The 124669-nt window shown below is 40.6% G+C and overlaps 3 protein-coding genes across 7 annotated transcripts in view; 2 read left to right on the top strand and 1 right to left on the bottom strand.

Moving 5' to 3' along the window:
* The first annotated feature begins 48844 nt into the window (after nucleotides 1-48844).
* LOC131230670 (probable protein phosphatase 2C 73) lies at nucleotides 48845-54501 on the top strand. Of its 2 annotated transcripts, XM_058226568.1 has the most exons (7): nucleotides 48845-49056; nucleotides 49510-49554; nucleotides 49703-49980; nucleotides 50932-51240; nucleotides 52600-52717; nucleotides 53287-53510; nucleotides 54004-54501. In XM_058226568.1, exons 2-7 carry the CDS (start codon nucleotides 49515-49517, stop codon nucleotides 54202-54204), a joined length of 1170 nt encoding a protein of 389 aa, XP_058082551.1. In that variant the 5' UTR covers nucleotides 48845-49056; nucleotides 49510-49514; the 3' UTR covers nucleotides 54205-54501. The 2 variants fall into 2 exon arrangements, with proteins under 2 accessions (XP_058082551.1, XP_058082552.1); XM_058226569.1 differs by lacking the exon at nucleotides 49510-49554.
* An 11271-nt stretch (nucleotides 54502-65772) lies between these two features.
* Nucleotides 65773-89096, bottom strand: LOC131231221 (probable ethylene response sensor 1). Of its 3 annotated transcripts, none has more exons than XM_058227340.1 (8): nucleotides 88935-89096; nucleotides 75983-76929; nucleotides 73176-73243; nucleotides 69685-69721; nucleotides 68780-69148; nucleotides 68105-68371; nucleotides 67390-67517; nucleotides 65773-66353 (listed from the first exon to the last, which is right to left on the bottom strand). In XM_058227340.1, the coding sequence occupies exons 2-8, from the start codon at nucleotides 76886-76888 to the stop codon at nucleotides 66119-66121; spliced, it is 2010 nt and encodes a 669-aa protein (XP_058083323.1). In that variant the 5' UTR covers nucleotides 76889-76929; nucleotides 88935-89096; the 3' UTR covers nucleotides 65773-66118. The 3 variants fall into 3 exon arrangements, with proteins under 3 accessions (XP_058083323.1, XP_058083325.1, XP_058083326.1); XM_058227342.1 differs by lacking the exon at nucleotides 88935-89096 and adding an exon at nucleotides 88797-88816; XM_058227343.1 differs by lacking the exons at nucleotides 69685-69721; nucleotides 73176-73243 and having other exon boundaries at nucleotides 88935-89095.
* A 29447-nt stretch (nucleotides 89097-118543) lies between these two features.
* The window catches only part of LOC131231024 (uncharacterized), a 9875-nt gene continuing 3749 nt past the window's right edge, over nucleotides 118544-124669 (top strand). For both annotated transcript variants that reach the window (XR_009164167.1, XM_058227100.1), the window contains exons 1-3: nucleotides 118544-118861; nucleotides 122728-122858; nucleotides 123356-123433. Coding sequence is in view for 1 of the 2 variants with exons in the window: in XM_058227100.1 (XP_058083083.1) it covers nucleotides 118567-118861; nucleotides 122728-122858; nucleotides 123356-123433 (504 nt within the window). In the remaining variant the exon portion in view is untranslated. The remainder of the gene's footprint in view (nucleotides 118862-122727; nucleotides 122859-123355; nucleotides 123434-124669) is intronic.

The following is a 124669-nucleotide window of genomic DNA, read 5'->3' as shown; positions in this document are numbered from 1 at the left end:
GTCAATTCGATGCACTTCACGGTCAATTTACTTCACTTCATGGCCATTTTCATACACTTCGCGATCAATTCACTTCACTTCACCGTCACTTTCATGGTCATTCCCGGCGATTCTGTGTTCATTCACGGTCAATTCGACGCACTTCACGGTCAATTCACTTCACTTCACAACCATTTCCACGCACTTCGCAGTCATTTCACTTCACTTCGCCGTCATTTCCATGCATTCACGGTCATTCCTGGCATTTCCGTGTTGATTCACGGTCAGTTCGACGCACTTCACGGTCAATTCACTTCACTTCACGGCCATTTCCACACCCTTCGCGGTCAATTCACTTCACTTCATGCCCGTTTCCATGCATTTCACGGTCATTCCCGGCAATTCCGTGTTGATTTACGGTCATTTCCATGCATTTCACGGTCAATTCCCTTCACTTCACAGTCATTTCCACGCATTTCACGGTTAATTCGCTTCACTTCATGGTCATTTCCATGCATTTCACGGTCATTCCCGGCGATTCCGTGTTGATTCACGGTCATTTCCACGCATTTCACGGTCAATTCCCTTCACTTCACAGTCATTTCCATGCATTTCACAGTCAATTCGCTTCACTTCACGATCATTTCCATGTATTTCACGGTCATTCCCGGCGATTCCGTGTTGATTCACGGTCATTTCCACGCATTTCACGGTCAATTCCCTTCACTTCCCGGTCATTTCCATGCATTTCACGGTCATTCAAGGCGATTCCGTATTGATTCACTATCATTTCATTGTCCCCCCTTTCAGTTGTGACATAATGCAACTCAGTTTTTCTTGTTCAGATGAGTCACTATGACATTAGTAAACTTGGTAGAATTTCTCACACCATAAAAAGTTGACTTAATTCAATGTTCTGTAGGGTATGTTTGAATGTCCTAATCTTCTCAAGCATGAATGTTTTTCAGCCCAAATTCAATCTGAAAAAATGTTTAAAGGTAGACTTGAAACGATCCGAGGGCCAATTTTGTGCGGAAAAGACAGAGAAGAACTCTGCAACTCCCAAACTCATGGTCAATGCAATGCATTTCATATATCCATACTGTTCATTCATTTGTTTAAATGATTTAAGATCATGTACTCAAAAATGAAGTAGATCCAAAGCTCAATGTGACCCATAATAGAAAACAGTGGATATTGAATGCCTACCATCGATTCAAAGATAAAGGGCCGCCATCATGTTCTGGTGAATGATTCCAAGTGGAGGAGGTGGGCCACCATTTGCCTAGCAAGGATCCCGGTTTACATACAAATGGGGGTGCTGGAGATGTTAATGGACGAGAGAGTGCGACAAGGTGGGCCATCATCTGCAGATCAAAGAACTTAGGTCGCAAGGAGAAACCACAAACCACGAAGAGAAGCGGAATCGGCGGAATTGATTATGAAGTGAAGGGAATTGACCATGAAATGAATAGAATTGACCGTGAAATGCGTGGAAATGACCGTGAATCAATACGGAATCACCTGGAATTACCGTAAAATGCATGGAAATGACGGTGAAGTGAAGCGAATTGACCGTGAAATGCGTGGAAATAACCGTGAAGTGAAGGGAATTGACCGTGAAATGTATGGAAATGACCGTGAATTAACATGAAAAATGATGGAAATAAGAAGCTCAAGTGGGCCACATGATAGAAAACAGTGCAGATTGAATGCCTGCCATAGAAAACAGTCGGGATCGACCGGGTCAAACCCGGTCGACCCCAACTCCCTGTACAGTTACCCGGTCGACCGGGTTAGGACCCGGTCGACCCCACTTATGTGAATTGTAGGGAAATGGGGTCAACCGGGTCAAAACCCGGTCGACTGGGTATATGTACAGCGAGATGGGGTCGACCGGGTATGACCCGGTCGACCTCGACTGTTTTATTTCCACTGGTTTCTATTATGTGGCCCACTTGAGCTTCGGATGTACTTAATTTTTTGGTCTGTGACCGTAAATCATTTAAAGAAATGAATGAACAGCATGGAAATGAGCATGAAGGTCGCGAGAAATTTAGAGGGAGTGATTTGATTTGAGTGTGTTGTATTGGAGGGAATTGACCGTGAAGTGCATCGAAATGACCGTGAAGTGAAGCGAATTGACCTTGAAATGCATGGAAATAGCCGTGAAGTGAAGGGAATTGATCGTGAAGTACATGGAAATGACCGTGAATCTAAACGGAATCGCTGGAAATGATTGTGAAATGCATGGAAATGACCGTGAAGTGAAGAAAAATGACTGTGAAATACATGGAAATGCCCGTGAAGTGAACGGAATTGACCGTGAAGTGCATCGAAATGATCGTGAATCTAAATAGAATCGCTGGAATTGACCGTGAAATGCATAGAAATGACCATGAAGTGAAGCGAAATGACCGTAAAATGCATGAAAATGACCGTGAAGTGAAGGGAATTGACCGTGAAGTGCATCAAAATGATCGTGAATCTAAACGGAATTGCCGGAATTGACCGTGAAATGCATGGAAGTGACTATGAAGTGAAGCGAAATGACCGTGAAATGCGTAGAAATGGTCATGAAGTGAAGGAATTGACCGTGAAGTGCATCGAAATGACCGTGAATCTAAACGAAATCGCTAGAATTGACTGTGAAATGCATGGAAATGATCGTGAAGTGAAGCGAAATGGCCGTGAAATGCATGGAAATGGCCATGAAGTGAAGGGAATTGACCGTGAAATGCATGGAAATGGCCATGAAGTGAAGGGAATTGACCGTGAAATGCATGGAAATGGCCATGAAGTGAAGGGAATTGACCGTGAAATGCATCAAAATGACCGTGAATCTAAACGGAATCGCTGGAATTGATCGTGAAATGCATGGAAATAACCGTGAAGTGAAGCGAAATGACCGTGAAATGCATGGAAATGGCTGTGAAGTGAAGGGAATTGACCGTGAAGTACATCGAAATGACTGTGAATCTAAATGGAATCGCTAGAATTGACCGTGAAATGCATGGAAATGATCGTGAAGTGAAGGGAATTGACCGTGAAGTGCATCGAAATGACCGTGAATCTAAACGAAATTGCCAGAATTGACCGTGAAATGCATAGAAATAATCGTGAAGTGAAGTCAATTGACCGTGAAATGCATGGAAATGACCGTGAAGTGAAGGGAATTGACCGTGAAGTGCATCGAAATGACCGTGAATCTAAACGGAATTGCCGGAATTGACCGTGAAATGCATGGAAATGACTATGAAGTGAAGCGAAATGACCGTGAAATGCATGGAAATGGTCGTGAAGTGAAGGGAATTGACCGTGAAGTGCATCGAAATGACCGTGAATCTAAACGGAATCGCTGGAATTGATCGTGAAATGCATGGAAATGACCGTGAAGTGAAGCGAAATGGCCGTGAAATGCATGGAAATGGCCATGAAGTGAAGGGAATTGACCGTGAAGTGCATCGAAATGACCGTGAATCTAAACGGAATCGCTGGAATTGACCGTGAAATGCATGGAAATAACCGTGAAGTGAAGCGAAATGACCGTGAAATGCATGGAAATGGCCGTGAAGTGAAGGGAATTGACCGTGAAGTGCATTGAAATGACCGTGAATCTAAACGGAATCGCTGGAATTGACTGTGAAATGCATGGAAATGACCGTGAAGCGAAGCGAATTAACCGTGAAATGCATGAAAATGACCGTGAAGTGAAGGGAATTGACCGTGAAGTGCATCGAAATGACCGTGAATCTAAACAGAATTGCCAAAATTGACCGTGAAATGCATGGAAATGATCGTGAAGTGAAGCGAATTGACCATGAAATGCATGGAAATGACCGTGAAGTGAAGGGAATTGACTGTGAAGTACATCGAAATGACTGTAAATCTAAACAGAATTGTCAGAATTGACCGTGAAATGCATGGAAATAATCGTGAAGTGAAGCGAATTGACCGTGAATGCATGAAAATGACCGTGAAGTGCATCGAAATGGATTTTCGACCATCGACCTGGTGGAATCTTGAAAAATAAGTAGGTTGGTTAGCCAAAGTATCGTCTCCTACCCCAAAATCCTATATGGTATGTCAAGTAACTCCTTTTAATTTAAAAGATATGTTTATTAATGAATAAAAAAATAAATAAATAAAAAAGAGAAAAACATTTATTTGCTTATATATGCATATGTATCAGAGAAAAAGGTACGAGAGAAAATATTCTCCTCGTAAAAAAACAAAAAAAAATAATAATAATAATTTACACAGGTGGGACAGCGAGTCGGGGTCGACTGGGGTCAGGCTTTTTTTTTTTTTCCTGCTTAAATCTCCATCGCTTTTTGTGGGCTCCATTATGTTGTATGTGTTATATCCAAACCGTCCATCTACTTGGCAAACTCGTGTTAAGGCTTGAAACGAAAAATAAGACAGGTCTAGCTATCAACTGGACCATGCTGTAAAAGACAGTGGAGGATTGAACGTCTACCAATGAAACCCTTTTAGAGGTCACAGAAGTTTTAGATCAATATGAAATTTGTTTTTCCTCTTCATCCAGGTCTTTGTCACCTTATGAATAGATTGGATGGAAAATATATGTTATGGTGGGCCCTACGAAATTTTTAACAGTGAAAATCAAGTTTCTCACTGCTATTTGTGGTGTGGTCCATTTGATCTTTGGATATGATTCCCTTTTTTCCCATAATGCTCTGAAATGATCTCAAAATATGGATGAACGGTGTGGATATAATAAATACATCAATGTGGGGCCCACGTCGAGGAGCGTCAGCGCTCGTCTTCGCACGCCGGCCAATCGGCTTCAGGAAGGAATGACGGGGGTATTTCGGTCCGTTGAAAAGTCTCCGTACACAGGGGAGTATTCGTGGAAGCTTAAAAAGAAGTGGGCCTCCCATGGCTGGTGGGCCATAAATGGGTCGTACAGTAGGAAATTTCTCTTAATCATATCCCATGGCCAACAGGGACAATCGCTGCCGTGGTTAATAATTATGTTTTTTAAATCCCATTCCACCAAATTCCTCCTAATACCACCGCCCAAACACGCCCTAAACCCCGAAACCTTTTCGAAAGGGCGACAAAAGTTTTCTTGTTCAATGACGTACAGCTCATCCCATCACGGTGGGGCCCACAACGCAAATGGTCCGTATAAGTGAGATCTATATATGAGAGTTGGAATCCTTCTTTCCATGATACACTCGAGTGTACCGTATCTTTCTTCATCTTTTTCTCCACGCGCCATTGACACGTGTCAGAGAGAACATAGTATTGGCCTTTTTGACATTTACACCCACACATTGACTGAGGACTGGTTCTACTTTTGGCAGTACAACAAAGTACAAAATTTTGTACTAAATATATAGCCGAAAGTTTAAAAAGTGAGTGTATCTATCAAAAGAATGGGGGCAAAAGGAGGTTTACCTTATATTAATGCGATGACGTCATAAGCATGGTCGGTTGACGCGTGGACGTCGCTTTCTCATTGGCCGCCCCATCGTGGGATATTGTGATGCTTGCATCGGAAACGGCTTGCTACTCCCCCTGCCACCAGCCAATGGCTGGTGGTCGGTGCTCTGTGGGCCCCGACATGATTTATGTCTTGCATCCATGCCGTCCATCTATTTTTATGGATAATTTTATTGTATGATACAAAAAAAATTAATATAAAAATCTCAAGTGGACCACATTACAGGAAACAGTGTTGAATAAATGTCGATCATTAAAAACTTTTTGAGGGCCATAAAAGTTTTGGATCAAGCTGATCTTTGTTTTTTCCCTTCATCTGAGTATGTATGACCTAATAGACATATTGGATGTCAAATAAACAGTACAGTGGGCCTTATGAGGATTTTAATGGTGGATGTCCAATCACTATTGTTTTCCTATGGTGTGGTCTACCTGAGATTTCCATCCCTCTTATATTTGGCATAAAACCCTAAAATGATCTTTAAAAATGGATGAACGGAATGGATGAAACACATACATCATGGTGGGGCCCACAGACCACCGACCACCGGTCACCGGGCTAGTATCGGGGGAGTAGCCAATCCATCTCCGCTTGCATCCATCATACCACCACCCAAATCATTTTAGCCTTTCGACTTTCCTCTCACGTGGAAGGCTGCATCATTGGTCGGTTGGAATCGATTTTCTGGGTGCGGCCCACCAGTTCTTAACTTAATTCCAGAGGGGCTGTATGGTCCTTGGCCAGAGGACGAGTGGGGTTCGCTCTGAAGTGAATTGGCTGGTGAGTGAGAGCTGGGCACAATCCGACTCGACCCACGGCTCGTTTGGATCCGACTCTCTGAATGGGTGAGTCGGTCCGAACCGAATAGGCTCGGCCCAATCCGAACACAAATCGAGTCAAGTTCAAGTTACCCAGTGACTCAACCGAAACTCGATCCGTCCGACTCAACCTAATCCGAAACCGACTCGACTCGGGTTGTTGGTATGGTGTGTGTGTGTGTATATATATATATATATAACTTAATTCCTAATTTTCTCTATCATACCTGCCGCACGACATGATCCAATGATCCAAAAAACCAATCCATTTCTGTCTGGCACCCATTGGCCATCCATTCCCGTCCAGTAGGTGGCAGCAATGCCAACAACCCTCCTCTCCCTCTCTCTCTCTCTCTCTCCCTCTCTCCCCTATCCGGCAGGCGGCAGCCAGTGGCCATCAGGTGCGGGTTTTTTTTTTTTTTTTTTTTTTTAAAGTTTTCTTTTTAATATTAAGAGGATAAACAACATACAGGAAATGGTGGAGATTGAAGGAAGCGGGCGACCCGATGAATGGCTGGCCATGCAGTCCAATGGCCCGATCCGAATCGATGCCAACTCGATCCGGCTCGGTATTTCTGACTGAGTCGGACTCGGTTCAGATCAGCCCCCGCTCAAACTGAAACTCGGATCGAGTCAGGTATTCTAGACTCGGTACTGACTTAGATTGAGTTCGAGTCAGGCAGTTTTCAAAATCGGATCGAGCCGTGTTGGACCTAACTCGGTCTGACTCAACTCGATGCCCACCTCTGGTGGTGACCCAGCACCATCCGGAAGCGGATTGGCTGGATATATACTAGTGTATTGACATCAACAAGTTCCGTGGATCCCATCACGAGGTATGTGTTATATGCAAACCGTCCATCCATCTGGCAAGCTCGTCTTAAGGCTTTAGCTATAAAAAAAGATAGATCTAAAGATCAATTAGACCACACTGCAAAAAGCATAGCGGGGGATTGAGCTTCTACCATTGAAACCCTTTTGGGGGTTATAGAAGTCTTGGATCAATATGAAATTTCTCTGTCCTCTTCATCCATGTATTTTTGACCTTATTAATAAATTGGACGGAAAATAAACGTTATGATGGACCCTACCAATTTTTTAAAGGTGAAAATCATTATCCTTATTGCTATTTTTGGTGTGGTTCATTTGAACTTTGGATATGATTCATTTTTTGTCTAATTCTCTAAAATGATCTTGAAAAATGGACAAATGGTGCGCATATAATAAATACATCATTGCGCGGGGCTTGTTAAACTTTGATTTCATTTGAACTATTGGTACAACTCGAAGATCGTGGATTATTGGCACTCGTCTTCGCATGACACGTATCTACACCCTCTATAGGGCCCACCTTTACCCGGGCTGCGGTTTGGGTGGATCCTCATATCTACCAAGGTTGGTGGATCCCTAACTATGGGGCCTACCGTAAAGCATGTGCCTCACATCCACACCGTCCATTTATTTTGAAAAGCTCATTTTAGGGCATGATCTAGAAAATGAAGCAGATACAAATCTTAGGTGGACTATACTAATGAACACAGTTGTGATTGACTCCCCACCATTAAATACTTCATGAGGCCATTGGAGTGTCTATTTGTCATCCAACCTGTTGGTAAAGTTACAAAGACCTGGATGAAGAGCCCACACAAATATCAGCTCGATCCAAAACTGTGGCCCGGCCATGAAAAGTTTTAAACAATCGACTACCACTATTTCTTATATTATGGTCCACTTAAATTTGGATATGCTTCATTTTTGGGCCAATTTTCGAAAATGAGATTTGAAAATGAATGGACAGCATGAATACGAGGCAAATACATCACGGTGGGCCATGATCAGGAATCCCACCCACCACCTTCCACAGAAGATGCCCCCGTTTTACCCATGCAATCCATCTGTTCAGCAAGCTCACTTTAAAATAGGTTGGTGGATCCCTAAATTCCTGGATGTGTGTGGATCCCTGACGGGGAGTCCACCTCGGTATACATTTTCTGAAAAATGAAGTAGATTTAAATTTCAAATGGGCCATACCGTAAGAAACAGTGGTATTTGGGTACTAAAAAATTATATATATTTGGTTTAATGATTCTAATGGCCCTAATCAGTTTTCAATGGTGGGTATTCAATAACCACTGTTTCCTGTGGTGTAGCCCACCTAAGATTTGGATCTACTTCATGTCGTGGATCATGCCCTAAATAGAGGCATAAAAATGGATGGGCAGTATGGATGCAAGGCATATATATTAAGATTGACCCTATGTTTCATGATGCACCAACCTTGGTGCTCTTAAATGTTGAACCATATCCAAAGCTCAAGTGGACCACACCACAAGAATAATAGTAATGATGGCATTCACTGTTAAAACCTTATAAGGGCCCACTGTTATGTTTATTTATAATCCAACCATTTATAAGGTCACACAGACATCCCGAAGGCTCTTACCCGGGTGGTAGACTCCCAGGAGTTTCAACACCGGGTCAAGGGTTCGAGTACCCACCTGTGGTGAAATCCCACCGCGTGCATGTGTTGGGGTGTGTGTGTGCGTGTGTTAAAAAAAAAAAAAAAAAAACATCAGGAAGGGAAAATACAAATATCAGATAAAAACTTTTGTAACCCCTGATAATTCAACAGTCGGCATTCAATCCCATTGTTTCATGTGGTGTGGTATACTTGAATTGTACTCCTAAAAGAAGTTCTCAAAATAGACAGAGGACGTAAATAAAACACAAACATCACAGTAGGCCCTGCAGGTCAGATCACCTCCCATGTGTTTTCATTTTCTAGCTTCTACAAGTGGGGCATTGCTTTGGTCGAGTCCGGTGGAAGGGTCCGTGAACTAACCCATTCCATAATGGGTCAGAATCATGGACCCATGCCTCCTCCACTAAAATTTGGGTAGGGAGTAACTAAATATAGCCAAGTTATGTCCACCGTACATAGCATCAATGGCTTGGGATATTTTTTTTTTCCTTGCAATAAGTCTACCCAACATTGATTAAGATAGGGTATGTTGCAGGTTGGCAGGGAATAGCTGAGATTTTACTGGCACATATTCCTTTCACTACTTTTAATGCAAGCGGTCGGCATCTTTGAACCCAGATCTTCTAAACACCTGTTCTACACAGCTCATAGAATAATAATAGAGCCATGTGGTGATGTAGCATATGCACATGTACATTCCTAATATGACCAAAAAAAAACAAAAAAAACAAAAACAAAAACAAAACAAAAACAAAAGCAAAAGCAAAAGTAATCTATTATATTCGGGCCTAGTCCTATGTAAGGCATGAAATCATTAGACTCCACACGTGTATAATTTGAAGAAATTCAATTCGTATAAGCAGAAATTATTGTTTGAAGGATGAATTATAAATCGCTCAAAACTTTTTATCCAATTATTGTTACAAGACCCATGACTTATTTATTGAGAAAATGTATGCTTTTAGTTAAAAAACATAATTAGAGTCCACACGTGTATAATTTGAAGAAATTCAATTCGAATAAGCAGAAATTGTTGTTTGAAGTATGAACTATAAATTGCTCATAACTTTTTATCCAATTATTATTACAAGACCTATGACTTATTTATTGAGAAAACGTATGCTTTTAGTTACAAAAAAATTAAAAATTATTATTTTTAGTAATTCTTAATTTTGTAATATTTTCTATTTTTAGAATTTTATATTTTTATCTTTTAAGAAATTACTTGTAATCATGCTAGACTCGTTTAATAAGGTTTATCCACACTTTTTATTTTTAGTAAATTAGGCTTTGGATTAGTTTTACTATTGTGGGTAACCTCTATTTAAGTTAGAATTTTACTTTGATAATTATGAATTATGATTTTTTTTATTTTTACTAATAGTGTAATTGAAAATTTATACACATTAGACATTATTCGAATGATAAAAGTTTGAGTTTTTTCTTGTGGATTCAAGAAACTCCTTTATAGATTTAAGGTTTTAATCACTTGAGGAAGGCGATGATCTTCTTCTTCACACCTTTCCTTATTTCATGTGGGCTCACCACGTTGTTTGTATAAATCTACTCCATCCATTTAATTGAAAATTTACACACATTAGACATTATTTGAATAATAAAACTTCAATGTTATTTATTAGTGGTGTAATTGAAAATTTGTACACATTAGACATTATTTGAATAATAAAACTTTCAATTTTCTCTCTTTATTCTTGTGGATTCAAAAAACTACCTTGTGATTCAAGATTTTAATCACTCAAGAAAACGGTGATCTTCCTCCTTACACCCTTTCCTAAGTTTTGTGGGCCCACTATATTATTTGCATAAAATCTACTCCATCCATTGGGTGCTTTCCTCAATGCTATGCCTTACAACCAAACTTCACACATCTCCACAGCTAAAATGGGCCACAACACAGAAAACAAGATGGAATTGCAATTTTGTGTGTGGCCACAATGGTTTTTATCTTTCATCAAATCTATTTATTAAGCATGAATTACTAAGATGAAGGGAAGATACAAAGATCAACCTGATAAACAACTTAAGTGGGTCACAAGGCATGATTAATTTATATTGCTCCCATGAATGTGGTTGATCTAGGTTTTATTTATTTATTTATTTTTATTTTTTATTGGGCTGATATTTTGTATGTACAATGGACCTAATCAATGAAGTTAATTCGCATATACTACGTGGCGGCACCACGGATATTAAAGTGTTTCACATGCCATGATAAAACCGGTGTTCCAGACGAAATTCGGGTCCTACGCCTTCCATATCGTCAGAACCCTAATTAATTTAATGGGTTGGTTATGAATCAGTTTGGATTGAATATAAAAATTATAAGTGAGTTTTCACAGAAATAGTGTTCCAATGCAATTATTTATAGAAGCCAAAATATTTATTTGGAGTCTAATTAATTATGGGTTTGGTATTGGCCGTTGGATCTCATATGGAATTCCTACTCTTTAAATTATATTAGATGGTTTTAATCAAATGTTTAGACTTTTCTATATTTATATTAATTAACTACTTTCTTTAATATGAGTTGAGTCAGGTGTAAGCCAGGTCCATTTTAAAATGGCCCACATTAAATTTATATAGAAATTAGGTTGAAGTTGGGTCATGTCATGTTGATTTTGAGAGTTGTCTGTCCTACTCATTTAGTAAGTTGGGTTGAACTTTGAACCAAAGCTACTCTACCAGTATAAACCGTGAATCAGACCTTTTCATTGACACATGGACTGGGAAGATACCAGCTGTTCTAATACACGGTTGGGTCTTTTACGGGCGGTGTCTAAATGAGAATCAATGACATACAGGCTGCCTGCATCACAAGAATAATGTGGTACGATTCGAGCCACTAAAAATTTAGAAAAATATTAACTTTTTAATCCCAAGTGATTTTTAGTGGTTGAAAAGGAATCTTGTGCATGGTGCAGGGAGGCTGTAGGTGTTCAGTTCTCAATTTGAATAGATTGATTTTCAAGAGAGTGCACTCCTCGAATGGATGAGTGGCTATTGGGACGTGGTTTGGCTGGTTTCAAAGTTCTGTGGACCCCACCATGATGTAAGTGTTGTATCCACGCCATCTATTCATTTTGTCAGCTCATTTTAGAACATGACCTAAAAATAAGGTAAATATACAGTTCAACTGGACCACACAATAGGAAGTAGTGAAGATTGAATGCCTACTTCAAAAACTTCTTCGGATCATAGAAGTTCCGCATCAAGCTAAAATTTGTGTTTTCCTTTCATCCAGGATTACATGACTTTGTAAATAGGTTGGATGACAAATAAAAATTGTAGTCTCCGGCGTAAAGTTTTCAAGGAGAAGCTTTCTATTCCCACTATTCCTGTGGTTTGGTTCACTTGAGCTTTAGATCTACTTTATTTTTTAGCTCATGCCCTAAAAAGAGCTGACTCATCCACCATATATATGTTGCAGTTTGACATGAGTTCTCTGTGATCAGTGAGATACGGAACAACCCAAAAACCAAACTGAGGAGATGATCCTAACCATCTGATTTTGCCCCATTGAATTTGGACCACTCAATGATTTATTTCAACTATCCATTTAATAGAATCTAATTGGATGATTAGCATTGGCTGTTCAACGTGATTTCGAGCCATGCTCCATCTAACATGTGCCCCACATTTTGGATGGTCCGGATAGTCGTGCATATATCCCATTTGCAAGGACGATTAATGACAACATCAATTTTGAAATAGTAGTGAACTAACACTACGAGTACGGTGGAAAATGTATAACGAAGAATTCCCTGCACGTTACAGTCGATTATAAGTGGGACCCACAGTTAATAACCTACACTGTTTGTATAATGCAAACCAGAATGAATGGGCCATGCCCCAAAATTATCTGTGCTATAACAATCATAACCTTTCAATTTGTGGCTTGCAAATAAACGGTCAATGAGAGATACGTAACAAAGGTACACTTCCCATTAAAAAATGGCAAGAATGGTGGTTTGGATTTACTTATTTTTCCAACGTAGGAAATTTGGGAAAGTGGCTACCTTGCATAATAATGAGGCTGTGGTCCATCGAATGTCCAATCAGATCCACATATCATAGATGGCATGATTAGTCATATTAAAATAAGCTGTTTGTCTAAGGAATACAGATCCACTGCTTGCCATAGGCACGGAAATCCTGCTTGTTGCAATCTAATTGGACCACATTATCACACGAGTCATTTAATGCAACAGTGCTGACAACATCAGTAATAATGGGAGCTAATCACAATGTAGGAAATCAGAATTTTTCTGCTTATGACAAAAAGAAGATCCGAATTCTTACCAGAGCATTGTAAGGCTTCTTGAAGAAGTCAAGTGATAGCTAAAGGTCTTTGCCGACAGAGAGGTACCAAGCATAAAATGACCTAAAATTCATTGATCTAGATAGGACCTGAAGGTCGAAGAGAGGGTTGGCAACTAGCAGAGTTACAGCTCACCTGCCCGTCGCCCTCAAGCTAAGGGCGATAGTGAGCACACGACGCGGCAAGTGAACGACCCGCAATGAGAAAATAGGCTTAGCCTATTCCACCGAGTGCAGTGAAGGCACATCCCAACTACTCGTGCGCGTGTATACACACATGCATTTATAATATGTGGCCCCACACGCATGCATGCACATATATATAGTACGCATGCTAGGCAGGCCAAAAGAATTTTGATTAGCTGGCATTATGAACACCATGTGAAAAGATGCGGCTAGATCTACTAAGTTTGGAACTTTAAGCTTAACCTACAATGTCATGTGTTGACATAAAAATCTGGTCCACCCTCTTTAGGCCTTTGAGTATCTGCACAGTAAGAAGACAAAGGAGACCCTGGCTAGAGCAGGGGATCCTCCGATGCCAAAGTCAGGCTAGGAAGCTGGGTCTTATCGTATTGAGGGGATTTGGGAGAGAGTTTTTCTGTACCTTTCACTCTTCAAGTGTCTCTCATTTATAGGAGAGAGATGATCCCGCCGTATGGGGATTCTCTCCCTAATTTCTAGGAGATTTGATTTAGCCGTCATCTTCTTACTGATGCTTCTCGATCCCGAGATCCTCGGGATCGAGAATCCTTTCCCGTGATTTTAAGAACGGTATTTAAGCTTACACCGTTTCTTCCTCGCTCAGCTCGGCCTTGACCGACTCAAGTAACAGATGAGTCTCGGCTGGCTGTAAGGATAAAACTTTCTGCCCCTTGTCGGATGGAACATGATCAGCTTATGGCCGGCGTTCTTCCTTAATCCGATACCCGACGCTGTAACCGGCCTCGTATGGGTCGGTTTTATGGTCGGTCAAGTTGCTTTTAACTTAAGGGCCTCAATCGCCCTCTTTAGACATTACTGTCTCGTTAACCAAGCCAACTTTATGTATCTTACTTTGCCTATGGCTCCTGACCCTTAAGGTTTCGGTCAGGATTCGTTTCCCAGGAATCAGAGCTAAGTCTCTCCTTTAGGCTTTGTCTCGTACGTTGCCTCGGACTCTCAGGCGGTGCCGATAGAGTTGGTCCATTCCATAACCGGGTATCCGGACTTGGTGTTTTTTCCCCAACAGTAAGTCCCCTACTCCTTGTGTTAATTAGGTCGACACTAAGGAGTAACGAGTTTTTTGAGTCAGTGTGCCCTGGAGACTGAGGTTATGATGGAGCATTTAATGCTTCATGTGTCGTTCTTAACTGGCGTCGGTTCGGTCCTCGAGGTCGCACGAGCGGACAGCCGTCAGAACGTTTCGTCCGCTTTTGAGAATCGAACGCGTGGCGAGGGCATTACTTGCGTCAATCAGCATGCACCACGTGTCGGGTGGGGGAGTTGAAGCAGGCTTCAATTTGACTCCTCCTTAAATGTCGTTGCCACGTCGCTCGGGTATAAAAGGGGAAAACGGGATTTGTTTCCCATTTTTCGCGCGAGCTTTCCTTTTCCGTTTTCTCTTCTTCCTTTCTCCTCCTCTCAACCTGTCTTCGTGTTTCGCCACTTCCTCTATTATTTTCGCCTTTCTTCTCCTTTTTACTTCCCCAACTATGCATTTTTTACATCTCTGATGAGTTTTCTTTTCCTCCCTTTCCTTTTCGACTCTTTAATGGCAGCGATTCTTTAAGTCCTCGGGAAGGGATTCCGGTGATGAGGACGAAATGAGAGATCTTTGGAATGTCTTGGAATCGCCCCCATTGCTGGCGGAGATGGCGATTAGTGCCAATGACGCTTTCCGGTTCTCTAAAAGAACGTCTGAAACTTCAGTGGAACGTCCTGCTTCGGCGGGTCCTTCCAGCGGAGGGGCGTCTCTGGTGACTACCCCTGAGAGACCTAACCCCCGTTTTCCTGGGGATGACTTAGAAGAAGAGGATGAGGAGTTAGAGGAAGCCACTGACTTGGTTCCCCTAAGAAGGTCGGCCTGGCCGTTGAGTCAGCAGACGAAGAGGGAGATGCTGCCGAGGGAGAAGTTGGAGATGATCAGAAGGATCTAATCCTATTAGTTTTAACTGAGGCGGATTTAGACAGGATCTGAGTCGGGTATCATGTCCCCGACTCAGTTATTATTCGTCTTCTCCTTCCAAGTGAATTGCTTGATCATCCTCCTGCTAGGATGGTCGCAATTTTTCAAGTCGCAATGCAATGTGGCTTACGTCTATCCCTCCAACCCGTTGCTCGAGATTTTGTCCCGACTCCGAATTGCTCCTGGGCTGATAGTGTCGAACGGGTGGAGGAACTTGTTCGGATGTTCAGTATTGTAGGCCGAGACAGAGCAACCCCCACCGACTATGGACGAGTTCCTTTATCTGTACCAAATACGGCCAAACCCTGAACAACCCGGCTGGTACTTCTTGTGCGCTTGGGGGAACAAGGGCGGTCCTTTGATAACCGACCCTCCTACCTCCAACAAACACTGGAGAGCTAGAAGACTGCCGAGCCTGGGCTCTTCGAATCTCATATTCCCCGGGCGTTTTCTGAAGCAGGTGACTCGGCATTTCCTTTCTCCGTATCTTTTTTTTTTGACATTCCTGAGTCTGACTGAACGCGTTTTGCAGATATCCTCAAGAGAAGGCGGAAGCTAGGAGCTAGTACTCTAGCTTGGATCAAGGATCTGAGGGGACTAAGTCCGAAAAATTGGTCTTGGAAGACTCTTCCTTAATCGGAGCGTCTCATTCTCTCGGGCTTAGACTCTGCCATGACAGGTATCTTCGATTTATTCTCACGCGTTTTTCTTGGATTTTATCTAACTCTTTACCTTATCTGATACAGAGATGGCTGAAGCTTGACCCTTTTTTAAACCGGCGTAAAAAATGAAAAATCCTCCGAGATCGGTGCTTCTGTCAGAGCCTCGGCCTTCAAAGAAGGCGAAGACGGCTTCGAAGGCTAAGGAGCTATCCGCCCCAGTCGCCCCTGCTCCGGTCATCCCGACCGTCGTCGTGCTTTCTGACCCCGAAGAGAGGGCGGAAGAGACAGGAGCGGCTCCTGCCGAGTCTCCAGTGGCTTCTGAGCCGGGACCCGCTGCAGAGCGAGTCTCGGAGTTAAGAGAGGAGCAGAGAGGGGAGACTTCAGGAGGGGGGACGACTCAACAGGAGCCTTCGCCTTTCCAACAGGTGGTATCGGGGATGATCCCTTGGGCCATCGCTCACGGGAGTGAGAGAGACTTCGCTAGTCTCTACAACGCCTCTTCGCTGCAAACTCTTGGTCATGCGGCGAAGATACTTCTTGAGGTAACGTCGGTGATCTCTCTCTTTTGTTTGTGATTTCTTCTATTGGTGACTCAGTCTAACCTCACATTTTTCTTGTGCAGTTGGCTCCTTGTTTGGTTAAGGCCTGCTCAGATCTGACTGCCGCTCAAAAGCAGGCAGCTGAGGCGGGAGCAAAAGTCGAGGCTTCCTTGGCTTGGGCAGAAATTCTGTTCTGGCGAGTTAGGACTCGCTTAGAAGGCCACTGCTGACGCCAAAGCCGAGTGCGCTCGCTTGGCTTCGCTACTGACGGAGGCTTAAGAAGAGAGTCGACAAATCCGTCAAGCTCACGCCTCTTGTGCAGATAAGTTGGCTCGGACCAAGGGTGAGGTTGAGGCAGTCATTCAGAATGCCATCGATGAGGCTACAGAGGCCAAGGAGGCCAAGGATTGGGCTGTGTAGGCCTTTCTCGAATCCCAAGAATTTAAGGAGGAGAGGGATCGCTTGTATCAGAGCGGATATATGGCTTGTATCAAGGTGATGAAGGAATCATTTACCGACCTTGATCTCTCGGAATTTGAAGAAGGTGTCGCTAATTCCGTGGAACCGGAGGCTGAGGCCGCTGAACCTATTGATGTTGTGGCTGGTGTCGAGGTCGAGACAGCCCCTGAGGTTGCTGAGGTTGCTCCTAATAGTGGTAGCTGAGTCTGAACCACTTTTTTTGGTACTATCATCAGCTCCATTTTTGGCACTCATACCAGCTCTCCAAACAGACCGAGCTCCAAAGCGGGCTTGAAAGTATCCACGGCCAAGGAAGATGTTTGCATCTTACGGCCGACCTTTCCTTTTGATTTAAGCCTTTTACTTTATCAATGTAATGCCACAACAAGATGTAGCTCGATGTAACAAACGCACTGATAAATGAATATACTCGGTTTTCTTTTATTCATCTTGATTCAGTTTACATGCTTATTGGTTTTGAATCTTTCTAAACGCTTCGCTGGGCTAACTTAGGAATAATAGATTTTTAGATGCTCGGCATTCTACGGATGGGGTAGCAACTGTCCAGTTAAGTCTTCCAATCGATACGTTCCTAGTCGGATGGTGCTTGAGATGACATAGGGTCCTTCCCAGTTGGGTCCCAGTGTGCCCGTACCAACTTCCTTTGTGTTGAAGAACGTTTTTCAGAGAACCATGTTCCCGACTCGAAATCGTCTCGGGCATTATAAAACCGAATTACTTTTTGTTGTCAAGCCATAGTTCGTAACCGAGCTCTTTCTCTTTGTTCGTCTACAAGGTCAAGTCCGAGGGCCAAGAGTTCTTCATTATCCTCTTCGTTAAATGAACTGATTCGGGCTGAGGGCAGCCCGATCTCGACCGGGGTAACGGCTTCCGAGCCATAAGCGAGGGAGAAAGGGATTTCTCTTGTAGCGGTTCGAACCGTGGTTCGGTATGCCCACAGTATATTTGAGAGTTCTTCAGCCCACACTCCTTTGGCTTGATCAAGCTTAATTCGGAGATACCGTTTGATGATTTTATTGATCGCCTCAACTTGTCCGTTCATCTGAGGATGGTGGGGTGATGCGTATACATTTCTGATTTTAAAATTATCGCACATTTCACGAAAGCTCTTATTGTCAAACCGATTCCTATTGTCAGTAACAATGGTCCAGGGTATCCCGAAATAATAGACAATGTTCTTCCATACGAAGTCTGTGATCTTCTGCTCAATTATTTTTACCAGTGGCTCAGCCTCGGCCCACTTTGTGAAGTAGTCCATTGCTACGACAGCGAATTTAGTCTGTCCTTTTCCCATGGGTAGTGGCTGATAATATCGATTCCCCATTGTGCGAAGGGCCAAAGACCGGTCATTGGAGTCAGCTCCTCCGAGGGTTACCTTGGAATGGCTATGAACCATTGACATTTGTCGCATCTGTGGACGAGCTTACGAGCGTCGTGTTGGATGGTTGGCCAATAGTACCCCTAACGTAGAACCTTATGCGCAAGTGATCATCTTCCTGAATGGTTTCCACATTTTCCTTCATGTATTTCTCGTAGTACGTAGTCGGCTTCACTGAGGTTTAGGCATCGTAGTAACAGAGCGTAATAACCTTTCTTGTACAACACTCCGTTGAGTATGGTGTAATGAGAAGCTCGGATTTTTAGTCGTCGAGCCTCGGCGTGATCTTTGGGCAACTCTCCATTGTCGAGATATTGGATAATTGGTCGAACCAAGTGGGCTCCGAATCGATTGTATGCATGGTCGAGCTAACTGGTTCACCAATACTCAGTTCGGCGACATACTCGATTGGAATGGACCTAGTTATGTCGTCCTCATCGGCTGAGGCAAGTCTCGCTAACAGATCGACTTTGACGTTTTCTGTCTGAGGGATCCGAGTAACCACACACTGTTGGAATCCATCGATTAACTATTTGGCTTTTTCCACGTATGCTTTCAATTGCTCTTTACGTGTTTGATATACACCAGCGACTTGATTGACGACCAATCGTGAATCGCTGAAAACATTGAGATGCATAACGCCAAAACTGGCCGCGAGTTGGAGGCCGAGCAATAAAGCTTCATATTCTGCTGTGTTGTTCGAGGATTGAAATTCAAGTCTTAAGGCATACTGCATGTAAGTTTGATCAGGAGTTTCTAGCACTACTCCTGCCCCACTTGCCTTAGAGTTGAAAGAGCCATCGACATACAGCTTCCAAGAGACTAGGTCGGGCGATGACTCGAGAGAAGCGGTGGTCAATTCTTCAGTAGGCTCGGTATTCCAAGCCATTGAATCTGCTCCTGGAGTCACTTCAACAATGAAGTCGGCCACGGCTTGCCCCTTAACTGCTACTCTCGGCTTGAATTGGATATCGAATTCGCTGAGTTCAATCGCCCACTTCGTGAGTCGGCTTGAAGCTTCTGGTTTCTGTAAGACCTGACGTAGTGGGAGATCAGTCATGACGATAATTATATAAGCTTGAAAATATGGTCGAAGTCGTCGTGAGGAGACAATCAACACTAGGGCCACTTTCTCCAGTAGTGGGTATCTCTTCTCTGCCGGTAGTAGTGTTTTGCTGACGTAATAAACCGACAGTTATTTCCCTTCGTGCTCCCGTATCAGTGCCGAGCTAACCGCTGCCTCAGACACCGCAAGATACAACAGTAGGGCTTCTCCTGGCTTGAGTTTCGATAAGAGGGGCAGAGACCCGAGGTAAGACTTTAAATGCTGGAACACTGCTTCGCACTCTTCCGTCCAATCCACCGTTTGTCATCCCTTCAATTGTTTGAAAAACGGGAGACATTTATTGGTGACTCGGGAGAGAAAACGGTTGAGTGCTGCTACTCATCCAGTCAATCTTTGTATGTCTTTTATAGTTTTCAGAAACTCCATGTCAAGCAATGCCTTAATTTTCTCCGAATTTACCTCGATTCCTTGCTAACTGACTAGGAATCCGAGAAACTTTTCAGAGCTCATACCAAAGGCACACTTGCTCGGGTTCAACTTCATTTGGAACTTGTGTAAGATCAGGAATATTTCTTCTAGGTCGGCTGCGTGTGCACTTTTGATGAGCATGTCATCAATATACACTTCCAAGGTTCGGCCGATCAACCGAGCAAAGATCTTGTTCACTAATCTTTGATAAGTCGCTCCAGCATTTTTCAAACTAAATGGCACCACTTGGTAATAATAAAGTCCTTTGTCGGTGACAAAGGTGGTCTTAGATTTATCAAACTAATGCATTATAATTTGATTGTACCCTAAATAAGCATCCATAAAACTAAGAAGTTCGTGCCCCGCAGTGCTATCCACTAACTGATTGATCCTCGGAAGAGGAAAACTATTCTTTGGGCAGGCTTTATTTAGGTCGATATAATCAATATAGACACGCCACTTCCCATTAGCTTTTTTCACAAGTACGATGTTGGCTACCCATTTTAGGTAGTATATCTCTTCTATGAATTTGGCCTTAAGGAGCTTGCTAATCTCTTCTTCAATGATTGCGTACCTTTTAGGACCAAGCGGACATCGTTTCTGTCGGATCGGCTGGTTGGTCAGATCGATGTTAAGTCGATGTGTGATAACGGATGGGTCAATTCCTGGCATATCTTCATGGCTCCATGCAAATATGTCGGCGTATCGCCGGAGTAGGGCTATCAGATTGTTTTTCAGTGGTGATCGCAGAGACGAGCCAATTTGTACCGTTTTAGATTTGTCGGTCTCAACTAAAGGTACTGAAATAAGGTCTTCCACCGGTTGCCCTCGCTCGTGAGTTTCGGATCGGGGATCTAGTGACTCGATCATTGATACCTCGGTCGAAACTTTTATGGTTGTTGCGTAGCAGTGTCTTGCGTCTTGCTGATCTCCTTTGACGACTCCCACTCCCGACTCAGTTAGAAATTTCATAGAGAAATGGTATGTAGATACCACGACTTGGAGGAGACTCAGAGAGGGTCGGCCAAGTATCACATTATACACGGATGACTGGTCGACTATCAAAAAGTAGACCATTACTGTCGCCTGATGCGGAGGGTTCCTAGCCGTAAGTGGCAGCAAGATGATACCTTCTGGGAGTATCTGTCTGATTGCTTGCCTCCAAGTGCAGAGGTTCATAAGTAATATCCTGTGAATACAGGGTCAATCCCACAGGGAGATGAATTGCGAGAAGGAAAAAATCAAATGCAAAACAAACTAAGTAATAAAAACTAAACTGATGATTTGATTTTTGGATTTTTGAATGGATGTAATTCAATTGAATAAAAAAAACACCCAAGCTTCAAAGTTCCACACATAGATTAATGTTTCAAAATCATGATGACTTGGATAACACAACTAGGATCTGAGCACTATGGTCAGCCTAATCGGAAAATAAAACACTTTAAATATTTTAATAAATGATATAAAAGATTAGAAAATAATAGATTTGCACCATTGACATATATTCTCAAGCGCTAGTGATTTTAAGTATTCAATATCTATAGGATAATGAATATCAAAGAAATATAACAGGTTGAGAACATCTCCTATCTAGGAAATCTGATTAATCTAGGGTAAGCCTATCCATCAATGTAAATCTCATATGATGGAAACATATGGATCTTACAAGAGGATAAAAACAAAACCTAAATAATAGATAATATGCATACACCATTATTCTCATCATTAAAACAATCAATCATCATAATTTAAAGAAATATTAAACCCATGTGCTTCCCTTCTATCTTGGGCTAGAGGGAACTTAGAAAAACATAATTAAATTGCAGAAATAAAAAGCAACAAGAAAGAAAGAAGAAAAATTGCAAATAAAAAAGATCTAAAAGGAAAGAAACAACTTATAAAGCTTTAATAAAACTAAAAACTCTTTAAAAAAAACCCTAAATATTGCTCTTGAATGCTTCTAATCATGCTTTAGAATGCCCTAGGAGGCCCTATTTATAAGTAGGGAACTCCAAACTTCGTACAAAGTTGAAAACCCTAGAAAACGCCTCAAATATACGTATTTTTCCAAAATAGACTTCTCGCTGCATAGTTCGTTTAAAACAGACTTCCTGCTGCGCAGTTTTCCAAAATAAACTTCACAGCTTCAAAATACACTTTTTTAGGACGATTTCGGGATTCTTCACTTCAAATCTTCGATTCTCTTCATTCCTTGCTTGATTTTCTTGGATCTTTGGCATGTGAATTCTTCAATCTTGATCTCCTACGATCCATCTATTGCCTTGGTGAATTTGAGCATCAAATTCTTACTTTTTAACACCTTTTTCAATCCAAGCTTTTAAATTCACCTTGCAACACATACATGAGTAAAATAGAATATTAAGATGATTTATGTTCATAAAACCAAGATATAAATGGCGAAAATTATGCAATATTTGAGTCTTAACACTGTCCTCCCGAAAATCTGATCAATGAGGTACGCACCGGCCGTAAGGTCGATCGTTCAATACCCATTTTGTCGAATGCCTGAGTGAACAGTACGTCAGCAGATGATCCTGTGTCGACGAGTATGCAGAACACCCTTCGGTTTGCGATGGTTAGAGTGATAACTAATGCGTCATCATGAGGATGATGGATGCCTCGAGCATCTTCATTGGTGAACGAGACGCAATATTTCTCTCTTCTTTTCCTTCGAAGGCCGAGCTATGATCAGGATCTCGAACTCGGGTCGACTGATGCTCCTGGCGTGACTTTTCCGAGCATGATTTGAGTCACCTCCACCGCAAGGACTACCGACAATAGTCCGGATTTCCTTTACTAGGGTTTTTGCGTTCTGGGCAGCCTCACGCAAGTTTCTTGTTTCCTCAGCATCCGCGTATTTATTTGACCGAGTCATGAATTCATCCAAAGTCTCGGGCGGATTCTTGTCCATGGATGCCAGAAACGGCTTATCCCAAACGCCTTGCATGATGGAATTGAGTGTCGTCTCCTCTGAATGTTTTCGAACTTGGAGTGATTCAAAGTTGAAACGTTTGATGTAGTCTTTCAGTAGCTCTCCCTCTTTCTGAACTATGTTGTTCAAATGCATAGGGGGCTTCAACTTCTTCTTCTCGCCAATGAAATTGGTGAGAAAGGCATCGCTGAGTTCCGCAAACGTACTGACAGACTTTGGTTTCAGCTGCTTAAACCAAAGTCGGGCTACGTCGGCTAAGGTGAGGGAGAAAGCCCGACACATCACGGCATCCGAGGCATCATGCAGTTCCATGTACGTTCGGAAGCATTCGATGTGTTCCGTTGGGTCGGTTTTGCCTGTGAAAGGTGTAATCTGCGGGAGGCGAAATCTTTCCGGCAGCCGGGCTTGCATCACTTCATCGACGAATGGGGACGCTTTTGTTTCTATCTTGGTTGAATATGCATCCCGACTATGCTTCATATCCGCCATCTCTTCTAGCACTTCTTTTTTAAAGTCCTGAAGGTCAGCTTTCCAAGGCTCGTTACTTTCTGCCACCCCTTCAACCAGAGGCCGGCCACGCCTCCTCCGATCTATCTCGTGTCGGAGATCAGTGGGAGGTAGCACGACAGTCGCGGAATGAGCGGGCGCTGGCTCGGACGGCCCATGGGGCTGACTCGGCTGTGCCAGTGACCGCGGGGCAGTGGGATGAAGGTCGGCAACTTGTTGCGGAACATTCATCGCCTGTTCTTGTTGAGGCTGCTGAGTCTGTTGACGGTGCATCTGCTCCAACATTTGTTTCATAACGTTTATATCGGCTCTGAGTTCCTAGACCTCCCGATCCAACCATCCATTTCCTCGATTCCGCTGGGTATTCCTAGTTGCGGGTGGCACTGCAGGACGAGCCGTGGAACCTTGTTGATTGTCAGGTTAGGTCTAAGCTCCTTGGGCCCCGTCTGGACCTGACGATCCAGCGTCATTAGCCTCATTTGGTTCGTTAGGACCAGTTTTTCTGGTTCTCACCACTAACCCTCACTTGACACTTCTGGATAGAGCCTGGAACACGACTTTTTGTATCGTATCCCACAGACGGCGCCAAACTGTTGATGCAAAAATTTGGTCCACCCTCTTTAGACATTCGAGTACTTACATAAGAAGAAGACAAAGGAGACCCTGGCTAGAGCAAGGGACCCTCTGATACCAAAGTCAAGATAAGAATCTGGGTCTTATCATATTGAGGGGATTTGGGAGAGAGTTTTTGCGTACCTTTCACCCTTCAAGTGTCTCTCATTTATAGGAGAGGGATGATCCCGCCGTACGGGGATTCTCTCCCTGATTTCTAGGAGATTTGATTTAGCCGTAATCTTCTTACGGATGCTTCCCGATCCCGAGATCCTCGGGATCGAGAATCCTTTCCCGTGATTTTCGGAACGGTATTTAAGCTTACACCGTTTCTTCCTCGCTCGGCTTGGCTTTGACCGACTCAAGTAACAGACGAGTCTCGGCTGGCTGCAAGGATAAAGCTTTCTGCCCCTTGTCAGACGGAACAGGATCGGCTTATGGCCGACGTTCTTCCTTAATCTGATACCCGACACTGTAACCGGCCTCGTATGGGTCGGTTTTATGGTCGGTCAGGTTACTTTTAGCTTCAGGGCCTCAATCGGCCTCTTTAGACATTGTTACCTCGTTAACCGAGCCAACTTTATGTGTCTTACTTTGCCTATGGCTCTTGACCCTTAAGGTCTCGGTCGGCATTCGTTTCCCAGAAATCCGAGCTAAGTCTCTCCTCTAGGCTTTGTCTCATACGTTGCCTCGGACTCTCGGGTGGTGCCGATAGAGTTGGTCCATTCTATAACCGGGGACTTGGTGTTTTTTCCCCAACACTATGCATGGGTTCCACCCTATTGTTTTTAAGACATATCCAGTCCATCTATCAAGTGACTTCTCTCACCTTTTAGAAAATGACAAATAAATGAAAGAAAAAAAAAACACCCTTGTAAAGCTTAAAAGTTTATAAAGTAGAATCATGCCTAAAACCTCTAAAAAGGTTAAGTTCTGGAGTCACATTATTTTGGCTGGTCTATTCATCGTGGTGTGAAGGGCATACGAATGGATGATTATTTCATTTGTAGAAAAGGATGTGAATACAAATTACTCTAGCTACACGTGGTAAATTATCTATACATGTATGGCAGGAAGGCTAGCTATTTGTGGTACATGACATATCTAATTATAGAATATACATCGGGACTCGGACAATTTTGGAGTCTTTTAGGGCTTGTTTGGATACTACCAAATAATTAGCTTTTTTAAATTAAGTAAGTTATTTTTTTAATAAGTTAATTTAGTTATTAAACTTAAGTAAGTTGCTTTTTTTTTAAAAAAAAAAAAGTAGCTTATTTTTATTAGTTTTTTTTAATTATTATTATTGCTTTTCAGCTTTCAAAAGTAATTTATTTTTTTCATTTTAATTGGTGACACAATAACTTCAAAATTATTTAAGAGAATGCTCTGTGGCCATAAACTCTTCTAAGTTTATGAGATTGGAAAATCATCGAAGAATGGTTAGATGACCTAATGGGCTCCACATGATGATAACCCATATCGAAGTGACACCACATGATGAATAATCCACGTCAAAGGTTTGCCCCTAGTGATGAATGCCCCACATCCAAGGCAAACCCCGCATGATGATCAACTCACGTTGAAGGTGGGGCCCACATGATGGGCAACCCAAATCAAAGGTGGGCTTCACATGATGGGCAATTAATAATGGTGGGCCCCACATGATGGATTCTCCACATCAAAGTGGGCCCCATATGATGGACAATCCATATCAAAGGTCGACATAATGGTGAGTAGCCCATATCCAAGGCGGGTTCCGCATGATGGACGGCCAACATCAAAGGTAGGCCCACATGATGGACAATCCATATCAAAGGTTGGCTCCACATGGTGGACAATTAATAATGGTGGGCCCCACATGATGGATGTTCCACATCAAGGTGGGCCCCATATGATGGACAATCCATATCAAAGGTCGACATAATGGTGAGTGACCCATATCTAAGGCAGGTTCCGCATGATGGACGGCCGACATCAAAGGTGAGCCCACATGATGGACAATCCACATCAAGGTTAGCTCCACATTGTGGGCAATTAATAATAGTAGGCCCCAAATGATGGATGCTCCACATCAAGGTGGGCCCCATATGATGGACAATCTATATCAAAGGTCGACATAATGGTGAGTGGCCCACATCCAAGGCGGGTTCCACATGATGGACGGCCGACATCAGAGGTGGGACCACATGATGGACAATTTATATTAAAGGTGGGCTCCATATGATGGGCAATGGATATTGAAGATGGACGTTATATAATAGACAATAACATTGATAGTGAGCGCCACATGATGGATGATTAACATCAAAGATGGCCTCTACCTAATTAACTATACACATTAAAAGTCGACTCCTAAGGATGTATGATGAATGATGAATGGCTTGTAGTCAAGGTAGACCATATATGATGGATTACCCACATCAAAGGTGGGGCTCATATAATAAATGATCTACATCTAAGGTTAGCTTCACATAATTAATGGGCCGTGGATGTGAGGGAACCAAATAAACTTTCGAGATAATTACTTATAAATTGAAAACTAAATATACTTTTTTACTTTTTAGATGATAAGTATCTTATTTACCCAGCATACTCAATTATCGATTAAATAAAAAATCAAGATAAGCTACTTATGTTATAAGTAACTTATATTAAAGTAGCTTAGGATCCAAACACTCCCTTAATGACAAATGTCTCTATACCAACTGCTCCTGTGATGTTGCCTATTTGAATTTTGGACCGGCTTGATACTTTGGACGCCAAGAAGAACCTGAAGGACGGGAATGATGGATGGATTGGATGTCATCCACACATCACCGTCGGCCTATGTCGAGTTGTAAGTAAAGCTTAACCTCCAAAGCTCAGTAGATATGAGCCATGAAAAAAAAAAAAAAAATCATTTGGTATCGTATTGGTGGGTTTAGGTAGATGGGTCTGTTTTTTACTTTTTTGCTGCCAATTTAATCATTACTTCCAACCACCACATAAAGGTGTGGCTATGGATTGAAGTCCTTTTGACCTGCATATTCAATCAGCTCTCAATTCTTACGAGTGGGCCCATGGTATAGTAATCGAGACCGTTGGCATTTTGAGTCTTGATGTGGATGGATGCCCCAAAACTCATCCGTTTGGAAAGATCCTAGCCACCAATCTTGGGCAACTTTTTCTAGTTGTGGACCACTATCCATTTTGAGGACACAAATAGTAAAGGTTGAGATAGGTTAGGATGGACCAGAATCGTCTACAATTCCTGCTTGATGATTTGTGCCAAAAGATCCTCACCACCAATGATGGGCATTTTTTTAGTTGATGTGGACTTCCGATACAAATGGTAAAGGTTAGATAGAAACACCCAGCTGTGTATCCCACCGTGTTGTATATATAAATCCTGACCTTACATCAGATGAGAACCCTAATTTGAGCTGTACCTACAAAAGCTCAACTCTAAAAGGAAACTCAGATGGGCCACACCAATGGCAATAATGTAAAATTGCTCCTAAACCCTCTAAACTTTTGTATTATGGCTCACCTGAGTTTTGGATCAAGCTAATTTTTATATGTTTACTTCATCCCATGAGTTACATATGGTTTAATGGGGGCGTGGCTTTGGTGTACCCATGTATCTACCGAGGTGCATGGGATCTCTGACTGTGGGGCCCACTTTGATGCATGTGGCTTACATCCATGCTGTCCATCTGTACTGAAAACTCATTTTAAGGCATGATCCAAAAAATGAAGCAGATCTAAATCTTATATGGATCATAGTACAAGAAACAGTAGTAAATGACCATTAGAAACTTCTTGTGGGCCACAAAAGTTCCAGGTCAAGATTATATTTGTGTGGTCTCTTCATCCAGGTCTTTATGAACTTATGAACAGGTTGAATGGAAAATAAACATTCCGATGGACCCCATGAAGTTTTTAATAATGAGGATTCCATTACAACTGTTTCCTGCACCATGGTCCACCTGAAATTTGGATCCGCTTCAATTTTATAATGATGCCTTAAAAATGAATTTTAAATATGGATGGATGGTATGGACGTAAAATACATAAATTACGATGGGCCCCACAGTCAACGATCCCACTCACCTCAGTGGATTGGGGATCCACCTCAGCCAAGCCGGATTTAAACGAAAGAAACACACTTGGATGGCCCACACACAATCCTATGGTTGGCATTCCATCCCATTATTTCCTTTGGTCTGACCCACAGTCACGGACCTGCATAGAACCTTGCAGAGGTAATCAATATTTGCATATATAACACGGTGAGCGAGTCAATGTCCAGTGGGACCCACCAGACCATTGGGTTGAACGTGGACCATGTGAACCGAACCCCAGAGTATACTAATCAAAGCCTCAGGGTCAAGGGCCTACAGTTCCTCTTTCAATCAATGACTCGGAGAATTCATATCCTGCCTTTTTCATGTGAAGTCGGTTTCATAGCGATGTTGAAAGTTAGGATTTGACAATCATACCATCAAGCAGGGAAAAGATGGATTTTTCTTTTTCTCTCTTTTCGATGTGCATTCGATATCTCATTGGATTCTTGTGTTTTTCTTCTTTTGGTCTATATGTTCATGGTCAATTGCCCTTTCTTCATGTGTATTTAATGAAGGCCACGTATGCAATTGCATCATACTCAAGGAATGTTATTGCCGCCGATTTTGAGACGCATGCAATTGCATCACATTCAAGGAATGTTATTGGCCCCCGTTTTGTACCGCTGAATGCTGGAACACATTTTAGAAGAATTTGGACCATTTCTGGCCACAAACATGATGTAGTTAATACTACAGAATTAAATGTAATTAGTTGGTACACATCATCGCTGACATCTTTAATGTGGCCAATACTACCACATTAAATGTTATTATTGACGATGTGGCGCAATCACATTATAACATACAGAAAAGTCATGTTAATAGCAAGAGGATTCAGACTCATTTTAAAATAGCGATAGTCTTCTGCATATTGGAGACATTGGTGAATGTAGCCACGCAAGACATTTGAAATTATAATTGACATTTAAGGCTTATTCGTTTTCTGGTTTATGCTATAAATGAATTATAGATGAATAATTATTATTTACTTTTGTAATTTGCTAAAATATGTGAGGCCTATTATGTATGTAATTGATTCACGCTATCTATACATTTTACTTGCAAATATGAAGCTCAAGTGGGCCACACCAGAGGAAACTGGAAGAATTGAATGCCCACCATTGAAAACTCATGGAGAGCCACATATGTTTTGGATCATGTTGATATTTGGGTTTATCTTTCATCCATACGTGTGTGACCTTATGAATAGGTTGGATGATGGGCCCACAAATATAGGCTTTAGCAAGGATTTGTTTGAACGGAACACGTCATTATACCCTTATTTCATGTGGTGTGGTCCAATTGAGCTTGTAATCTACCTTATTTTTTAGGTCATACCTTAAAATAAGATAGTAAAATGGTTGAATGGTGTAGATCAAACACATACATTATAGTGGTATTTGTAAATTTTACATATACTAATTTCCCATCCGATTTCATGCATGCAAGGGTGGTTTTCGGAATAATGAAAAGGAATATTTTTATGGCTTTTAAATGTCATTTGAAAATAATTATTACCCATTTCATATATTTTTTTTACACTACAACGGGGTTTCACCACATGCTAAAACCCATTTACACCTAGTTACCATGTTATTTTAGAAAATAAACAAGGCCTTAGCATATACATACATGTGGGGTTACATGAAAATATGTGGCACATATTTATCACTTCAATATACACAGTAACCAATATAACTAATATTGTATAAATACATAATGCTTGAAGATAAATTATTTTAATTGTAACACATTCACACCTATGACTCATCCCAATTTGCTGCTTGTACAGGAAAAGTAGCTACTTATATATTTTTTATGAAGAAAAAGCTAACCACGTACTCTTATCCAAGTTGCTTTGTACGTTCTAACAATTAAATTTTTGGACAGCCTTATCCTTAGTTTTATAGTAATGGGTGTATTAAATAATGATAATTGATAAACCATATATATTTGTCACTTTAATCAAAAGCAATTAACAGATGTATTATATGCTACTGACGTTCGGTGCACTTCATGTACAGGGAAATGTCTTATCATACACTATTCGGCACCGTCTAATTACTGTCAGATTTCGGTGAGTGGGCCTTATCACTCACTTAATGTGCTCTCTTGCATTGCCTTCATGCCCATGGTTAGACGGTGACTAGACGGTTCTATGTATCATATTCATGTCTGACGTACAAGTTGTAAATGCTAATTAGTTAGAGGTGTGGGGCCATAGTGGTGTATGTACGTGGCATCCAACCCTTCTAACAGGGTCATTCCATAATGAAAATGTAATGCCCTAAAACTCATGCCATCCAACTATCAGGAGGTCTATTATGTGAATTTGGAAGCATGTAGTAATGCTTTATTATCTGTTTTACAGTGTGGCCAAAATAATAATTGGATCAGTATGATTTTTAGAGCATCTCAATTTCAGGGTGGGCCATCCATGTTGAATGGACTAGATGACATACATACTGTAGTTACTGTTCAAGGAGTTGCCAGTAAGACTTTCCCATATTTTTCTAATTATTTGATAGTAAAATTGATACTATGGAAAGAATAATGCTTGATACTCAGGCGGTCTGAAAATTGTGCACGTGTTATGCACGTAGTTTGTTCAGTAACCCCAATACCAGCAGCTGTAGGTGGTACAATGCTGTCCATCTATTTTGCCAATCCATTTTAGGGAATGAATTAATGCAGATTCAAATCTAAGATGAACTTAGAAATGGTGGAGATTAAATGCTTACTTTTGAAAATTCTTCGTTGGCTATGAAAGTTTCAGATGCAGCTGACATTTGTAATTTTTTTCCCCCTTATTTAGGACTTTAGTGACCTTGTCAGTGTTGCAAAAAATTGATTTTAATAAAAATATTTTAATAATAAAATATAATATAATATAAAAAAGTTGTTTTAAAAAAACACTTTTCTACGAGTTTTTTGGAATAGTCTCACATGGAAAAGAGAAGAGAAAAACCTGTGATTTATATGAAGGAAGTGGAGTATTATAATATTTACTTACCTAGTCCGTGGACTATGAACCTTGCGTGTTCCAGTACGCACTGGAACACCCGCGTGCGCGCTCGGGCTCGGTCTCGGTCTCGGGCTCGGGCTCGGGCTCGGTGCGAGGGCGTGGGCATGTGAGGCAGTGTGGCTGTAGAGGCGCTAGTGGTGCACTTCGCACATCCGCATCGTGTCGCAGAGGGTCGCTCCTTCGCGACCTTGAGCGAACCGGAGCGAGACGTGTGCGAGTCGCGGTGCGACTAAGTGGCTATGGCGGGTAGCTGGTTAGTAGAGAGACTAAAGGACTGAGAGAGAAATCTCTCAGTATAAATAGAGGGACTGAAAAGAGCTGTTGCAGCAAAAACTGTAACAGCTGAGCCATTAGTGCAGGGTCCAGCTGTAACTGCTGCATGGCTAGCCCAACAGCTAGAAAACGGCTAGCTGTTGTCTCACAACAGTCAGCATGCAGCAGCTTGATGGTCCATGCACAATAGTCAAAAAACGGCCATAAAACGGCTAGTTTTCCAACAGCTAGAAATGACTTAATGGAATTTAAGTCTCTGGACCATAACCCCCTAGCCATCCTAGCCTATAAAAGGAGCACCTGGATGGGTTTCCAATCCATCTCAACTCACTCCAGCAAACCCATACGAACTGCGACAGCCAGCCCCTCTCCACTCAAATATTCTAGTGTTTTCCAACAACATAGCAAGGCTTAAACCTTAGCTTGAAGAACAGACCAGCGGTGTGGTCGAGAACGGTTTAACTGAACCAGTAGCTGAAGATTTGAATTGACCAGTGCAGAAGTTTTTTCTCTTCTTTTCTTATTCTTTTGGGATTTTTTCCTTTATATTGTAATACTGCCAGAAAGTGTGTAATTGAGTTCCATTTGGTGGGCCTTCGTGTTTATTGAACGCAGACCCACACCAGGCTCGTCGTATCCTAGAAGCTATTTGCCTGTAACCTACCAGCATACTCAATTCACTTGAGTAGGGGCAAATAACGCTTTAAGAACAGCGTTTCAGACGTGCTTCAGCATGTCCTGATTTCTAATTATTTTGCACTTTTCGGTTTCCATATTATACAGAAATACATTAATCTGTATAAGTTCCAACAATCTTAAAGCGTTAGTTTACTGATGGAAGCCGACAGTGTTTCATCCATCAAGTTGATGAATCAGGACTTGATACGTCTTGATCGGTTCGATGGAACTAATTTTACAAGATGGCAAGACAAGCTGAAATTTCTCCTGACAGCGCTAAAGATCTATTACATATTAGATCCAAATTTACAAGCACTACCTAAAGCATCTGACAACGACACACCTGAACAAGTAGCTGCCCGCATCAAAAGAGCCGAAGACGAACTCTTGTGTCGAGGACATATTCTGAACGCTCTCTCCGACCGCCTATACGATTTGTACCAACAGACGTCATCAGCAAAGGAGATCTGGGCCGCTTTGGAATTCAAATACAAGGCTGAAGAAGAAGGCACCAACAAGTTTCTCATCGCCAGGTATTTTGACTTAAGCATGGTAGATAATAAACCGCTGCTGCCCCAAATCCAAGAATTGCAGCTAATAGTAAACAAAATCAAAGCGATAAAAATCGATCTTCCTGAATCATTCTAAGTCGGGGCTATAATCGCAAAATTGCCACCGATGTGGAAAGACTATAGAAAGAAGTTGCTGCATAAAACCGAGGACTACACATTGGAACAAATCCAGAAACACCTCAGGATTGAGGAAGAATCCCGTAACCGCGATAGAAAAAATGATAACGGGAATACCTCGTCCAAGGTACATGCTGTAGAAAACACTAATAACAAACATCTCGAGAAGACGATTCCCTGAAAACTAATAAAGGGAAATTCAAGAAGAACACCCAGAAGAAGAACGGAACGTTCTTCAAGGGCCCATGCCATGTCTGTGGAAAAACCGGACACTATGCTCGAGTATGCCGCTATCGCAAATCCAAAAAAGAGGCAAGTGCAGTAGAAGAAGGCGATATTGTGGCTATGATCACTGAGGTGAATACCATCCAAGGCAAAGTTCCAGGTTGGTGGTATGATACTGCCGCTACTGTACATGTGTGCTACGACAAATCAGCCTTCAAAACCTATGAGGAATTGACCGATGGTCAAGAAGTTCAAATGGGTAATGAAGTCCAATCGAAGGTCGTCGGCAAAGGAACTGTCGAATTGATATTCACCTCTGGAAAGAAAGTGATTCTAACTAATGTACTGCATGTCCTAGACATGAGGCGAAACTTAGTTTCTGGGGATCTTCTGGGAAAACCAGGCATACGGGTAGTGTATGAGTCAGGTAAACTGATTCTGTCCAAAAATGAAAATTTAGTCGGAAAGGGATATGCTTGTAAAGGAATGGTTAAGTTTTCTCTGAATGAAAGTAGCACTTCTGCGTATATGGTTGAATCCGCTGGACTGTGGCATGATAGACTAGTCCATATAGGGTATAGTACGTTGAAGTTCATGGCTAAGAATGGTTTAATCTCATACACAGATAATGAAACCGAAAAATGTGAAGTATGCATAAGATCCAAAATGACAAAGAAACATTTTCCAAGTGTTGAAAAATCGTCTCTAATATTGGATCTTGTGCACAGTGACATCTGTGAGTTAAACGACATTCTTATTCGTGGAGGTAAATGGTACTTCATAACCTTTATAGATGATTGCTCTAGGTATGTGTATGTGTACCTATTAAAAAGTAAAGATGAAGCATTAAGCATGTTTAAAATATATAAAGCAGAAGTGGAGAATCAACTGAATAAGAAAATAAAAATTCTCCGTAGCGATAGAGGAAGAGAATACTTCTCCAATGAATTCGATAACTTCTGTGAAGAACATGGACTGATACATCAATGTACAGCGCCATATACACCTCAACAAAACGGAATAACTGAAAGAAAGAATAGAACATTAGTAGAAATGGTCAACTCAATGCTGATAAGAGCAAAGTTGTCACTAAGTCTATGGGGAGAGGCACTGCTTGCAGCATGCAATATAATAAACAGAATTCCGTCTAAAAACTATAAAATATCTCCATATGAAACATGGAGAGGTAGAAAACCTAACCTAGGATATCTAAAAGTGTGGGGGTGTCTTGCATATTGCAGAACCCCTGATCCAAAAAGAACTAAGTTAGGACCAAGAGCTATTAAGTGCGCCTTCGTAGGGTATGCACAAAATAGTAAAGCTTATAGACTTCTAGACATAGAGTCTAATACAATAATAGAATCAAGAGATTTTGAGTTCTTTGAGAACTCACTATCCTTGGAGTCAAAAGATAATGAAATCCAAACTCCTAATAGAGAACCATATAGCACAGCTCCACAGATAGTGGAAGCTCCTATTGAGCCTCGTAGGAGTCAAAGAACAAGAATAGAGAAGAGTCTTGGAGATGACTATATAGACTCACAACGTGTCATTTTCCATCTTGTAGAAGGAGATAGAGAAAATGTTATAAGAAAAATACCTAGAGTAATGACTATAGAAGATGATCCTAAAACATATAAAGAGGTCATATCCTCTAGAGACTCAGCTTTCTAAAAAGAAGCTATAAATGATGAAATAGAATCCATACTATCAAATCAAACATGGGAACTAGTTAACTTACCTCCAGGTTCTAGACTCATAGGTTGTAAATGGGTACTTAGAAAGAAATATCACACAGATGGAACTATCCAAACCTTTAAAGCTCGACTAGTAGCTAAGGGTTTTAGACAAAAAGAAGGGATAGATTACTTTGACACCTACTCTCCTGTAGCTAGGATAACATCCATTAGGATATTATTTGCGCTAGCTTCAATACATCATCTTCACATCCACCAAATGGATGTAAAGACTGCATTCCTATATGGTGACCTCAATGAGGAGGTATACATGGAACAACCTGAAGGATTCGTTCTACCAGAAAATGAAAATAAAGTATGTAAATTAGTCAAATCATTGTATGGATTAAAACAAGCACCAAAACAGTGGCATGAGAAGTTTGATTCCAAAATACTTTCTCATGGTTTCATGCATAATGTAGCTGACAAATGCATATATTCTAAAGTAGATGGTGGTTACATCGTTATTATTTGTCTGTATGTTGATGACATGTTAATAATAAGTAATAAAATGGAAGGTGTAACTGAAATAAAAAGATTTCTATCTTCCGTATTTAAAATGAAGGATCTTGGACAAGTTGATACCATTCTTGGTATCAAAGTTAAAAAACATTGTGGGGGTTATGCTTTGTGTCAATCTCATTATATTGAGAAGATACTAAACAAGTTTAACCATCTAAATATAAAAGAAGCAAAGACCCCATTTGATCCAAGTATCAAGCTAAAAGAAAATACTGGAAGAATAGTTGCACAATTAGAATATGCGAGTGCTATAGGGAGTCTTATGTATGCTATGCAATGCACTAGACCTGATATCGCATATGCTGTGAGTAAACTTAGTAGGTTTACTAGTAACCCCAGTACTGAACACTGGAATGCAATAAGTAGAGTCCTTGGTTACTTAAAAGCAACCAAAGACTTAGGACTATTCTATTCAGAGTTTCCTGCCGTATTGGAAGGATATACCGATGCGAGCTGGATATCAAGTGCAGGGGACAACAAGTCTACTACAGGGTGGGTATTCATCCTAGGAGGTGCAGCTGTATCTTGGGGATCCAAGAAACAGGCTTGCATAACGTAGTCGACTATGGAGTCTGAATTTATAGCCCTAACTGCAACAGGCAAAGAGGCTGAGTGCTAAGGGATCTTCTATTAAAAATTTCTTTCTGTGTAAAGCCTATATTGACTGTGTCACTACATTGTGATAGTGAAGCCACATTAGTTAGAGCCTATAGTGGGACTTATAATGGTAAGTCTAGACATATTAGTCTTCGACATGATTATGTCAGATAATTGATTCGAGATGAAATCATTGTTATTTCTTATGTGAAATCAAGCAATAACCTGGCAGATCCTTTCACTAAACCTCTACCGAGAGAGGTAGTAAAGGCTACATCTAGAGGGATGGGGTTGAAACTCTTCAACCAAAGTTCCACCAGTGATGGTAACCCAACCTAAAGTCAGAAAATCTCTGATTTTAAGTTTAATGGGTAAGAACAAGTCACTGATATGTGGAAGATTTTTCAACACTAAAATTATAAAACCTCATCCATAATAGATAAGTGCTGAGCGTTACGATAGAGGGTTGAGTCTTAGAACTCTTAATGAAATCCAGTCTATAAGGACAAGTATCTTATAGTAACGGAGATACTGGAAGGATTTCACCTATATGAATGTAGAAATGGTGCCGTCTCTCATGAGAGTTAGAAGTTTTTCTCTCGGGATCGTTCATGAATTAGGATAAGCACATGGCCATTAATTGTGCTAAGCAAGATTGTGGGAACTCTAACAAACACATAACAAATATGTGTGTAGTATTTTCAATTCTGTTATCTAGGAATAACTGGTTCAAAGCTACGGCTACCAGTCATTTTGACAGAGTTTTGAAATACTTACACTAAGGAAAGATTAAAATCGAAAGATATCTTTCTTTATGCATATAAGCAAATTATTCTGGCAGTATTGTTTAACCGAGAAAATATTTTAATAAAAAAATCAAGTGGGGGATTGTTGCAAAAAATTGATTTTAATAAAAAAATATAATATAATATAAAAAAGTTGTTTTGAAAAAATACTTTTCTACGGGTTTTTTGGAATAGTCCCACATGGAAAAGAGAAGAGAAAAACCTGCGGTTTATATGAAGGAAGTGGAGTATTATAATATTTACTTACCTAGTCCGTGGACTATGAACCTTGCGTGTTCCAGTGCGTAGCACTGGAACACCTGCACGAGCGCTCGCGCTTGGGCTCGGGCTCGGGCACGGGCTCAGTCTCGGACTCGGACTCAGTCTCGGTCTCGGGCTCGGTGCGAGGGCGTGGGCATGTAAGGTAGTGTGGCTGTAGAGGCGCTAGTGGTGCACTTCGCACGTCCGCATCGTGTCGCAGGGGGTCGCTCCTTCGGGACCTTGAGCAAACCGGAGCGAGACGTGTGCGAGTCGCGGTGCGACTAAGTGGCTATGGCGGGTGGCTGGTTAGTAGAGAGACTAAAGGACTGAGAGGAAAATCTCTCAGTATAAATAGAGGGACTGAAAAGAGCTGTTGCAGCAAAAACTGTAACAGCTGAGCCATTAGTGTAGGGTCCAGTTATAACTGCTGCATGGCTAGCCCAACAGCTAGAAAACGGCTAGCTGTTGTCTCACAACAGTCAGCATGCAACAGCTTGATGGTCCATGTACAACAGTCAAAAAACGGCCATAAAACGGCTAGTTTTCCAACAGCTAGAAATGGCTTAATGGAATTTAAGTCTTTGGACCATAACCCCCTAGCCATCCTAGCCTATGAAAGGAGCACCTGGATGGGTTTCCAATCCATCTCAACTCACTCCAGCAAACCCATACGAACTGAGACAGCCAGCCCCTCTCCACTCAAATATTCTAGTATTTTCTAGCAACATAGCAAGGCTTAAACCTTAGCTTGAAGAACAGACCAGCGGTGTGGTCTAGAACGGTTCAACTGAACCAGTAGCTGAAGATTTGAATTGACCAGTGCAGAAGTTTTTTCTCTTCTTTTCTTATTCTTTTGGGATTTTTTTCTTTATATTGTAATACTGCCAGAAAGTGTGTAATTGAGTTCCATTTGGTGGGCCTTCGTGTTTGCTGAACGCAGACCCACACCAGGCTCGTCGTATCCTAGAAGCTATTTGCCTGTAACCTACCAGCATACTCAATTCACTTGAGTAGGGGCAAATAATGCTTTAAGGACAGCGTTTCAGACGTGCTTCAGCCTGTCCTGATTTCTAATTATTTTGCACTTTTCGGTTTCCATATTATACAGAAATACATTAATCTGTATAAGTTCCAACAGTCAGTAGGTTGATCAATGCCAAATATACATTACCTTTGGTCTTTTTGGATTTTTAACTGTGGACATTCAAATTGACATTTTTCTTGTGGTGCGGTTAAACTTAAGATTTCGATCCACTTAGTTTTTGAATGTGTCCTAAGAGATGCTTAAAATTTGAACAAATGGCACGGATAAAATACATACATCATGGTGTGGAGCCAAAGAGCTTTGACACTAGCTAGCTGGCTGGTGTGGGGTCACTTGCCAAACCAGATTCAATCGACACCAGCTAAACAGCAGAAACTACTGTCCCTGAGTCCCAGTTAAGTGTTGTGCACAAACTCCAATTAAATGGATTAGATTGTAAACACTGTTTTTAGTAAGTCACAGTCAAGGGTGCCGCTTTGGTGGATTTCTGACTATGGGGTCCACTGCATCCAACGAGTACTTTACATCTACACCATATATCCTTTTTAACAACTCATTTTAGGGCATGATCCAAACAATTAAGAAAATCCAACCTAAGTTAATATCCTGCACCTATTCCTATAGTCGCAGCTCCGATCAATGATTGGTGACTGTCAAATCGACTTTTAATCATATCTATCGATTGTCATGTCCGAATGGTGAGACGATCGATGTCTCATGTAAATCATCGTTAAGGATAACTATTTTACAATTTATATTAACTTGTACATCTCTTAGTGGACTCCAAACGCTAGAAATGACCTCTCATAGGGTTATAATACATATTACCTAATCTTTGGAGTCAATTACAACACATCTTGTACTATATAAGCCCAATTTTGGATATCCCCTTTACTCCATATGAATTGCCCTAGCAAGATAAAAAGAGGAAGAAAAAGCGACTGAGAGTAAGAGGGGGAGATTGGTGTCTCATTCACTGAATCCCTTCAACAAAACCGTAGTTGTTACCGAATCCTCCATCGATTGATCGGAGGTAATAATCCCGTCTAACATTTCAATTTCACAACTTAGTGTAGATTTCTAGCTATAAATGATATTTCTTGATCTTAGTTTATGATTTGATGTTTTTCTCCAAAAAAAAAAGACACTAATACTAAGTGCGATTAGATCACGTGAAATCCTACTAAAGTATGGATCATTCCTTATAGGTTTCCCTTTATCAATCCTTGAGGATTTCGGTTAATAAATTTATGATGTAATTAGAATTTCGTATGCTATCATTGCTAGATTTATTTCGTTATTGCAAATTTTGATGTTGCTTACTTTGGTTGCCAACAGACTCAATGAAATGCTTAAATCAATGAAATTCTTTATTTTAGGGCGTGTATATACCATTGATAAGTTGCTTAAATGATCATTTAAATTACTTTAGTTGGTAAGTATTTATAATTGACTTGCCTTGTTATTATATAAATTGTTAAATATTATTTTATGATTAGAATTGTTATGACCACCCTAGGCTTGTTCAATTGATCAGGTTTAAACATAAACGATCTAGAATAGTTGAAACTACGTGTGATACTTGCACCGAATGTTAAATTTTTCTGAGATTTTTTATAATCGATCAGATCAGTCTAATGCTGAGCCGATCATTTTTATGTTTAGTGATTGTATAACATCCAATAGAATCTAGGATACTACTGTTATCATTAATTTAGTGTGTTACAATTCTACAAAGACTCATGAGCTAGGTACGGTGGTATGAAACACCGTATCTGAACTGTCAGCCTATGATGGGGTGACATACCTTCTAAATTAGTAAAATAGTGGGTATTATGTATGTAATGTTGGTAAAACATTGGATGATGAGCTTCCCCGTTGTGACTAATATTGACCACTAATGAAGGCCACTAGCCTATCGTATTGTTGATAGATTTAGGTGATAAGGCTTCGCTACATTTGTGTTGGAGTGACAATCCTTACATTATTTATGATTGTCCTTGGGCGATAAGTCATTACTGTTGTTTGATTGTGTAGGTTGGACCATTGGATGATGAACCCAAAAGTGGATCAAGTGACGCAGGTGAGGAGCCGCTACGACCACAACACGCCTCATGATCCAGTTAGACCATTGATAAAATGGTAATACTCTAACTTCACCAATATATTATTTGTACAGGAACTAATAAACATCTGACTAATCATGCATATCATGGCACATTTGGTAATACTAGCAATGAGCCACGTTACAATAAGATAGGCATTATTGCAAAAGGTGTTGGAGTCACTTTGATAAGAGAGTCTTGACATTAGTGTGAAAAGGCATTAGAGTCGCTTTAATGAGGGAGTATTGGAATTATGTGAAATATGCATCCTCATATCATGCCTTACATGCACTTAAATAATCAAATTAGAAAATTATTGTTTTGTTATGATATTATTACCTGTGCTGAATTGTGTTGATAACATGTGTAACTTAGAAAAATGGTACCATTGCATTAGCTACTCGCTCTTACATGGGACGATGCTTTAAACAATAATCAGACGATCTTTTCAATGAAGGTAACACTGATACCAACACATTAGATGAAACATAGTGGACCTTATTGATGACGCTCCGTACTTCCAGTTGTTGGATGGGCAGGCTTAAGCATAGTGCCTCACTACTTTCTCTTTTGCACTTTTTGAGAATCCGTATATGGGAGTCCACAATCTTAGGGTGGACCCTGTGGTTTGGTCCTATTTAATGTATATTGTGGCTTATGTAGTTCCTATCTAGCGGACACTACTTTCAGAATTGTGCATTTTAATTATTAGTAATATATTTTTTTATTTAACTATATTTTCTCAACTTTTGATGCTACTGATTTAAAGATACTCTGATTATTGATCATGGGTGAATATTAACTGAATTGCGTGGGCACATGAAAACTTGTATACATGTATTTTTTTTACTAGATTCACATTCAAAAACTCATAATTGAAATCTCTATACTCACGTACCAATTTCCAGGATGTAACATGGCCCCACAGTCAGTTAAGCCATTGTCATCTCTGATTAATGGGGTACTGTCTATCCATTTGTTTTTTAAACCATCCAATTAATGTCCACCAATCCAATAATCAAATAAGTCATTTCTTAATTTGGACAGTTAATGTGTCTAACTTGTATGTTTCGGATGCTATTCCAAGGTACTTTCTATGTGCCTGCATATCATCCATCCGGCCATGCTATCAAAATTTTTTTTCCAATCCCAAAGGAAGGTATTATACGATGCCCAGGCTCACAAATTGAAAATTGCCCTCCAGGTTTCATTCTGTACAGGTGGAGCCATCATTCACTGATCCAAACCGTTGATAGTATTACCCTTACATTGAGGAATTGATGGAACAAGATATCTCTGGAAAATCCTGAACCATTCAATTGATAGGCGACAATCAAATAGTTTAGAAAGAAGATACAACGATTGGGAAGCCGATTTGTACTGAGTAAACTCTGTGAGGCCCACCGTGGTTTATGTATTTTATCCACTCCATCCATCCATTTTACCAGATTATTTTAGCACTTGAGCCCAAAAATAAAGCATATCCAAATCTCAAGTGAACCACACCACAAGAAACAGTGTGAATTGAACATTTACTGTTGAAAATTTCTTGGGGACCACAGAAATTTTGTATAAGCTGATATTTGTTTTTCCCTTCTCCCATATAAGTGTGATCTTATGAACAGATTGGATGACAACTAAACATCAATGTGGGCCCTAGACTGGTTTCAACCGTAGAAATCACTATTCATAATGTTTTCTTTGGTGTGGTCCATTTGAGCTTTGGGTATGTTTCAATTTTGGGCTCAACCGTTAAAATGAGCTGAAAAAACCGATGGACGGCGTTCAAGGTGGGCCCAACAGAGTTTACTCAGTATAATGAAGGCCTACTAAACTACCATGTAGGCAATCCGATTTCCAATGGTTGTGGACATAATCTTATAATCTTTTGAATTTTTGGTCTACGGCCAATATAGGATAAGTACAACAATATCAACGGACAGTGGTCCCACTTGTACAAATGAAAGTCACAAAATACCGTATTACCTCAGCCAAATCAGTGTTAAAAATAAAAAAATAAAAATTGACCACTGTAAATGCCAACTTTTACCCGGCATTTTTTAAACATGCTCACAAACTCTACTTTTTTAATGTAAACCATTCTGTACGGACACAACATTTGTAGACGAAAATTTGCTAAGTATCATAGATGGTGAGTGGAAGGGTATTTTTGTCCACAAATAGTGTGTCCTTATAAAATGATTTACCTGAGAAAGTAAAGTTTGGGAGCGCATTGAAAAGACCGTGGGTAAAAGGTGGCATTTACGGTAGTCAGTTTCTCTTTTTAAAAAGAAAAATTTAGCATTATATATGAATCCATATAACCCTTTTTTATTTTTATTTTTGTTGAATGGTATAAATCAAACACATACATTATAGTTGGATTTGTACATTTTACATGTACCGATTTCTAGTTGGATTTCATGCCTGCAAGAGTAGTTTTCCATGAATAATGAAAAGGAATATTTTAATGGCTTTTAAATGTCATTTGAAAATAATTATTACCCATTTCATATTTTTTTTACACTACAATGTGGTTTCACCACATGGTAAAACCTATTTACACTTAATTATCATGTTATTTTAGAAAATAAATATGGCCTTGGCATATACATACGAGTGGAGTTACATGAAAATAAATAACACATATTTATCACTTGAACATACACAGTACCGATATAACTAATGTTGTATAAATGCGTAGTGCTCGAAGATAAATAATTTTAATTGTAACACATTCGCACCCGTGACTCATGCCAATTTCCTGCATGTACAAGAAAAGTAGCTACTTATATATTTTTTATGAAGAAAAAGCTAACCACGTACTCTTATCCAAGTTGCTTTGTACATTCTAGCAATTAAATTTTTGGACAGCCTTATCCTTAGTTTTTATAGAAATGGGTGTGTTAAATAATGATAATTGATAAACCATATGTATTTGTCACTTTAATCAAAAGCAATTAACAGATGCATTATATGCTACTGACTTTCGGTGCACTTCATGCACAGGGAAAAGTCTTATCATACACTATTCGGCACCGTCTAGTTACAGTCAGATTTCGGTGACTGGGCGTTATCACCCGCTTGATGTACTCTCTTGCATTGCCTTCATGCCCATGGTTGGACGGTGACTAGACAGTAACCCCAACACCAGCCAGCTGTAGGTGGTGCAATTATCCGTTTTATACATGTTTTCCATCTATTTTGCTCGTCTTTTTTAAGTAATGAATACGGATTCAAATCTCAGATGAACAGATAAATAGTGAATGAATGCTTACTTTTGAAAAATTTTCAAAGAGAAATTCACCACTGTAAGATTAACCTTCTAACCGGCCTCTTTCCAAAACGCTCTCAAACTTGGAGCTGTTTGATTTTTTGGTGCACCAGTGAATATTAGGTTGGAGCTGTTTGATTTTTTGGTGCACCAGTGAATATTACGTTGGAGCTGTTTGATTTTTTGGTGCATCAGTGAATATTTGGTAAAAGTGTAATAATGCTAAATACTAAGTAAAAGAGTAACAATTATTTCCCCGAGTATTTATAATATATCGAATTTGCCTACTTACTTTTTTGGCACGGAAACTAAAAATATTACAAAACATATATGAGTCCCATTGTGATGCATTTCGCTTAAAAAAATGAGGTATATCCAAAACTCAAGTGGACCACACCATATGAAAAAGGGAATCGAATACTTACTATTAAAACTTTGTGGGACTACTGTTTCTTTTGGTGTGAGCCACTTGAGTGTCATATTTATTTCGTTTTTTATCTCATACTTCAAAATATTGTAGTAAAATAGATGGACTGAACGGATATATCATATAAATTACCATACGATTTAAAAATTAAAATCATTTCTTTTAAATTGGTTTCAATGGCATTAATACTTAACGGAAAATAATTACCTATTTATGTTATATTTACACTACCTTTGAAAAAAACAAACAGGCCTTTACTTTTCCAAAGAAAACCGTTCTGTACGGACACATTATTTGTAGACGAAAATATATTTGTGAATCCAGCGGCTAAGTACCTAACTGTCGCCGTATACTGGAAATGCAAGGGTATTTCCGTCAGCAAATAGTGTGTCCGTAAAAGGTAGCATTTACGGTTTTCAGTTTCTCTTTTTTAAATGCACGGAGAAGTTATTTGATACTGTGTACTTGTGATGGTTCATACCCATTCACACAGAAATTGTACACTCTGCATAAATGTCACTGAAATTGAACCGTCCAAAACGTACAAGATTCTCCCGATAGGTCACGATCTTATAATAAAATTGATCGAATAACCATAATCTCTGACCAATAGATATTTTTCATTGAATGCCGTCCATAGATTATTTAGTCCCAACCTCCATTTTAGGGGGCACCTTTCAGCTAACTGTTAATCCATTGCCTATCTAAAGTGGGGCCCACCATTGATAGTTTGGTTTTATCGCATATTGCCACGTATGCATTTTCTGTTTGCACACGGATGAAATCACATCCCATATTGCCACGTACGCATCTTCTCCTTGCATACGGATGAAATCACATCAAAGCTCTCCTCATGTAATGTAGATGTCGACGGGGAATTTAGTGTGAGTCTGCGACCATTTCTTAAATCGTAGCAACCCCCGCATTGTACACGTGGCACCAATCCAGGCAGTTCAAAATGATGGTTAAATAGCCAGAAACTCACACGAGACTACTCTAACTGTGATTCATCCGGTCCGTCCAAGTTGTATATGTTCAAGTCAATCCAGACCATCCAACTAGAACTTGGACCCCGTTGTTGAGGAGTCTTTCTCAAAAATCATCAATAATGGTCCCTCTGTTTGGACAGTCTAGATTGATGCACCACGTGTACGGACGGTGAGCCACCACCATTAAGAAATGAGAAGAACTTTGACCACGTTGGAGAAAGCGATGATGATGACGATACGCAGGCATTTATAAATTCCTTAGAAATTTCTTACTGGGCCTACAATTAATTTAAATCAAGCCGTCCAAATGACGTATACTTTTTTAGATATATTATGAACCAAAAACTAAGCTTGTATAATTATCTGATTATCAAATTAATGGACATTTATTGGACAGTTAAAATGGAATTTATTCAATGGTCAGATTTCAACAAATGTGGACGGATCAGAGGTTAGGATTTTGCAACCAAATTCCCTGCGCATCAAGCGTCGTATACGCCAGAGTATCAGTCGACTCCGGTTGATATTGATCCGCTTGCGGAGTATGACGACCCATGCACCTGCAAAATCATCCTCAGCTCATAGGAAACGGATTGGCTACTCCCCCTGCCACCAACCAATGGCTGATGGTCGGTGCTCTGTGGTCCCCCACCATGATGTATGTGTTTCGTCCATTCCGTCCATCTATTTTTACAGATCATTTTATGGAATGAGACAGAAAATGAGGTATATAAAAATCTCAATGGACCACATTACAGGAAACAGTTTTGAATGAGCATCAACCATTAAAAACCTTTTGGGGGCCATAAAAGTTTTGGATGAAGCTGATTTTTGTTTTTTCCCTTCATCTGGGCCTGTATGACCTAATCAACAGATTGGATGTCAAATAAACAGTAAAGTGGGCCTCAGGAGGATTTTAATGGTGGATATCCAATCACTATTGTTTTCCTGTGGTGTGGTCCACATGAGATTTATATCCCTCTCGTTCTTTTTCTTAGAGTGCTAAGATGATCTATAAAAATGGATGAACAGAACGGATGAAACACATACCTCTTGGTGGGGCCCACAGAGCACCGACCATCAGCCACTGGGCTGGTGGCAGGGGAAGTAGCCAATCCGTTTCCCAGCCTATACTGTCCATGTCGTGGGTCCCATCTTGGACCAGAAATCAGTTGGCAAAACTCTATTTTAAAACTCCCTATTTTTAAGAAATTCTTTCATAATTGATCGATTATTTTAAATATGGCATATTTTGAAATAAAGAAGAAAAAACCAAAAAATAAAAAACAAAACATAAAAACCTATTTTTAGTGGTTAAACACATTTTTCAATAAAACTCATTATTTGGGAAAAAAAATTAAGTAATTTTAAAAATAAAAATTGGTAGCCACCCATCATTAATAAAATTGAATGGAAGGCCATAAGTTTTTTATAGAGCTAATTGATTCACACATGGATTACTTAAAAAGGAAAGATTAGAAAAGAGACATACGACAACATTATGCTTTTAACATAATTTTACTCGGTCATTTAGAAAGTCAAATTATTATAATTAGATATTTTTATTTTAACTTTTTATGTACATAGGTGTTACGCTGGTAACTCTTTAGTGGGTGTTATACTTACTGCCAGACGAACGTTGATGGTGTGTTGCATATTCATATTATCCATCTATTTATTCAGCTCATTTTAGGTCCTAGTCCAAACACCTTGATCCATAAATCAAGTCAAAGATACCTCGTTTCAACACTGCGTTCTTAGTAACAATCCCTAGTAGGGGTGGTTAACAGTGAAGTGTGAACTGACAGTGGAGTGTACTAACAAGCTAACTGGAAAAAAAAAAAAAAGTCTTAGTTCAAACATTAAGTAAATCTAAATTTCAAGCGGACCACACCATATGAAATAGTGGTGATTGAGGGTCCCATTAAAAACTTTCCAAGGCCTCAGTGAGCAATACTTTAATGTTTATTTGCCATCAAACTCAGTAATAAGTTCAGCCAGACTTTAATGATAAAGGGAAAATGCAAAAATCATCTTTATTCAAAACTTTACGGCCTACAAAAGGCTTTTAAGGTTTAATAATTTATTTGACCATAAATTTGAATCTATTTTAATTTTTGAATAACATCTTAAAATGAGTTGAAAAACAATGAACAACGTACATATATAACATATACATCAAAGTGGGCCCCACACAATGAAAGTAATACCCACTAAAGTGTTACCCTGATAACACCTAATCTACTCCCTAACTATACACATTACCACGTGTGACAGCATCACTGACAGGTGAAATATCCAAGCTACCCATTAGGTGACATTGTCTGTGCAATGGTACTACCTAGAAATTAAGTGGTCCACTCAATTTTCTTTGTTAATAAGCTCTCAGGTAAGAAAGCTTGGACTGATTTTTTGTTTCTTGCTACCTTAAATTTGTTGAGATATTGTGGGCACCTGACTGGTGGCCTAACTTAAATCTTGAAATAAAAAGCCTACATAGTGATAACCTCATGATGGATGAATGGATTGTTTGGATATTGCTCTTGTATGCAAGCTTGCATATGTAGTGATACTTGCATTAGCTGACTTGTGTAGGCATGTGGACTTAGAAAAGCTCTTCCACCGTAAAATGGACGGACAAGAAGATGGAAAGAGGTTCAACAGCTCATCCTCAACAAGAGAGGAAAGATGCTCTGGCAGTGTAATGGTTGATACACAAGCACTTAAAAATTACTTTAAAATTGCACATAGGTTATATAAGTAAAATTAAACTGTTAAAATTATGATACTTTGGCTACATGTATCATGGACCAAAATTAGTCATTTAATCAGTTTATTTTACTTGATATATGCCACATGTCCAATTTCTAAGTGCTTGTGTATCAAGCATAATTCTCAACCTGAGCATTATGTAACTCCTTCATGATGAGAAAATTTTTGTCCATCCTAAATTATTTAGAAGAGAAATGCTCGGTACTGGGGTGATTACTCTTGCCCCAGTTCCCTTATTTATTAAAGGCCCATCAAAGACTCCATTAGTATGTAAGGCTCGTAGTGTCTTTGGCTTACTTTAATTCATCATTATAAGTATTTTCTGCATTGGTAAAGAATATCCATATTAGTTTTAGAGTCATTTAAATATTAAGAATTTGCCTCTTTAGTCATAAATTCTTAGGAGTGGATTAGATGCGCCCTAGCCTCACCCAAAATTTAGTTACCTTATTATGGGGCTCACTTTGATTGATTAAGACATCAAACTTTTCAAAGTTTATCAAAAACGAAAGCACAAATGACCGTCCTACATCACTGGTATATGTATTCTATATTTACATCCTTCGTTTCATATCAATTAAAGGAAGAGAGTTCAAAAATGAATAAAATACCCCAGTGGTGATGGAATGCTCTACCATTAAAAACTTAATAGGATTCAACATTAATAATGTCTATTTGCCATTTAATCTATTAATGATATAACTTAAACTTGAGACAGAGAGGAGAAAAAAAATAAAAAACAAATACTAGCTTGATATAAAACTTTTGTAGCTTATTAATGTCCAATCACCGCTATTTTTAACATATCCGCGCTTATATATTTTTGGCCTCGTACCTTAAAATGATAAGAAAAAATGTACGAAAAATGGGTTACAGAATAGATGCATTAAGGTGGGCCCGCAACAGAGGCTGCACCTAAGCTGCCCTCCAAATTTCAATCTGTATTTGGTTTGATGAGACAGGTAATAGACAATTTAGAAGAGAAATGGGAGCACTATCATGCATGGGATGGCTACGTTTGCCTAACTAATTTGATGTGAGATATTTATATACAAATGATCTTAACCATTTAAATTGATGACCATTGATTGAATGGTTAATATTTATCATATTGGTATGATTCTTGAATGGTATATCAGGAAAAGTTCTTCAGACCTGATGGACGGTCTAGTTCAATAGATTAGACAATCCAAGTTTCCTAAAGCAACTAGGATCTGTATAACTTAGTGTGTTGTGAGAGCACCAGAACATTTCTCTCAATCTTATCGAGTGGGCCAAACTACAGAAGTGTACAATGCATGTGTGCATGCGTATGGATATTCATTTCCGCCAGAGTATCAATGCTCCTCCCCTCAGCGTTTTATTGTCGTATTGTGAAAAGGCCGTACCATCTTGACTGTAAAAGCTTTTGGCAGAGATAAAACGTGCTACGTCTGCCTCTCTTTCTCTCTCATAAAAATGGAGTGGAAGCGATTCCAACCCTTCATTTCTCTCAATCTTGACTCGGGTCGCCGGAATCGGACTGGAATCCCGTCGGAGAAAAACAATATCCGGTGCCGGCGTCAGATTCCGGCCCTGCAAGTCTAGTTCTCCATCAAAATCGCCGGCGAAAACACACGGTAGCTTCATCTCTTTCCTCGTATTTCCCCGTTTTGTCAAGGAATTATGCGATCCTCGACCTGAGGTTTTGCACGTTGTACATGGGTTTTGAGTTTTGGCATGTGGGGCTCATGGTTATGTGATCTGGACCGTTGGTGTGTTACGTTACTCAGTAGATGAATCGTAGCTCAAAATTTTCTGAAAAGGACGATCCTATCCTTTCGATCTTCGGCCCGGAGATGGACGATCGAAAATAGCGGTACAGCAACGGTCTGTATTCAACTAAAAAATTGGTGCTAATACTAGTGGCTTGGATCTTTTCATATGTGGGCCCCACTTTCAGAACTGGATCATATGTTCTCTCTCTCTCTCTCTCTCTCTCTCTCTCTCTGAAGTTGCAACATCTGCTTTTTATCATTTTTTTTATTTTTTAAAATTTGTATTTTATTTCTTTATTTTTGCTTTTTTGCCAATTCTGATGGATGAGAAGAAAAGTGCATCTGATATTGGAATTCCATGTAAGAGTGGAGAAGAAGAATATTCGCGCGTCTTTTTCTTCCATCTGAATCCTTCTTCTTTCAGATAAAAGATTCATACCTTTTCAGTAAAAGAACCACGAATTCGTTCGATTTGAACCAATTTTCGCTACCCATCTTCCGAATTCAGGCCGTTGGATCAAATTGCCATCACATTGGACGGACGGAATGCGGCATTTCTCGTCTTTGTTTGATGGGTTGGCGAGGTCGATTGGAAGAAAGAAGAATTGCGAGGGTCACGATGTTGGTAGGGAGGCGGTGGATGCAATGGTGAAAGAAGCGAAGAAGAATGATTTGATTCTTTGCTCTTCCGGCAGTGTTCATGCCAAAGGATCGAAGAGCTTCGTATCTGGTTTTACACAGAGAGGGAGGAAAGGAGTGAATCAGGATTGCTTCTTTGTTTGGGAGGTAATGGGATGTCTTGTGTTCTCGATTCATTTCATTGCGACTTTAGAGTGTCAGTCATTGGTTTGGATCGAATTTTCAATTTCCAAGAGCTTGCGTGTGTGCGTTTGGGCGCGTGTTTGTGGGGTGGATATATAATTAGGAATTAGATGCTAAGAATAGCTAATTGATTTTATGCAAGGGTTGGATATTTTCACTTGTTTTGTTTTGTTACTATATTTATCGGTATATGGAGTATGAATCTGGTTATTTTTATTTTATTTTTTGATAAAGTTAAATATAGAAAGAATAGGGGGAGTTTCAACTGGCAAGAGCTTTTTCCCCCATTAAATTTGAATCTAGGTTCTATATAGGTGGAAGGAATTCAAATGCCCCAAAAATCTCCAGATTGGAAGATCATAGTCATCTGGTGGACTTCTTTCAATCCAGTCTAGGCCTCTACTATGTTTCAGTTGTTAGCTGCACATTTGCAGGTTACCAACCAATCCGTAAGGATTGTCACATTGGGTGATTTTTGGGTGTGGCCCATCCAGCATTGGAATCATCAGATCAACAGTTTGGATTACCAAATGTCAGGGTATGATGTAGTTCCTTGCCAAGATGTTTTTCTATTGCACAGAAAGCTAGTTAATTCCATGGATTGTTTAAATATTTTAAGTTTTTCAATTGCCTCCTTACTTTCAAAGCTATTTTACACACAGGTTTAAATGTTTAATTTCATGCAGTGTTTAAATTATTTTTAGTTTTTTTCATTATCTCCTTACTTTCAAAGCTATTTTAACTCCACACAGGTTTAAATGTTTTAAGTTTTAGTTTCAGCATGGAGATCTGTATAGGAATAAATTAGAGTGATTTTCAGTTGTTTGATGAGTTCGAGTCAATTTTATAAATTGCTGACAGCTCAATTCTTTTCTATATTTGTTTTTTAAAATGTGGGTTCTATATGGGTTGTAGGAATTCGGATGCCAAGAAGACATGATGTTCTGTGGTGTGTTTGATGGGCATGGCCCTTGGGGACATTATGTAGCAAAAAGGGTCAGAGAATTGCTGCCATCGTCTCTGCTTTGCAATTGGCAGGAGACTCTTGCTATGAGCTCAATTAAATCAGAATTCCTTTTGGAATCTGATAAAATGCTTAATCGATTTGACATTTGGAAGGAATCCTATTTGAGAACTTGTGATGCCGTAGACAAGGAGCTTGAGCAGAATCGTGGGCTGGATAGCTTCTACAGCGGTACCACTGCTTTGACCGTTGTCAAACAGGTAATGAATTGTGCTTTTGTGGGTAATGTAATAAATTGTCCTGGCCAAGCTGTTTATACTTGGAATTTTCATTTGCTATACTTTGTGTAGAGAACGCAGGATTTTATTATTTTTTTTTGTTTTTAAGTGTGGGAAAGGGGGATAATTTTCTACGAAACATTTGATAGTAATGGAATCTAATTGCCTAGTAAACATTGCTTGCCGATAGTTCCGTAGCTAAACCAAGATGTGGGTTTTATAGTAATGCGCCTCTTTCTTGATGACTTACTAAGATCACGAACATTGCTTGCCGAAACTTCTATCGCTAAACTAGAACATCTAAAATTAGAGGAATGATCGCTTGTTTTTGACAGTTAGGGGAATGATCACATGCAGCCCCCGGGATGCTAAGCTTACAATGCTACATCATTTTTCTTGCCAATGTAGCATGTGTAGGACATTTGAACCATGCTAAAGGTTGGCCCCATCATGAGGAAAAAAAACAGGTCAATCCGTTCATTAGGTAGGCTACACCACTGAAATTAATGGAAAGTCAATGGTCTGACCCAATGTATAGCCGTGGCTCACCTGATTAGTCAATTGACCTAACTTTCGCACCAGGTGATCTTCATAATGCTTCCCACCTTTTGCATGGTTCAGATGTCCACACGTGCAATGTTGGTTGGAAAAATTGTTCAGTGTGATAAGCTTAGCTGTTGGAGTATCATTCCTCTTTCAGATAGTGATATAGTTACACTGTAACGCACCAGATAGATGCCCCTACATGGGATTCTTGAAGTATCTCCATTCTCCAAGCAAACTGTTTGATTCCCATCTTTAAAGTATCCAAACTTTAGAAATCCATTCTCCATTCTCCAACATTAGTCCCACTTCAAAAAAGGGGTGGGGACACCTTGTGTCTTCAAAAAAAAAAAAAAAAAAACTTTGGAAATCCAGGCAGGGTACAAAACATTACAGTCACGGCCTATGTCAAGTGTCCAAGCTTTAGAAATCTCTCCTGCTTTATACTCATGATGTAGGCTTTGCTAGCCCATGCGCTTGTGCAATAAAGCTCATGTACACATGCCAGCATGGCAAGATAGGTCCAAGATCCAACACACCCATCAGAATGGCACCACTATATTGATGCCCTAGTACAAGAATCAGGTTGATCCACTTGTCAAGCGGGGCACATGGATGGCGTGTACATGAGCTTTATTGCACACGTCTTAGCAAACCTCCATGATGTATATTGTAATTCTCTGGCCCTTTTATTTGCAATGGAAGTAATTGGTTTTGCTACTTCAGAACTTGTTCCTTTGAGCATATTCAACTTTAATCTGCAATAGCGTGAAGCTTTTCTTGTTGGTGTTTTGCTAGGGTGAACTTATCATCATAGCAAATGTCGGTGATTCTCGTGCTGTGTTGGCAACAACTTCTGAAGGTGGCACCTTGGTTGCGGTTCAGCTTACTATGGATTTTAAACCAAATTTACCTCGTAAGTCCTCTCTCACTCATTTGCATGTCTGTCATAAACTATTACAAAAATTGCCTTATGCACCCCCAATACCCAACTTGGTGTCCATGAATAACGGAAAATATATGAGAGGATCCATCTACCATCGACATTGATTTATTTTGGAAACTAATATTTGCCAACAGATTGGTCACTTTTAAGTTTCATAAACCTTCTCACATATGAGTTTCTACAGGACACGTGGCAGACATCTACAAGGTCCAGACAGCTTGTTGATGGCCCCCATCATGAATTGGCTGTGACAAGAATCAGGCCAATGAGATTATCCTAATTGCTGGGTTCTGCACCCATAGCTCAGCTCAACCAGAGTTGCACCTAGTTTTGTCCCAAAAAAAAAAAATTTACGAGTTTCGCTGAGCTTTTTCGAGTCCAGTTGGGTTTGACCAAGTCATGACCAAATCGAAGTTTTCTCAAGTCTTGGTGAAATCTGGTCTAGTCGAGTCAACTCGGGCAAGTCAAGTTTTTAAACTATTGTTCAAATTCAGGCCTCTTATTATGCATTTTCATGTATCTGTGGCTGCTGATATCAGAGGAGGCAGAGCGTATAACACAATGCAAGGGTCGTGTGTTCTGTTTAGAAGATGAACCAGGCGTGCATAGAGTTTGGTTGCCCGACAGGGAAACACCGGGACTTGCAATGTCAAGAGCCTTTGGAGACTATTGTATCAAAGACTTTGGCCTTATTTCTGTGCCTGAAGTGACGGAGAGGAATATAACGAACAAAGACCAATTTCTTGTGATTGCAACAGATGGGGTATGTACAGTGACTCCTTATGATTAGAAAATGTTTCATTTTTGCTTTCATTTTGATTCCTAGTCTTCAAAAGTGAGTGAAAGCGTAGCACCCAAGCTGCACATAAGGTGGCCCCCACCATAAACATCACCTGGCAAAAAAAATCAGGCAGGTTGGGTCATCCTGTACAAAAGCAAGGATTGTTTTGATCAGACATGGATTCAACGTACATGTATGTGCCCTTTGATGAGTAGAATGGCATTTTCTTGCCAGGTGTGGAGTCCACCTTATTCAGGGGTTTGATGTCTTACATAAATGACATGTCCGGTGAAGTTCAAATCAAAGTGTTCGACTTGAACATCCCTATATGTGTGCATGCGCATCTCATTTTTTTTTTTCTTTTGACATGCGACATTGTTCTGGTTGTTAGTAATGATGAGGGGACTTATCATTTGATGAAAGGTGGTACAGAAATATATTTATTTTTCCCATCTGTTTCCTTCATATTTTTCAGGTATGGGATGTGATTTCAAACCAAGAAGCAGTCCAGATAGTCTCTTCAACTCCAGAAAGAGAAAAATCAGCTAAACGCCTTGTAGAGTGTGCGACCTGTGAATGGAAGCGTAAGAGACCGGGGATAGCGATGGACGACCGTTCAGCCATCTGCCTCTTCTTTAACTCGTCCCCACCCTCTCAAAATGTTGGTCCCTTATAGATGTGGAAACCAAGCATAAGAAAGAGCAGCATGAGCAGGTGGGCCGCACGTCATCTGCTCATAATTTCTTTTTTGATATCTCCGTAAGCAAGTTCATGTGTTTTATCATGTCTTATTAAATCAAGCCTGCTGGAGTTCATCATTTAAGAGTCCGTTCAGAAATTATTGTATTTGCATTTGAGCCAAATGGCCAATGGCCCGAATAACCATTGTGCTTGTTTCTTCAAACATGAACTTTCTTTATTCCACTCAATGCCAAATGGTATACAAGCACTACCAAACAGGCTCAATTTTCAATTTAAAGTGAGCGCTGTTTACACAGGATACAATTATCGTTTACACACTTTCTCAAATGATTAGGTTAAAATTTCATGCTATGATTGGGTTAAAATTCCCAAATATATCTGCTTTGGATAGTTGGTTGGGAAAAATTGGATTCTCACTGTTGAAAACCTGAGAAAGAGAGGCATGAAGCTCGTTTACATCCTGTCTCTGCTGCAGGAAAAGTGAAGAAACGGTCGACTGCTTGTTGGTCCATTGTCCGTTTATCATTCAGATCTGGTCGGATTTCTTCAACAGATTCAATATCACCGGGTGTATCCCGATCTCTTCTTCTGCCATGTTAGCGTCTCGGCGTGGTTACGAACTGGGTAAAGTCAGAACCCGGATTTTGAGAATGGCAATTCTTGCCATATGGTGGTCAGTCTGGGAGCAAAGGAACGACAGATGCTTCAACACAATCAGTCCTCAGTTCAAGCAGTGGGTTCTAGAGCCAAAAAGATGATCATAGAATTGGTGGTTAATGTTATCGCTCTCAAGGAGTATGACCTCTTGTTTCTAGGCTGGTAGGTTTTTTAGTTTTTTCTGCTACCTCAGCAGATCCTCTTTCCTTGTATTAGCTTTTTTTCTTTAATATAATCCCGTTATCTTTGAAAAAAAAATATTCTGTTGGTTGCTTTCTATCCAATGTTTGGCAGCTCTTTCTGAAGCATGGAGAATGTCATTTATTTTCAGAGGTTCATTAGTTAGCTTATAAGCTAAACATGGTGTTTGCTTATTTGAGTAGAAAAGGAGATCCACCTGCAAAAGGCACCTTGAAATCTAACATTTGTATGGCTGTCATGATCATGGATCGAGGACTTGGCTGCTCGGACTGACTTGTGAGTGGCCCAGCTTGTTCGGTCCTGAGTTGATGTAGAGCAGGTTGTGGACAATTTCATGGCGAAGATGGACCAAAGAAGGCCCGATCGGAGGCAGAAGTGATCCGGACCGTCAGAAACTTAAAACAGGCATATCTCGCAAATCGGAATGGGTTATCCAATGTGCCATATATGATTTTGGGTTGGGAGAAGTTACTTTAGTCACCCCCACGCCGAATTTGCGAGATTCCATCATATTGATGGCCAAAATCACATTTTAGGAGTTGTGTCCAACTTGAAAAGTGCTTAGAAAAATTAGGAGAATAACATGGTTGAGCCAAATAGGACACTTACTATTTTTGGCCGAAAAACATGAGATCTAGTATAAATCATGACCGTCTAAAAATAATAAGTTTACTATTTATAGTAAGTCACGATTTATGGGAGCTTTAGTTGTAATTTGATTCCGAAACTTCTTCCAAGGGTTCATATTAACATTTAAGGAGTTGTAAACTTGTTTTTAATCATCAATCAATTTATTAGGAATTTCTATGAAATTATTTTCTAATTTCTTCTTTTCCTGTGGACTTGAGGTATTTCTATGAGGAGTCCAGAGAAGCTCCATGAATTCAGAGTAGTTATCCCCCTAAGGAAGACAGTGCTCGGCCTCATCACATCCATCCCTGCGTCATGAGTCCATCCCTGCATCACGACTCAAAGTCGCAGCTCAGGAAAATGGTCATAGTTTGAATGCTGGTTTGTGTTGCCGAACTGGTCCGAGTCTACTCGGACGAATCACATTAGACTCTGATGAGTCATCAATCCATGATCTTATAATCCCTTTTATTTGATATATTCTTCTTTTAATCTATAAAAAAAAAAAAAAAAAAGAGGGGGAAAGCCCGTTTAGCAACTAATCTATTCAATGATCATTAGATTAAAGAGGTTTGCTAATTTCACATGCATGGCCCACGTGCCAATCTGAAACACCTGTGAAATCCGAGCCTTCCATCTAGTTGGAAACGATGCAGGCCGAGTGACAGTAAAAACAGACATTTTCTGGCAGTTCACTTGTTTTGTAATGCTGTGGCTCATGTGAGGTGTGAAATGTCCTCATTTTTAGGCCAGCAGACATTGTGGCCCACCTGCTTACACACGTGCAAGTGGGCCCACACGCATGTGGAATTAGCAAACCTCTAGGATTAAAGGCCGAGAGAATGACAGTGCTTGACAACTAAAAAGCCTGATAAGCTTGTTTTCTTGTGGTTGTCTGGGTTAAAGACCAAAAGACATACTACAGGTTTTAAAATAGAGGAATATGCGTAATCAGCTTAGGTTGTGGTATCTTCAAGCACCAAACACAAGACAAGACAATGCACGTGCCAACAATGTGACGTGTGTGGGATCCAGGACGTTTGATGAGCAGGCCTCCTTGAGATCCGGCCGTCCAACTCATGAGATGAGTGACATCCATTCTCAATGTAGACCATCTTCTCCATGTGTGGTCCATCTTGATTTCGGGCAATCATAGAAATGTCTGGATCTCTCCCATGATATGCAGTTGGCCCTTCAAGTTAAGGTGTCCATATCAGCTCTCTTCCTTCATTTATGGAAGGGGAAGAAATCCATATTTTAGAGAGGCGAGAACGCTATCTTGGCCGTCCTTTTTTGCTTGATCTAACGATCCCAACGCACTGTGGACTATGGTTTCAAAAGGGGTGGATCCCATTCCATTCTTCTCTGGTAGTCGATTAGGTGGACCGTTTATCTACAATTTTGTTAATCAAGGTTCTCTGTAATTGACCGTCTAGATCTATTGGATCCTCAGTCACTTTCATAATTTAATATAGTTCATCACCTTCAAGGTGGTATTGTATCATTCTTTCACTTTCTAGTGGCATCCTTTTTCGTAGTAAAATACTCAAGCTTCCGAGGAATCCCACGAATAGGGCTTTTGGACATTTGCCTTAACAAAATAATTAAATAATAATAATTAATTATTCTATGTCGCTTTTGTGACGTGGTGACATCGAGACGTATCTTTATCAAATAATTATTTTAATTTAATAGCATAAGCAAGGGCCGTTTTGGACCACCAAATCGAATATTTATGCGGTGAAGCTTCTTTATCTATGATAGCAATCAGTACTATGGTATTAATAATAATGTAATCATATTAAACGACAGCCACAAACTGTCATTTGAAATTTGTGGTGCTGGTTGTTCCAACTTCTTTTTCTTTTTCTTTTTTGTTAGCTTGTTAGTACACCCCCACCGTCAGTTGACACTACACTGTTAGCCACCCCCACTAGGGATCAATACCAAGACCTCAATGTTGAAACGAGGTATCTTTCACTCGGTTGTTTCATCTATCTTCTCCATGTGGTCTTCTTAGGGGACCGGGTTAGTTGGGTTTGGTTAAGGGGTCAACTTAAACCCAATGCAACCTCAAGGGGAGTTACCCCAAGGTTGAACCCAACTAGAGGTGGGCACCGGATGACTTGATCTGGCTAACTCGACTCGTCTGACTCGTTCAGATCCGACTTGACCTGAACCGAATGGGTGAGTCGGTCTGAACCGAGTAGGCTTCATCCAATTCGAACTCAAATTGAGTTGAGTTTGAGTTACTTAGTAACTTGACCTGATCCGAAACCCGACTCTCTAACCCTACCTGCCACACCCTACCCCGACCCAATCCCAAACTCTCTTTCCCTCCCTCATCCTCCTCTTCCAAGCCTGGCAACCACCCAACACCATCACCCTCCTCCTCCTCCTCCTCTCCTCCTCTCCACTCCCTCCCTCCCTCTCTACTTCTCTCATCCTCCTCTTCCAAGCCCGGCAACCACCCACCACCATCACCCTCCTCCTCTCTCTCCTCTCCACTCCCTCCCTCCCTCCCTCCCTCCCTCGTCTCTCAATCCAACTCAGTACCAACTCGACCCAACTCGGTACTTCTGACCAGATCCATCCAGGCCAAACCGAACTCGGATCAAGTCAAGCATGCTAGACTCGGTATCGAGTCGGATCGAGTTCGGGTAAGGCTTATTTCAAAACCGGATCGAGTCAAGTCAGCCCTAACTCAGTCCGACTCGACTCGATGCCCGGCTCTAAACCCAACCCATGGTATTGAACACTCAACCTTAATTGGGGTTGGGGTTAGGGTCGAGTTAGACTAGGTTCGGTCGTGTGTACTGTCGAAGCGTCACCACTATCTTTTAAATGATTGCTAAACTAACTCTGTGGAGCTTGCACTTCCTTATGAGACGTGCTTATGCATGTGCCACATGTTAGTATTTTGAAAATGAATCACCCGCCCAGCGAGTGACTCAGTTCTGGTCGTGATGAGTCACATCAAGTTGGCCAAGTAAGCAAGCGGACTCGATGAGTCTGAACTGAGTCGAGCTCGCCAGTAAGTTTCATGATGACTCAGCTTGAAATCTTGTAGAGTTGAGTAGATCCCATGAAGCCTTGAGTTGAGTAGAACTACTATTCATATCATAAACTCTATTTTTCATGCATGAAGCATGCTATGAAACAGGTTGTGATTTTAACATTAATGCTAGTTATAACTCATATGTATATGTTCATTGGTTTTAGGAATCGAGTAATCCGGATTGACTCATCCAATCTTGAATCGAGTCATGACTCACTCAAATCGGAGTGACTCTGCATGTTAACTGATAGTGGGTCCAACCTCATCCGAGTCAACTCAGACAAGTTGGACAGAGTATAACTGTGAGTCTTAAAACCCTTGATACACAATAAGATATAAAATATAAAGGTGGTTGGGTGAGGGGGTAGCCTGAGGCCTAAACCCAATAGTGGATCGGATCAACCACTCAGGTTCTGATTGAGCCGAACCCAACTTGCATCCCTATGGTGTTGGTGGAAGGTTGGCACGTTTGGCAAGCTGCAGACGTAATAACAACCATGTGGATCACTTCGATTCGGTACCCCCCCCCCAGTAACGAGCTTGGTCGAAATTATGTGGGCCCCACCATGATGTATGTGTTTCATCCACGCCGTCCATCCATTTTTACCAAAACATGAGGCAGATCCAAAGCTTGAGTGGACCAAACCAGAGGAAAAAGTGGGGATTGAACGCCTACCATTGAAAACTTATTGGAGGGGCCACAGAAGTTTTGGATCAAGCTGATATTTGTGTTTTCCTTTCATCCAGGTTTGTGCGATCTTATGAACAGGTTGGATGGCAAATAAACATCACGGTGGGGCATAAGAAGGTTTCAACAGTGGGAGTCATTATCCCCACTGCTTGCTTTGTCTTGGTCCACTTGAGCTTTGAATCTGCCTCATTCTTGGGCTCATGCCTTAAAATGAGCTGGAAAAATAAATGGACAGTGTGGTTATAACACCTGCATCATTGTGGGGCCACGGAGCTTTTCTAGTACTAACCAGTACCAAGCTCGGTACTGGATGCAGTCACTAACGAATCCGACTCCATCAATAGGAATCCTATGGTAAGTAGCAGATTGATCCTATTCTCTAGATTCTCGCCAAGGCAAAAAAAACATGGCATAGGTGAGTAAGATCCAAGCCGTTCATCAGGTGGATCTAACTCGGTCTTCCTGGGCCTAAAAATGGGGGGTCGGTCCTACTTTAGCCACACCTCGAGAGGTTTAAAAAAGAAATTGACAAAAAATGGTCCATATCCAATGTACACGTGTAGTCCACCTGATGAGTAGACCAACCTCACTTGTTCATGGTGGGCCAGTATATGTGCAGACCCAATCAATAAATCACCCAGCCACCTCTGAAAACATAGCTCTGCCATATTCCTGTAAGCTAAGGGCCTGTTTTGGGAGCGTGGATCTGTTACCCCCGGGATTTGGAAACCCCTGGATTAGAAACCTCATGGATTTGCAATCCTCCCAGTGTGTTTGGCACCGTGGAGTGTGAATCAACTTTAATCCAAAAGTACCTATCCCAAGTATATTTATAGGGGTTTGAATTTAATTTCTAATTCAACTTTAATATCCTAATTAGTGAGATATGTAATTTTTGAAACAATGGTTGTGATAAGCCCACCGAAATATATGCTGTGCCCGAAAATGATGAAATTCCAAGTCTCAGATGGGCCACAAGCATAAGATCATGTCTGAGTGACTAACCAACGATTTTTAATTGTTGATTTACATGGACAATGTTTGGACGGTGCTGATCATCATTAGTGGGCCATGTGCCTAATAGAATGATAGTGTATAGTGATACATGTTACACCTACAACTATGAAATGATTTTAGGTGTAATCCAAGCTCTCACCGTGGATTGCAAACCCCCTCAAAGAGGGGATTGGAAACCCCCTAGATATGCAACCCCCAATTACTTTATGCTGCCAAACAACCACGGGATTGGAAACCCCCTCCAATCCACGGTGCCAAATGACCCCTAACACAATCAAATATCTAACCATTAAAGTAACACATGTAACTACTAAAATGCTGCCAGCAAAATAAAATCTACAATAACCACTCGTAAACAAATAAAATTAAAGAAGTAGATTTTAAAAAACCATTAACATACTACCAGCAAATGGAACTTGAAGAACCATACAACAAACTTTCTACATTTGATTGAGAATAACCTTTCAATTGGAAGGTTGCAATCTTCTATCTTGAGAGGGAGAACATTAAACAACCCTGTTTGCCATGGGGACCATCAGAAAAACTATTTGATTTGAGCCGGAGGATAATAATTGCTACATAAATAAACTAGTCTCATAATCACATTCATTGGTGATCACCTTTGATTTTTAGAGTTGAATGCGAACCATTGAAAATTTTCTTTGTAATGTTCAAAATTCATCTAAAGATGGTGATGGTAAAAAACCATCCATTGTTCAACATAACTTTCTCATTGCGGCCCACATAGCATAGATTCTACAACATGGATGACTCCAACATGGGACCACTCAGAATGTGAGCAACCAGTCAGTTCTCATCATGAACCCTAATTTTTATTTTTTTTATGCATGGACGGTTTTAACATGAGTCCTATATAGTATTGAGTCCATGGCATGGACAATTCCATCCATGAACCCTATTTTCTATGTAGGCTACTGTCTTACATAATATAGTCATACTCATATATTTGCAACTCATGTAAGGTCAGGTTTGAATTGGGTTGAGTTGCCCAAGGCCAACTCACCCTTGGGTCGATTACTTGGGAATATTTACAAGAAAATACAATAGCAGTGTGGCTGGGAAGCAGAAGTCATTGTTTGTTGGTTGAGGGGCACATTCATGGGTTGAGTTTCAAGTTTTTGAACTATGATTAAGAATGTTAAAATGACAATTATGTGAAAATTGATGTGGGCCTGGCCCACCATAGAGCCTAGTATATATTGATTTTGGACTGTTTATGGATAGATTTGAGGCCTAAATATAAAGAACTGCAATTCACCATTTGTGGAAGCTATGGGGCTAACTTAAAGATGTGATTGTAGATATTGAGGCTGGATTTAAATACGTGATTGAGAATTTTAAAGATTACATTCCTAGATTTGCTTTTATTATTATTAGGCTTGTTGCCATTTTAGGTGTGAACTCTTGTCCATTTCTTTGCAATTCGGGTGTCAAGATCTCATTGACTCTATAACTAGATTGCACCATTGTGGTACTCTTGTCCATCTCTTTGCGATTTAGGTGTCGAAATATCATTGACTTGATAATCAAATTACACCATTTTAGTATCAAAGCGAGGATCATCTTTGAAGATTTTTTACTCTAGTGACACAGGAATGGTTTGTGCAAGTAACCCAATTGATTCGCACACTCACAAAGCGAGTAGATCTACTTACACAAAAGGCAAACAATCATATTAATCAAGTGGGAGAGCTCTGGCATGGAGGGAATCCAAAAACCAAAGTTGAAGCATGTGAATACATAGGTGAAGGTTTTAACCAACAACAGGCAGTCCTAGCCTATGAAGACACTAATGATTGAATTATTCGATTGTTGGAATGTGAGCTCAGAATTAAGGTAGAAATTTCACAATACCAGTTGCTATGCAACGACTTCATCAATTGGCTAATGTAGAAAATGTGTTCAAACATAATGAAATCGTGGACAATTCAAAAGTTAAGTTGGTAGCTATGAAGTTTTCAGATCACGCATTAGCATGATTGGAGTCCAATCTCCAAGCTGAACGAAATTGTCAAAGTAAAGAGAGTGAATTCTTAGAAAAAATGAAAATTGATTATTTAAAAAAAAATTAAAAAAAATCATACTAGTGACTTATTCCCACGATCTTTATTAAAGAACAATTCGGTAAATGAATATAGCGAGGACTTCTATACATTAATATCGTGGCCAAGATTTCGTGAACATGAATATCAAAAGATTTCAAAATATATTAATGGTCTCAAAAATGAATTGACTTTCAAAGATATATCTAAGATGGCCAATGCATACACACTTGCATCATAAGATAATTAATTAGAGATTTGGAAGATAATTTGGTACCTCATGAGGACCATCCTTAACATTGGGACAACATGCTAACTTACAAGATAAGCTAACTACAAGGCCTCCCATGGGTTGAGGGGCGATGGACCAACATCCAACAATGAAGCCAAATCCCAACTCATGAGGAGGTAGTTGTGGATGGGGATTGGTACGCCTCGGACAGGTCAAAACCCGCTCATTTCATGTACAACAAGTATAGGCAACTAGAACATTATTTTCATTGCCTGAATATCATTCTACAATTAAAGTAAATTTGGCTGATGAAGGAGATGTTGAGGACACTCCCAATTGCGTGCAAATGTAGGCTGAAGATGACACAGAATATGAAGAACATGTAGATGAGGATGGGATGGTGTAGGAGGTAGTCATTCGAAATTTCCCAAGTGTGAGTTTTCTCAAGTATTATAAAAAGAAATTTGATATCAATAAAGTTATCCCTCTTTAGTCAAATATTCTTGTTGTGGGTGTATGTCCATTTCTTAGAGAGATTCGGATGTTGTGATCTCATTGACTCGATAACCAGGTTGGACCATTTTGGTAAATCTTGTCCATTTTTTTTGTGATTTGGGTGTCAAGATGTCATTGACTCCATAACCGAGTTGCACCATTTTAGCATAAAAAAACCAATCATCTTCCATGATTTTCAACCCTGCATCATCTCCATGTGGGTTACGCAAGAAAAGTTTGCGCAAGCAACAAAATTGATCTGTGACAGAGCGAGTAGATCTACTCACACATACAATAGGCAATCTTGCTAATCAAGTGGAAGAGCTTCGACATGGAGGGAATTCGAAGACCGAAGTTGGAGAATGTGGACATGTAGGGGAAGGTCCCCACCAAGGTCCTAACCAACAACGGGCATCAATGAATGAATCCTTCGATTGTTGGAACACGACAAAAGGCTCGAAATTAATATAGAAATTCTGGAAGTCCACAATCGCTTACATGTTGACAATTTCATTGATTGGCTAAGCAATGAGAAAAAGGCGTTTGAAAAAAAAATAAATTTTGTGGACAATTAGAGGGTTAAGTTTTCTAGTCACGTGTTAGCATGGTGGGATGATCTCCAACCCAAATGAATTAGTCAAAATAAGGAGAAAGTCAAGTCTTGAGAAAGGATGAAAAAAAAAAAAAGAGTTAAAAAAGGAAGTTGCTACACATGACTTATACCCGTGACCTCTATCAAAGATGTCACAATCCATGTCAATGGAACAAATCGGTAAAATGAATACACCGAAGAGCTCCATACCTTAACATTGCAGGCAAATTTTCATGAACATGAAGAACATAAAATTTCAAGATACCTCAATGGTATTAACCCAAACATAAAAATTGAATGGGCTTTTAAAGATGTATTTCAAATGTCCAATATATACACATTTACATTAAAAGTTGAGGAGATAATTAATTGGAGATTTGGGAGAATTTGGTGCTCGACAAGGATCGTCATCAACGTCGAAGCAACATGCTAACTTCCCACGTAAAGCAACCATAGGGCCTCTAATGTAGGTAGGGCTATACATGAACCGAGTTAGCTCGGTTAGCTCATTCGACTCAAAAAAGCTCAATTCGACTCGATTCGAAACTGAGTTCGAGCTGAGTCGAGCTAATTTTTTTTAGCTCAAAAAAATTTCGAACCGAGTTCGAGCTTGCCTGAGCTCGACTCGACTCAGATCGAACCCCAACTCGAATCGAACTCAAATCGAACCAGTTCGGTGACTTGGTTACTTTGATATTGATGTTGCTCACCAAGTGTTTGATGAAATGACTCAACGAAGTGTCGGCTAGTTACTTTGATATTGATGTTGCTCACCAAGTGTTTGATGAAATGACTCAACAAAGTGTTGGCTGGTGGCAAAGAAGGTATGTACACGAAACGAATACCTTTTTTTCTTGATTTTGATGTTGCCTACAAGGTGTTTGATGAAATACCTATAAAATCGCTACTGTTATTTTACATACAGTGAGAATTTGAAGGTGCGGTCCATGTGTTTGTGAAAATGTTGCACAGGCAAACTGAGCTTGATCTTAGCTCGAACTCAGCTCAAACTAGCCCAAGCTGCTGACCAAACCGAGCCGAGCTGGCCAGTCGGGCTTGAGGACTGAGCCGAGCTGAGTTCAAGCTGGGGTCAGCTAATGGCCGAGTCGAGTCGAGCTATGCCAAGCACGACTTGTGTACACCTCTATATGCAGGGGCATTTTCACATTGAGCTCGAGTGGGGTGGCATGTGGGGTGCAAGGGCACACTCGAGGTGGGTAGCCCGTGTGAGGCGGGCCCTACCCATGTGAGGCAGAACCCATTTACTTTTACCATTGTTAGGCTAGTTACTATCTTAGGTAAGATTATATTCACCACTATTAGCTCTCTCTCCTCAAATATTTAATTTTTTGTGGGTTAATCGTCCATTTTCTTGCTATTCAACTATCGAGATCTCATTGACTCGATAACTAGGTTACACCAAAAAATAATGGAAGAGGATAAAATAAGGATTTTATTTATTTATTTTAAGACAAGAAACACGACATTCAGAATATTGTTGAGATCATCCGTTGAGGCTGCGAATTAATCTCACCAAGGAGATTTGTATAGGAGCAATAATTCGGTCTATGTATCATCGATTGATCAAATGTATTTTTTATCCAATATCAATTGTCACTACAGATATTGTAATAGTTTATCCTTTTATTAATAAAATTGACTGTCGAGATTAATAAACTGTATTCATTCAGACCATTACACATACATGTCCGATCATAATAGTCTAGCATATTGTACACATGCAACAAGATGGTCTTAACTCATTGCAATCTGAGCCATATCATCAGTCCTTTATTTCCTTAATCTTTGTTTTAATTTCATTATCTTTAGTTTCCAGTTGGAGGTTTGAAATCCTGTTACTTGAAAAATCAAAAGAAAACACAATTTCTACATTAGAAAACCAATGGGAAACAACATTTCCAACATAATTATCTCTGATGAGTTCAAATACATACTGTATTAACTATCAAACATGTTGCGAACATACCATACATTCACTTTTTTTTTTCTTTTCAAACTTTAGTTCCTAATTCATCAGCTCATTGCAAAACCAGAGGCATTTCATATACAACACACAAAATTCCATTTGACAAGTTAAATCTAATCTGACTCTTTGTGCTCACACCCCATTACAGGACAGGTGTGGATGACACGATTTGATAGCTTTTATAATAGCCTTGAACCCCATCAAAGCAGGTTCAGTATTTTCAAACTTTTGCCTATGTTTCAATGCTACATATACAACATGGCATCTAAAGACTTCTCTGGTATCGAGGTTTTGAAGGCATTACCCTGTTATCGTCTTTGAAAAGTGTGTTAAGTCCAGAAAGATCTGCCGCACTGAGATCTGTCTTAGCCCTTGGCATCTCTAGTGCAGATTCATTTGAATTGTTGCCAAACCCGAGCTTCACAACAAAGGTAGCTGTGCAACCCTTGCCCAAGCCCTCACTTTCAAGCCACATGTAACCTCCCATGAGATTTACATACCTGAACACACCATTTTCAAATATTAGATGGTATCTATAAGCATAAGTATATGACATATTCCAAAACAGGAATGACGTAATGATAAAGTGCTGATTCTCTTGCCAAATAGGGATTGACAAGAAATTCACTCAAAATTAGCTCGTCATTGCCTCTGCTTTGATGCATTAGCTTTCTTTTTGCTTCATAAACTTTAGTTATCATGCAAAAAAGCATCCAAAACCAGGACAAAATAATGATAAGTGGTACTAAGTTCTTGATGCAGAACCTTGCTATGGCCAATCGGCTACTCACTCCCCACACGCTTGCCAACATAGCATGTGTGCGAGTCCAGGCCATGCAATGGTAGGCCCCATTGTGCATGTGCCCACGCCCAGAAATCAGGCCAGTGCAGTCATCAAGTGGACCAAACATGCAAAATGGATGCCATCTGTTCGTCAATCTTTTCAAACCATCCATCCTTTTCCTACATGTAGCTCACCTGATGACCAGAAGGCTTAGTTTTTTAGCCACGAAACACAGTCTGGGGAGAATAGCCATCACATATATCCTCAATCATCAGGAGAATAATTTTCACAATGTTCATAGGTGAGACAGTAACTATAACCTATGCACGCAAAATCCTAAACAGGCACAACACCAATAGTTAATGGTAGCCAAGTTCTTGAAAAAGAAGGGAAAACAGCATTCCCGTGTTCAACTGAACAAAATAAAACAAAGTGATGGTACCCAGAAACAGACAGCTACAGGAAGTGTGGTTAGTAACCCACATACAGATATGGGAAGAGCAGACAAAATTATGCATTTCTCAAAATCCATGATACATGTATGTGCATCCCTTCTAACACATTGATTACACGAGAATAACTTTATGAGTTTGGAACAATCATGTCCCACACTAATCTACTCAGTATCTGGTAGCAATACGAGTCTCATGTCAATTGCAGTACCAAGAAAACATAGGGAGTATTTGTGTATTCTAGCAACAAAGAGGGAGAGAATACTGCAACAAACAATATGTTTTAACAAAAGGTTATACCTTTTACAAATGGCAAGCCCAAGTCCCGTGCCATCTTTACTTATACTTGATCCCTTCTGGGATTGTGTGAATTTGGTAAAAAGATGTGGAATATCTTGGGGACTAATTCCACAACCAGAATCTTTAACCTGCACCAAGAGGCATCAGCACCTCAGTCAAATGGTTCTAATATGAGACTCTATCCATATCACGGGATGGACTGCTGTGCTTTCTTTACCATTTCCTAAATGGTGGTGACTCATCTACCATACACGCAGCATCCATGTATGCACATCCAGAGCCTCCAAGTTATGTGCCCTATCACGCATGGAGCATAGCTATAAAAAAAAAAATTGATCAGACAATCTTAACCATCTGATCGGGCTGTTGAATTTGAAAGAATACCATTTTCTTTTTTAATTGCATATTTGATGGCTTTCGATGACAGTTCAGATTGTCCCTCAAGTGTGGTTTCAGATATGCTCAATGCACAAAAAGGTCCACAATTTGGAAAGTCTAGATTGGCATAAATTCACGCCACATGTAAAATGAATGATTTGCAACCATTTAAAAAACAGTGGAAAACCACAGAATATATCGACCATACCATATTAATTGACACACAACGATAGCTGAGCCAGATCACAACAAACAATGAATGCAGATTGCCTACACACGCGCACACACACACACACACACACACACACACACAATGGAAATTTAGGCTGTCAACAACCTGCACTCGCAAGTAAAAGTGGTCATCACTTGACACTGGATAGAATTCAGGAGCTCGCATGTCTCTCAATGATTCTGGCTTCGCAACACAACCAGTGACCGAAACATAACCCTCTCTAGTAAACTTCACGGCATTTCCAGTAATATGTAAAATAGTCTGCATGAGGCATTTTTCATCGCCAACAGCAAACACTGGTACATCCGGTGCCAACATCAATTTCACTGACAGCTTCTTCACGTATGCAATTGGCTTGATCAAATTAATGACCTAAGAACATCAGAAAACAAGGTAGAAACCCTTGATCAATAATCAACCTCAGAAGAAAAGGATGAGGTCGGTAAAGGTATAGTTTTCTGAGGCAAAGGACTGTTTAGATGTGGGCCTATGGTTCGGTGGTCCAGACTGTTGACTTGATTCTCCCACAATGGAATATCCCAACTCCCTCAAATGTCTGGTTAAGGGGAAAAAATCAGCAATGGTCCACGATGGAATATAGGTCAGTGATCAAAAGTCATACCCATCAGAGAGATTTTTTGTGGATCCACCAACCACATCGAGGCCATCAGATCAATTATCTGATCACCAAAACATGGGCCCCACATGCACAGAATACTGCTACTCAGCAAACTATACATTTGCTGGCTCGGGACCTGACAATTCCTCCCAATAATTTACCTCTCTGAAAACTGCATGAAGATTGAAATTTCCGATATCTAGTTCAAGGCTTCCATCTTCAAGCCTTGAAAGATCTAAGACATCCTTAATGAGTGTTGCAAGAAGGTTGCTACTCTTCAACACAGTTTCTACCATCACGCGTTGTTCTGGATTGAGTTCAGTTTCTAGAAGTAGGGAGGACAAGGCAATAATTGCATGCATTGGAGTCTGCATTTCATGGTTCATAACAGCTAGGAAATCGTTGCGAGCACAGATGGCCATTTCTGCCTCTCGTCGAGCTAAATCGAGGGCAACATTCTGCTCCATGAGCTGATCACGTGCATGCATAGACTCTTCCAAGATTGAAGCATGTGAAAGAGCAACAGCTACCTGAACCAAAGGAAAAGGTGTGAGAAGGAAGGAGATGCTCTTGTCAAACTTCTCTAAACAATATTAAAAAATAATATTTCAATAAATCCACCATGGAAGTTTCCCTGATCTATTACAGTAGCATGAACTTAAGACTTTAACAATGAAAAACCACCTTAAAGTACACTTCAACAAAAAAATTAAAAATAAATTTAAAAATTTAAAAAAAAAAAAACACCTTAAAAGTTCACAACAAGAGACATTTTGGCTGCACGTCTCCTACAATTTATAATAACAACATCTTTCAACTAAAAAGTAATTCATCAGATGTAAAGTAGATTACCTAACAGATTGTCATTTTCTAGGAGAATATATATATATATATATATATATATATATATATACACACACACACACACACACACACACACACACACACACAAAAACACACAGAGTTATGTGAAAATTATAGACTATTTAGTTGTCATTCTATAACTAAAGACGAGAGTGACTAGGTGGAATTGCACGAATTTAACTAAATGAATCTGGAAACTTACCAAATCGATGGCACTAATTGAACCCCCTTCAGGCAACCTGCGTTTAGAAACAACCAAACCAAACCAAATGACTAATGTGACAACCATGTTCTATCTTGAACATTGTTTAGAGTATCTCCAATATTATCGCAATATCCCCGATATTATCCATATCTCTAGCTCAACGATACTGATAACACTGATAGTATCAAATAACGATTGAATGTCCTTGAGCACTCAAAGACTCTCATGAATCTGGATACATCTAGATACAAAGTATCTTCAATCCTTTCCACAACTCCTAATTTGATTCCCCATCAACCTACCCAATCTAATTCAAGACGAAGTCAGTGAGCATTACGCTAGTAGGGTAAGATGAGATTATGGAGTCAATATTCTTGCATTTATTGCCATTGTGTTGTTCATTCTAGTTCCTACTGCTTTTTCACTTATCATACAGAAATTCCAGGTATTGGCAATGTATCACTAAGTATCGCCATTATTTTCAACTGTGTAAATTCGAGGTGTCGCTTGTATCACCAATGTATCGACATCACTAATGCATCACCAATATTTTCGACTCTGTAAATTCCAGGTATCGCTTGTATCGCCAGGGTATCAGCAATATTTCGACCAATGTATCAAAATCACCAAAATTTGTTTATTAAAAATTTTCCATTTCAATTTTTTTATGAGTGCATGGTTGTATACAATATTTAAATTGTTGATGATAATATCGATAATATTGTGATATTATTGTTATCGCCATTGTTTTAATTATCGAAATATTTCTGATATTATCATTATCTCCAACTTGGCGATACCGATAACACTGGTAGCGATACCGATAACACCGGTAGTATTAGAAATTCCAGGCATCAGCAATGTATCACTAAGTATCGCCAACATATTGATATCATCAATATTTTCAATTATGTAAATTTCAGGCGTCGCTTGTATTGTCAATGTATTGATATCGCCAATATTTTTTCCTATGTAAATTCTAAGTGACGTTTGTATCACAAGTGTATCAGCGATATTTCAATAATATTGTCAACGTAGAGATATAACGAAAAGTTCGTTTATTAGAAAAAATATATATTTCAAAAATTTTTTATGAGCACATTGTTGTATGCAATTTTCAATTTTCGTTGCTAATGCCTGATATTGATAATATCTCAATATTTTCATTATCACAACATGGGCAATATTAAGACCGCGATCTTTCGATTTATTTCCAATTGTCAATGATTTCTTGGCAAAATATCGTGAGTTATCAATATTCTGCAATATCGATAGATGTTTGAATGGAAGGTTGCATGGATGATTGGATGGTTAAACTGTTTCTTACGACGACACATGCTTTTAAGCCCCCATTAAATGGAAACTTATTGTGTATTCATTCTTTTTGCAAATTTTTTATTCATAAATATGAAAATATGTGTATTTTAGTATCTCCTGAAGTATCACTAAAAATTCTATTGTTTTCCTGCATTTCTGGTTATCAGCGATATCAATATTATTTCTGTATCCCCGTCCAGCAAAACTTGTAGTGATACACTTCACTCAGCGCTCAAATTGGACATTTTTGGACACTGCCTGGGCTTGATTTCGGTGATGGTTGTGATGCAGGACATGGAAAATTAAATTTGATATGCAAGATTGCAGGCTTAGATCACACCAATTCCGAAACAATCACACAAATTCCACATCCCACATGAAAATCCAAACATTCAATTAAAGGGGAATCTATGCGGGTCCAAGCCGACACAGTAGGACTGGACCAATAAAATTATAAACCAAACAATATCAAAGGGAAATAAAATCAACTACTCATGCATAAAAATCAGTCCCTAATCCAAGGGATTCCTAATTTCAATTCAAGGAACCCTAAGGTGATAAAAAGGGCAAATCAATTAGGGATCATGTAATATAGGGTTAGGATTCATGAAAAAACGGCTATGAGAGGATAAAAGAAGATAAAAACCTGAACCAAAAGATGATCCCGCGTGTGGACAGCAACAATGGTCCGATGGACGTGTGTGTGATCCCGGCCGCACGTGTGTGGGGCCCACTATTCAGAAAAAGGCCACCTTGGCCCGGGTCAGCCAGGATGGACTCCAAAACCTCCAAATTTCAGCTCGATCCGATGTACGGTTTGTGCGTAGTGCTCCGCCGAAGTTTCAGCTCGCCTGAGGGCTGAAATCTGAAAATGAAGAAATCTGATGCAACAAAAGGACAAATTCGAAGTACGGATGGTGGGGAAGATGGAAAAAAAGATGATGGAAGATGGGGGTGAATTGGGATCGATGTGGCTTCGCACAGGGAGGGTTTGCCCTTCGAAAAGGGAGGGCTTCACACCCACTTTTGAATTCTTCCACAACTCTCGAAGAGAGCAGAAAAATAAAGCGAGGAATTTTTTTATTAACTTCAATGAATGAAAAGAACTACAAAGGGTGCCTATTTATAGGGAGAACCCTATACCAAAAACTCGCACCATGTGCGACACCTATTACTTAGCGATGAAGTAAACTAAAATAAAAACCAAACAAGAAAATCTAAAGCGTTCACGATGTTCTAAATAATAACAATAAGCAAAACTTAAAATATAAAACCAATCCGACGAGTGGGCCACGATCATGAGATCTCATGGTGGGCTTTTCTTGACTATCGGGCCACTTTTATGAACCAAAACTTGTCTTCTAGCTAGGAGGCCCTCCCTGGACGTCGTCATCGAGCCAGATCGATGGTGGGGTCCTCCTTCTGCGTATGTACGTGCGTAGGGGTGGTGGTGTGCGGGCGTGCGTGTGCACGATGTCCTCATCAAATTCGCTTCACTTCACGGTCATTTATCGTCTGTTGTCGATATTCTGAGATGTTGATGTATGTTTGGAAGGAAGGTTGGATGGTTGAATGAATAAGATGGGATTGATGGGATGGTTGGAATGATTTTTTACAATAGCTCATGCTTCTAGGCCCCCATTAAATGGAAACTTATTATGTATGCATTCTTTTTGCAATTTTTTTATTCCTAAATATCATATATGTGCATTTTAGCATCTCCTAAAATTTCGGTGAAAAATTCCACAATTTTCCCATGTTTGCCTGCATTTTCGTTATCAACAATATTATCAGCAATATCGACATTCTTTCCGTATCCCTGGCCAGTGAAACTTGTAGAGATACCGATACTTCAAACATTGATCCCGAACCATCTAGATGTATGAAAACCTATCATTACCGACCCGCATCACCATCCTAGTGATAGCTTGTTCGTTAATCACCATTTGTTCACCAAATCAATAAACACCAAACAGGGTCAACTCTCATGAGCACTTTCTTTCTTTGCTCCTCCCTTTTTTTTTTGAAGGATGCTCTCATGAGCCGTTTATTCCTAGCATGTCATGTCAAGCCTTAGTTGTTTTTCTTCAATCAACTTCAATCTTCCATTATCATTCCCTATTTACCATTTCATCAAAATATCAAATATGCATTAACTTGTCATGTAATACCAGATGCTTGTCGAATTGTTGCTGCTTCCCTGGAACTTCATTAAGGGCCTGTTTGGTTTTCCAATTTCCTATGAAATGCAAAGCAAATGAGCCATTATTATCATTTCCAAGTGTTTGCAAAGCAGGAATTATGGCTCATAAATCCATAGTCAAATACACTTGCAAAGTAAAATAAATTATAGTAATCACATTATAAAACTACCATTCTACAGTGATTTCTGGGTGAAACAAACAATGTAGTACAATCATCATTGCAGTAAAATAAGTGATGTCACTACACAATTACAAGAGTAAATAATCATCACCCATCTACAGCCATTTACCCTTGTAATTGGAAAACCAAACAGGCCCTAAAGCACTCCACATTTCTGAAATAGACAGCATCGTCTGACTAACAATCCCTGCTATTTGACATCCTTGACACCCCAGATTATTACAAAGGAACCTCCAACTCCATAAACACCAAGCCATCACCTACTCCAGCCATTTATGTACTGCCCTAGAACAAAAATTGTACCTGTTGGAGAAAAATGGCAGTTACTAAAATCATTGCCGGAGGAGACTCCATGAATGCCATCCCTCGGGCCCAAAATAGCAAAGACAAACCATGGAATCCTCTTTCGTGTTTGATGAGATCCATTACCTCACATCTAAGCTAAACATTTTGTTTGCTTTGGTAGAGAGGCAAATGTTATGGTACATTCTTTAGCCATAGGAGCTTATCAGAATTCAATTTGTATTTCATTCTTTTGAGAGAGAAGACTATTGCTAATACTCGCAGTCACTACCCTCACTGAAATCAGGTGAAAATCCCTTCAAGAGAAATTTATTTTCATCATAAGGAATTTATTGAGTTATATATGTGATGTAATTTGCTCTTTCTTCAATCAACCTGTCGCCGGTTACATCGGCAGTCAACCTGAGTAGTGTACCCTACCACCCTTTCCAGAAAAACATATTACAATACCAGCAGAAAGCTAGTCTTTTTTACAATTTGACTGCTAAGAACTAGTCATTTCCAATGCAACAACAACATATATTAAACGCCAACAAACAGATCCCCATCCGCAGGTAAGCTAGGATTTGTGCCACATCGCCTAAAGTGATAGAGATCTCCCAGACAAACTTGAACGTGCATGTGTGTGATGGAAATCGTAGTTCTCATGAGAACTCGTGAGAACTTTTTCAGAACTCATCACACGTGATGTGGGGCCCAAAATCTGAACCGTCCATGTGATGCAGCAACCCACGAAACCTCTAGGGCCCGACTATCACTCTAATCCAAAACTTTGGTGGGACATGGAAAAAGGAAAGTTTCCGCCCTTTATTTGTCTCTCTCTTTTGCCATGGCCCATTAAAGTTTTGGATAAGGGTAAAAGTCGGGCCCCGGGGGTTTCATGGGTGCTGCATCATGTCTCTATCCTTTTCCATGGCCTATCAAAGTTTTGGATAAGGGTAAAAGTCGGGACCCGGGGGTTTCATGGGTGCTGCATTACATGGACGGTTCAGATTTTGGGCCCACATCATGTGTGATGAGTTCTGAAAAAGTTCTCACGAGTTCTCATGAGAACTGGCGCGCATGTGAACATTCCTCTACATGTGTGTGTGTGTGTGTGTGTGTGTGTGTGTGTGTGTGTGTGTGTAATTTTGTAACACTATCAATCACGGTATCAAAGGGAGGAAAATCTGCAAGAAGGTTTGCAATTTAACATGATTATAATGCACCTGGCAATAGATAGTAAAAGGAAAATCATGCTTTTCATATGCAGATGAGACAATGTAAAAGCGTGAGTAAAATTGATGCAATATTGGCACATAAATTCAAAAAAAAAAAAAACATAACATAACATAACATAACATATCATGCCTTGCTAAGTGATGTTTCACAAAATGGCAAAGACACTAAACAAGCACTCTGTGTACTTGCTTGCAGTGTTTTAAGTATCGACAATATCGGCCGATATATCCCATGATATATCTTGTATCCCACCTATGTGATACGAAACACTATCCCACATGTTCGATCCGGTGAACATTTTCAATTTCGATCCTTTTTTCTGTAAATCATGCTAAATCAGTGCCAAATTGTTATAAATCCATTTGCATGAAAAATCATGGATTTGGAGCTTCGATTTCGAGATTTTGAGGAGATAGGTCGAGTTGCAGAAATTTGAAAAATAAAAAATAAAAATTTCCAATTTCTCACAAATCGGTTGCAATCTGTCCAAACATAAAATCAAACATGTATGTAACCTAATCTAGTGATTCTTTTTTTGCTTGTGTTTCCACACATCTTCTTACATTTATAAATTTTATGAATAGACTTTGAATATACTTGCATCAATTCAGTTAGATGGTGCATAGATTAAGACCCCATACAAAGAAAACCTATTATGTACACTTGTTTTTTGTAATGTTTTGATTTATAAGTGTGTATTGATGGTTTTTTTTAACAATCACTATAAGTTTCATTGAAAAATTCGACCAATTTCCCAATGTTTCCCCATGTTTCCCCATGTTTCCAACAACAGCGATACATTACGCGATACAACCAATATATCCAATACAATAACCGATACGTATCCAAATCCCAAGGGTGCGATATGTAATGTATACCGATATTTCAAACACTACTTGCTTGTCATGCAAGTTCATAAGTTTTAGCATGGCACATAAAAAAGGAACCACGTCTATATCATTAAGCAAAAAACCAAAGCCAAGGAAAAAAACATAACAGTCAGCTTGTATGTTAACAATATATTAAAAAGTAGGAAGGTGGCTGTGAAGAAAGATAAAGAGCTCATGACCTGATCTGCAACCACTTCAACAAGTTCAAATTCATGTCGGTGCCATTTCCGTGCACTATCTGACGGGAGCATCAAAACCATGATTGCATAGCCTTTGGCAGAGAGCTCAGGCCAGTCATTAGCTTGGAAATTTGAAAGATGTAAAAGTGGTATTCGCACAGCAACAACCTCCGGTGGTACATATCTTCCTGTAAGAGGTCGAATCCTTGCCAATGGACATGTGTGCGAAATTCTCATTGCACGATTGCTACTAAATACTTGATTGACAACAGGAAGTTGAATAGGCACGGTAGATCCAACTGGTATCTGGTGGCGTAGGGTATGGGAAAGCTGAAGGTTTAAACCAGTCCGCGATGGCATCCACAGAGCACACTCCTCCAAGGCCAAAGTCCTACCCAGCTCAACAAGAGTAGTCTTCAATATAGTATGTCTGTCAAGTGTACTTCTAATTTCATGGGTCAGCATTCTGACATGCCTGCCAGTTTCTTCTTTCGTACGTATGAGGCCCATCTCCCTATCCAGATCTTCAGCCTTATTCTTCAAAAACAGCTCCCGTGTCTTCACACTTAACAAATCAGGTATAATGTGAACGAGCATCAGAGCTGTTGCACATGACACAACAGCAGTGGAGGCTTTTGCAATGGTCATTACCACTGCAACAGTTTTGGAGTGCATGGTGAAAGTCCATAAGTTTATGAGGTGGGTAGCCCCACATAGAACAATAAATGCCCCAAACTGCATTAGCACCCATCTGTATGGGAAGAATGCAGATTTCTTTACAAAATAAACAAGCTCAATAGGAATGGAGAAATAAGCAAGGGCAATAAAGAAGTCCGACAGATACTGATATTTCACCAAAAGCTCATCAGCAGACCATTGTGGTTCAATGCAGTCGCAAGCCTCCATCTTCCCACAACCACAGCAACCACTTTCTTGCTTCTACATTCCTGTTAATACGGGATAACAGCAATGAGAATAAAGGGGAGCATACTTTCATGGAGTTGAACAACTGCATCATAAACATAGACATAACAGAATTCTCCACTTCGCATGGAATTAATTCAACTTGATTTGGCGAGGTTGCGAAGGAGATGCAACACCATTCTTTTAATAACTGAAGATTTAGTAAAATGACAACTCAATGAACTCTAAACACAATTTAATGCCTCTTTCTAGCCACAAGTCTGGTTCTAAAGGAATTTTATGTAAACTCAATCTTGAGAAGGCCTATGATCACGTAAATTGGAATTTCCTCTTTTACATGCTAAAGAGGATGGGGTTTGGTCTCAAATGGTTAGCTTGGATTAAGGCGTGCATAGGGTCCGCGTTTTTTTTTATCCTCATCAACGGTTCCCCTAAAGGATTTTTTAAGAGTTCTAGAGGCTTGTGGCAGGGAGATCCGCTATCCCCATTCTTATTTCTCATTGTCGTAGAGGCCTTCTCTTGCATGTTGAGAAAAGGGCAGGCTAAAGGTATTATTGGAGGCTTTCAAATCAAAGGCATGGATCATCCCATTTCCCACATCCAGTACGCAGATGACACTCTCCTGTTTAGTGAAGCTGACTTGGATAAAGTTAGCAATCTTCGCACCTCCGTCCGTTGCTTTGAAGCGGTGTTGGGCCTTACAGTTAACCTGCGTAAATCGACGATGCTTAGAGTTAATATTAGTGCGGCCGAAACCATCCAGTTTGCTGATTTTTTTGGTTGTGCGTCGGGCTCCCTTCCTACCTCGTTTGTCGGGCTCCCTCTATGTATTGGCAAGCCCCCGATGGCTCTATGGGATAAAGTTATCGATCGGTTTGAAACCTATCTTGCTAGGTGGAAATGCAAGTATCTTTCTTTAGGGGGTCGGCTCACCTTGATCAAAGCAGCACTCTCAAATCTCCCCCTATATTTTATGTCCCTATTCAAATGTCCGACGAAGATCATATCCACCCTCGAAAGACTTAGATGTGATTTTCTTTGGCATGGGCGGGAGGACGGGAAGAAATTTCATCTGGTGGGCTGGAAAGAGGTTTGTCAACAATTTTAAGAAGGGGGTGTAGGCGTTAGAGACCTCAAAACTATGAATCGGGCCCTCCTCGGCAAGTGGTGGTGGAGACTTGGATCCGAAAATGGGGTTCTCTGGAATACGTTGATTAAATGTAAATATGGGCGATCGACAGAAGGTTGGTGGACCAAAAGATCTTCTTCCTATAGTGCGTCTGCTCTATGGTGACGTGTATTATCTACTCAGAAGGAAATGCAAAGCCACATTGGGTACTCTATTGGAAAAGGGGACAAAATATGGTTTTGGGAGGATATATAGGTGGGTTCCAATGCTTTAAAAGAGGACTTTCCAGCCATCCATCGGCTGGCTCCGAACCCCCTCTTAACAGTGGCTGACTGTTACTCCATTCACGGTAATGCAGTTGTCTGGTTCTCGCCCTGTAGAAGGAACCTATATGAGTGGGAAGTCGGAGAATATGTGGCCCTTCTCGAGCAGATCGGCACGTGTCACCCAGATCCTCGGCAACAAGATAGGATCGTCTGGAGTTTAGACAAAAAGGGCCTGTTCTCAGTTAATCCTCTCTATCGCTGCCTTAGTAGGAAGATAGAGAAATCTGAGGAGGTGCTTACAGTGAAAGATTGGAAATATAAGGTGCCTCCAAAGATCGCTGTTTTCAGGTGGCTGGTTGGCAAGAAGAAAGTTCTTACAATCGACAATCTGAGGAAAATGGGCATGCTCATCACCAATATATGTGTCTGCTGCATGGCAAACGAAGAATCGACGGACGATCTCTTCATTCACTGCCCATTTTTCCAGCAAGTTTGGTCTACCATTCTGTTTTCCTTTGCCATCTCATGGACCTTTCCTAGCTCCACGGATCGCGTTCTTGCAGCTTGGCATGGAGTCTCCCTAGGCAAAGTTAGATCTTCGGTTTGGAGAATGGCCCTATTGGCTGCTTGGTGGGCGATCTGGGAAGAGAGAAACAGTCGCTGCTTCAGAGATGTTTCCAATCATGGGGTTTGCGTGATTAAGAGATTTCAGCAGTTTGTCATTGAATGGGACTGCAACATGCTCAATCTTAGTGGGCTTCCTCTCTCTTCTGATCACCCTTTTGGGGTGTAATTTTGCTGCGTCTTGCAGGATGTTTCTTTTTTTGCTGTTTTTTCCCTTTCTTGTGGGTGTTCAGTTCGCTATCTCAGCAGACTGGTCCTCCCGTTTTCTGTTTCTTCTCTTTATTTTAATGAAATTTCGTTACCTCTCAAGAAAAAAATAAAAAATAAAATTAATGACTCTTTCTGTGAACATGAAAATCTAGCAGTGGATAGCTTGATGGACGAAATTGAGTGCTCCACGAGCAAGAAACAAACTTGTGAAATATATGATTACAGCATGTAAATGTATTAAAGACTTACTATCATGTATCTTTTTTCTTTCTTTCTTTTTTTTTTGAAGGCTTGCTGTAATGTATCTTGGTTATTCTGTTTGTTGAAACAAGTTGAAACAGCTGGTCTCAAAAGGGTCTATGGAACTAAATAGTATTAACCAGTATCATAAAAACTCACAAACACTAACTTCTTCTCAACAGATAATTTAGTTCATCATTAGGAGACACTTTTGGGTGTATTTTGTTAGGGAGAAACCATGATACTTTAAAAGGTTTTCGCCTTTACATTTTTATCAGGGCAGGAGACAAAGCACTAAACATCAGTGTCAGCAAAAGAGACTAAAAAGGCAAAATATCACAAGTATTTACATACTTACGTTGGAGCTCAATATTATGACATTCTAATTTTTTTGGCAGACAGTGGATGCTACAGTGTCCCACCTTCTGCTGACCCCTTTAACCTCCACTGGCCTATCAAACTGTATCTAAAATATGTATATATTTTCATATTCATCTGTTATAGTTCATTTAATAAATTACCTAGGAGAAAATAATGAATAGTTCAACTTACACACGTGCCCTCTTTAAGAGGTTCGTGTGTCCAACTACCCAACCCCATGACGTACCCAACAACCATACCCATAAGTGTGTAATATAGCTTCTAAGAAGGCTACCAAATTTTAGATTGGATCTAAGCACACATGGTAGGATGACAATTGGATGGAATTACGAGCTGAAGTTTCTAAAATATAGATCGTAGGTTAGCAGGTATGAGTCCACAAATCTTTGCTGGATTTTGTGAGTTGTGTCTAAGTACCCATATCGCTTCCTCTAAAGAGGTTGGCATGTCCAAGTAGCAATAGCTATGTAGTATCCGACACCCATAGCATACCTAGGTAGCAAAGCTTCTAAAAATGCCACAGAAGTTTAGATAGGATTTCAATTGCTATATTGACAATTTGACATGTCGGAGAAAAATCCAAGTTGGAATTTCTAAAACAGAACAATTTTTTAGCAGTTCTAACTTCTATCTTTCTTGTTTAGTTAGAGGATTGCCTTGTGGATTTTTTGGGAAGTAGCAGCTAAATAGGTTACTTAGAAAATCCCATTTTCATAAACATTGGTGGAGAGATTCTCGCATTTGGTGTGCATGGCTGGCAATTCAGGTGAAAGTTTATTGAGATTTTTTCTTACTTGACAAACTTTTGGGTTTTGAGTTCTCTATCCCAAAGGTATTTTGTGATTGTGCTTCACCGAACAACACAGATTTGTTCTTCCTTTATGTAAGCAAATCCCTCCTCGCATTCTCCCTTACCAATGACTCCCTCTTCCATCCTACTCTTAACCCCAACCCTATCCCCATAACCCTCTTTGTTAGACACCCCTCTTTCCCTACTTCGAAGTTAAGCTTTGTTGCCTAACTGAGAAACCCTATCCTCCCTTCTCACCCTAAATCAGAAACTCTTGGCCGTCACCCTGAACGCATCTTTACTCCAAGGTTGAGATATTGTGCCTGTGGATCTTTTTGTCCTCCCGTATCGAATCGGTTGCTCATCTCATCTCTCTACTTCGAACGCCACTCGCTTGAGATGTTAATCATCACGCCTATCTATATATCGAATGTCGCTCGCTCTTCAAATCCCCTTCCCTCTCTGAAACGATTTTGATTCACCGCTCACCAATTGAACGTGTCCATCTATTGAATGCGACTTGTTGCCCATTGACCAATTTTTCCATCTTTTCAACCCAAAATCCTAATACTAGATCCTAGCCCCAATGTGTCTCTACAGAAATCATATAAGTGATATACTGTTGGAGTTCCAACTCTTATCACCACAATGATGTAACCCTTAGCCACGACAAACTCGAATCAACCCTAGTTATTAAAAATCCAGATATGATACTTTCGTCAATTTGTGTGTTTTTCAGAAGCATGTTCAACGAAGATAGAACAATCAAATAAACAATAACGATAAAGCAATTACACAAAACACAAAACTTCATAGCACAAAGCGATAGAAATCCACTATAATCAAAAGCCTTAGAGTTTACACCACTCACCTTCTCCGATTACAGGATCACCCGATCTCCCCTTACGATGCAAACCTAGGAAAACCCTAGCCTCTTGAGAAAATCCATTATAATCAAAAGTCTTAGAGTTTACACCACTCACCTTCTTCGATTACAGGATCATCTGATCTCCCCTTGCAATGCACACCTAGGAAAACCCTAGCCCCTTGAGAAAATCCCTTCTCAAGCCCTTACAAGTGTTTAAAACCCTCTCACCTTGCAAAACCCTTGCCCATAAAGAGAAAACACTCTTATTATTCAAGCCCTAATCGAAAACGGACTTAAATAGCCCGATTTGCACTAATCTACGTAACCCGTCAGTCAGATTGAATGAGACCTTCAGTAGGAACAAAACAAATCAACTTACACATATCGGTTGAACTGAAAACATGCAAATCTTCATAGCGTGCAAACTAAGATTCACCCACTAATTCGGTTAGACCGATGGGATACTGGCCAATCCGAAAGTGGCCTTCTCTACACTCATATTGGCATAATCCAAGGCATCCTGTACAACAATCTCCACATTGACTTGTATTCTACCAAGTCACCCTAAAGATCTCTCGTGCAACTTTCATCTTGAGCATAGAACGCTTCCTGCATTCTCCACCAGCTTCATTCGCACCCATGTGCAAGGGTGCCTAATCTCATCAATAGTTGAAGAGATTGATCAAGCCCAAGCAATGCTTGAACTTTTCTATAGTCACCGACTTCGTCAACATGTCCACGGCATTCTCGTCCGTGTGAATCTTCTAAAACAGAATCTCTCCTCAAGTAATGAGTTCTCGTATCTTGTGGAACCTCATGTCAATGTGCTTGGTTCTCACGTGATGTACATGATTTATTGCTAGATAGATAACACTCTGACTATCGCAATGCAACTGAATCACCTCCTACTTCAACCTGAGTTCTCCTATCAAACCTTTCAACCATAATGCCTCTTTTAACGCCTCTGTCACAACCATATATTCCGCCTCAATTATAGACAACGCTATCATAAACTGTAGTGCAGATCTCCAACATATCGGTCCACCTGCTAATGTGAAAACATATCCTGTAATGGACCCCCTGTTGTCCAGATCACCTGCATAATCTGAATCCACATAGCTTACAACTCAACTTGGAGCTTCCCCCAAACATGATCCCAGTGTCGACTATGCCCCTGAGATACCTTAGAATCCACTTAACAGCATTCCAATGCTCCTATCCTGGATTCGCCATATATCTACTAACCACACGAATTGCCTATGAGATATCCGGACTCATGCAAAACATTACATACATGAGACTCCCCACTGCACTCACATACGGCACCCATAACATATCTGAAATCTCCTCTTCTGTACTTGGACACGACTTGGCTAACAACTTAAAGTGACATAATAGAGAAGTGCTAGTTGGCTTAGTACTTTATAACACCTTTTGCACATCCCCTTTGAAGCAGCTACAACTTCCCAGACTCTCTGTCTCTGTGAATCTCCATGCCTAGGATCTTCTTCGCAGCACCTACATCCTTCATGTCAAACTCTTTGCTTAACAAAGACTTACGCAAGAGTATCTCCTTCTTGTCCTTTACAGCAATTAGCATATCATCAACATAAAGCATTAGTAGAATGTCGGACCCCTGTCCCCCAGCACCCTGTAATACATGCAGCAATTGTACTCACATCTGATATACCCAATCTCCACCATGTAGGAATTAAACCGCTTAAACCACTGGCTCAGAGACTGCTTCAGCACATACAATGACTTCTTCAGCCTACACATGTGGCCTTCCTTACCAAGCTCCTTGAATTCTTCAGGTTGTCTCTTGTAAATGACTTCATCCAAGTTCCCATGAAGAAATGTTGTCTTCACATCAAGTTTCTCCAATTTCAAATTGAATTCCGCTACCATAGCCAGTAGCACCCTAATTAATGCATGTTTCTCAACTGGAAAGCAAACTTCATTGTAATCTACTCATTCCCTCTACGACTACCCCTTTGCTACAAGTCGTGCCTTGAATTTTCCACCCTCCTTTTCTGTTAATGCTTCCTTCTTCCTGAATACTCACTTACACCCTATAGCCCTTTAATATTTTAAATGTTCCACCAACTCCCATGTTTGATTCCTAAATATAAATTACATCTCTTCCGCCATGGCCGACAACCACTTGTTGTCATCCTTTTTAGATTTTGCCTCTTGAAAGGTGGAGGGATCTCCACTTCCTGTGAACAATGCAAAAGAAATCATACCCTCGAACCCATATCGAACCAGAGCTCTAATAGTTCTTTTCTCCCTATTCCTGGCTATACTATCCTAGGTATCCTACTAATTGTTTCGGTCAGTTTCTTGCGTTTCTTGCTCCTGCTGAATTTCACCTTCAGTAATCGGCTCAACTAGCTCCACCCGCATTGAAAATTTCCCGACCTCACCATGTTTTTCTGACTTCTTTGCAACGTCCTTGTTGGCCTTCAACATTAATGCTCCATCAAAGATGACATCTATGTTAATGACTACCTTCTATGAAACTGAACCCCAAAGCTTGTAACCATTAACACATCTCTCATATCCAATAAAGATGCACTTTCTAGATTTGAGATCCAACTTCATCCTTTGTCCACTCTGCACGTGGACATGCTAAACACCCAAAGATCATTATCCATGAGTAATCGACGTCCTTGCTTATCTAGACTTCCTCTGCAACTCTAGAGTTATAGATGGTGACTAATTTACAATATATCATGTCATGTTAACCCACTTCTGACCAGAAGCTTTTAGACAGCCTCGCATGCAACCACATAATTATCGCCTTCTCTAATATAGTTTTATTCATCCTCTCTGCCACCGCGTTATGTTGTGAGGTCTCTGGAGTTAATAAGTGCCTTGTGATGCCCTGTTCCTTGCAGAATTTCATGAATTTCGTCTCTCTACACTCTGTACCGTTATCTGACTTGAGACTCTTAACATGTCCCCTGGTTTGCAGCTCTACTTTCACCTTCCATTCCTTGAACTTAGCAAACACCTCAGGCCTGTGCTTTAAGAAGTAGACTTGGACCTTCCTTGAGTAATCGTCTATGAAGAGCACGAAGTATTGTGCTCCTCCCTTAAATGGTACTGTCACTTAGAGGTGTACACGAGTTGAACCGAGTTAAGCTTGGCACAGCTCGACTCGACTCGGCTCGGCTCGGCCACTAGCTGACCCCAGCTCAAACTCAGCTTGGTTCGGTTCGGTTCGGTCAGCAACTCGGGCTAGTTCAAGCCAAGATCGAGCCGAGTTAGCCAGTGCAGCATTTTCACAAACACATGGACTGCACCTTCAAATTCTCACTGTATGTAAAACAACGACAGCGGTTTTACAGGTATTTCATCAAACGCCTTGTAGGCAACATCAAAATCAAGAAAAACGGGTATTTGTTTCATATACATACCTTCCTTGCCACCAGCCGACACTTCGTTGAGTCATTTGTCAAACACTTGGTAAGCAACATCAATATCAAAGTAACCGAGTCACCGAACTGGTTCGAACCGAGTTCGATTGGAGTTGGGTTCGATCGGTTTGAAATTTTTTCGAGCTCAAAAAATCAGCTTGACTCGGCTTGAACTCAATTTCGAACCAAGTAAAATCGAGCTTTTTCGAGTCGAGTCGAGCGAGCTAACCGAACTAACTCGGGTCGTGTACAGCCCTACTGTCACTGGCCTCCATACATCAGAATGAATATAATCGAGCACCCCCCTACTAGTATGTGTAGCAGTCTTGAACCTTACCATACACTGCTTCCCGTAGATGCAATGCTCACAAAAATCCACCTCGCATGCCTTAACTCCCTTTAACAGTTTCCATTTAAGGAGTTTCATCATGCCTCTCTCGTTCATATGCCTTATCCGCATACAGCATATGCCACGGATTAGTGTCATCTGTGCCGGATTCTACGTGTGAGGTGGTAGTTGCCTCACCTATAACCGTGCTCCTAACCAACTTGCACAGATTTCTTGTCTTATGTCCCATCGTTAATACCATTGCACCTCTGGTGATGTTGATAACACTGCTAGATGTGATGAACATACACCCGTTCATATATAAAACCCTCAAGGATATCAAATTTTTCTTTAGATCCGGGACATACCTAACATTACCTAGAGTCCATATGACTCCATCGAACATCCTTACCTTGATGGTCCCTATTCTGATGGCATTGCATGATGTGGCATTTCCCATCAGAACATTTCCACCATTAGAGGACTACTAGGAATCGAACCAAGTCCTATCCGGGCACATGTGATGCAAACATCTTAAATCTAGTATTCATGTATCTGAGAGATGACTCGTACTTGAAGAGACCGAGAAGAGGTCTCTTTCTAAGCTCTCTTCTACTACGCTAGCCAATTCACATGTGTTCCTTTTATCCTTGCTTTGTAAATCTGTTTCTAGCAAATCTCTCTTGAAGTGCTCATTTATGCCACAATAGAAGCATGTGTCCTTAGCCTTTGGTTTTGATCTAGACTTTTTCTTCCTGTCAGACCGATATCGCTCCACGGATCTCCCACGTCCCTAACCCCCTTTCACAACTAACCCTTCCGCATGAATCCTCATCGCTTGACTTCTTCATCATCTCGTTGAAACGAAGAGTCACGGTGATTTCTTCCAACTTCATTGTATTCTTTTCATACAACAGAGTAGTGACGAAATAGTCATATGATGTGAGAAGCGATGCTAGAATTAGCACCACTTTGTCTTCATCCTCGATCATCACTCTGAGCCTTAACAACTTTCTACATACATTCGTAAATGAGTTTATATACTCCAGGAGATCGAATCCTTCCTTCATCAATAACTTGAAAAGTTGTTTCTACACAAACAATTTATTAGTAAGGGACTTCACCATGTATAGATCTTCTAGTTTCTTCCGCATCTACAGAGAAGACTCCTCATCCAGAAAGTTGTACATGACTTCATCCGATCGACATAAACGGGTGGTGCTCATAGTCTTTTCCCTGAGTTTGCTCCAATCATCATCCGACATCTTCTCCAGTTTAGTTTCCAACAACACCTTGCTGAACCCTTGTGATACTAGAAAATCATTAACCTTCCGTTACTACAAACTAAAATTGTTCTTCCCGTTAAATTTTTGTATATCGAACCTTGACATCTTCGTTGAATTCCCGAACATCTTTAAACCTAACGCTTTGATATCACTTTGTTAGAGTTTCGACCCTTATCTCACACCACTATGATGTAATCCCGAGCCATAACAAACCCGAATCAACCCTAAGTAATAGAAATTCAGATCTAATACCACAATTAATCTGTGCACTTTGCGGAAGCACGTTCAACGAAGATATAACAATCGAATAAACAATAACCAATATAGCAATCACACAAAACACAAGATATTTAACGTGGAAAAACCCTTTCAAGAAAAAACCATGGCACAAAGCGACAAAAATCCACTATATAATCAAAAGCCTTAGAGTTTACACCACTCACCTTTTTCGATTACAGGATCACCCGATCTCCTCTTGCAATATGCACCTAGGAAAACCCCAGCCCCTTAAGAAAATCCCTTCCCAAGCCCTTACAAGTGTCTAAAACCCTCTCACTTCACAAAACCCTTGTCCTTAGAGAGAAAATACTTGTATTATTCAAGCCCTAATCGAAAACAAATTTAAATAACCTGATTTGCATTAATCTACGTAACCCGTCGGTCAAACCGAATGGGACCTTCGATCAGTTCGAAACAAACCGACTCACGCTTATCGGTTGAATTGAAAACGTACAAATCTCCACAGCATGCAAACTGAGATTCACCCACTAATTCGGTTGGAACAATGAGATACTGATCGAACCGAAAGTGGCCTTCTCTACACTCTCAGATTAGCAGAATCCAAGGCATCCCGCACAACATATACCAAAGAAATTTATTCAAAGAATGAATAAGATGTGTGCTGGAGAATAAGGGAATGATCCCATGCCTTTGGAGGCACACCATTTACATGCCTCCATATTTTGTACCATACACGTGCATGTGTATGATGATCCAAACCAAGTACCGCACAGGCTCAACTAGTGAAAGGCCACAAACGGAAAAATTGGACATTCAGACTATCCTAACCATCAAATAAATGAACTTTCCCACTAAATGTGAGCAATTGCTGATTTTTGTCTTCTAACCTCTATTTGTCCCTAGACTCCTTACCAATTAAAGGGTTAGGATTGTCCGAACTCGAAACCATGTGATTTATAGCCCATTCAATACTGGACCTACTGAATGAACCAAACCAATCTCATTCATGCATGCCATGTATGTGGAAATGACATGGAGGCACGGTACCTCTGATGGTTCCGGAGGCATTGGATCCCCTCCCACCAAATGAAACCACATCTGACTGTTATAATTTCGCCAACAATTTACAGATTTTGACAAGACTTGAATTTCGAAAAGAACTAATGCCAACAGCTTCTTAGCAGAGCATCTTTTAGCACTAAAATAAAATCCACAAGCTAGTTATAAGATTTTTATCTAGGTCAGTTCAAGATATATGCAAAGTCTTGGTAGTTTCGAGGTTGCTCAGGTAAAGATTTTATTGTTGATTAGACAATCGAAATTTTCTCAATGAGCGAGAAAGAAAACAACCGTCCAGCCAAATCAATAAATCAGATATTCCCATAAAAGTTAGAGAGGCAATCGCCCGTTTACTTTGATCAGTAAAGCCAACAGAGGATTCTAGAGAAATTTTGTGGCAGCTAAAGTGAAAGATAGAACCAGGAAAAAAATTATTATTTTTTAAAACAGAGAGACAGACTACATGTTCAACCAAACAAGATGATGGAATGCAACCTAATTTGCACCATTTGATCCCAAAATGCCCCCACCCATCAGATAAAAAATTTTCCATGGAAGATTGCTCTCCGAGCATAGAAATCTTTCCAACAACTGGTATCATAGCAGATTAGCAAATTTGGAAATCAAATCTTCACAATTTATTCCCTAAATGCCCCTGCCCATTAGATATCAAAGTTTCCACATATGAAGAAGTGGAACAAAACAAACTGCAATCCAATTTGCACCATCCATTCCCAAAATGCCCTCACACATTAGCTATCAAATTTTCCACAGAAGATCAATGCCAAGATGCCGAAAATTTCCCAACAACTGTTATCAAAGCAAGTTTCGCTAAAACCCTAAACCCAATCTTGCTCGCAGAAATATCTGATAAACTGCAAAAGAAAAACAAAACCCTTCTAAAACCCTAACCCAGAATTAGAGAGTGCGAGAGAGAGAGAGAGAGAGAGAGAGAGAGAGAGAGAGAGTATGTGTAGAATTCAAATGAGAAATCAGATGCAAAAGCATAGCAGTGAACAATCTAAAGGCAGAAGATAATGATCTTACAAAAGAAAAGAGAAAGCTGAAGTGAAGGAATTTCCTTGAAGAAATGTGAAATTTCTACCATGAAAGGATGCAATGAGAGCTTTCAAAGCCAACAGCAGGAAGAAAGAAAAAGAGGCGAGGGCTTGAAATGAAAATTACCTAATTATAGAGGTCGATATGGAAAATATTTCAGAGGAATTTCAGCAGCCCGCTGAGAAAATGCTGGACAAATCAGTCCGTGCCATGGAAAAAGAAGTAGAAGAAGAGATTCTTCTGCTTCCAGACGCTTTCGCGCCTCAAAATAAAAAGTGGAGGTTCGGATGCATCGGGACGTGGAATTCGTGTTTCCACTGTCGCGACGGACGCGGACTGCGTACTACCCCCGCCCATCCCGAGCTCCGAACGGGCAGTTCTGTGGGAGGGCCCACCGTGATGTACTTGTACATCCAAACCGTCAATCCCTTTTCTCAGATTATTTTAAAATACAAATACAAAAATGAGGCATATCCAACGCTCAAGTGGACGACACAAAGTAATAAGCTTGGTTACATTAAAATGCACAAAGCATCAGGTGTCAGTTGCATTAAATGCAAGAGTCATCTGTGGTGTGGTCCATTTGATCGTTGGATCTGCCTCGTTTTTGTTTTGGCACTTAAAATAATCTGAAAAAATAGATAGACGGTTTGGATGTACAGATAAATCACGGTGGACCCGCCCACAGAACTGCCCGTTCGGAGCTAGGGACGGGCGGGGGTGGTACGCAATCCGCGTCCCTGTCGCGACTCAGCTTAGACGTGTGTGGCCGCCAGCTGGGGCCCACGTGCTAAGTTTTCAGATGATCGGAACCGTCCATGTTCTGGAAACTGTACACAAGGGGCTACCATAAGAGTCTGTGCTGAATAGATGCGGATGAATTTATAACAATGGAAAGAAAATTTTCAATGGTTCGTATTCAATTCTAAAGATCAATGGTTAGGATCATCAATGAGTCGTGATTGATGATGCATAGCTTGTTAATGTAATTAATGAGAATATGGACGGTTCAGATGATAGGACCATCTTAGGTATGTCTGCCACAGTATGTGGCGACACACGCAGGACTCCCGGTCGCCACAGAAGCAAAACTAATTCGAGGACGTGAATAGCATCAAGTGAGATGATTAGGTAATCCTGACCGTTGAGCTGACGAAGCCTCACTCCAAGGTATGGCCGCTGTCCTGAGACATCTAGATTGGGAGATCCTGTCCATCTAATATTTGGCAGTCACTAATCAAAGGGTTAGGATTTGTGGGCTTAGAGTATTTTAGGATCATCGAACCCACATGGATCATCAGATTAACGGTGTTGATCGTTGCTTGTTTTCACTCTTAAAGCCCCTTGTTGATCGTCAGATCATTGCTAGTTATCACTCTTAAAGTCCATGATCTAGGTGATCCAAACCGTTGATATGAGTTCCCCGACGTTAAAATGGAACATGAACGGGAAATCTTTCTGCTAACATCTCCCTTTTTTTTTTGGCTTAGGTTAAAAGAGAAACACTGAAAATGTCCACATTCAACTCGAAAAGAGGAACAAATCTGGTGTCTAAAATATTCAAATCCGGGTTATTATTTTTGGACCATGCTTCATTCACGGTGAGATATTAGAACTGATCAATGGTTTGGATTAACCATACATTTGCTAATTATTACAATTGAAACGAGAGTGTGTGTACAGAGCCGCAAAGGGAGGATTTATCATACTGAAATAGTGAAATAAAAATATTAAAATATTAAAACAAAAAAACATCTCTGCTCCTCCACGGACACGAGATAGACGGCCGTCAACTAAAAGTGGGACGTTTCCAGCTTGGAAAGTTTGATACTCTGGCTGGCTGATTGGATGGATGATATGCAGGCACTTGGAATATTACTTAGATATTGCAGAGTGCATTCAGGTATTTAAATTACACTGTCCAAAATTATCATGCCAGTTTAGATGTATCATGAACCAAAAATTATGATTATTTGATTATACGAGTATCTGATTGGTGGACATTTATTGGACGGTTGAAATTGAAAATATCCACGCGTCCACGAATCAGAGGTTTACTGGATTGTTCAACCTATATGATTCTTGGAGGGTGACTTTCAAGTCTAAATTCTAGTCTGTTTAATGGAGTAAATGCATTCCACGTGTTCGATTTCCTGCTTCCTAGCAAATTCCTACTTCCTGTCCGGACGCGGATTTCCGGCTAAAGCCTTTCGCAGTAAGATCCTAGGTGCGTCCCACCATGATGTTAGTTGGACATTCATCCCGTTAATCGGTTCCGTGCACTCATTTTAGGAGTTAGCCAAAAAGTAAGCAGTATTCAAAATTCAAGTGGTGTCACTAAAGTAAAAGTTGGGTAGGGAAATTTTTACCATAGGGAAATTTTTACCATTGAGACCTTGTTGTGTCGACGGTGATGTTTACTGATTCAAAACTTCTATGGCCATATAAATGTTCATTTCTCATATTTTTCAGCTCACTTGAGTATTACATTTGGTTCATTTTTAACTATATTTGCTTAAATGATCTTATACAACCGATGGACAAAGTAAATGTCTCACAAACATCACAAGGGCCCAACAATTAAATTATTATTTTTTAGTTAGCGTGTTAGTACACCACTGTCAGTTCACGCTTCACTGTTATCCACCCCTGATAGAGAATGACCTCAGTGTTGAAACGAGCTATCTTTCACTCGGTCTACAACTTGATCTATGGATCAGGGTGTCAGTGGGCCAGTTCCCAGTGCAGGAACATACTGGGAGAGCCTTTGACATGAAATCCACTCCCTTCCAGTTCATACTTAGATGGCAAGGTTTTGGACGTAGTTTCCATTCGAGCAGGAAGTTCCTGCAGGTGGAGCCCACCTTGCTGTTTGTGAGAGTAATCTTGGTGGAGCCCACTGTGATGTTTGTGAGAAATCCATCTCGTACATTTGTTTTACTAGATTATTTTCATAAGTGTGATCAAAACTAAGATGACTCTAAGAATCAACTAGGCCACATGAGAGGAAGGAAAAACTGGGGAAATAAATGCTTACCATTGAAACCTTCCTTGGGATTCACATTAAGGGCATGCTTGGATTGGCCCATTCCATGGAATTGGTTTGTATTAGGGTGGATGGTAGTTATTTCAAGGTAATGATGGCTGCACCAGTAGATTGCTGCCAATCCCATGAGATTGCTATACTCAGGGATTTCACCACCGAGTCGATTTGACATGCTTGGCCAATCCTGGGATTATGCCTTACTAATCCCTTTCAATCCATCCAACCAAACACATCCCACGCAAAATAGACAGGATTAGGAGGGATTGGGCGGATTTCAAGGTAATGATGGTGATGTTAGTGAATTGCTAGGATTGTTATATCCAGGCAGAAGTTTAACGTCTCTGTTTGGCACATCCGGCCAATTCAGAAATTGCTCCCTCTGATCCCTTCCAATACAATCAAATCCCTTCCAATCTTCCTGTCCAAACATGCCCTAATGTTTATACGACATCTATTCCCACTTGGATAAACACGAAATACAAAAATTTATCTGATACAAAAAATTTGTGCCAGGCGAATGTTTCAACGGTGGTTGCCCGATCACCACTATTTCCTCTCACGTGGCCTACATGAGTCTTAGATGTTCATTATTTTCGGTCTAATGCCATTATCTCTTAAAACGGATGGACGGTGGATTTTGCATAAACATGACGGTGGCCCCACCTGGGTTCCCCGGAACTTCCTGGTAAAGGCTTTCGACTGGAAATCCGCGTCCCAAAGTTTCCAGCGCCCCAGGATACACAGAGTTCCTGAAACACGAAGCTCTTTGGACCCTTCGCGATGTCTGTGAAGAATCCTTCCGTCAATCAATTTATCCATCTCATGTTATAATGGGACCAAAAATGAAGCAGATATAAGGCTAAAGTGAGCCACGCTGCAAGAAAGAGTGAGGACTAAAAACCCACCATTGAAACCTTATCAGGACCCTCAAATTTCTAGATCAGGCTGATATCTGTGGATTACCTTCATCCTCATGGGAATCATCTTATGAACGGGTTGGATGTCATATAAACATCACGGTGACTCCCACAAAGATTTCAATTGTGCACGTTTCCATCCCCACTTTTTATAATGGTGTGGTCCAATTAGGCATTGGATCTGCCTCATTTTTCGGATGTCATTATAAAATGATCTGTAAAAATGGATGGATGGAATGGATTTTACACGGACATCTAGGTGCCCCCCAAAGAGTTTCATGTTGAGTACCACCCTGATATTGGTGTTACAAGAGCCAAGGCCTGATCATGTATGAAGGAAAAAAAACACCACGTACGTGTGTTAGAAAATGTGCAGTCTGGATTAGATGAAGAGCCGCTTAAGTGTGCTTCAATCGCACACTTACACACGGTTCACCTACCACTCACCAGGGAATCCACACGAATACATAAAACATAAACCGTTGTTCATTTCATTTCAACCGTCCATTTCTATGATGAACGGTGCACATGAATTTCCTACCAAAGTCCATCTAAACTGAAGCCCACCTGATAGACAGATTGATATCTACCATGTATGACAGATATCTACGTGTGAGAGTGGAGTAAAAAAAAAATATATAGGTGGTCTGATTCGGTATGCATCGGGCGTACGGGGTACATACCTGCCTTTTGGGTGGGCCCCACACAGGCAGGTGAGTGGGATCATCTGACGATTAGAACTGATGATGAATGGTGCATAGAACGAATATATGGTGCGTATGGTCTACGCGTAATTATATTCTCTTAAGTAAGAGGACATTTAGAGTCGTTGATGTGGTGGGGCCCATGGTGGATGTGATGGGAGACATCCAAAAGCCCACCATCGAATGATCCTGACCGTCCTATTGGCTTAAAACGAACGGCTGATGTGGGAGAGGTTCGGGCAAGGCCTATCCCCTGACGAGATTCACCAACCGAAAGCATATATTATTGCACGCGGGGATCACGGAGGATCCGTGTGGGGCCCATCGTGATATATGTTTCTGACATCGACGCTGTCCATCCGTTGCGAATATTATTTTAGGGTATGTAGCTATGAGCCAAAAATACACTAGATCCTAATCTCAAGTGGACCACACCACAAGAAATAGTGGTCATTGGACGCCCACCATTAAAAACTTCCTGGGGCGCACTGGAATGTTTCTTTGCTATCCAACCTGTTTATAAGGTCACAAAGACCTGGATGAAAGGACCACACAAATATTCGCTTGATCTAAAACTTTTATGGCCCTCCAATAAGTTTTTAATGGTCGATCAACGCTGTTTCTGTGGGGTGGTCCAACTGAAATTTGGATCTGGTGCATTTTTGGGCTTATCCCTTAAAATGATCTGAATAAACAAATGGACGGAGTGGATATAAAATATATGCATCTACGTGGGCCCTACAGTCAGGGATCCACCCGCTCTGGATATTATTAAAGAGAGAAAAAAAAAAAAGGATACTCTGGCAGTGTGATGGATGATATACATGCATTTAGAAATTACTTGTATACGGAGGACACAAATAGTCCAATTAAACCGTCCAAATTATGTGTACCTATTTACATATCTCATGAACAGAAAATGAATAACATTTTATTCTGTCACTGTCAGATTTGTTGATATTTAGTGGACGGTTTTATAAATAAATAAAAAAAAAAAAACCAATCCATTGGTCTCATTTTAACAAATAAAGGCCCACCAATTAAAAGTTAAGATGGTTCAACTAATCTAATTTTTTGGATTGCAACTTACCGCGGTGGGTTCCACGATTTATTCTGTTTTATTTGAGTTAATGCATGCCACGTGTACCACTTATAAGTGCCTGCTTATTAAGAGTTATAATCGCCACAGTATCAAATAACTCCCGATGATTGAAATGGAGGTGGTTTGCCTGTGCCGCCGGGCATTGAGATGTTTCCGTGCACCTGTTGTCGGAAGCTGTGTGAGGCCCACATAAATGCCCGTGACAAATCCACCCCGTCCATCACTTCTTCGGACCACAATGGGAAGAGTATAAAAATCAGGAACGCCCACCATTGGAAAATTTGCATTATGATATTTATGGCTGAAGTTTATCCGAGCGGTAGAAACCCTATGAACGGTTTGGATGGCATACAAACATCATGGTATGCTCTGGGAAGATTTCAACGGTGGATGTTTCTTACCCACTCTTCCATTTTGTGTGGCCCACATGAATTTTGGATCTTCCTGATTTTTACTTAATTTCTTGCTGTAGTATTGAAAAACTGATGGATGGAGTAGATTTGTCACGAGCATCTCTGTGGGCCCCACATAGCTTTCTACAAAACGGGCATACGAATATCTCTGTGAACGACAATCCGCGTAATGATCCAGACCGTCCAGCTACTCACGGTTGAAAATCAAATCGGGCAGAGAGTCCTACCAACGTATGGACGGCGGCTTTTAAATGGATAGTTGAGGTGAAGTGATGGCTACGATGGTCTGTTTGATGTCAAAAGCAGACGGACAGATCCGAGCCACCCAACTTTCACGTTTGAAATGATGGACCATGTTTTTTTTTCCTTTTTGTCGTACTAGTAACGTTCACGCACTAACAACCGATTATCAAACCTCGTACCACTCTCACACTTCACTGGACGCGGATTGGGCAGTACCCCCACCAGGATGTAGTAGAGACGGAAGGTCATGTCAAGAGCATTGGGAGACCACCGTGGCGTATAAGTTTTATCCATGCCTTCCATCCATATTGTCAAATTATTTTTAGATATAATTTAAAAAATAAGATATATTTAAGTAGAGTTGTACACGAATTAGCTTCGTTAGCTCGCCCGGCTTGACTCGATTAAGATTTATTTGGTTTGAAATTGAGTTTGAGTCGAGTCAAGCTGACTTTTTAAGTTGGGAAAAATTTTGAGCCAAGTTCGACCTCAACTCAACCCAGATCAAATCCTAACTTGAACCAAACTCGAATTGAAGTAGTACCTCAATTATTTTGCTATTGATGTTGCTCACCAAGTATATGATAAAATGACTCAATGAAAGGTCATACCTAAGAAGGTATGGATATAAAACAAATACCTTTATATTTTGATTTTTATATTACCTATCAAGTGTTTGATGAAATATTTTTGAACTGACATTGTTTACGTATCAAGAGAAATTGAAGGTACACTCCATGTGTTTGAAAACATGTCACAAAGATTGATTTTAGCTTGAACTAGCCTGAGATGTTGATTGAATTGAGCCAGCCAATCAAGTTTGAGGACGGAGCGAAGTCGAGCTCTACCAAGCTCAACCCAGTTTAACTCATGTACAACTCTATATTTAAGACTCAAGTGAACCACACCCATGAAAACTGCTGGGATTGGACACTTACCTTTGAAAACTTCATAAGGCCCACATGATTCTTAGTTTCCATTCATCCTGTTCATTAGGTCACAGAGACATATTCGAAGGTAAAATATAAATATCAGTTTAATCCAAAACTTCTGTAGCCCTAGCCTTAGCCCTAAGAAGCTTTCAACTATAAGGTTTAATCATTCTTCCTTTTTCCTGTAATATGGCCCACTTTGGCCTTCTATGTGTATCCTTTTCGTGCTTATGCCCTAAAGTAAACTTTGGACAGTGGATAGAAGATATATAACACTTTGGCCCCACAGAGCCCCTAACAGGACCGTCCTTCTCTGCCTACGGTGGAGCAGCACCCAGTCGGCGTCCACTAACGAGCCATAGAGAACGGACCATGATGGTTTATTTCTACACCAGCTATACACTTGATACACGGGCAGTCTGAAATTATACACGTGGCATGAATTACCGAACTAAACTAACTAAATTGTGGTTGTCAAGTCAGAGTTGCAAAATCGGACCGATGGAGCCATCCCAGCCTCTTATTTGGGACACTTTTTTTTTGCTGGAATAGGACCCTGGGATTTTTTTATTTTAGCCGTCCAATAGCTGTCAATCATTCCAAATAGTGAGATTACCAGATAAGCTTGAATTTTCGATCTTGATACATTAAACTGGGAACCTTAATTCAGAGGTTATTTCAATCACTTGTCTGCCACGTAAGCAATTTCTAAGCGCCTGCTTATCATCCATCACACTCCGCGAGAGTATCAAAGTTTTTTCTTTCTCTTAAAAAAGGAAAACGGTAGGGAGATCCAGTGCTAGATGCTGATACCTAGCTAATTAATCAAGCACAAAATCCAGGCACACGTGGACGAGATTCTGACCTTTCATCTGTTTCGGCCCGCTAAGGATACGCCATGTGTCGAAAAAAAAAAAGTGATCAGATGGTCCCAGTATGTGATCCGAGGACTCTTGCAGTTTAAATGCTGACCGTTGAATTTTTTGTGTCATAGAATCCATCCCTTATGGGTGTTATTTTGACGCGTGCTCCTGCAAAGTCAGGACCCAACAGATGAACGTTCTGGATCCATTGCATGTATGCCACGTATACATGTCCAGAGATAGAAATCTTGGGCGGGGAAGAAGGCCCACGTATCAATATCTAGGCCATTAATCAGGTAGGGCCTTCTTACACCATTGCGAGCTAATACACTGAAAACTCTACAACACCTGTTGGGGAAATTGCGTGCAACACCCGATCTCTTTGGGCTCCCCCGCCATGTCTGATAAAATCTACTCCATCCATCAGTTGCAACAACTTATTTCAACCGTGCATAATGAAATTAATCTCGATGCAGAACTTAGGTGGGCCACAACAAGGAAACAATTAAAAATTAGGCCTAAACTTCCTAAGCTTTCTCTGTGCAGCTCACCTGAGTTTTGATTGATATAAACAATACAGTAACCCTAAGAAGGTGTATATCGCAGGCATCCCTATCTCTACCTGGAATAGTGTGGCCCACTTGAGTTTTGGATCGTTCAGACGGATACGGATTGGCTACGCCCCTTGCCACTAGCCTGGGGGCTGGTGGTCGGTGCTCTGCGGGCCCCCCCATGATGTATGTGTTTCATCCATGCCGTTCATCCATTTTTACAGATCATTTTAGGCTTAATTCCAAAAATAAGAGGGATATAAATCTCAGGTGGATCACACCACAGGAAAACAATAGCAATTGGATATCCACCATTAAATTCCTCCTAAGGCCCACTGTACTGTTTACTTGACATCCAATCTGTTGATTAGGTCATACAGACCTAGATCAAGGGAAAAAAACAAAGATAAGCTTGATCCAAAACTTTTATGGGCCCCAAAAAGTTTTTAATGGTTGACGTTCATACAACACTGTTTTCTGTAATGTGGTCCACTTGAGATTGGGATATACCTCATTTTTGGTCTCATACTCTAAAAAGATGTATAAAAATAGATGGACGGCATGGTTGAAACACCTACATCATGGTGGGGCCCACACAGCACCGACCACTAGCCATTGGCTGGTGGCAGGGGAGTAGCCAATCCGTTTCCCGTTCAGACATGCACATCACGGTGGGCCCCACACACAACTCGATTGTCGCAGGCTCTGCCTGCAGCACGTGCGGATACCGTGGGTCCCACCATAATTTCGTGGCCGGGTGGCAGTGTCACGAGACCTGACGTGGCTAGTAAAAGAAGAAAGTGCAGGTTCAATGCATTAGCTTTTTTTGAGGGGACAGAAAGAGACGTTCAGTTGGGATATGATATAATTACGTGATGAGTCCCCATACATCCCACTTCATTGAATACGACAGAGCCAACGTCCACCATACACGTGGAAGGTTATACAGAGGGTGGATCGGGACGGCCCACCTAGTGGGTGCTGCATTAGATAGACCTCGGTCAATTTCACACTAATAGGACAATCCTAGCCATTTATGAGACGTTGAATTGCAACCATGGACTTTTTGAATTTCACCGTTGGCATCATTTCTTACCAAGGGCCACACTGTGGTGGGGCCCACTAGTTTTATGGCCTGGATGGATCGTTACCCTGTCACTCGGACGCGAATTTTCTGTGACCTCGGCTACATGAAGTTCCTGTGGTGGGAAGCTATGTGGGGCCCAAAGAGATGCCCTTGAAAAATCCACTCCATCCATGAGTTTCTAAATACCAAAATGGGACAGTAATATGAAAATCATTAAAGCATCCAAAATTCAAGTGGGCCACACCACGTAAAACGGTGGGGATTAAACAACTACCATTGGAAATTTTGTGGCGGCCACATAAGTTTTCTATGGGGATGATATTTGTTCCTACAGTTTATCTAAGTGGTAATAGTCCTGTGAACGGTTTGGATGTAAAATAAACATCATGATCGGCTCCAGGAAGGTTTCAACGGTGGACATTTCTGTTGTAACTTTTTCATGCGGTGTGGTCCACATGAGTTTTGAATCTTCCTTATTTTTACAATTCCGTCGTATTTTGATCTTGAGAAACTGATGGACGGACTGGATTTATCATGGAAATCTTTGTGGGCATGTATAGTTTCCGACTACGTGAACTTCGGCAGTGCACAGGCCATTCGCGTCTGGAGCTGTCATGTCATGTTGGAGATGTCTGTATCTTGATTCGTGCACCTCAAAGGAAAATGATCTGACAGAGACGTTACTGAGAAGAGACAGCTTCCGTCGTCCACGTGGCATCGTGGATCAGGACCATCCACTCTGTGGGCGCCAGGCGCTGCTTAAATGGCGCGTGGTTCGCAAAACCACCCTAAAATCGTAGCCACCTCTCTCTCAACTTCTCATTCCTTCACTGCCGTCCATTGCCACCTCTCTCTCAACTTCTCATTCCTTCACTGCCGTCCATTTGAAGCGTGGGAATCGAGCGTTTTAGAACATTCATTTTCGGCCTCCTGTGGTAGGACATCTGCTTGTAGTCCCGATCTAGCGTATAGGAGTTTATCCTGACAAATGGACGGTGAAATAACAGCTATGAAACAGAGTCCTCCGTAGACATGTATCGTTCGGCGAACTCTGTGCGTCCACCGTGGTGTATATGAATAATACACTCAATCCATCCATTTCTTCGGCTTGTATAAGATAGGATTAGCACCATTATTGCACGCTGATTACATGTCGGAGAATACGGAAAGAAACCAAGCAATTAAAAAAATTATATTTGTAATCAATGAACTAATTTTACAGTTGATGCAGGTCACTTATACGCCAATATATGACAAGAATGTAACATGTAAAGGGGGAAATGCTCACCTTCGCACCAGTTCGCATGGAACCGGTGAAAACTTTTTTGATAACCCAGCATACGTGTTGTGGATCCAAAATCTGAACCGTCCATGTGAAGCAGCACCTCATGAAACCTCTTGGGCCCCGGTTTTACTTCGATCCAAAACTTTGGTGGGCCATGAAAAATGAAAAATGTTTCCTCCCTTGATTTGCATTTCTCTTTGCTATGGCCCACCAGAATTTTAGATCAGAGTGAAATTTTTTTCCTTGGGATTTCATGGGATTCCGCATTACATGGACCATTCAGATTAGACACCCATGACACGTGTGCAAAGGTGCACATGTGCGTAGGCAGGTGAGCATGACACCACGTAAAGGACATATGATGGGATATCATGGATAAAACATATGCATTAATTGATCCATGTGTTTTTTGCATTTCAAAAATCACATAAATCCCACATGGGGTTGGATGCAATTCCATCCCATCTAATCCTTACTATTTTCGTTCTCCTAAGGGTGCGTGTTTGGTCGGGGATTAAGTGAGAGTAGAATGGAGTAGGTTGGATAGGGTTTTGAAATCCCATCCCGTCCTCCTGCAATCTTGTTTGGGCGGCATGGTATTGACGATGAATCCAGCTGATCTCTGGATTTGGGAGAGAATCCGCTGGATTGCGAAATCCCATCGACTTCAAATCTCGCCTCTTCGCTATCCCATGCCCGATCCCATCCCTAGCCCGTTCTCACTCCAGCGTACGGATTGCGGGACGCACAATGGTTTTGAAATCTCTATCCCGTGTGCCTGTCCAAACACGACAATACCTGGGCCCCTGGATATAGCAATCTAGTAGGATTGCTTCTAATCCCCTAACAAATGTATTTATAACATTGAAAGCTATGCAATCCACCCTACTCCAGTCTACTCCCACCTAATCCCTCCGTCCAAACACACCCTAAAAAACTGAATGGAATTTGCACCGACCAAATATAATTTCACCTCACCTTATCTCACCTAATACCACTCGCCAAAGCTTAAGTTGACCACAAGACAATAAATTATTGAGTTGCATATGCAACATGTGTCATGGACTACTAAGATACCAGGTAGATGGCTCACTGATGATATCCCAAAACAATTAAATTATCAATTGCATCACTAAAATTACTTTAATATGGTGATTCATGTAATCCAAACATTGTCCATGTAAATCAATGGTTAACAATCATTGGTGCTCATTCGAGGCTTGGAATTTCACAATTTTTTGCCAAAGTATATGTTTTAATGGGCTTATTACACTCATTGTGTCAAATATTACATACGTATACTAATTATGGATATTAAAGTTGATTTAGTAATTAAATTAAAACTCCTATAAATATGTTATGCATAATTACTTTTAGAATATAGAGGATTCTAAAGAAGTTGTCCAGCCACCATTTTTCGATCATAACCAACCACCAAGTGGCTCATAATCTCAACAAATATTGATCCGCGTAAGTAGGAGGAGAAAGACAACATGATAACATGAATGTCCAGCCGTGCGCAAGAAGTTCACACGACTACGTAACTAGAACCGGAAGTCCTCTTCAATGCAGAAATCCCTGCTAATCTCTATATAAATGTGTTCTCCAGCGTCCACGGGAAGAAAAACGTGAGAAGAGAAAGGAAAGAAAATGAAAATGAAAAGAGAAGAGAAAGAGAGAGAATGAAAGAGAGAGGAAAAGACCAAGTGCTGAAATTCAGCAACTTTCAAGATCACAAGAAAAGCTCAGGTTAGTATATTTTTCCTTCCTCTCTATTTCCACTATGCCTTCTTTTAAAAAGAGGAAATAGAGAAGCCTTCCCTAGCGAAGACTGAGTTGACTTGGTGGCGAGAGGACTCGTTAAGTTCTATAAATATAGATTTGGTGTAGTATAGAATCTCTAACAACTACTTGAGCTAAATTCGAAATAGGTGAACCTAAGTTGCTGGACATCTAACCATAGAGAACATCCAGACAATCAATGTGAGAGTTTTATCCTTTAAAGTTCCGTTAATTTTAGTCGATACATTTATCCTACCTTTTATGCCTTCATGCTATTTTATCGTGCTTTTTACGTACCTTTTGTTTTAATTAAGTTGATGCATTTTATCTTGCCTTTACACTTGTCCTTTACATGCCTTTTATTTGTTCTCAGATTTCTATCACTTTCTCTCTGTTTTCATTTTAAATTGTTATTGTAACGTCCTATCCAATCAGAACAGCGTCTTGAGGCGTCCACGTAGGATTTGCCGTAGGATCATTCGTTTAAGCTACTCGTAGTGAGGTACCATAAGTGTAACACCCTGAAAATCGGGGGTCGTGCATATGCTCGACTCCCGAGTTTCCAAGGTCACTTATAATCGATTTTCCTTAATATGCATTTAATTGGGTTTAAATGCCTTGCCTGAAGTTCCTGAAACATGAAGCACAAATGCACCTGTCGACTGAAATGAAAGAGAACTAGCATATATATATATATATATATATATATATATATATATATATATATATATATATATATATATATACATATATATATATACACATATACATGACCAAGAAAAAAAATAATAAAGGGTCGCACATGGTGTCACCCAACAAAATCACAAAAGAAAAATATGTCCAAAAAAAAAAAGAAATAAGCTGAGCCGTCTGCGCAGCGATCCAACGTGCCATCTACAGGTCCGATGAGGGCCCGTTCATCAGCTGAAAGAAGAAAACTTGTCCTCCTCCTCAAGGCTCGCATCGTCAGGCTCCATGAAGTCTGTATCACCTGCATCTATGAATGGGTCTGGTTGGTATTTTAAAACACCGTCCCAGAGTGGGAGTGAGTGATCAACTCAGTGGGTGCTATTAGCCATAAGTTGTAACAAGCATCAATTGTAATAAGAATTTAATGAAAAACAATCAATCATAAACATCTATCTAGTCTTGTTAATGCGCATGCATGCAAGATGATATGATATATGCCCTCACCACAACACTCCCTCGTGCGACAACATCTAACGATCGCCAATGCCAACACTCCCTCAGTGCGACCTCGACTGTCGAGTCACCAACCTAGCTAATGTCATGCAATGATGATGTTAACCGGGTTCTTAGTTAAGTCCATTCATCCAGCAGATTTGGAAATCTGATACACCCCACGTATCAAATGCCCTGAACTAGTTGCGAGGCCAAGACCCCCCAATGTGTGAGGCCGAGACCCCGCGATCCTTGACCCCGTCGGGTTTTCCCCATCCCCGACTTCAAGCACATGGGGGGTGCTGAATGTGGGGTCGCTCGCGGTCACTACGAGGAGGCGCGTCACCCCAGCGTAGGCCGACAGCTCGGACACCATGTCTCATTCCACCATGTCCGGCTCACGAGACTGTGGATCAATATTTCATCCGGTATCGATGAGCTACAAAGATGGTAGGGTGTTCCAGTTTCCATACATATGTGAGCAAACAAGGTTAACAACCAGGTGGGTCAGCCAGTGGACTAAACCGCACGAGCCCAGGCAAGTATGTGGCGGAACGACATCGGGTACAAGCGACCCATGTAGCCTAACTACTGCCGCCCACACGTACTCGCCCAAACCCATGGGTTTAGCCTCAAGGTGGTCCTACCAACGGAACCACCTTCGCTCTCCTCATATTCCTGACCAACCCAAGGGTAGGAATAGTGACTCATAGCATGCCAACTACCAATGTAACATCAAGCATATTCAACACCATGTTCTCATGTTGCTCAACATACAATTCAAATTTCTCTAACAAGCAACTATTAATATCATGAATAAAGTGTAGGTGTGTGGTGTGGGTTAGTGAGGAAGTTAACACTTCCTCCATGTTGAGAAATCATATGTACAAGGGCAATAAATCATACACAAGATGAGGCAACACATATGAGAAGAAGAAATCAACCATACAAGAGCATGTAATCATCCATACACTAGATTATGAGAGAGGCAAGATTAACATCAAAGAGAAATAAACATGCAATTCATACAATTCCAACAATATGTCATTCCTAGGTTTTTCTAGATTCTTCCATACAACACACCAAGCAAACAAAATCATTAAATTCCAACTATAATTGGTGCTAGGCCACCTAAGGATAATAGTCCGTACCTATGGACGTTGAGATCTTGGAAAACGACCTAGAAACGCCAAACTCGATGTTGATCGGCCGGAATCCTAAGACAATGCACTTACATGTTAGGATTTCATACAAATCCTAGCTCAACACAAAATATTACAAAAAGGATGGGTGGTTACCTCCCCAATCGGATGAAAATCACTTGTATTTGTGGATGTGAGATTTCTTGAGCAAAGGGAAGAGGGGCTTCTAGATCTCACCTCCCTTGGGCCCACCTTTCTCTCCCTTCTTCCTTCTCTCCTTCTCTCTTTCTCCTCTTTTCTCCTCTTTCTCCTCTTTCTCTCTTTCTTTTCTCTAGGGCAAATTCGTATGGAGAGAGGGGTGCCCCAAATGAGGCCCTTTTATAATGCCAGATTTGGTGACAATGGCCCCAAGTGTTGGATTTTTACTATACTAGACCTATGAGAGCATTTTTCTAGCCTCTAGGGCCCACTATGAGGTGTACAAGTCAATATACACCGTAGGATAGCTAGCCCTAATGATGATCTACGTATGGATATGATTGGCCCGCCATTTGGATGCGCCGATCGACAGATATGATAAGAAGTCTGTTCAACGGTCACCGATAGTCGATCAGGGCCACGGCTATATGAATATGAGCAGGAAAATATCTTTACTCCATGGGTAAAGTTTGGTCACAAACCAACGGTCCGAAATTCTCAACTTTGCATAAGAGTGGACGATTCAATTCACTTAAGTTCCAACTCCTTCCTTTAGGGTATTTGCACTTCTCATGCACTCGTCTTTCAGCTCAAGTTGACCGGTTTTGGACCGTACCCAGGTCCGATTCTCGCAATGGACGTCAAGCCTAATGAGACAGACATTATTCTATAGTTTTGGAACTAGTGGTCCACCAACGAGCGGTCTAGAGCTTGTTTGGATAACCGGGGCAGTTCTGGTGGCCCTCTGACCATAAAACTTATAGGATAGGTGATCCATGGCCCAATGAAGGGCCATGCAAATTTTGGGAATGATCATATATGGGGTTTGGTCGCACGGGTCTGATTCGCGATCAATGGTCACCGTGCCACGATCGGGACCCAGATTTTTGTGGGCGGGTGTAGAAAAATACATTAGACCCTCATCGTAAATTATGAAGAAATCTGACGGCTGAAATGTCTTACATTTCAGTTTTATTTACACGTGCCAGATTCTAATTTTGGCATTGGTGGGGCGCATCTGGCAAGTGCCAGATTCCACTTCTGGGTGTCCACTGGGTCCGTGGTCCGCGATGGTCCCCAAGCCCAGTGAGATCTATGCTCCCTTGAATTTTTATAATTTTCTGACCTTCCCATGTCGCGGTATAGCCCGCACGGGCTGCTGCCAAGTGTAAATGGCCATTTGGCTTGACGGCCTGCACTTGGCCCAATCACAACCCGACTGGTCTACTCTAATGGGCTAATCCTAACTTAATTTAGTTGTGGCACCAAACCATGAGTAGTTTAAACGAACGGTCCTGCGGCAAATCCTACGTGGACGCCTCAGTACACTGTTCTGGTTGGACGGAACGTTACATGATTAATCGGACTGGTGCGGCTCTTTACTGGTACCACCCCTGTATACACTGACATTGAGTGTTAATGGTTATTAAGTAATATTTAGGTTAATTAAATAGAATAAAAAAATTAAAAATTGATGGATTTTTTTGAAAATCCAAAACAGTGAAAATTTAGGATGTTACAATAAGTAAATTAACCTAGGATTAGCCAATTAGAGTAGATTAATCTGGTTATGATTGGACCAAGTGCGAGCCGTCAAGCCAGATGACCCGCTTACACTTAACAACAGCCCGTGCGGGCCATACTGCGGCCAAGGAAGGTCAGAAAAATTTAAAAATTTAGAAAACCACGGATTTTACTGGGCTTGTGGTCCATCACGAACCACGGACCCAGTGGACACCTAGAAATTAATTATCCACCCGTTCCAGCGGCACTTGTCAAATGCAACCCACCCAAGGCCATAATTGAAATCTGACACTTGTAAATAAGACAGATTTCAGGCTTTCCAGCCGTCGGATCTCTTCTACATTTACGGTGAAGATCTATCTTATTTTTCTACGCCCATCCACAAAATCTAGGACCCAATCGTGGAACGGTAACCGTTGATCGCAAATCAGACCCATACGATCAAACCCCACATCCGATCGTTCTTAAAATTTGCATGCCCTTTATTAGGCCATAGAGCGCCTACACTATAAGTTTCATGGCCAGAGGGCCACTAAAATCACCCCAACAACCAGAATGGACCTCGTAGGGCCATTTAAAGATTGAAGCCGTGTGATAGAACCCTGCATCAGTTTGTCCCCAAATTTTGCATGGCCCCTCATCAGGCTATGAGACACCTACATGCCAAATTTGGTGGGCTAGGGGGTGATAGGGCCGCCCCAAAGCTAAAAGGGGCCCCCACAGGGCCATTTTAGGAAGTTGTTGGAACTTAAGGCCAAAGGGCCCAAGTCTAGGAAATAAAATCCTAGCTCCTTATCTCATAACTCCCACCATTACTACCACCACTAAGGGAGTAAAGAGAGAGCAAGGAGAGAAAGAGAGAGTGAAGAAGAGAGAGGGTGGACCTTAGATCGAGGTGGGGCCCAAGGAAATCCAATCTTGCAACTCCCTACCTCTTCTCCAAGAAAACCTCCACCACAACCGCAAGAATCACTTCCGTTGATCGTATAGGTAAATTCATCATCCTTTTTCTTGAAACCCTTGTGCTGAGAAGGGATTGGTATGGAGTTCTAACATGCAAGTGCTTACTTTAGGTATTCCGGCCGATCGACCCCAAAATCCACGCCCTAGGTCATTTTTCAAGTCTTTAACAATCCATAAGTGCGGACTATTGTTCTTAGGTGGCCTAGTACCAATTTTAGTATGAGTTTAATGATTTTGACTACTTGGATGATGTATTTGGAAGATCTAGAGAGAACTTAGGAAAGACCTTACCTTGATCCTTTCAATCAACATGGAATAGTTATGGAATGTTTATTGTCGCTCACATGATTTGGTATAAATTTGATATTTGCATGTACATGTCTTGTTGATTTGTGTATGGTGTTACCCTATGGCATGTATGATTCATTAACCATTGTGCATTTTGTTCCAACGACATATATGTTATGCTTAGCTTCCCCAATAACCCACACAACACACATGCACCTTTATTTCACAACATTGTTAGCTTTACTTAGTAGAAAAATCTGAGTTTAACGTTGAGAAGTATGAATGCATGATATTGCTTATGCTAGTTAATAATCCTAAATTTTGGTATGTTATGGATTACCCTCAAATCCCTAGGATAGTCAGGAAACTGAGGTGAGAGAAGGTGACCCATTGGTAGGATTGCCTTGAGACTAGGCCTGCGGATGTGGGCGAGTATGGATGGGCGATGGTAGTTGGACTACATGGGTTGTATATACCCGATGTCGTCCGTCTTGTACATGCCTGGACTCGCAAGGTCTAGTTCACGTACTGGTCATTCATATTTGTTAACCGTGTTTGCCCACACTTGTATGGAACCTGGAACACCCTTTAAGCATTGTAGCCCATTGATAACCAAATTAAAACCGATCCACCGCCTCGTGAGCCGGGCATGGTGGAATGAGACACTGTGTCTGAGCTGTCGGCCTATGCTGGGATGACGAGCCTCCCCATAGTGACCGCGAGCGATCCCTTTTCTCATCACTCCCCATGTGCTTGAAGTCAGAGATGGAGAACCCGACGGGATCAAGGAGCGCGGGGTCTTGGCCTTACACGTTGGGGGGCCTTAGCCTCCCAACCAGTTTAGGGCGTTGATACATAGGGTGTAGCAGTTTTTTCAACATGCTGGACGAATGGAATTAACTAAGAACTCGGCTAACACTATCATCGCATCGCACTAGCTAGGTTGGCGACTCGGCAGTCGAGGTCGCAATGAGGGAGTGTTGTTCATACGCGATCGTTAGATGGAGTCGCTTGAGGGAGTGTTGTGGCGAGGGCATGCATCATATCATCTATCATGCATATGCATTAATAAGATTAGTCGGGTGTTTATGAATGATTGTCTTTCATTAAGTTCATAATATAATTGATGCTTGTTACAACTTAAGACTAATAGCACCCACTTAGTTGATCACCCACTCTCACTCTGGGACGGTGTTTTAAAACATCAACCAGACTCTCTCGTGGATGCAAGTGATGCGGAGTATGAGGAGCCTGGCGGCGCGAGCCTTGAGGAAGAGGATGAGTTGTCTTACTTCCAGCTAATGGACGGTTCCCCGTCAACTCAGTAGACGTGATTTGGATAATTGAGTAATGACTTAGCCCTATTATTTTGGACATGATATTCTTTTTATGATTTTGTTGGGCAACGCCTTGTGCGACCCATTATATATTATTTTGGACTTGTATATATATTTTACCTCTGTCATTTCAGTAGACTAGATGTGATTGTGTTTCATGTTCCAAGTAATTCCACGCTGCACATTTAAACCTAATTACACACAAAATAATAAAAATCGGTTATAAGTGATACTCGGAAACTTGAGGGTCGAGTGTATGCACGACCCCCAATTTTCAGGGCGTTACAATTATCATTAATTATTGGCTCTTTTGAGATTTTTACATGATATCCTTTGTAAGAGCCTTTCCTGGATCCATGGGAGGCTATGGATACAAGCCTTGCCTTTACCTTACCATTGATTTGGCTCTGACACTCTCTGTATCCAAGAATCGACGGTTGTTGCTCTTCTATTTATAGAGTTGGTCGTTGCCACCCTCCTCATCAAAGAATCGGCCGTCGCCGCTCTTATATTTATAGAGTTGACTTTAATCACTCTCCTCATATTCGAGTTAATCTTCGTTACTCGTCTTTTATTCGAGTTGATTATTGTCACTCACCCATTTTTCCTTAAGGGCTCAGCAGGTGTCTTGATATTCTTAACCGTCCATGGATAAAGGAATTCTCTCTTCATGCAAGTACTATGCTGGGAATCCCTCATCTAGTGATCGATTAAATGTCACGGACGTAATGCGTTTTCAGTAGCGGCCCTGGGGTGACACATAATTCCATGTTTCTCAGATTAATGTTGCCTTGGTTAGTGTACGTGAGTCATTCCGTATACGCAGTACATCAATTCCTTTTTATGGGGGATTGGTTGTTGCAAGTAGTCGCTCCATTCTCCGGGGGCGTATTCACTCGGTCATGTGTTGTGGCCGTCTTGGGATAACCGTATAAAATCATGTTAAGCATGGCACACGTCGGCAAATCTCCGTAGTATGGGATGCGGGGCGAGTCAGATAGCTAAAATCGTATTCCATATTGTGGCGATCGCTAAGCGTGATACACATCATATATTTTGTAGGCATGCATCTCAAATATATTGATCGCGCATTGATACCTCTTGTAGTGTGGAGTACTTGACGTATCAAAACATTCACATCGTTTTTTATAAATATCTTGAATTACTGTTAATCTTAAAGAATAACCATTACTATGAGTAGGGCATTAACCCTCTCCCAACCGTACAGATTATGCAAGTGACTTACAGATTAAAGACCTGGTGAACATCCTTCCTAAGGAAGATTATGTTGAAAGAATAAAAAGAAGAATTATGATATAATTTTATACTTTTGCTGCAGACTCGATAAATGTAATAATCTTCCCATGAGAAGGCATTTGATTATTCTTTTTTCTCTGATGAAATATAATCAATACAGTTGATTTTATTCTTGTGAATGTTACCTTCATGAATGTATCTGGATGTTATTCGAATGAAAAAAAAAATAGGGTGCGATTGTCAAAGGTATCCAGGTTTATACATTATTAACACCCGATTTTCTCAGACACGAGTATAAACTCTGACCGTGAAAATTCGGAATGTTACAAATAAGCTCGTAAAATGGATAGATGACGTGACTAGTGAGTAATGGTACATACATCACTATAAGCTTCATTAAGTTTACAAGATTGCTAGTGTGCCTAGCAATCATTGTTCTTTAACAAGACACTTAACTGACCTAACACAGAAAATCTAAATTACAATTGCAAATGAAATTATCCTCAATAATGTTTGGTAGCTTATAATTGAAATGCATTAGAATCTAAATCTTATATTTAAGAACTTAAATTTAGAATACATTGAAATTTTTTAGTATATCCATAGAACTTAAATTTACTTAGGAAGTCACAGGCCTTGGGCGGGCCACAAATGCAAGGATCACTAGGAAGTGACTCTCTAATGTTTTTTAACCACTGATTTAGGTAGATATTTTGAAGAATTTTATTGATGTGATTTTAATGTTGCAGCCGTATTTATTTGTTTCAAATATTATTAGCATGTCACGTGCATTGTAAGTTGGTAGCATTTCAACACCTTTATTATTGGATAGACTCTTTTACTTTTAAAAGAGAGTTAAAAAATGCATTTCACTTCTGATTACACCTGAAGTAACTAAACATGAGATTTTAAAACACTTTTTTACACAATGCGAATATAAATTTGGAGATTTGGAGCAAATCACCCAAAATCCTCTCAATTCCCCTTTTAAAGTGCACTCAGACACAAGGTGCCAAACGTTAAAATCACGATTCCTACTTGCACGCGGCATTATATTGTGGATAGCCTATGATCACATGCGTCCAAACATGTCCAAAAGTGTGGGGGCCACCATGATGGTCAGTTCCATATAACTCTTTCCTTAATGTGCGCCCATCTTAGGTCTATATGCGAAAATTCATCCTGATCCATGATTCAGGTAGGCCACAGCAAAGGGAACAATGGGAACATTGGGGTGGGGGACTCAGCTGTAGAAACGTTGGGATGGAATTTGGAGTCCACCATGTTGTGTATATGTCATCTAATCCATTCATCAGGTGAGGCCCACCGGGATGGAGGGACACAAGAAAACTAAGGCTATACTAAAACTCGGGTAGGTCACACCACATGAAAATCAAGGTTTTAGGCGTGATTGGAAATTGCTCCCTCTTGTGTCCTGCCCGAGTTTTCGGACGCGGATTTCCTGCGAAAGCCTTTCACAGCAAGTTCCTGCAGCGCAAGCATGCTGGGTGGGGCACACTGTGATGTTTTGATCAATCCACCCCGTCCATATGTTTTTATAGCTCATTGTAGGACGTCTGATCAAAAATGAGTTGGAACCACAACTCAATTGAGTCACACAGGAGGGAAAATTGGGGAAAGAAATTTGTACCATTGAAACCTTCCTGAGATCCATTCTGATGTTTATGGGCCATCCAAACCGATTATAAGGCCACTCTCGATAGGATAAAGTGAAAGAACCGAAAAAATATCCTAATACAAAACTTTCATGGCCATAAGAATGTTTCAACGGTGCTCACCAAATCCCCATTGTTTCCTCTCTTGTGGCTCACTTGAGTTTTGAATCCACCTAATGTTTGGTCATAGTCCTAAAATGATCTCCTAAAACGGATGAACGGAGTGTATTTCTCCAAAATATTATGGTGGGCCTCACCCATCATTCTTATGCAGGAATTTCCTGCAAAAGGCTTTCGCAGGAAATCCGTGTCCCGATCGATCTGGATCATTCACCGTCTGGATTCGACGTGGACACGGATTTCCTGCTAAAGGCTTTGGCATGAAGTTCCTACGTTGGAAACTTAGGTGGGCCAGTGTGATATTTGTGAGAAATTTACCCGTCCATCCATATTGTGAGATCATTTTATGACTTGAGACCATAAATGAACAGGATCCAAGACTCAAGTGGGCTGTGCTAAAGTAAAAGGTGGGTAGGGAATTTCCCACCGTTGAAAACCTCCTTGGGTGGACAGTGATTTTTAAATGACATCCATACCGTTCCTAACGTCATTCCTACTGGGATGATGAGAACACAAATATTAGCCTGATTCAAAACTTATGTAGTCCCATAATTATTTCAACCGTGGACATTCAATCCTCACTTTTTCGGCCCACTTAAGTGTTGTATCTGGCTTCTTTTTGGTCCCATGTCCTAAAATAACCTCACAAAACGGATGGGCGGGTGGATTTCTCACAAACATCAAAGTGAGCCCCGCCTAGCTTTCCAGCGCAGGAACTTTATGCGAAAGGCTTTGGCAAGAGATCCGCGTCCATTCGACATGCACATCGCGGGTGGGCCCTACACGACTCGTACGTCTGAAGCATATCATCGTTTCCATGATTGAAAATCACACTTGTCAATTGAAAGGTGATTCACCGCAGATACAACTACCAGAGGAAATAAGTTAGGTAGGATCTTGAATCTGAAAGATTTTTGGTACATAAGTCATAATGGTGATGCCATCATACCAATGGCCTGGATCACTTAATGGTGGACCCAGTGTACTAAAAGTTGATTCCACATATAAGCTGTTAAGAAAGAAACTCCAACAATAGTTCCATGTAACAATAAAAGGGAAGTCAAATATTCCACAGCTAGGATCTTCAAATCTGGATGATTTTTGGCATGGAAGTCACCCCTAGCTATGCTCATCACACTAGCAGCTCATCTTGTATAGACGAATTAAGCAAAGTACACGTAATTGTACAACTAAGTCTAAACAAGAATAATTTAATTTTATGTGGAAAACCTTTGCAGAAAAAACTATGGAATAATACATTATAAAAGCATAAATTATAAGAGATAAAGTGTTATTGATTTAAACAAGCCTCGAATCAACTTTACAAGCCCTAACTATGCACATGAAGCCCTTAGAAACGAATTAGGAAACTTTAGAACATCTCAAATACTTCCAAATCGCAATTACACCCCATATATAAACTATCACAATTGGAACAAGAAACAAATCATGTGCTTACGTTAATTTTGTGTGCACGCTTGATGGGACCTTCAATGGAATCGACAACCCATTAAGGACCTTAATAACATTGAACACCTTCGACCACATAGGCATCTCAAGTCCATAATTGATGAGATGCACCTAACATTTCTCATGAGAGTGTGTGTGGGGCCCAATATCCGAGGTTTAATCTAAATCCAAGAGGCTTCTCGATAACTCCCATTACAAGTTGGACGGTTTAGATTACCAAAACATAGACCCATGGCATGGAATCTCACGTATGATTAACTTCACACGTGCTGATGAACATGATAGCCCCAAGAAGAAACTAGGTACATTTGGTTACCGTTAAATTCCATCTGAATAAATTATTCTTGGCACGTTGGTCCCACCAAAGGCTATTTAGATAAGCTAATCTACAGTTCTAGTGGCACATATAAATTAGCATAACACAAGCATGTGGGGTGTTTGAAGATACGTGCCAGTATGTGTAGAACCGTCAATGGGCAAGGGTCGATTCTAACAAAATCAAAATTTTGAATAGACCCGGCTTAAATAGTTCAAAATCAGCCCGTAATTGACAACCCAAGCATGTGTGTGATATATGGGGCACTTAAAGATGTATGAACACATGTGGTACATGTAAGGTGGACAGTCCAAGGTTGGATAGGGCCTATGTAAGGTGTTTAAAGATGAACCATCTCACTAGTGATGCATTGGCACGTGACATATACATGGACAGAAAATAAATATTTCGTGGTATATGTTAGAGTGGACATGTTTCTAAGATTTTATTACCAAGATGCTTGAACTTTTAGACAAGGATATTGACATTTTTATAGAGCAACGTGGCCAAGCATAGCTCACAAACCATGGATGGTAGAGATGGGGTTATTGGCGACAACTTTTTTGGAAAACCAAATGGCTCGGAGATATAGGAGGGACCTATTGCATGCCTGCGTTCTTGCCTTGTGTTCTAAGGGGAGTTGACTGATACTCTATGAGAGTGGGATGGCTGACATGGCGATTGTTTATATTTAATTTTGTACACTTACATCGGCCAATGAGATGCCACCATGTGTCGGCATCACATGTTAAATGATGAACGAAATTCTACTCATGCCTTCTACCATTGTTTACACGCAATCTGGCGTGGCCAAATCAAATGGATTCAGTAAATGCATGTAGATTAATTTCGAGAGTAATTATAGATGCACACATTATAGGGCATTAAATGTTGAATTTCTATTTAAAATATTTTCAGCAAAAAGCAAAAGTCTCATTAAAGTAAGACTTTCTCTCATCATTAAATGCTACAATTTCAAAAAATTTAATGCCAGGATCCCATTAAAAGAGATCTTTATCTAGTATTAAATACTAGACCATTGCCCAAAGTAACTTTCCATAGATGACAAAGCCAAGTTGCATAAGGGCTCTAGAATCTTTTCAATGCAGGAGTCCAGAGACGTAAGGATTTGGACTGACACATGTCGGAGTCTCTCTTGTACATGCACTATGTTTACGTGGGAGATCAAGAAGATTTACACAACTAAATGTCCAGATCCTTCATGATGTCGAAGACCACGCAAGTCCACTACTTGCATAAGCCTATATAAATAGCACTCCATAAATAGCTCTAGGCTTCATGCCATTACAATCAACCACAACTTTATTTTCTCATCCATCATGAATGTTTATCTTTTTATTTATTTATTTTAGTTTAGTCCCATCGCCTAATTTGTAATCCTTAGTTTATCTTTCTACCATTCATCAATAACATTTCGTTTATTTATTTTAGTTTAGTCCCATCGCCTAGTTTGTAGTCCTTAGTTTATCTTTCCACTATTCATTAATAACATTCCGCAGCATTGCAAGGAAGATCACTTAGTTTCGAATGGAAGGCTACGGGGCTTTCCTACTATATGTTAGGTGATTCTGTTGGCCATCTCGCCTCAAAATCTGATCTACACTAGACAAGGAATGGATAGTCGATCCATAACTGTTTCGCCATGTGCTTGGTTCCTATCAAGACCACAAACGTGTTGTCACATCACTACCCATCTCGCCACACAGCTCGAATCTGATTAAGCAACGAATAGATTATCGAAGATGTTCGTTCCATCGGTTGTCTCACCATGATGCTTGACTTTGATCGAGTGATGAATAGACGATCATCCGACACATTATGACCATCCCACTATGAAGCTCGGTCTCGATTGAGCGACGAATGAATTGTTATCCTTCAAGCCAACCGTGAGTGTCATTATGGTAAAAATCATTAATAGAAGAACACTTTCAGATTATATCTTCCTTCTTTATTTTTAATTGTCAAACTTCAATAGCAAATCACGCTGAAAGAACAAGTCCTTAAGGTCGTAGACTTACATTTATTACCACGAGAAAAAAAAGAAGAAAAGAAAGAACTCATTCAAAAGGGCTAACCCCTATCCTTTCATAAATCGCTTGAACGAAGAGTAAACCGGTGGTCAAGAGGATAACTAGATCCCGGTCCAATCTCCAACTTGTCCATCTTGGCGTGGGGGACTATGGCTGTACACGAACCGGCCTAGCTCAATTAACTCGCTTGACTCGGCTTGACCCGAAACTGAGTTCGGTTTGGGATGAACCATTTTCTTCAGCTCGAAACTGAGTTCGGACCGAGTTCAAACAGGTCCCAGTTCGGCCCGACTCGGTCCGAAACCCGACTCGGCGGTTTACACACACAGATATATATATATATATATATATATATATATATATATATATATATATATATATATATATATATATATATATATATATATATATATATATATATATCCTAAATCCTTACCCTAACCATTTGAGACAGAGAAGTGAGAATGCCGCCCGACCCTAAACCCTAAAACTCTCTATCCCTGTCTAATCACTCTCTCTCTCTCTCATCCCTCTCATCTCTCTGTCTTTAATCTCTCTCTCCCTCTCTCTCTCAATCTCTCTCTTGACTTCTGAGATAGTTCACCGCTCATCTTTGAAGTGACAGTGACTCATCCACCTCACAGGTGTCGGAGATTTACAGCAATCCAGGCCGTCCAAATCGTGAGTCCCTTTGTAGATGGAGTAGGTCCGAAACTGGCCCGAACTCGGCTCGAACTTGCCTGATTGCTGACCGGGCCGAGTTCAGGTTGGACATGTTGGCCCAGTGATCGGGCCGGGCTGGGTTCGGGTTTGGTTTGACTGGTGACCAGGCCGGACCGAGTTGAGCCCAGTTCGACTCGGTTCGACCCGATTTGCACCCCTATAGGGGACACTAGAGATTCAATCAAAACCTCTGAATCGATCGTACTTTGGCACGCCCGCGCATCATAATTTGAATATAGGCCCTCGATGACACATGCAACCTTGTGTTTGATTGATTGACATGACACTCTTTTTAACAAAGCCCATGGCACATGTGTGCAACCAGAAGTTCAACGGTTCAACAATATGGTTCGAAGATCTAAACAAGAGAATAAACCAGGAGAATAAGGAAGGCTTGTGCAAAAGGGTGTGCCCTTAGAAGCCAATCACCCCCCCAACACTTGCAGTCCATGAGTCTGTATCCTCCAATGACAGATTGTTGGAGATTACATGCATCAGAAGCAACATGTATGCAATCATAGACGACATACTCATTAACACGAGACGAACGTCATAATTGATGAGAATACCAACCGAGGTCATCGGAAGGTTGATGAAATCGCTACCACTTCGTGACAATTGGCTTGAAATACTCTTCAAGTTAAGGCAAGCAATTGAAGAATGACAAAGAGATAACCGAAGTTTGTTTGACTAAATCAAATCATTGATTCTCAAATCAATTAAGAAACGACAATTGATGGCCAACCATACTGCTAATACAACTAGTAGGCCCCCATAACTCATATCCCAGGGACAATATTGCATCGGCGCTGATTAACTCGGGACAACCTATTCTACCTCTAGTGCTACAACTTTACAAGTGTCGAATAGCCCACGGGTAACTTCTCATGTCGTTGGCACCTCAAAAGAAAAAGATAAAAAATGGTTATGAACAGTAGCCAATGAATAATGTTTATTAGCCAGGTGAATAGTGTCGTCGGTCGGATGAATAGTAAATTGGCCGAGTGAATAGTAAATCGGCCGTGGATAGTGGTTGATGAATAGTGACTAGTGAATAGCAAACCAATCGTGAACAATTAAAAAAAGAGAGAAAATGGCAAAAAAAAAAACTATTGTTCAATGTCTCTTTATATTCTCTGAGTACGTTCTCCGAATGCAAAGAGATGTGAGGGGAATTTTTTACACCCGTTTTGGCACATTTATGTGGGCAAATGAGATGTCGTTGGGTATAGGTATCAAGCGCTAAATGATGAGCAAAATCCTATTCGCACCCTCCATCATTATTTACACATGATTTGGTGTGGGCGGATCAAGTGTGCTCAGGAGACCATGTGACAGTCATGCCATATGTGGTATAGATCAACTTTAAGAAGAGTTAGAGATGTACTCATGAGAGATATCACTAAGTGCCAAATTTTTATTAAACACACTCTTTGCAAAAGCGAGAATCTTATTAAAACAAGACTCTCTCTCGATATTAAGTGTCATGATCCCATTAAAGGAGATCTTTATTTAGTATTAAATCCTAGAGCCCTGCCAAAAATAACTCTTTATGGATGCTAAAGCCACGTAATATAAGAACTCTAGCAACTTTTCAACGCTGGAGTTAAGATATGTGAGGATTCCAACCAATGCACATGAGAGTCTCTCTCTTGTACATGTGGCTGTGTACATGTGGCTGCATACAATAGGCTACACTTACGTGGGATAACCAAGAACATTTATACAACAAAATATCCAGATCCTTCACGATGTTGAAAACCACGTAAGTCCATCGCCTATCAGAAGCCTACATAAACAAAACAACATTTCACGAAGAGCTCCATGCATCACGCCATTACAATAAATCATTACTTCTTTTTTTTTTTCCCGTTTATCATAGACATTTATCTCTTTATTTATTTATTTTAGTTTAGCCACATCATTAATCATAGCATGAGGCCCTTAATTTGTAGTCCTTATTTTATCTTTCCACAATTCATTCATAACATTTAGTTAGATCGTAAAAAAGATGGTTCAATTTTGAATGGAAGGCTACATGACTTTCTTACTATGTGCTAATTGATTTCGCTGGCCATCTTACCATAAAATTTGGTTCACACTATGTGATGAGCAGATAGTTGGTTCACGATTGTCTCATCGCATGCTTGGTAGACTAAGCTGCCATTTCTTTAGCCATCTCGTCGCAAACTCCAACATTTTATATTCATTTAAGCGTAAGTTTGTAACTTTTCTTAAATTGATTTACATCATATGATTGACACACGGCATCCGCCGGACCACCTGATCTAGGCATGTTGAGCCAGCAATACATAATATTCCCCATCTGCCAGTAGAAATTTGTACATTATTTAATGTGTAGAAGTGACACGTGGTAATATTTCATTGGTGTACCTAAGTGGGCGACAAACAGGTGTAAACAGTATGGGCATGATTTTTGTTAGGCTCGTAACTAAACAACTGGAGTATGCGATGAGAGGCTCCGATACGGCACACGTGCACACTTGCTCACGTGTGAAGCGTGTAGACATACAGAGCGTACTCGAGCGAGTAGACACCAGGTCTCGGAAGCCGGAATCAGCGAATATGAGCAGTTCGTGCTTTCATCCCAGCATTCGCGCGCGTGTGCCGGACCTTCCATCTGGCAAAAAACTTCGCCCCGAGGCCCGCCCTCCTCAGCACCTCCGCCTATCCTGCGCCGTAGGTGTACGGCGCATCCCCTTGCAGCATCGAGCGGAGAAGAAGGTCCGTCCAATGGCAGCAGCAGCGACACCATTCTCAAGTGATAGCTCCATCGAAATGCGCGAAGAATCCGACTTTCAAGTGCTTCTCTCTCCAGACGGATATATCTCTGTCTGCGGTTTCGGTTCTCTTCTCTCAGGTACTAGAAAGGAAGGAGAAAAAGATATCAGTCGGGTCGCGTTTGGATGCTTAAATTGGATTTGAATTGCGATAATTTCTAATTCGATAGTGTGTGAATTACCAAAGTAGACGATCCCTCGGATCTGAAATTACATAATTAGGGTTTTTCGGTTGTCTTTTATGTATTGAAATGTTGTAATCTCCGTTTACTGATTTATTTCTATCATGACTTGAATGGATTGTGATTCAGTTCAATTGAGCATCCAAACACGCTTCAAATTGTTATATACCTAGTTCAAATTGAACTCTGAAGGCTAATTCCATAATAACTTCGTGACATTGTTAGGGAAAAATCATGATTAGATCTCTTTCACTTTTTCTTTTCGATCCAGTTATGGTTAAAAGACTCGGTGACTCGGCCGACTCGTCTGGTCTTGAGTCGAGTCATGATTCGACCCAAACCAACAAAGTTACTTTTTACAAATAACATCTTGTTGTTGCATGGAAACATAAATGTCTGACTAATCCGGCTATTGGGGTGAATCGTCCAACTCGACTGAGTCGGGAGTTACTCACCAGGGGACTCGTTGTGGGCCTTGTGGCTAACCGGATTGGGTCGAAGACGTCCTACCGAGTCCGAGTGAAACCGGATGAGTCATATGGGACTTGATTCTTAAGACCATGGATCCGGTAATTTTAGGGTTGGGCCCCGCTTTTAGGTAAAACTAGGCCATTCATCTCGTATATCCTAACCTAGCTCTATACAGGCCATGATGTCACTGAGAGCATTGGGTTCACTTAGGTCTAAGAACTGGCTCATCTTAGTAAATTATGACATAACTGACCCAGGTTAAACGTCACTCGACTCATAGAGTCTCATCCCTGGCCAACCCAAGCCGTCCCTTGCAAAATTTGAGTGGCTACACATGCAAACCTCATCCTGAACATGCCTCACAAATACGTATCAGGGATCAAGCCGTGACTAGAGATGGGTGTGTCTTTGGCTTGTGCTCCCTCATCTCCTGCAATGGTGCTGAAGGTGGTTACACCTCCAAGTGCATCCTCATCCTACACATGCCCCTCAACTACGTATCGGGAATGGGAAATTCGTGCATGAATGGGAAACCAGCTTCTTAACAAAAAGTAATGACACCTCTAGCTCGTGATGCTCTACAAAAAATGTTACACAAGGGTGTAAACAAATATGAAGGCTATAATAACTCATTTCCAAGGGAATTAAAATCACAAAACATCAGTTGTTAACACCTCCTCCTATCACAAAGGAATTCATGGTCTTACCAGTCTCATTCTTATGTGCAAGCCTTAACTACTACACTAGAGGACTATATCACCATTGAGGAGGATGATTCAGAAGGATTCACATGTGCCAACCACATTCCCACTCTCATAAAACATATTAGACCCTCTCAAGTCCCATCTACTTGACATGGGCCTCTCTTGCATTTGGCTTTTCATCATGGAACAAACCAACATTTTCTAGTGGGAATTTGGTCGAGCACGGTCTACGCATCAGTGACATTTTATCTCAATGTGCTTGGATTTTTTATAGTCCATGTGATGCTTCACGAGACGTATGGTTGACAGGTTATCAATCCTAATAAGAAGAGAACCTTTGCCACTCTAGGGGCAACACCCAAGGCTCTTAATAATCTCACAATTCATAATCATTGATGCAGGACAATTAACCACTTGCTCTAAAAGCTCGAATTGATAGAGCGTGACGAATTAATCCCTTTATCTAGCTTAGGTCAGGCTCTCAGCCGAACCCCTCCCGTGGGCCCCACTTCAGATGGGTCTTGCCTTAATGAGCCACCCGCCTCACATGGGCCGCCTACCCCGAGTGTGCTCCCGCTTCACACATGCCACCCCACTTGAGCCTGTTGTGAAAATGCCCCTACATTAATCACCCCTGGTGAGTAGTTTCGAACACGAGACCTCCCGCTCTGATGCCACTTTTGACGTAGTATAGAAAATGGTATTCTTGCACCAATTATCAATTCCCTTAGCCTGAGCTAAGGCACACATGACAACTGCAAGTGGCATGGTCTCTTATTCTTCACAGTCACCCTGGTCATCGTCATCTTCCTCTCGCTCTCCAATCAAGAGGGCCTTAGTTCGCTCTTTCGTGGGATGCTCATGAACGAAATGGCCGAATCCTTGACAATTATAACACCACCTGGGTTCGCCTCCTTGCGAACTGCTACTGGTGACTCCTTTGCCCTTAACATTCTTAGGGTTGGATTGAGAACCGATAGGAGCCTTAGATTGACTCTCAAAGTTAGACTTAGCTCCCCGGGGAGTAGTCTTAACATTTAAAAGCCGAGAGTCAAATCATCTCCCAAGTTGCTGCTTGAGGTAGTACTCGAGGTCTTGTACCCACTTGGTACATTTGCTCCAAAGTGCCGATGTCACGAGAAAGAAGTTCTCGCTGAATGTCGAATCGGAGGCCCGTCCTAAATTTGGACAACGTGATCATCGGGTCCTCCTCAATGTCACATTGCATCATAAATTCTTCAAAATTTACAATTTAATCTGACACAGTCATGGATCCCTGGCGCAGGGACTGCCACTGGTCTAGGAGCCTCTGGCGGTAAGAGAGGGAGGTACTTTTCCTTAAGTATTTCTTTCATCTCTACCCAGTGTTTGAAACCATACCATGTTAGAACCGGTGTTTGAAATATCAGTATCGCATTACGTATTGTGCCTTTGGGATATAAATACGTATCGGTTATCGCACGGGATATATCATTTGTATTGGGTAATTTATCGCACTTTTTGGGAAACATGGGGAAACATTGGGAAAATGGTTGAATTTTTCAATGAAACTTCGGGGATTGTTAAAAAAGACCTTAATACATGCTTTTAAATGATAACATCTCAGAAAAGAAGTGCACATAATAGGTTTCCTTTGTATAGGGTCCTAAGCTATGTGTTGTTTGATTGAACTAATGGAACTATATTTAAATTGAATGCATAACATTTAGAGTGTATGTGATAATCATTTCATCAAACACTCTTAAATACTTTGAAATTAGTCTCACAGCTGGTTGAAGGGAAGTTTCAAATTTTTTAAAATTATTTTTTAATTAAAAAATGATTTTTATTTTTCAAAAATTGACAAGGACTTGACAAATCAGTAGATTAACCCTCATATATACTTGATTTCATGTTTAGAGTGCAACATTGCAAGCAATTTGGGAGAAATTGGGAAAATTTTGAATATTCCCTAATTTTCCCCAAATTGGATCATCGACAGTCAAATTTCAAAATTAGAGTGTATGTGATGACCATTTCATCACATACTCCTAAATACTTTGAAATTAGTCTCAATTGAGAGCTGGTTGAAGGAAAATTTCAAAAAAAACATGGTGAACATGAAGAACCAATGGATATCAAAATCAAAGCTCCAACTCCATGAATTTTCCTGTAAAACATGAAGAACCAATGGATTTGTAACCATTCAACATTGATTTAACATAATTTCAACAGCAACAAAAAAAAAAGAGATCAGAAATTGAAAATGCTCACAGAATCGAACATGTGGGATATATCGGCACTACCTGTGCATTTCGTATCGCACGGGTGGAATACAAGATATATCATGGGATATATCGGCCGATATCGTTGATATATAAATCATTGGTTAGAACAAGTCCAATTGAATTGGAGTGATCAAGGTGAGTTTTATTGGTTTCAGTCTCTTGGCGAGTCACTCGCATCTTAGTTCTTACAATGCACCCATGTATCATCCATGGTTTTAGATTCTCCTTCTATAAATGACACAAATTGGTAGAACATTTTGTGCTTATACTGTTATCTCTTTTGTGAACCCATGCATTTCCTATCTTTCTCTTCACATGCCAGAAAGAAGCGCAAGGAGTACATTTCCTGACCTCATAAACTTCAGGATGGGGAAATTACATGGATTTCGACGAATCTTCTGCCATGTTGCTCCAATTTTCTTTGATCGTGGGATAGCAAAAGAAGAAACTGGGGTTGGAACTAAAAACTCTTCTTCTTCTTCTTTTCCTGAAGATTAACTAAAAACTCTTCAGCTTGTTGTGGATGAGAAATTGTATGATCCATGCACCGAGGCTTTGCACAGTATATGCAGTTTTCAGTTTTGAAAACTGGGGCCCATGGTTCAGTAATCTAGAGTCACTTTAGAAGAGAAATACACCAACAATCTACTTTCAACTGAAAATACTCCCAAGGTTGGTGGCTAGCATTTTCCAATGTAAGGGGTTTTTTGGGGCATCTGTCCATGGTGGGGTTCAAGAGACCAATGGTTTGGATCGGCCCATTGACTTAACTTGTTCTAATAGAAAACCTGCATATATTGTTCAAAGCCTCGGGTCCCATATCATGAATTCCTCAACGTGGTACACATTTTTCCTTTTTAATTAATTAATTTTTTATGTAATGGTGTTTGAATTTTGTAGAGCTCGGGAAGAAAATATAAATGACTAAAGGATATGTGCAAATATTTCAGGAGATTTCGAGCCTGAGCGTAGAGCCCTGTCAACGGGAAACTCTTGTCATTACTGTGTTTGACATAAAAATATCGGAGGTAATGCTGCGTAACATGGATAATGTTGTTGTCCCCTCATACAAGGATTTTTGAAAGCCGTGTTTGGATGCACAGGTGAATTGAATTTCAAACTTCCAGTTCAATCAAGAGGATGTTATGAAATGATGCTTCTTAAAATTTGTAATGAGAAGTAGCCCTCAAATTGTGGTTATACTCCTTTGAAGCTCAACCTGAAAGTGAGTTGATTGCCATTTGGAACACAGTCACTTGATATGAATGCTAAGGAAGCTGCAGTTTGGTTACTTCCATTATACAAAATTAATCATTATCATCTAAGCCTTCCCAACTAATTGGGATCGGCTACACGAATCCTTTTACGCCATTCCACTCTATTAAGGGGCATAATTTCAATTACACCATAGGTCATCGAGTCTTTTCTTACTACCTTCATCAAGGTCTCACATCCTTTTGGGTCTTCCCTTTGCCCTTTTAGAGCCTTCAACTTGTACCAACTCACTCCTAACTGGTGTAGTTCTTGGTCTCCGTTGCACATGACCAAACCATCCAAGCCTACTTTCCCTCATCTTATTACCTCTTGGTGCTACTCCTAAATTCGCTCAAATGCATTTATTTCTAATTCTATCCGTCTTGCCACTCATCCTCCTCAACATCCTTATTTCGGCCACACTCATCCTATGAACATTCTGTCACATAGAACATGTCCGATGATCACATAAAACTCCAGAGGCGCATCTCCATTTCTTCCTCTCCGCTTGAACTCTAGGGGCAACATCCTTCTAAATCTCTCCACTCTCATGAATTGTCAACCCAAGAGATCAAAGTAGTCATTTTGGGAAACTTCTTGGTTGTAATTCATAATTGCAAAATTTAATTCAGTTGTGCATCACACCCTTAATGATAATAATGATATATCTAATTTTCTTTTAGAGCTTTGCTAAGCCCACATGCGTTTACAAGTCCACTAATGCTCATGCAACCACATATGCCAGCGTGGTAGACAAGTAAAATATTAAAGCCATCCGTTTGGTGGACCTCACTGCGTAGATGTTACTGCCCAACAATAAAGGCAATCCACTCAGAAAGTGTGCCATGATATTAGAAATAAGTGGATGGTTTAGAAATTTTTGGACGATTTTTTCACCACCGTACATTCGTTCAGTTAATTCTGGTCCACCTGACTAGTGGACAACCTAATTCTTGTTATTGGAAATCTACATAATAATGGTCCTGTTCTGATCGATGTCTTGGATATTG

This window comes from Magnolia sinica, chromosome 17, assembly GCF_029962835.1.
Source record: "Magnolia sinica isolate HGM2019 chromosome 17, MsV1, whole genome shotgun sequence".
In the NCBI taxonomy this organism is placed as follows: Eukaryota; Viridiplantae; Streptophyta; class Magnoliopsida; order Magnoliales; family Magnoliaceae; genus Magnolia; species Magnolia sinica.
Note: the sequence above shows the minus strand (reverse complement) of the source record. Positions and strands in the feature narration are given on the sequence as shown.

Bases quoted from the DNA above. Each gene is read 5' to 3' on its own strand.
- LOC131230670 (XM_058226568.1), top strand. From the start codon at position 49,515: ATGGATGAGAAGAAAAGTGCATCTGATATTGGAATTCCAT. The intron at 51,241-52,599 runs GTAATGAATTGT...GTGTTTTGCTAG, and splicing joins CTTTGACCGTTGTCAAACAG to GGTGAACTTATCATCATAGC. The intron at 52,718-53,286 runs GTAAGTCCTCTC...TGCTGATATCAG, and splicing joins TTTTAAACCAAATTTACCTC to AGGAGGCAGAGCGTATAACA.
- LOC131231221 (XM_058227340.1), bottom strand. From the start codon at position 76,888: ATGGAGGCTTGCGACTGCATTGAACCACAATGGTCTGCTGATGAGCTT. The intron at 69,149-69,684 runs GTAAGTTTCCAG...CCTTTGGTTCAG, and splicing joins CAATTAGTGCCATCGATTTG to GTAGCTGTTGCTCTTTCACA. The intron at 66,354-67,389 runs GTATAACCTTTT...TGGTGTGTTCAG, and splicing joins GGGCTTGCCATTTGTAAAAG to GTATGTAAATCTCATGGGAG.